Source organism: Sarcophilus harrisii, chromosome 2, assembly GCF_902635505.1.
Source record: "Sarcophilus harrisii chromosome 2, mSarHar1.11, whole genome shotgun sequence".
Lineage (NCBI taxonomy): Eukaryota > Metazoa > Chordata > Mammalia > Dasyuromorphia > Dasyuridae > Sarcophilus > Sarcophilus harrisii.
The window spans coordinates 475,436,171-475,570,540 of NC_045427.1; the positions used below are offsets into that span (position 1 = coordinate 475,436,171).

The following is a 134,370-nucleotide window of genomic DNA, read 5'->3' on the forward strand; positions in this document are numbered from 1 at the left end:
TGGCATCCTGGGAATCGATGAGGTCTAGAACCTATTTCATGCTTTGTCATAATGGACTCTAAAGGTAGGTATCTACATAGCACTACCAGTCTAACTAGTTCAGCTTCCGTTCATCTTGGACTTTTGCAGAGTTAACACCTATTAAGCAAATATACTCTTCTTCTCTCATCTTTCCCCACAATTTATCCTTGTCCTGTCACTCTATAGCACCTTCTGCTTTCATTTGTCCCTCAGAAAGTCTTTGCAGTTGTTTTTGTTTTTCAAGGCAGTAGGGGTTAAGTCACAGAGTAACTGTTAAGTGTCTGAGGCTGGATTTGAACTTGGATCCCACTGACTTCAGAGTCTGTGATCTATCCACTTTGCCACCTACCTGGCCCCAGTCTTGCAATTGTTAACTTGTTTCCCTTAATTCTGGTACTCTTCACTTTGGGCTTTTCTTTCAGGAACTCCTTAGCTACCCTTTGTAGCAGATACTCCTTTCATTCACTGAACTAGACTAGTAGTAAGAGACTGCATATATTTTACCCTTCACTGCCACTTCCAGACCATCCCTTTGTCACCATCACTCAGCATCCTATCAGAATGTTCATTCCATCCATGATTATCACCCAACTTGTTGCAACTATCTACTGACTTTCTGGTTATTCTCCCTTCTTTCTCTCATTCAGTAACTGGTTTTTATGTCTTCCTTTTCACTATAATCTCTGCTTTCATATTTTTCTAATTAAAACATTTACAGTAATGTCTTCTCTAGTAATGAATTTATAGCCCTCCTAAAAATCTTTTCTCTAATTCATCCCATTGTCTCACCTCCATGATGCAGAATTCTGAAGCTCCTCTACCTAATCATAATTTATTCTTCCATTTCTCCTTGTGCCTCTTTCCTAAACTTAATCTTCATCCTCATCACAACCTCATGTTAGTTGCTCCCTTAAAAGTTTTGACTTTCTAGTTGACCATATGTTGTCAGCTGCCTGTCTCTTTCCCATTTTATTGGGAATACAGATAGAGAAGTAAATAGGTACAAAATGTTATGAAGCAATTTTAAGGGGATGGGGTAAAGATGAGGCAGGGGTAGAAAAGACAGAGTAAATCAGAAAATACCAGTTACATTTGACCAAACCCCAAATGTCATTCCACTATTCTTTTCCATCATTCTCTTTCTCATTTCCTGTATAAGCAGTACTTTAGTTGGAGAAATTCATATAATTGCTAATTATGTTCACTAAAAGTTATCAACATACACACAACTATATTTTTTCTCCCAATTGAGAAATAAGAGCAAAGAAAAACAAATTAAGTTATATAATAAAACAAATTTCTGCATCGACCATGTCCAAAAACTATGTCTCCACATTCTGAGCCTTTTATCTCTCTGGAGGCAAGTAGTGTCATTCTTCTGGAATTATGTCTAGTGATTGCAGTAATTAGAGTTCTTAATTCCTTTTGTTTTGTTTTTTAGATTTCTTAATTATTTCAGAATTGTTCAGCTTTACCTTATTGTCATATAAATTGTTCTAGTTCTGTTCATTTCATTCTTCATCAGTTCATATAAAGTTTTCCCAGGTTTCTCAAAAATTATCCCCTTGATCATTTCTTATAGCACAATAATATTCCATGATATTTATACACTATAACTTGTTCAACCATTCCCCCTATTTGTGGACACCTCCCATTAAGAGTCCCATTTTCCACCTCAAAAAAAAACTATAAATATTTTTGTAGAACTTGAGTTTATTTTTGCTTTGTTGTTTTCTTTTACCTTTTAATTTTCCCCTTTTTCTGCTTATTTTCCTGTTGAGTAAAATGCATTTATACCTAATTTTGTGTACATATGTATTTTCCCCTCCTTTGACCAATTCAGATAAGAAATCTTTAACTTTCTAGTTTCCTATTCTTCCTTCAGCAAAGAATGTTGCCTCCTTTACTGGAAAAATAAGTTTGTTGCCCTCATCTCCTTCACTCCAGGCTTCAAAAAACCCTGTTTATTCCACATTTTCATCTTTGTTCCAGTCTCCTGTAGAGACTGTTACACTCAGAGAGGACTTCCACTATTCCTTCACAATTCCCACAGTGGAGCCAGTTGTTAGTCAGAGTACAAAATCACATACTGAGCATGCTTCTAGCCTTCAAACAAGGTCCATGTGTCATCAATTTTGTGTATACTCAACCCCTCCACCACAATCAAAGCTGGCTTTAGGATATGAAGTTAAATCGATACTATGATCTCTTCTGGAAAGAACCTATCAATTTGCTGTCTAATTGGTCAAGTCAATATACCTGTGACTCCTTTGATTGAAACTCCCCTATGTGTTATCTTCCCATCAGAAGATAAGCCAAAGGAGGGCCAGGACTATCCCAGTTTTGCATTTGTGCTTAATTGTCCCCCTGGGGCTGAAGAAGGGGCTTCTACTATTTGTAATCTTGATTCTTCCCCATTGTCTTTTTAAGAATTTTTCTTTTTGTTTGTCTTTAGTCTCTCCTTATCTACTTTTCCTCACTATAACCATGGCTAGATTCTTTACCTGCCCCCTTCTTTAAACCTCTACTTAATCCTACTATCCTAATTCTTTTAACTTTCTTAAATATGGAGGTTCCCATTAGTGTAAATAATCCTCTGAAGTGGTTACATGTATTTGAAATTATTATGTAAAATCTTAGTTTTTTCCAGCTTAGTAAAAATAGGCAAATTCCTATAAAGGGTTGCCTTTATCTTTTCACTATGTAGTCACTACATAGTACCGTGAAATTTGGCTTTTCTGGAAAACACATCATTTAAAAATCCTCTCTCCATAATTAATAATGATATATTTTTTTCTTTTGTCCCTTCCACTCAATATTGATCATGTTGGGAAGGGAGGGGAGAAATAAAAAAGATTCTGTAATGAACTAGGAATTTCCAAATATGTAAATATAGTTTTCAACATTTTTGTAAAACTTGGTGTTCCAAATTTTTCTGCCTCCCCAAGACAAGCATTCTGATATAAGTTAAATATAGGCAATCCTTTTAAATATACTTCCATATCTGTCATGTTGTGTAAGAAAAACAAAAAGACTAAAATAATACTATGCTTTAAATCACATTTAGTCTCCATAGTTCTCTCTGAATAGCATTTTGCATCCCAAGTCTTTTGAAATCATTTTCAATTACTGCATAGTTAAGAAAAACCAAGCCTATCCACAGTTGATTATCTTGTTATGATGTACAATGTTCTGGTTCTGTTCAGTTCATTCAATGTCAGTTAATATATGTCTTTCTAGGCATTTCTTATAGAATAGTAATATTCCTTAACATTCATATACCATAACGTACTCTGCTATTCCCCCAACTGATGGGCATCCATTCAGTTTCCAGTTCCTTGCCACCACAAAAAGAGAAACCACATACATTTTTCATATGGATCCTGTTCCTTTTTTTATAATCTCTTAGGGATACAATCCCAGAAGTGGAATTGCTAGGTTAAAAAGTATGCATGGTTTGAGTACTTTGGGCATAGTTCCAAATTGTTTTCCAGAATGGTGGGCCATTTCACAATTCCACCAACAATGTATTAATGTTCCACTTTTCCTACATCCTCTCCAACATTTATCATTATCTTTTCCTGTCATTTTAGCCAATCTGAGAGGTATGAGGTAGTACTTCAGAAATGTTTTAATTCATATTTTTCTAATAGTGATTTAGGGAATTTTTTTTTCATATGATTATAGATGACTTTAATTTCTCTATCTGCAAATTGTCTGTTCATAACTTTTGACCATTTATCAATTAGGAAATGACTTGTATTATAAATTTGACTCAGTTCTTTATGTATTAGAAATGAGGCCTTTATCAGAAAACACTGGCTGTATAAATTGTTTCTCAGCTTTCTGCTTCCCTTTCAGTCTTGGCTAACTTGGCTTTGTACAAAGTCTTTTGAATTTAATTTAAGCAAAATTATCCATTTTGCATTTCATAATGTTTTCTATTTGGCCATAAATTCCTCCCTTCTCAACAGATAAGATTTTTTACTCTCCTAATTTGCTTATAGTAATATTTTTTTGTATAAATCATGAACTCATTTTGACCTCATCTTGGTTTAGGGTTTTAGATGTTGGTCAGCACCTAGTTTCTGTCATACTATTTTCCAGTTTTCCCAGCAAGTTTTTTCAAATAGTGAGTTAGTATCCCAGAAGCTGGAGTCTTCGGTTTGTCAAACACTAGATTATTATAGTCACTGACTATTGCAAATAATCTAATTCCTAATCTAAAGATTCTACCCTCAAATAACATTTCCACCATAATGCCCCTTCCTGCCCTGAAGGGTTCTTCCCTGATCTCCAAAGCCCTCACCCCCATCCAAGGTTTCAGACCAAGTAAGAAACAGTTCATGCTCCTATCTTCACTTACTCAACCTCTTTGGGGTTCAGCTCCTGGGCCTTCTTCATTTTTAAAACTATTCACATGTAGGCAGAGGAGTCACTGCACCATTATGTTGATCCAAGGAAGTTTTTAATTTCAAAGATGAATAGATCTATTCATATTTATTTATATATTCAGAGAATAGCCATGATTATCTGGGTGCAGGGTTTGGAAATGCTTGATTATGTATTGTGTCCAGGTCCATCATCTAGTCAATGGAAGAGCCAAAGAGGCCACCCAAGATACCCTGCTTTAGAAGTGGACACTCCCAGCTTGGTGAAGGCCTTCAGGATCTATAGCTTTCTAAACAGCCGCAGGGCATGGGCCAAAAGAGGAGACGAGTTTTGACATTATCATAGAACATCAGGCATAAGATGCTGCAGTCTACTGCCAGCAGCACATTCTTGTTGTACATGGCATTTAGGGAGATGCTAAAGTTGACTGAACAGCATACTAAGACAAGATAGGTTTTGTGTAGGGTCCAGGCACTGATCCTTAGGAGAGGTGGGTAAGGAGAGAGGATGATGAGAAAGGGCAGAAAGTCTTTGCAATATGGGAGAGATGATGGGACACCGATGTTAGAGATGAGGAATTTCATAAAATCATAGAATGTTGAAAGTGGAAGGAAATCTTAGAGAACACAATATTGGATCTGGAGGAGATCCTAGAATGGAGATCACAAAATAGCAGAGTGGACACAGAGGATGTTAAAATCTTGGGGGATCCTTAGCTCAAAGAATGTTAAATAACAAAGGATGTTAGGGACTAATAGGTACCTTATAACAGAATATTAGAAAAATCAAGAATCTTGGAACGTAGATTATTTTAATTTAACTGTTAGAAATAGAAATAATCTTTTTAAAAATAGAATGTTTAGAGATATAGTAAAGGAAATGGAATATTTATTTTCTTTTTAAAATATTTAATGGTATTTTATTTTTTCCAATTTCATGTGAAGTCAATTTTCAAAATTCATTTTTTGAAAGATGAGTTTTTTAAAAAAAAATTTCTCCCTCCCTTCCTTCCCTCATCTTCAAGATGGTGAGTAATCTGATGGATTTCCATAGTAGTCATGTTGTGAAAGAATAAAACAAAAGAAAAAAAACAACATGAAAAAAATAAGTGAAATAATATGCTCCAATCTGCATTGCTGCAGTTGTTCTTTTTCTGGATATGGTTAGCATTTTCCATCATGAGTCTGCAGTTGTTCTTTTTCTGGATATGGTTAGCATTTTCCATCATGAGTCTTTTGGGATTGTCTTTGATCAATGTATTGCCTGAGAAGAGCTATTGAATCAGAGTTGTTCACTGTACAATATAACTATTATGTACAATGTTCTGGTTCTACTCACTTCACTCATCATCAGTTCAAATCTTTCCAGATTTTTTTAAAATCTGCCCACTTATTATTTCTTATAGCATAACAGTATTCCAACTACATTCATATATCTTAATTTGTTCAGCCATTCCCCAATGAATGAGCATCTCTTCAATTTCCAGTTCTTTGCCACCACAAAAAAAGAGGTGCTATAAATATTTTTATACATATCAATCCTTTTCCCTTTTTTATTATCTCTTAGGGATGGAGACCTAGAAGTGATATTGCTGTATCGAAAAGTATGCACAGTTTTATAGTCCTTTGGTCATAGTTCCAAATTGTTCTCCAGAATGGTTGGAGACTCTAGCAACTCCAGCAACAGTGCATTAGTGTCCAAATTAGGAAATGGAGTATTAATTAGCACAAGAAGGAATCTTACAAAAAAACATTAAACAGAAAGAACTTTAGCACACATTGTTAAAGATACAGGAAGAACTTTCATCATAGAATGCTAAGAACTCAAAGAAACCTATTTCCAATGAAATGGAGTGTTAGAGCATGAAGGAATCTTTAGAGATGGTTTTATCAAGACCCTTCATTTCACAGGTGGGAAGGCTATAAAATCTAATTATCTCCTAATACTTCTACTGGCTTATCTCCTTCCTTATTTTTCTTATCCTCCTTGCAGCTTTTGACACATTAGACCACTACTTCTCCTTTGGCTTTTGTGGCCCTGCCTCTCTTGGTTCTGACTGTACTTAAGTTTCTTTTGCTTTATTTATCATCCTCTCTTTGTCAGTTGCCTTGCCTGTGCCCACCTGAGAAGAGGAGCTTCCTAATTTCCCAAAGAAGCTATTCTTTTGTCCTTTCTAAATACACAGCTTTTATTCTGGAACAATTTCACCCCAAGGCAAAATCCCTATGGATAATAGCTTTTTTGAACTCATTCTTATATGATTAATCTGCTTTTCCCCATTATACTTTCTCCTTTTCAGTGATTCATAACTCCCAGATGCCAATGTCCAAACTCTTTCTCCAGCCTCCTCTTACTTCTTAGCTCCATCCCCTTCAATCCAAGTCTTTCTTTTCTTCTCAACCTTCCGGGGAATCCCTCTAAAGTGGCATCCCTTTCACTATACTCTAGAATGCCTACTCCATAGGGTACAAACTAGCTCTCATCTTAAACCTTTTCCCTTCTTGATCCCTCAGGTTTTTGGGTGTTTTTTTTTTTTTTGGTACTTGTTGAGTCTTCATTTCCTCACCATACCTCCCATGACTGTTTCTCTGATCAATTTTGCTTTCCTTTTTTATATAAAGTTTTTTTTTTTTTTTATTTTCAGAACATGTGCATTGATAGTTTTCAACATTTACCCTTGCAAAATCTTGGGGGAAATAATAGTACTTATTTCCCAGGGTTGTGAGGAGCAAATGAGTCAATTTAAAAGCACTTAGTGCAATGCCTGATATATAGTTTTCAGTTGTTTCTATCATGTCTGATTCTTCATAACCCCATTTGGTGTTTTCTTAGCAAAACTACTGGAGTGGTTTGCATTTCCTTCTTTGGCTTATTTACAGATGAGGAAACTGAAGCAATCAGGGTAAAGTGACATGTTCAAGGTCACAAAACTAGTGTGTATCTGAAGTCAGATTTGAATTCAGGTCTCCCTGATTTCAGAGCTGCTGCTCTATGCAGGTACTTAAGTCCCTTGTTCCCTCCTTCTGGACACCTTATACCCTTATCTTGTCTCATCATCATGTGTTCTGCTTCTGTGTTCATGAATTCTTGAAATTCTCTTATCTGATTTCAGTCCATTGTCATTTGACCTCTATCTTTTTCTTGCAAACCCAAATCCCATTCTTTGTCCTCCCTGGAACCTCTCATCTTAATCCTTCCACTCCTCAGGTCTTTTCCAGACCATCAGCCTCTATGGACTACACTCATCAACCTTCCCCATCCTTATCCCTTGATGAACCAGTTCAATACCAAACTTTCCTCTTCTTTTGAGTCTTACTTCCTTATATTGCCAGTCTTGTCTTGCCTGGCCACAGCCTTGGATTTATGACAAATTAAAAGCTCAAGAGACATAGTTTCTATATAACAAATAATTTAATTATGGTTAGCAAATAATCAATAAATTGAGTCCAGTGACTATGTAAAAACAGATACCCAATTACACTGACCTTGTTGTTCCTCACATCTCTTGACTCTGACCATTTTCACGGACTGTCTGACATTCTTGGAACACTCTTCTTTCTCTCTTCATTCCGGCTTTCCTGGTTTCCTTCAAGCCTCAGTTAAAGTCTTTTCTTTAGAGCAACTTCTTTGAGAAGCCTTCCCTAATTTTTTAGTGCCTTTCTTCCAAGATTATCTTGTATATATCTTGTTTGTATATAACTTGGATTTGGCTTCCCTATTAGATTGTAAGCTACTTGGGGTAGTTTCTGTGTTTTTGTTTTTGCCCCTTCTTTGAATCTCCAGCACTTAGTGCCTGGCACATAGTAGGCTCTTAAATGCTTATTTGCTTTTAGGGTGTGTGTGTGAATGATTATGAGCTAGGTGGTCCAGGCCTGGAGTCAAGAAGATCCAGGCTCAGACATTAGTTATATGATCCTGTGGACTTCACTTAGCCCTATTTGCTTCAGTTTACCCACCTGTAAAATGAACTAGATGAGATGGCAAACCGCTCCAGTATCTTTACCAAGAAAAACCTAAATGGGGTCATGAAGAGTCAAACAGCACTGAAACTGAACAGCAATTATACATATATATGTATATTTGTATTTATACACATATATACTTTCTTGCTAGGTAATCTCATCAGTTCTCAAGGATTCAGCTGTCTTTATGCAAAAGAATCCCTAGATATGCAACTCCCTTTAATGGACCCTAAATTTATCTGGTAGCTTGTTGAGCATTTCCATGTGGTCATCCTGAAAACATATCAAAATAAACGTATCTAAAAAGGGAGCTTAGGTTTCCCCCCAAATCCATCTTCTCTACTAAAAGTTCTCATTTTTTCCCCCAAGGTCCCTCCCCTTCTCTCATACAGCCTCTTCAGGCTTTTTTCACCTCTTATCTGAACTTGGTGACTTGCCTGCCTTCAGTAATAAATACTTGTCTGACCGTAATCTCTTTTCAATCAGTTCCCTGAGTAACTTCCAAACTGATACTCCTAAAGCAGATCTAAAACCACGTCATTCCCTTATTAAAAAACAAAAGACGAATGGCTCCCAGCGGCCACAAAGATAAAACGTGAAATCCCCAGCCTGGAACTGAGGCCCACCGATTTAGAGCTGGCCCGATAGCCTCCGTAAGAGATAAAGAATAAGCCTTTCAGTGGTTAGGCAACTTACGGTCACACGGCAATGAGAGGCTTCAGACTCGGTCTTCTGAAGGCCGACTCGGGCGTTCTGTGCGTTAAGCCCGGAGGAGCCTCTACAGTCTGGCTCCAGCGCGCCTTTCCAGTCCCAGGACACCACAGTCCCTCTCCTGCAGCCTCGGGACCGGCCCCGTCACGGTTTTTGGATTTCATTTCCTCTGATTTACACCTAGCTGAATCTTTCTTCGGGTGTTACATCTTCCACTCTCCCCTTGTAAGTGCTTTTATTTTGTATTTTTAATGAGTTTTGTGTTATGGAGATCATTAGCTTTTATTTTTGATTGAGATTTTATTTTAAAAGTGATTTACGCTTTACACATCGTTTTCCCGAAGGCACCTGCTTTGTCGCTGTGGGGATCCCAGCGGCACAAGCAGGCCACGAAGGGCTGTTCTTACTTTTTGCTTCCTCCGAGCAGGCCTTGCGCATAGCAGGGGCTTCGTTTCTGGCTGGAAGCCTTTCCCACCTGGTCCTTCCCCGGGCCGACAGGCCCCGAGGGCGAGGTAGGGCCTTAGAACGGAAACGCTTCTCTGCGGCCCTACGCTGCGGAGACCGAGGCCCTCCCAGGTCCGGGGGGCGCCGCTCACAGATGTCCCCGACATCTCCGCCCCCACCCCACAGACTCACTACCAGAGACTCAGAGAGGGAGGAAGGATCTCGTGGGGGGAGAACTTTTACTTTTCTACAGATTTCCACCGCCTAGCCGCCATCCGGCGGTTTCCATAGTAACGCGCCCTTCCTTCCGGTGCGCCGGCTCTTATTCGCCCCGCCCCCTACGGGTTTTGTCCCTCCGGGAGCTGGGACCGCCGAAGGCGCTGCGTATAAGCCCGCCCCGTCGTGCGTCGGCGTAGTGTAGCGAAGGGCCGTAGTTCCTCGGCGATCGCTCTGCGGAGGGCGACCTGCGCGCTGATTGGTGGGCGTGGAAGGCCGTCCGTGCTAGGGCGGTGTTCTGCTGTGAGCCCGGAAAGGCGATGGCCGAGCGCAGCAGTCGGTAAGGAAAGCGTGAGGCCTCACAGGCTCTGCCGTTCCCTCGCCCCCTGGGGTTAAAGAGTTGTAGCTCTCGGCCCTCTCTGAGGGGCCTTCGGAAGCCAGACCCTGGGACCTTAAAAAGGGGCCTGGATCCCTCTACTTCGGAGTTAAGAGTAGGGTGTTCCTCATTTCCTGCCCCGCCCCCTCCGGGTGCCCTTATGGCTTGGGGAGGAGGGGGTGGCACTAGCCCTGGACCTCGCTAATCGTGCCCTTAAACCGCCCTCTTAGTGCTTCGCTTCAACTCCTGTAACTCCCCCCACAGGCGCCTTGGCGGAGACGCGGACTGAGCCCCTTCGGGCCGAAGCTGCGCTTATCCTTTCAGGCCTTCCAGACCCCCTGTTTCCACATGGCGCTAAGCGCCCTGAAGGAGCTCCAGGCCGGAGACCATGCCCCTTTACTAGTCTTTGAAGTGGGCAGGAACTCTCAGTTGGCCTCCCTGAGCTACCAGTCTCCCTTCATGCGACGAATCTTCATGAGGTTCCCTGAAGTGTTGTTCATACACCGGACCCCCAATCCCAGGGGCAAGATACTCTACACCTTCTTGGTGGACGGCCCTGGGGTGCAGCCTGAATGCAGTCTGACCAGGATCGTGTATTTCTCTGTCCCAGTCAAGGAGAACGTCGAGGGTTTGGTCCAGCTGTTCCAAACTTTCAAAAAGTTTAACCCTGAGTGGGAGAGAACCTGCACCATCCTAGTGGATCCGTATTTCTCTCTGTTGCCTGTTCTAGCTATGGAATTTCCATCCGCAGAGATCCTTCTGTCTGCCTTTCATGTATCTAAGTTTCTTCAGGGAAAATTTTACCGCCTCGCCGTAGAGCAGTCAGTGAAGAAGCTGCTGCTCACCAACCTGCAGCACACCGTGTGTTCAGCCACGGCCAGTAACTTGAAGAAAATGCACACCCTCCTTAGTGACTCTGTCCCCCAAGACCTGCAGCCTGACCTTCACCTGAGCTGGCTACTAGATGATAGGATCTGGCTGGCACACAGGTGGAGGAGCAAGGCTGAGAGTATCTGCTACTTTCGGGACCTAGAGATCACAACCCGGGTCATAAGCCAATTCTTTGGTATCGAATTGTCTCTGGAAAGGAGTATCCTTTCCTTGCTAGAGTACTTGAAGCAGAATACAGATAAGGAAGGGACCTCCAACTCAGACCTGAACACCCCAGCCAACTGTACCCCACCAGAGCCTTCTGCAGAAATTACCAAGCTCCAAGAAGTAGAAGCCTGCATCCAACATTCCTTGCAAACCATTTGTGCTGAACCTGCTGCCCAGCTCTGCTTGGTAGAATTTGCTGTGGTCCAGAGGTCTATACAGTTGATTGGTTCAAGCACAGACAAGGTGAATGTTCAGATCCTAGAGGATATGCATGAAGTACACCCTCAAGGCCCCGGCAGCTGTACCTGCCACTTCAGCCAGACATTTGGACTGCCCTGCCGTCATATTCTGACTGTCCTTAGCTCCCAACAGCAAGTGCTGCAGCCTGAAATGCTACCTGAACAGTGGAAACTTGGCTGCAGAACACCCCCCAGAAGTGTGGCCAGCCTAGCCAGTATCCTGGGCAGCAGGTGGAATGTGGCTCTAGACAAGGAGCTATTGGTCGCATTCCTCACTGGCGAGGTGAGGCGGCTTTTACTTCAGTGCAGTCGGGAAGAGTTTGAGCGACGCTATAACACCCTCCGTGAACTGGCAGACAGCTGGATTGGACCTTACTTTCAAGTGCAAGTGTAAGCCGTCTTCCTTTGTCCCTGCTGGATGTGCTCTCTGCCATGACCCACCTAGCTGTCCTTCCTCAACCCAGCTAAAGGGGGTGATGAGTATTGTCTAGGACAGTGACATAATCTCCAAGCTTCAGTTTTCTCAGCTATTACATGGAGATATTCGTTTTACTACCTGCCTCGCAAGATTGTTGTGAAGAAAGCATTTTCTAAACTATAAAGTGACACAGAAACAAGATTTGTTTTTAACCCAATGGAGAAAAAGGGAAGGAGTAAAGTACTCCACCACATTCCTACTTTCTTTGCAAACATTTTGTACTCTCAAGGATCAGCTGACCCAATAGATGAGGAGAAAGGCTGAGACCAAATAACAGGTCAGCCCAGCTGCCCAGTCAGCTGATTCCATCCCCTGTGACCAAAAAATCTAAGCATTTTTGCAGCCTAAGTGAGGAACTTTGTTTAGTACCTATGCTCTATGTCACATTGTCCTGCTTGGTCCTTGTGATTGAATCTGAATGCTGCTTATGTCAATATTGCTCATTTAGAATTTTAGCTCACCACCATTCCTGGAAAAAGAGTAATGTTTGCCATTCCTATTCTATTCTCTGCCCACTGCTAGCAAGGGAAATTTGTATTCAATAAAGGTTTATAGCAAAGCTACTAAGTCAAATGATTGCTGCTACCATAGAAATAGGAAAAGAGTGTCTCCCTTCCTCCTTCTCCTCCCCAATCAGTTTTTGTAATCTTAGGTTTTTGCACTATTTTCTGGCCAAACTCATTTCCCTGTTAAAGTGAATAAACTTCCCAGCCCTTGGTAGTATTGAAATGCTGGTGTGTAGATATCATATACTCCCCAGATATTGTACCATCCCCTGCAGAAATGGGTCCCCCATCTAGCTGCCCAATAACCATACAGAGAAGCCACCCAGTGAGTCTAGTGCAATTTCATCTGGCTACAAGCAGGAACCAGGACCCTGACTCCTTCTGGGCCCCACCAGTGGGGCCTGGCCAAGCATCATGTGAGACTGGGCCTGACCCCACCTCCCCTCAGTAGCCCCCTCAGGCTCTGGATGGGCCATCATGAAGGCCTGGGCAGCCCGGATCATGTCCTCTTCCCTCAGGCCTGGGACAGGCACAGTAGGGATGCCAGCAATCATCATAGCCAATGTGAGAATGCAGATGTCAGGCTGGGAACCAGGCTCTTTGCCCCCTGCCTCTTTGGGCATCAGCAGGGCCCCTGGAGATAGCCCACAGAGCAGCAGTGGCCCATGCCCCCCAAGGCTACCCATCTGCCCTCCAGCCAACTGAGGGACCCTGCCCCGTGGGCAACCATCTTCCCAGCCCAGGTTCTCAAGCTGCCTCACATGAGGAAATTTTCTGCAGTATCTGCCATGATACTCTTTCCGCCGAAGCGGCTCCCAGCCAGCCCCCCCTGGGCAGATCCCAGGCTCTGGTGTAGGTAGAGAGTGACCCCAGGACTGGGGAGCTGCCTGACGCTCAGCTTTCTGGCTTAGCAGACCTGGCCCTCCAGGGGCTACCACCACTGGCTCCATGGGACCATAGAGGCTGAGAGAGGAGTTTGGAGGGCCTGCCCCACCTGCAGAGACAGGAATGAGATAGAAAGTGATTTACAACCCCTATGATACCTTGAGGGTGATGCATAACTATAAGAACTGGCTGGGATCCAGCAAAGGGGAAGTTCAGGTCATCAAACATTTTTAACATTTATATGGTCTAAAATTAGAAAGGGCTCTTAGAGATCATCTAGGCCAGTGCCCTCATTTTTCAGATAAGGCAGTCCAGAGACATCAAATAAATTGCATTAGGGTACATAAATAAATGATAGAGCTGAGATTTGATTAGGTATTCTGACTGTTAAGTTCCAGTATCTTATCTAGGTGCCACCTTGCCTTTACCTTTGGGATAGTAGCTTTAAGGCTATACTTTCCCAGGAGGGATAGCAACATCCTGGGACACCAGCATATAGGTGACAACATGTCAGGGGTAGTCTTGTTCCTCTAATCCAAAGAAACCATTATCTTACCTTGGCCAGGAGTAAGGAGACCCGAATGAGCTTTCTGTGTCATGAAGTAGGACATGGCTCCCACAGGGGCCCCAGGTTGTGAGGGAACAGTAGGACAATTCCTTCATGTCCTACCCCACTCACCCTTCTAGAACCCACCTCACAACCCTAGGCTATGTTAGCTGGAATCTACCTCATAGAACTGGCTTGTTCATTCTAGAACCAATGTACCTCTCTGTGCTCAACTGAGGCAAAGGAGCCTGTGGAACATTGACAGTGCTGTGTTGTGGAAAAAGTAGCATTTGGGGAGTCACACAACATGGGTTGTTCAAACCTATGCTTCTTACTTGTGTGACCCTGGCCAAGTTATTTAACCATAGCCTAAGTATTCTTATTTTTAAGAGTAAAGATGCCCGATGTGCTTCCCAGTTCTAAATCTTTTGATTAGGAATCTAGAGATTTGAAGGGAAAGGGGGAAGGGGTCTAGACCTGATCCTACTACCAACCTGCTACTGAGTTTGGGCACAGCACTAAGTCTGGCTCATCTAAAATGGGCTGTCAAACTACTGCTAAAGGACCAAATCAGGCAATTGCCTGGCCTCAGTCCACATGAGCTAAGAATGGTTTTTACATTTTTTCAAATGTAAAAACCATTCTAGATGGGGGTATACCAAAAAAAAAAAAATTAAAAAAAAAAAATTGACTTAAATAGTTTGTCAATGATCCCTGCTCCTAGAACAAGAGCTATGCATTAGATTGCTTCCAGTCCTGAGTCCTAGTAGAATAGAAACAATGAACCAAACCCTACTTCGCCCTCCCTCCCCCCAACTAGGAGATTTGGATTCTTGTCCTGGTTTTACAAAATAAATAGGTATTCTTGCCCAAATCATTTCAACTCCCCATCTCTTGATTTCACCATCTATATATTCACCCTTGCCTAGCCTACTTGACAGATGTTTTGAGAATTAAATAAAATATATAAAAATTTGAAAAATATAAGACACTGGGTATACATTAGAAGATTAAAGGGCAAGAAGCCCTGACCTAAGAATCATCCAAATGTGAAATCATCATTTCTTTTATTATGACTTCTAGCAGAGTGGCCCTGAAGGGCTCATTTTACAGTAGGGCAAGTTCTTTCAAAGATGTGGCCTTAAGTAAAGACATTGGGGGTAGGCGTTCCTGAGGCTGAGACACCAGGCACTAGGGAATTTTATTGTTTATCTGTACCCAGATCTGCCAACTGGAGGTCAAGAGGACCTCACTCATACTTGCAGAAATCCTTGAGGCCCGTGGGCAGGTGCAGCCCATCAATGGCAAGTCGATGTATCACACTTCTCTGAATGACAATGCGGCACAGGGTCTGAAGGGAAGGCACTGCAGAGAAAGAGAAAGATGAATTAGTGATAAAGATCCCAGGCTGGCTGCCTCCATTTGCTTTGGAGATTATCAGGTGTAGCCTGGAGAAAATGGATCTAAACTAGGAGTCTAGAGACCTGGATTGGTGTCTCAGTGTTTCCTTGGATGAATCATTTTACAATTTTGGCCCCTATTTCTCCAGGTATAAAACTGGAACATCTTCTAATCTACCTCGCTAGTTATGAGAAGACTATGTGAAAGCACTTTGAAAAGCAGGGCACCACACTGCCATTCAAGGCTTTTCACAACCAGGCATCTATCAGCTTTCTAATTTCATCTTACACAAAGGTATATTGGATTCACAGGCTAGAACTGTGATAAATTTATCCATTTTCATTATTATATATAATTATATACACATATATAATGATAATATACATATATAAATTATCAATAAAATGATACATTTGTCATTGTTTCTCAACTTACCCTCTCATTTCTGGCCCTTTCCTTACTTTATATCTCATACCTGAAGTAGCTTCTCTTTGAAATCCTCCCCATTTAAAGATCACATAAAGCCTTCTTTGATCTAGCTGGAAGTAATCTCTGTTTTTTGGGATGCGACCCTTCCCCACCCCATACCCGGGGCCTGGGGAGGACCTGATTCAGTGAGCTCGCCAGTGCCTGCAGGTGTGGGAGGGGTGCGAATTCCCGGGAGAGAGCCCAACGGGCAAGCCAGGGAAATGGACTCCCCCCATCTTGGCCTTTCGTGTGCATTTATTATACATTATAATTTTCTGGGAATATATCGTCTTCCTTCCCTATTCCCCCACTGCTATTGGCTCCCTGAAAGCCCATGGATCTTGATCATTTTTTATTTTTTAATTATATTTAGTCCTATTCACTCAAGTTCTCTCCGATATCTGATTATGACATGAAGGTAACAGCTAAACCAAGCAGAGCAACAGCTGCTAACTTGCAAAAGATTCCATGGGTACTATATTTAGTAATGGTAATTCAAACAGCTCAGACCTATAGTATTGTTTTCCTAATGGCCATTCTATAAATTAAAGAATAAAAAGTATCTTAACTGCTTATTTTTCTAGCCCTTTAATGTTTAGAAAGTGCCCTTATAACTTTGTATCACAGTGGATTGGGCTATAGCCATTTTACAGATGAATAAACTGGGGCTTGGATAAATGTCTTGAACACAATGTTGCTGGTCCTAGTCTTCCTCTGCAATATGCTGTCTGATTAGTGTGGTATTGTGACTTTGATTAAGTCTCAGTTTCCTTAGCTATAAAAAGAGGGGCTTGGACTAGTGATCTCTAGGGTTCCCTTTTCAGTTCTACCTCCTATAATGCCCCTTTTACAAAGGAGGAAAGGGAGAATTGGGGGGATGATAGACTGATTCTTAGTGATTCCAACTCAGGCCTTCTGCAGCACTGGGCGATCCTATACCTACATCCATATTCCAGCTGGACCAGGCGAACGCTTTTGGTGGACGCGAAGACATCAACCACAGCATAGAGGGGCTGGGTGGTGGGTAGCCCCCGGGCGCTGGGGCCCATGTCCTCCCCGTTAATGAGGATATGCATGTCGGCCGTGCCGTCTGGCCGCGGGCAGAAGAGCACCCCGAGTCGGCTGCGCCGCGCCGTGGGTGGCAGGACGTTGAGCTCATACAGCTGGTCCAGCAGGTGGCTGTAGCGGCCCGGCCGGCTCCGGCCCACCAGGCGGTCTCGGGGGATCCGCAGCTGTTCGATGTGCAAATAGGGCTCGTCCAGCAAGCCGGGCGGACGGCCCGGCGGCTCTTCCTCTTGGCCCTCGGTGACCACGCGGTTGTGGTGGCGAGTGATGGCAAAGACCCAACTCCGGCCCAGACTAACCAGATCGGGCAGCGAGTATTCGGGCACCGGAGCCAGACTGCCGGGGTCCCAGGCGGTCAGGCCCAGGCGCAGGTGGCCGCACCAGCCCAGCTCCTTTTCCTCAATCTCCACTAGGAATACCTGGCCCGGCGCCAGCGGCTCCCGGCTGAAACACAAGCCGTTCGCGAAGCTCTCCACGCGCGTGGCCCGCGTCCCCGACGGGTCCACGCGGATGTTAGCCCCGTGGACCTCATGGAAACGGGTCGGGGGCGGCTCTCTGTACGGAGCGCCTCCGGCAAGGACCGGGACACCTCCTGGGGCCGCCGCCATCTGCCCGGTGCAGTGGGGTAGGCGGGCGCCGGAGGCTATTTTGGGCCCCGGGGCCGGGCCCGGATTTGGAGAGGGCCATGTAGGCTCCCGAGGGTCTCCAGACTGAGGCGGGACTGGCCTGGGGTCCTAGCGCCGCCCGCTCCCAGCCGACTCCGACCGCGGGCGGGCGCAGACGGAACGCGACCCTTCCCCACCCCATCCCCGGGGCCTGGGGAGGACCAGATTCAGCGAGCTCGCCAGTGCCTGCAGGTGCGGGAGGGGTGCGGATTCCCGGGGGAGAGCCCAACGCAAGCCGGGGAAGGGGACTCCCCCCCGCTCGTGACTGTGGAGCCGATCAGCGATCAGGTGATCGGGACAGATCACGTGACCCGGGCACATCCCGTAAATGTGTTCATGTGACGGCCTCCTCACCTGTATCCCCGAGAGAGCTGCGGCACCAACCAGACGGACTCGGAGAGCGAGGTGAGCGGAGCTCGCTGCCGCTGGGAGGTGGGAGCCCCTCTGCTCGCAGCCCCTCTGCTCGCAGCCCGGCGGGGGGAGGGGGCGGGGCGCCCGGCCTCTTTTCCTCCGTGCTGCCGGCATCCCCCGAGAGCCAGCGCTGCCCTGTAACAGCCTCGTCTCCCCGCAGATGGGTCCGGCCGCGCTGCTGCTGCTGCTGCTGCCGCCTCTCCTCGGGCCCCCCCCGGCCGAGGCAGCGCCCCCAAGGGACGAGATCCTGCGGCTTCCGGGGCTGATGAAACAGCCCTCCTTTCGCCAGTACTCCGGCTACTTGGACGTCGGAGGCGGCAAACACCTTCATTACTGGTCTGGCTCGGGGCTGGGCTGAGGAGGTTTCCCCGGGAGAGGGAGGCACGTTCTCCTGGGAAGTGGGCGAGGGGAAGGGCAGGGAGTAGGGCTACCGGCTGGCCTAGGGCCTGAGAGGCGGGGGTCTGGGAGATGGGGTGGAAGTGTGGACGGACATTCTCACTCGGGCTGTCCTCCCTTAAAGGTTTGTGGAATCCCAGAAGGATCCTCAGCACAGTCCTGTGGTTCTGTGGCTCAATGGGGGCCCAGGATGCAGCTCCCTAGATGGACTCCTCACTGAGCACGGCCCCTTCTTGGTTAGTTGGCCGACATTTTCATCTTCCTCTGCTTCCATCTCTCTGTCCTTTCACTTCCCCTTTCTCTCTAGCACCAGAAGGTAACTGGAGAGAACTGAGTCTAAAAGGAAAGGAGTGACTCAGGAAAAAGGCCTTCTAACAAGACCTTTCCTGCCATTCTTTTGGCCAGGGAGATATCTAAGGCTGTCCTTTCTTCCTCAGATCCAACCAGATGGAATTACCTTGGAATATAACCCTTATTCCTGGAACTTGGTAGGACTGGGGGAGATGAGGAGGGAAAGGAAAATATAAACCTTGGGAATTTGAAGCCAAGAGCTTGCTACATCTCTTTCCTATACAATCCCCAGAATGCCAGTGTTCTGTACCTCGAATCCCCTGCTGGTGTGGGCTTCTCCTATTCTGATGATAAGAACTATGTGACCAACGACACTGAGGTGAGCCTCGTTAGTTGTTCCTCGCTCTTCTCAGCCTCTCTCCACAAACTCAAATCCCCATGCATTCTGCACAGAATTACTTATCAGCTGTTTTACTCCTTGCTCAGGTTGCCGAAAACAACTACGCAGCGCTCCAAGAATTCTTCCGCCTCTTCCCTGAGTACCGTAGCAATCAGCTGTTTCTCACTGGGGAAAGTTATGCTGGCATCTACATCCCTACACTGGCTATGTTAGTCATGCAAGATTCCAACATGAATCTGCAGGTATGAGGAAGGAGGAAAGCCTCGAAGTAGAGGAATTGGGGAAGGGGGAAGGTGACATGGGGTAAGTGACAGACCAGGAGGCTCCACTTTTAGTTGGACCATAGCCCCTCTGAAACACAGGGAGCCAAAGCTTGGTGCTGTTTCCCTGTTCTTGGATTTGGGTCTTGGCAGGAGTGGGACCTTGGTAGGATAAGAAGAGGAGGAGGAGAATACTTATTCTGGCCTGTTGGAAAAGCCTAATCATAACTGAGTTCTATTTGTATGTATGTGTGTCACAGGGTCTGGCTGTGGGCAACGGACTTTCTTGCTATGAACAGAATGATAATTCTTTGGTCTACTTTGCCTATTACCATGGGCTCTTAGGCAACAGGTGAGGGGGAAGGGTAGGGTTGCTGAGAATATGATAAAGAAATGAGGGCTGTGGAGTAATAGATAAGTCATAAGTCTGGGTGGGGAAGAATCCTACTTGGCTAAGATCCTGAAGGTATAGTATAGATAATTGATCTGGGTCTGGCCCTTGGCTCCAACCTCAATATGAGGCTGCAGAAGGTGGGGAGAGCAAGGTGACATCACTCCAATAGAATGTAAATTCCTTGAGGTCAGGGACAAGGTTTGTTTCCTTCTTGCATCCCTGGCTCTGAGCACAAGGCCCTTCACATCAGATCCTAGGATTTAGAGCTGACAGGGAACTTAAAGATCCTGTATCTAACACCTTCACTTTACAGAGGAGGAAACTAAGTCTTTAAGAGGGAAGTGATTTTTTTTTTTTGTAAAGTCACACATATTATGTAGCACACCTCATGGTAGATGTCTACTGAATTGAATTGGGGTGCTGTCAGTTGGATTTTTAAAGCTGATAAAGGAAATGGGTGAAGAGTGGCAAAAATTGCTGGGTTAAAATATTAAATGATTGATGAATACACAACATCTTGCCAGGTAATAGAAAAGATTAAAAATGTAGACAGTAGAGTTTTTTTATAGCTACTTTTTCTCTCCACTGCCATTGATGTTCATCAGGGCTTCCCTGGAATATGAATGTTGAGGGGGAATGATAGCTATCCAGTGGTCCAGATTCTGCTAAATGAGGAAGAGTTTTTTCCCCATGTCTGCCTTTTGGGTCACCCACTTTAATCTTGTTCAGGTTATGGTCTGCCCTTCAGATTCACTGCTGCAGCCATGGGAAGTGCAATTTCCATGACAACCAAGACCCAGCTTGTACAACTAATGTGAGCTTCCCTCTTTTCTTGTCTTCTCATCTGTCCAGTCCCTACAATCCTCTCACCACTAAATCTGGGCTTCCATTGTATGGGTGTCGCCATTGATTTGTCTACCAAACCTCCATAGAGGTTCTGTTGCTTCCTTCTGGTCTGTTGAGACCAGAAGTGTCCACATAGGTATTTACCAACCCTTCCTTTGGTATTAAAACACCCGTTCCCTCCCCCCCATCCTTCCTCCCATTTGTCCTTCTTAACCCTCCCCCCCCAAAAAAAAACACATACATACACTTTCTTGTAGTTGTTGGAGGTGTCTCATATCATAAGCAATTCAGGGCTCAACATCTATAATCTCTATGCTCCTTGTGCTGGTGGAGTTCCTGGCCACATCCGGTATGTGCTGCCAAGGGGAGGACCTGGGATCTCTACCTTCAGAGATTTGGTTCTACGCCACCCCCACCCCAGGACTCATGGTTACTCTTTTGCCCACAGGTATGACAAGGATACATTTGTAGTACAGAACATGGGGAATCTCTTCACTCGATTGCCAGTCAAGCAGATGTGGAACCAGGTAAGTTTGGCAGAACTCTAGCTTAAGACCCTTCCCCAAACTATCTCAAACTCATCAGAATCATACAGGTAGCAGAACCAGAATCGGAATTTTAGTTTTCTGACTCCAAATGTACATTTCTTTCTACTAAAGTGGAGATATCTGCTTATAGCCCATCTCTTCTCTGTCTCGCCCTGTGCCATTACTTCACTTATGTCCTTCTTGCTGGCCACCTGGGCAGGAAGGCCAAAGCAAGGTCAAGAGTGTTTTCTCTCACCAGGCACAGCTGAGAACTGGATTTAAAGTGCGGCTGGACCCCCCCTGTACCAACACCACAGCACCCTCCACCTACCTAAACAACCTCTATGTGCGAAAGGCTCTACATATACCTGAGTCTGTACCACGCTGGGACATGTGCAAGTGAGCACCCAGGACTGAGGGATAATTCATGTCACTAAAAAGTGGGGGGAGGCAGGGAGAGCAGAGTGGTAAGGACAGGGAAGCCCTTTTTGAGCGTGAAAGCTAAGGGGGACCCTAGAGGGTGCAGAGCGAAAGAAACTTTAGTGATAACATCTAATCCAACTCTTATTGTACTGATAGGGAAGCTGAGCCCCAGAGAATAGCCCATTTTTTCAGTGTTCTACAGTTTTAGTAGTGGAGCTGAGACTAGACTAAGATGGGCCTTAACTCTGCCTTTCTGACTGTTTCCCTTCTTGCCCTGGCCCCTTTTTTCTTTGCCAGCTTTGAGGTGAACATTAACTATCGGCGCCTCTATCAGACCATGAATGATCAGTACCTCAAACTTCTCAGTGCCCAGGTGAGTGGGGAGTGGAGATCTTGAGATCTTTTATCCTGTCTGTTAGAAACAGAGAGGAAACAGGCTCAGAGAGGGGAAATTTTCCTTCAAGGCCATCTTAGATGTTGGTGGCACCTCAAGGACCAGAGCTAGTCTCAGACTCCTTTAGTTTCCTCTTCTGTTCCACCTTGTGTTAAGGGTGTCTTTTAAAGGGGGAAGCGGGGAAGGTAGCATTGGACCTGAGTTATAACTTGGTATTCTGTTTCCCTACAGAAATACCGGATCCTGGTCTACAACGGAGATGTAGACATGGCTTGTAACTTTATGGGAGATGAGTGGTTTGTGGATTCCTTGAACCAGAAGGTGGGGAAGCTGGGCAAGGAGGGAGAGTGGGGTGAGCAGTGTGGCCAGTGGGAGGCAAGCCATGGGACAGCCAAGCAGAAAACTGGATGACAGTTGCCTTGAGTTTGGTTCTTGGGTAGAAGACTTGCAGGGTGGACCCTTGTGCTTACTGACCACATCCTTCCTGGGATGGGGCTGGAGGCAGGTGGAGGTACAGCGTCGGCCGTGGCTAGTGTCTGACAGTAATGGGGAGCAAGTTGCTGGCTTTGTGAAGGAGTTCGCCAATATTGCCTTCCTCACTATCAAGGTACGTACGTGAGGCTTTAGGGTGAAAAAACACTGGGAGTGGGGTCAAAAATCTGCTGGGTCATGGCATGAAGGGGAGACATCAGGGCAGGGCAAAGCCTGTCTGTGAGAATGGAGAGCCGGAGTGAGGGCAGGTTAGAGGGTTGGGTGGAGGTGGGTGGCAGTGTCTTCAGTTTGGCACCTGCTGTTTTGTTAGCTGTCTGGGAGGCAGTGAACAGGACCCTCCACAGATCTCAACTCCAGGTCTCTTTAAGCTGGGATACTTGTAGCTCAGTCATGTGATCAGCTCTTGAAGATTTGTAGAGTGAACTTTTACTATATCTCTGTCCTTTGTCCTCTAGGGAGCTGGCCACATGGTGCCTACCGACAAGCCCCTGGCAGCTTTAACCATGTTCACAAGATTCTTGAACAAGGAGCCCTACTAAATCCCATCTTACCCTGCAGTGGGAGATGGAGAGCCAGCCAGCCAGTAGCCCCTAACTTCTGCCTAGGGATAAGGCCTGGTCCTGCTTGGCTGAAGTCTCTCTGGCTGGCCAAAGGGAATCTTAGTTGGTCAGAATCGGGCCCAGGCTTGCAGGGGTAGGGATTCAAATTGTACCCAAATTTCTCATGTGGAATTAATCAGGGTTTTGAGTAGGGGGATTAATTCGAGCTATTTGAAGGGGTGAGTTGATACTGGTTTATTTTTTAGGGTAGACCTTTCTGGGGTATGGGGTACTAGGGTGCCCCCTGAATGTCACCACTCACCATGCACTGTTCCCTACCCAACGCAACTCAGGACTATGCACATGTCACTATATGGGAACTGAAGTTGGGGGCGGGAGGGAGAGGGGAGAGAAGGGCAGGGCTTGACTGTGATTGTGGGAATAAAAGTCCATAGCCCAGCTTCTGTCTCTTGAGTCCTGACTGGGAAAAGGGGGTGGGGAGGGCTTTATTGAAAGAGCAGGGATTGATTCCAGTACATTTTGAGAGAGAAAAAGGGGAGGTTGAACTTCCATGAATGAAAGAGTGGACTTGCTTGAATAAATGACTGACACCTTCTGGAAACCTGTTCAGGAGGTAGGGGCAACAGATTGAGGTGGAGAGGAAGTGGGCCCATGGTCACCAGTTGGCCGGTTCTTTTCAATCACTTCGCGAAGCCCTTTGCTAAAGTGGAGATCGGCCCCAATGGTCAGAAATCCCTATGGTTCACAAGAAGAGAGAGGACTTAAAAAGAAGCCACCAAAGTTCCCCTCCTTCCCCAGCACTTCTGTATACCCTTCACTCACTGCCTGGTTGGTCACCACCTCTTTGACAAAGTCGATTCCCTCAGGGAGCGGTATCTGCACTCCACGCTTGGTTCGCTCTGTAGCAAAGAAAAGCAAGAGAACAGATTCTTGCTTGGATCCAAAGGACTACCAAGCTCCGTTGTTAGAGGAAGGCCCAGGCCTGCACCACTCTCTGGGGGTGGGGCGCCGGCCCAGGAGGTGGAGGCTGGATGGCGATGCTCAGGGAAGCTGGGAAGGGATCCCTGCTTTAGGGGTGGGCTGGGGAGCCTTTCCAGCTCCTGAGAGTTTCAGAATGATTTGGAGGCTAGAGGGCAGGCTCTGCTCTCTATGAACATGAGGCACTTACTTTTCTGAGACTCCTGTGAGATGAGGAAGGTTTTCACTTAGTTCCTCCCTTACCAGTCTTCAGGAGAAGTGGAGACAAAGGACATTCCTATTCCGGTTGGGATGACTTGCGTGCCCTTCTAACTCTTCAGGCTCTGACTCGGACTTGCCCAGCCCGGAAGTCTCCCCAGGGTGCCAGGCCCCCCATCCCAGCCTCTGCCCTGGGAGATTGGCTTACCATTGAGCAGCGGCATGACTGCGATCTGGAGCAGTGTCTTCAGTGGGGCCTGCAGGGGAATCAGCTGGGAGGGGGAGGAGAGGGGCCCGTTAGGCAGGGGTTGTTGGGAGGCTTCTCGTCCCAGCCACTTTCTCTGTCCCATCCAACTTCCCAGTACTCACTGCCAAGGACTCTAAGGCAGACTGGTTTGAATAGATGCGAAACCTTTGGAAAAACGGAAGAAAGTCTTGGGGCCTGCGTGGTGGGCCTGTGCTTCCTCCCAACCCCCAACCCCTCACCTCTGCTACCTGCGTAAATCCATCTGCGCCTGAAGTACCTTCCCCCGAAGAGCCATTTTTGCACTGAGACGGGCATCCTAAAGGAAAGGAGGGGGCGGTGACGTTTGTGACTGGCCCCCTCCCCCCCTTAGCAGTTCTGCCCCTCGCCCTCTCCCGGCCCCGAACCATGGTCATGCTGGAGAGTTGCACTTGGGGCAAGTCGGGGGGCGCCAGGGCAATGACGAGGCCGGCGGTGACGGAGATGGTGGTGCCCGAAGGCTTGATGGTGCATCGCGGGGGGGCCAGGACCTGCAGCTCCAGCTTCAGAGGCGCGTCGATCACTGCTGGGCTCTTGGGAGAGAGAAGGGACAGAGTTAGGGCCCAGGAAGGACGGTCCGTGAGGGAAAGGGGCACAGAGGTGGGGAGCCGGGGAGCCGAGGTTCGGATTCTGCTCGTCACCACTGCCTCTGAGACTCAGACACCGGATTCTCTGTCTGAATCCACGGGGACTTGGAGTAAGTGACCGCTAAAGTCCCTCATGGCTGGAATCCGCGGACTCGTGATGGTCTCTGAATGGATTCTGGTTGTTGCCCCGGCCCAAGCCCCACGGAAATGACCATGGACATCTCCAGAACCATGAGCAGGCCGGCACATGCTGCCCCCACATCACCGGTTACCAGATGATGCCGACTACAAAACATGACAGAAACCAGCCAAGAAGAAAGTCGCATGGACAAGATGCAGAGCAGGACAATGGATTGTAAACCTCCACAAATCTCCCCCTGCTGGCGCCCGCGCAGTCCCCGCTTTGCTGTCCTTGGATGAACCTATACTACTTATAATATCATTACCATACATTACTACCCCCAAGTGGGGCTTTCTCTATGCATTCTGGGTAGCCCTGTGAGAGTGTAGGACCTCCCCATGTTAGCAAGCTCACTCCCTAACCGCAAATTTTACATCTCGGGATGTAATCAGCACTATTTCCTCCATAAAAATCCTCCTTTTGCTTAGCTGGGCTGCTGACCGATTTGGGGAGCTTGATCCACTCACTGAGTGTATAAATCTCATTAAAATGCCTTTCCTTGGATTGAAAACTGAGCCTGAATTCTTTCAGAGGTTATACCACATCACATAGCTGATATTCAACACACCGAAAGGATGAAAAAGAACTCTGAATGGCAGCCATGGCAAGGGGGGGCAGCAATGGGAGGACCACCGATCAACAGAGGCTAGTTCAGGGTCTTATTTGCTATCCAGCTGGGGCATGTCATCACTATCAAAGCCTGTCTGTCAGTCAACAAGCATTTGAAAAGTACTTTCCAAGGGCCAGGCACCTACTGAGTGCTGGGAATACAAAGAAACACGGTCCTTGCCCACCAAGAACTCACATTCTAACACAAGGACGTACATGTGAGACATTTAGAAGAAAAGGCACCGATGGGGGGGAGGTGAAGCAAGGTCTCCTGCAGAAGGATTGACCCGAATCCTGAAAGGAGCCAGGGAAGACAGGACATAGAAGAAGGAGGGAACGTTGCAGGGGTGAGGGACAGGCGGGGCACAGAGTGGGGACTCAGGGTGATTGTGCAAGGAACAGCAAGTGATGCCAGATCACGTAGGATGGGAGGAGGAGGAGTATGCGGTGAGACCAGAAAGGCAGGAAGAAGCCAGATGGTGTAGAACCTCGAAGGCCAAACAGAAGAACGGATCTCCCTGTCGGGATGGCAGCCCCGCAGCAAGGCCACTGAAAAGTGCCTTGTGAATTCCATTCTTTAGGAAGATCACTTTGGCCCCTGAGCGCAGGATGGTCAGGGGTGACTCCTGGGCCAGGCTGCAGCTCTGTGCAGTGGGACGAAGGCTCATACACAAGAGAGGCGAGGGTGAAGGGGTAAGTGCCGGAGAGAAGCTGGGAGCCCGGAGAATGGTTCTGCTCTCAACAGGAAGAGGAAAGTTGCAAAGGAGGCAGGTCTGGGGGAAACGACGGTGGGGTCTGTTTGGGATAGGCCAAACCGGACAATCAGTTTGAGATGCCCAAAAGGCAGCCGATCATTCAGGCCTGAACTTGGGAAGCGGTTAGGGCTGGATAACTGGGGAACCTTCTGCATGACAAGTGACCGTGGGAACGGAGGTCACCAAGGGAGGCGGTAGGGAAGGAGGAGAGGTGATGGCCCAGTGCAGAGCCTTGGAGGACAAACCACTGTTAAAGGAGACTGGGGAGAGGTGGGAGAAAGAGGAGGGAGCAACGTCACAGAAACTTCGGGAGGGCAGAAGAGGGTGAGCAGTGGGGTCCCAAATTTCAGAAAGATCAAGGAGGGTGATGAGAAGATTGGGTGATGAAGAGAACCCGGGCAACTCAAGCGAGCAGTTTCAGCCTAGTGATGAGGTCAGAAGCCAGACAGAACAATTAAGAAGAGAGTGAAAGGAAAGGAAGTGGAGGTGCCTCGGATAGACACTTGTGACATTCTGGAAGTGACCTTTGGTTCTCCAGGTCAGGGCCTCTCAAGAGGGAAAGGAGTCTTCTCTACTGCAGGGACAGGCTGAGTAACCAAGCTGACTAACTTCAGGGAGACTTATAGCCAAGGTTTTTGGTTTTTACCCTCAACAATTCTTGAAGAGCATTTTCCAAATTATAGAGGGGTTTCAATCTCATGGACAGATGAAGCACCTACATTAAAATCACAGATCTTTGAAATATCTGTTCTGTGGCAAGGACCAAAAAGACTTGTGGGACCTCATAGAGCATCTGGTCCTCCCCTGTTATTGTAGAGATTGTATTGTATTGTATAGATAAAGAAATTGAGGCTGGAGAAATAAAATGACTTCCCTAAAGTCACACATTAAGTAATAGAGTCAGAAGTCAAACTCAAGTTTTCTTATTCCAGATGTTGAACTTGTACTTCATCCATCTAGAGATAGGGAGCTGGGTTTCCTCTTGAGCCCTGCAACTGGAGCACACACTCCCCAGGATAAGAATATATACCTAAACTTCCATATGGAAACACACTGTTATATCCATTCCCTTCTCAGAGTGAATTTTCCCTCCCTCCCATACAGCCAATTTCATCCTCCCATGCCTCTCACCAACAAGATGATGCTTCCGAAGAAAGTGGCCCTCAGTACCATGTCCAGGTCTTTGGGCACCTGAGTCAAGAAAAGAAAAAGAGAGAGAAGAGGGGAAAAACTTGTAAGCTAGACTTGAGAGGTCAACTAGGCCAGTTCTCTGTTCGTGAATTTTCTTAATATCATTCTTATTTTTTTTTTAATAATAGCTTTTTATTCTCAAAATATATGCAAAGAGAGTTCAACATTGACCCTTGCAAAACTGTGTTCCAAATTTTTCTTTCTCCCTCCCCCCCAGACAGCAAGTAATACGATATATGTTAAACACGTTCAATTCTTTTATACGTATTTCTGCATTTATCATGTTGCATCTCTCCATCACAAGTCTACTGGAATTGGCCTGAATCACCTTATTATTGAAAAGAGCCCTATCGATCAGAGTTAGTCATCACATAATCTTCTTGTTGCTGTGTACAATATCATCCTTATTTTTGAACACTTCCAGTGACAGGGAGCTCGCCACTTCACAAGGTGAAAAGAGTCTTCTACCTGATTCACTCTGTGTCCTCCCACTCCCATGCTGACCCCAGCCTCTCGGCAGATCAAATACCACCTCATCTCACCTTGTCCCCAACGAGCTCCAGCCGAAGCACTCCAGCCCGAAAATAACTATCCATGGCGGAGTCAAAGAAGAACTCAGAAAAGGCCACGTAGACCATTCTTTCGTTTTCCTGAAGCTGAGGCTCCACAGCCTGGTTAGGGAGGCTGATGTTGGCCTCTGAGAGAGGGAAGAAGGCTCCCTAGAGACAGGAGCAGAAAGGACTGAATGTCTCAGCCTGAGCATCTCAAAGAGGGATGTTTGGATAGGAAAACACTTGGATGGGGTCTAGAGTCAGGCTCGGCCCGGGCCCAAGCTGGAAACTCACCCGGAAATCCATGTCAAGGTTGCTGGCTGAGGTCACTGGATCATTCAGGAGGGAATAGTCAATACCAACGTGCTGGTCCACTGCACTGCGCACTGTGGGGAGGGAAGGTTTGTTTCGCACTTACTTCCATCACCATCCAACTCGATGACTTTTAGTGAGGCAGCCTATATAGAATTATGCTTCCCGGAGACAGGGCTATACAGGGATCAGAAATGGCACTCGGAGTCTGAGGAGAAATGGTTTCTTTACCTAAGATCTGAGCTCTAGTCTTACCTCTTAAAAGTAAGTGGGTCATACATAACACTTGCACTAACTTGTTGTTCAGATGTTTTCAATCCTGTCCTGCTCTCTGTGACCCCATTTGGAGTTTTCTCGGCAGAGATACCACAGTGTTTTGCCCCTCCCTTCTCCAGCTTATTTTACAGATGAGGAAACTGAGGTAAACAGTTAAGTGATTTGTCCAGGATCCACAGCCAGGAAGTGTCTGAGACTGGATTTGAACTCAGAAGGACTCTTAACCAGCGACTCTTTATTGTGCCTCCCACTTGCCCTTGCACCATCCACTTCTCTTCATATGAGACTGTGGTGATGGGTTTGCAGTCAGTCAGTGCTTCTGGGTCTGAATCTGCTATCTGCCTCTGCTCTTTACTGCCGTGTTTGAGCCTATGCATATGATACCCCTTTTTAGGTTTGAGTTTCCTTTTTATTTCAGTTCACATTGGGGGTGGATGAGGCAATCAGAATTAAGTGACTTGCCCAGGGTCACACGGCTAGTAAATGTCTGTAGCCCCATTTGAACTCGGGGTCTCCTGACTCCAGGGCTGGTGCTCTGTCATCACCTTGCTACCCCTGGGCCTCAGTTTCCTAATCTATAAAAATTAAAATCTGTAAAATGACGGGATGACTGGGGTAAAAAGGTGGGAGTCCCCTCCAACTCTAAATGCCAAGATCCTGTAACTGTGGAATGTACTCTAGCTAGTGTGAGCTGCTATTCCACAAAGGAAGCCCAGAATTACGTTATTTAAAGCTCTTATTTCTATAGTACTTTACAATTTACAAAGTACTTTCCTTATGACAACATTCCATAAGAAGCAGTGCAAATACGAGGTGCTGCTCATCCTAGAGAAAGTAAATCAAGCAACAGAAGCATTAAGCTAGCTTCCAGCATCACCCAGATAAGGGATGAGCAGAGGCCAATCCTTGTCTCCTGGCTGTTTCTCAAGCTTTTTTCTCCTCACTACCCTGACTCAAGCTCCTGGTCAGCAGGTACTATGTCTTCTCCTTCTCACGTATTAAGGGGCAGCAAGACCCAGTAAAGAAACTCATCAGGAAGTGTGAGGTTTAAATCTCTCCTCAGATGCTCACCAGGGTATGTGAGCATGAAGAAGTCATGAAAACTTTGTCTGACTCTAGTTATTCCAACTATAAAATGGGAACTAAAAGAACAGCACCTACTTTACAGGATTGTTGTGAGGGTCAGATGAGTTAATGGACAGAGGCAGTATGGTGTAATGTACAAAATGCTGTTCTTAGAATCCAAGGGCTATGGATCAAATCCTGGATTAGTTATTATCTGAATGAACTTAGAACCTCAGACAAGCTGCTTAATCTCTCTGGGTCTCAGTTCTTCTGTCAATTTAACCTTTCTGGGTCAGTTCTTCTTCTGTCAATTTAATCTCCCTGGGTCTCAGTTCCTCTTCTGTCAATTTAACCTCCCTGGGTCTCAGTTCCTCTTCTGTCAATTTAACCTCCCTGGGTCTCGGTTCCTCCTCGGTTGAATGAGGAGATCAGACTAAATCTTAGTTTCCTTCTAGCCTGAAATCTATGAAAAAAATTAATGTACATGTATTACCCTCTTCCCCCCAAAATGTTTTACATGTAATTAGGGAAAATAAAAATAGAAAAATAAAATAAAAACATCATTTCCACTGAGGGAATCATATGTTTCTGATGTGGAAACATTTACCACTTAAAAAAAAAAGTCAAAACAAAAAACTTATGAAAAAGAGTAAAGCATTTTGAAAACCTTGAAGGATTATGTAAATGTCAGATATGACCATTACTCTCTATGATATTATCTATACACAAGGTTGCTGTGAGGCTCACATAAGATAGTTCATGTTGAGCACTGCCTGAAAACTCCGGAAAGACAAATAGCTGTGCTGAATGTCTATTGAAAGGTTGAGTCAGACAGGCCAGAGGAAAGGACACCAGGACCTCAATCCCAAGGCCTTCACCTGGCCAGAGACCATTTCTGTCCAATGGGTGACACAGTTTTTACTCGGGGAAAAGACAAACTAGATTTGAGCCCCCTGCCTTAAAATTTTGTGCCCTCTTTCCCAAAGCTATCAACAATGGGTAAGTATTTATGGGGGGCAAGGCAGGCCCTGCTCACCAACTAGCTGAGATAATACAGTAATAATAATGATAGTTAGGGCAGCTAGGTTGTGCAGTGGTTAGAGCACTGGGCATGCAATCAGGAACACTCATCTTACTGAGTTCAAATCCAGCCTCAGACACTTTTCTGTGTGATCCTGAGCAAGTCCCTTAACTCTGTTTGCCTGTTTCCTCATCTGTAAAACCAGCTGGAGAAGGAAATATCAGACAATTCCAGTGTCTTTGCCAAAAAAAACCCAAATGGGATCACAAAATGACTGAATAACAACAAAAAATAACCATTACACATTTCTAGAGTTTACAAAAGCAGTGGTTCCACATTTATCTTGTGGGTTAAGGAAAGTATCATTGTTTCCACTTTATTTATGAGGAAAAACTGAGGCTCAGAGGAGTGACTTGCCCCAAATGATAAAGCTGGTAAGTGCTGGCTGTAGTCAGGACCCAAGTCCTCCAGATTGCCTCATGCTTATTTGGTATGTATTCTGTATGTATTTGTGTGCCTGCCTATTGTCTCTACCAATAAAATACAATTTTATTGAAGGCAGACAATTTCCTTTCTGTTTTTGTATTCTTACCACCTGGCACAACACCTGCCCAGTTATTGCTTGGTCATGTCTGACTTCACGAACCCATTTGGGGTTTTCTTGACAGGCACTGGTGCGGTTTGCCATTTTGCTTTCCAGATCATCTTACATTTGAGCAAACTGCAGCAAACAGAGCTAAGTGACTGGCTCAAGATCACAGTTAGTAGAAGTCTTCCTGATTCCAAGCCCAATGCTCTATCCACTGCATCACCTGGCTGCCCATAAAAAGTGACTTGCCCAGGGTCAATGAGTAGTAAAGGGTAAGGAAAAGGGTAGAGTCAAGTCTCTTGATTCCAAGTCTAGTGTGTCCACTCTTTCTCTCCCTACTCCTTCCCCTCTTTCCTGTTTATCTGTCTCAGCCTGTGGAGTTTGGGAGATAACGATGTATTTGCTAAACTTCTGGAGAGACACTCCCAACCTTTGGGCTTCTCATCCCCCTCAGATCTGCTGGGAGTGGGTGGAAGAGGGACCAGGAGAGAAGTCAAAAGTACATGCACTCCAACCTTTTCTCGTTTCCATGACTTACCTGGGACTGTGTCCAGAAGGGAATTGAGCAGGACCAGCCCCGCATGGTATAGCACGGGACAGATCTGGAGATCACAATATGAGCATCAGCACCAGACCCCTCTGCGCATTTCCCCCCTCCGCCCCCCTACTCCTTCATATTCCTACCTGATCCAGCCATCTCTCAGGCTCCCACCCCCTTGCTCCGCCCTGCCACCTGGCCCCTCGGAGCCCCCGCCCCTGACTCCCGCAGCACCTGTTGGTCGAGAAGGAAGCCCATGCCTGAGATGATGAAAGTGGAGAGGAACTCATAGATCTTCCTGCAAGAAGAACAGCCCATTAAACATCATCCCAGCCTGGCCTTACCCCTCACAGGCATGGAGGGGACTGACTAGGGGAGTCTGGGGTATGGGTAGAGTTTGGTACCACAAGCAAGGCCAACCTGATGGGGATGGATAGAAGGCAGGGCTCAAGACACATTTCATCATTTCCCTCTCACCCTCAACATCTGTGTCCCAATGGATACAGGGAAGAGGGAGAAAGAGAACAGCCTTGCAGGAGTGGAGAGGGGAATCCTAAACAGCCTGGCATTCAAGGGCCTCCACAACCCGCCCAGACTTCTACCTCATCCCCGTCTCCCAGTGTTCCCCTTCACAGCAGAGTCACTTCCCAACCAGGTCCTCTGTACCTCATCCCCGACAGGCCAAATCCTATCCCTCTGCTGCACTGTTCCCTCTCTGGAAATGCCCTCTCCCAAATCCCCCTGTCAGTCCTAGCTTCCAGGCCCAGAGCCAGCTCATCCAAGAAGCCTTCCTTGAGCCCCACCTCCCAGCTAAAAGTGACAGCAGCTCCCTTTTCTGTCCTTCTGTGAAACTTCACAGCCTTAATATATTCTGCTTTGAATATGTGTTTTGTCCTTTACCCAATTGCATTAGATAGTAAACTCTATGGAGACAGGGGACATGTCTCATTTATTTCCTATCAATGCCCAAGATGGGGCCAAGAACACAGCAGACATTCAATGGCTTTTACTCTAGCCCAGTACTTTCTTCCCCACCCACAATAGGGCGTAAGCTGACTAAAGCTCCTTTACGTCCAAGACTGGAATGACTAACTCTGCTGTGGACTGAGGAATGGCCAGAGCCCCCTAGGAGCCTTCTCCCACCCAGCATGAGGAAGGAAAGTCCGTGAGGAGAATGTCAGCAGGAATGGGGCTCTGGAGCCAAGGAGAAGCCTCACTTGAAGGTCCCCCCAAAGGCAGCGTGCATCTTCGAGACAGAGGCTCCACAGGAGACGTTGGAAACTTTCATTCGACCGCCAGAGTCTCTGGCCAACTGCAGGGCTGTATGGATGGACACGCCTTCGGCTGAAGCATCCACATAGCCCCCGTCATAACTGCCAAAAGGAACCCCCAGAAGAAAATCAGCACAGAGCACCTACTGTGTGCCGGGCATGTTACATTGTTTCAGTAGATCCTCACAACAACCCTGGTTGTTAGGTGCTACTATAATTCTCATTACACAGTTGAAGAAACTAAGGCACATCGCCAGCAAATGTCTGAAGCGGGATTTGGATTTGGTTCTTCCTGACTTTCTGCACCACCTGGCTGCCTTCAAGAGATGGGGTACAAAGAAGGGGCTCAGACAAACCCACCCCCCACCGCCCCATCCGACCCTCTCCCTGCCCTGCACTCACAGGAACCAGTAGAGCAGCTCTCTGCGGAAGTGGAGGCTGATGGAGGCATTGCTGATGTATAGGATCAGGTCGTGGTTTGGCTTGAAGTACAGTTCTGACTGGACCAGCTGCAGTTTGTTCACCTTCACCCTAGAGGGACAGAGCGGGGGAGGTTCAGAGCCAACCATCACAGCCTTAGATCCCCTTCAGAGCTAAGTCTCCTCAGGACAAAAACAGGATGGCTGGAATAATCCCTGGTAACTGTGGAGTGAGTCAGCAGGTGCTCAGTGGAGAGCGCTGGCCCTGGAGGCAGGAGGACTGGAGTGCCATCCAGCCTCAGACATTTACTACCTGTATGACCCTGGGTGAGTCCCTTAACCCTGTTTGCCTCAGTTTCCTCATCTGAAAAGAGAGCTGGCAAGTAAAGAGAGCTTGGCAAAGTGTCTTTGCCAAGAAAATCCCAAAATGGAGTCATGAGGAATCGAACAAAACAATTTGATATTCCTTTCTTTTTCCTGTAAGCATTATAAGGAGGGCCACCTCACTGCTCAATCTGAGAAGAAAGACAATACGTGCCCTAGCTCTCCCAGGGAAGGCTCCTTGTTCTGACTTCAGGGCCGCGCTCTATCCACCGAACCATCTAGCTGCCCAACATGTAGGATGTCACAGTTGGATGGACCTTAGCTTATTTTACAGGGGAAAAAACTGAGGCATAGAATCTCAAAATTGGAAAGGAGCCCAGACATCCTCTACTTCAACCCACCCCTGAGAGGGAATCCCTTCTACCACTTCCATGATTGATTATTCAGTCTCCACTTGAATAAATAATAATAGCTAATATGTATATGGTGCTTTAAAATATGCAAAGCACTTCACAAATATTATCTCATTGGATGAATTAATTCCATTTTAGGGAAAATACTATCTTCCAAAGCAACTTATTTCTCTTTTGGACAAATGGAAGGTTTTTCTTTCATCCAACAGAAACTAGTCTTTCTGAATCTACCCCCTATTTATTTCCCATTCTGTTTTCTGGAGTCAAGCAGAAAAAATCTTTCCCATGAAAGCATACCTCAAAGAGTTGAAGACAGTAATCGCTACCTTCTTTTAATCTTCTCCTCTCAAAAAAAAAAAAAAAAAAAAAAAAAAAAGCTTTCCCAGCTTCTTCAACCATTTGCCTTGGCCGACAACTTATCTAAGTTTGTCCATCGAGTTAATAGCAGAAATGTGACTCAAACTTATACTCCCAGACTTTCTATTCCTTCCATAGCTTAACCTCAGAACCTTTTCTTGACCCAGCCTTTGGAGGATGTAGGAAATGAGTTCAAAGGTGTTTACTTCCTTACACGAAACCAGTATTATGAGAAAGTATGCCCAGGATCCCTTGTAGGTGGGGTTCCATTACAGACAATGCCGTAAGGTAAAAACTGTACTGGCCTAGCAGTCAAGCATCCTAGCTCTGCTACTAATCAGCTGTGTGACTTTGAATAAATCACATCCCCTCCCCTGAGTGTGAATTCAGTCTCTGCTCTGGACATTTTTTCTGACTGTCTCCCATGCTTGGAATAATCTCCCTCTTAAATTCTTCCTACTGCCTTCCTTGGTTTCTTTTAAATCCAACTAAAACCCTTTTACAGGAAGTCTTCCCCAATCCCTCTTGATTCCAGTACCTTCCCTCTGTTAATTATTTGCTATTTATCCTGTATTTATCTTGCCTATATATATTTGATTGCTTGTTGTCTCCCTCATTAGATCATAAGTTTCTGGATGCCAGGGAATGGTTTTTGCTGCTTTTTGTATCTTAAGCACTTAGTACAGTGCCTAGTGCATAGTAAGTGCTTAATAAATGTTATTGATTGGACTCGATCAGTTCTTAGCCTTTTTTAGGTCATAGATCTTTTTAGCAGTCTGGTGAAGCCTCTGGCTCCTTTCTCAGAATGATGTTTTTTAAATGGGTGAGCAGGCATATACATAAATTGGCACAAACAAGATAAATACGGAATGGAGGAAAGATAACCTCAGAAGGGATGCAACTCCTTAGTTGGGAGGTTGTAAAATGCCTACTGCAGTTGGTGGTCTCAAATGGAGCCAGAGAGTATAAAAGGGGGAGATTAGGATCTGAGAACATTCCAGGGAGGAAGGACAGATGCAAAGGCAATGAAATGGGAGACAGAGAAACCTTCCTGTGTGATCCCTCAGCCCCAAATGCTAATATCTACTACCCAAATTACTTTGTATATATTTTTTTGCATCTACTTATATGGGGAGGCAGTGTGCCCTTCCCAAGAGAGCATAGGGTCATTCCAGGATTAGCACTCTGCCTGTCACACAGTAGGCACTTGTTTGTGGAACGTTGTGGATTGCTAAGTGATCTCCAAAAGTTCCTTCCAGCTCTAAATCTCACAAGCTTATAAAGCTACAAACCCTGGCTCACTAGACCTCTGGCAAAGATGGGTTGCCAAAGCTGAGAAACACTGTGGCACAAAACCTCTCTGGGCCTCAAGTTTTTCATCTATAAAATGAGACAGTGAAACTAAAGGGCTTCTAAGGTCTTTTCCAGCTCTATACTTGTATGGTAATGGACTATGTCCAAGTAAAGAAATTCTGACTCGAATTCGGACGTCGCTCAGACAGCACAGCCCCATTCCCCACTGCACCCCCTCCCATTTTTTTAGCCTGAGCTCCCCAAATCCCAGGCCCCACTCACTCAGAGATGTTGTAAGAGAATGGGCCCTCACTGCCCCGAAGGTCTGGGATGGTAATGGTTTCTAGCTCCTGCTCCAAGAACTTCAGTCCTTCTTGCTTTACTGAGACAGTAAGACCCTTCCTTAGAACTGGTAACAGTTTCCACCCAGGATTCTCCCTCCTCTTCCCACTTCCCTCTATCCCTCCTCCCACCTTCACAAAGCACAGGCTTTTTCTGTGGGAAGGAAAGGAGAGGTGACCCCAGGGCTTTTTCCTGAACAGAGAATCTCTCATTTCCCCCAGAGAATCCCCCACCCTCCAGGAGCCAAAGAAAAGCTGCCTCCTGGCTCTTATTCTTACCCAGATCCAGGGCTTTGGAAGTGACCCGGATCTTGCACCCTGGAGTCTCAGCAGAAGTGACTGCTAAAAGTGCTAGGAAGAGGCCCCAGGGGAGAGTCATGGCTGGGCCGACCTGAGGAAAAGACAGGCACAGGATTCATTCTCCTACAGGTAGGCCTTGGGTGCAATCCCTCCCCTGGGCCTTAGGGTTTCCTGTACCTGTTTGGAGTGGGGGTCGGATCTGGCTCTGGTAGAGAAGGCAACTCAAGCCTCAGGATTCAGGTGCAGCTCCCGGGGTAGCCAGGTCCCTGTGAGAATCCAACTAGTACTGTTGGACAGGAGAACAAGAGGAAGGGACCTCCAACTTCCTTCCCATCCTTGACAGCCAGGCCTTTCTTGGGGATGTCAGTCTGTCTTACAGGACAGAGATCTGTCTTGGGAGCCCATCTTCTAACTCCACATTCCATCACCCATAGGATTTGGGGGAGGAGGAGAATAATGGGGGGGCAAAGCTTCTTTCGCAGCAACCACATGACAGGCTAAGACTAGTGGGGTGACTGACCCCATCCCCCCACCCCTTTAGCTGCCTGGCAACAGGGGGCCTGCAACTCAGCCTCACTCCATGGTAACAGGAGCAAACACATTCCTGGGGACAGTCTGTGGTATCCTGGGCACCACTTAGGGAAGCGGACAGCCCAATGCAGAGTGAGATTCTAAAAGCTGAGCTCCTTGGCCAAATGGAATCCCCCTGTACCTTTTCCCATCTCTTACATCTAGAGAATCTGAGAGTCACAGCTGTCATTCTTAGAATGCAGAATGTTAGAAAAAGTAGGGACCTTTATAAGAGAATGTCATAGATGGATAGAATAGAGAATGCAGAAAAATAGAAAATTAGAAATGGAAGAAAGCTGAAGATATAAAAAAAGCAACTGGAAGGTCAGCTTGAGATATTATCTGAGCTTGTTCGACAGCCTGAGCTCTCCCATCCCCAATGCTAGCCCCGGTGCAGACCTTCTGATGATCTCCCATCGCCCTCCTTTTTGCGCATCCCCGGAGTCTCCTTAATTCTTCCCCCAGCCCAGATTCTGTGCAAGGTTTAGGCTTCCGGCCAGGGGTAGCGGATGCTGAGGATGGCGGCGGGGGGGAGAAGGCGGAGAGGGGAGGAGGGGAGCGAAGATGAGGGGGGCGGGGTGGGATATGTGCTGAGACTCACGAGGCTGGGCCAAGGAGGCCGGGGGTCAGCTGCAGTCACGTCTTGCCTGCAGTGCCTTGATCTGAGGAGAGAAGCGGGGCCAGGGTCTGTGAGGGCCACTTCGGATACTGCTGCCTTTATAGGGCGCTAGCCGCAACTCGTTTCCCCCGCCACACACATACACACACACGCCCCTCTCCTCCCCTCCTGAGCTGGGAGGGATTGGGGCGGGCTGACTGGTGTGGGGGAATGGTGGGGGGAGGGCTAGGCAGCCCGTGACTGATCAAGCCTAGGCAGACTAGTTGCTCCCAGAGACCAAGGAATGGGACAAGGAAGCTCCTTCATCTCACATTCGTTTCATCCTCAGGACATCCTGTCTGGCGAAGTATGTCTCAGGAGGTTATCATCCCCATTTTACAGATGAGAAAATTGTGCCTGAGAAACTAGTGACTTACCCAGTGACAGAATTAAGAGATGGTAGAGCTGGGGCTCCCAGGAGTTCATCTGAGTTTCAGCAAAGCACTATTTCCGTGACTTTAGGCTTTGTCCCCTTCCCTTAGCTCCTGATTCTTATTATATCATTCTCTTCTCATCTGCCATCCTCAGGTCCTGCGCTACTCCCCCACTAAGTTTGGTCCCTTTTAGGTTTTTCCAAGCCAGGCTTCCAGCTTATTCAAAATTTAGCTTTGGAAACCCAGGCTAGGTATATTCAGAATCACTGTAGCATTTTAAGTAGGAAAGGACTTTGGAAAGCATCACACACACATACACACACATTCTATTTTACAGAAGAGGAAACAGAGAAAGTCAGAGGGTCAACAATCACACAAACGGTAATTATCAAATTCAGGTCCTCTAATTTCAAATCCAGTACATTATCCTCTGTCCATTCACTACTCTTAACCCAATAGATGCTGTTAGCTCAGCTTCCCCTCCACTTCCTACCCAGATACCAGAAGTCTCTATTTTCCCATCCTTAGGAAAGTTTGTTCTCCTAGAAACATCCCCAGAGGTTTTATCAAATGCTGGAAAATGTCCAGGAGCCTGCAGCAACCTGTCCACCTGCCTCATGTCTTCCACAGTCCTTACTAATTTGCTCTATGGGATAGCAGAGAGACTCAGAATCACTGGTTCTTTCTGGTGACCTGACCTAATATATAGAGCAGGTTGGTTATTCATCTGGGGTCCTCAGTTCAAGGGCCAGTCAGGCACCTTTCTATCCCATCCCTTTCCCCTCAGCCTCCTTTTCCTCCTCAGTCTCCACAGGAAATGTTGGCTGGCTAATAGAAGCTTGAAGCTGATCCCCTTCACCCACTCCCTTGGGTATTCCCCATCTGTCCACTGTTTTAGGATTCAGGCTTGGCTTGGGGAAGCTACATCATCAGTATCTTTCCCAATGACTCTCCCTTCTTCCCTTTACATTTGCATTCATGCACATACTTAATAGCTTCCCTTCCTGAAATTGAAACCCGTGAGCTTGTTGCATGTGACTTTGTTAGGGTTTGGGTGTGTGAGGGTGAACTAGGGAGACCCAAGTAAAGGGGGAGAAGCTCCCAGAAGTATAGACCTTGATTCATTCTGAGTACCAATAGGCCAAGTATTTCCACAAGTGTGCTCCAAGAATTCAGAGAACCACAGTGGGAAAATAATAAGGCTGCTGACTCTCCAGAGTAGTTTGTAGAGTTAGGAGAGGAGAAAGGACAATTGTTTAATGCTTTGGGTCATGTGCAAAGATCTGAATTAAATTTTATTTTGATCTGTCCTCGTGCTTTGGTCTGGTAAAAAAAAAAAAAAATAACTTGTATCTTTTTAAAATTTGTGGTGTTTTTTCCTTTTTCTTTTTATCCCTTTTGAAAATCCATGAAATCTATTTCCTCATCTTTAAAATGAGATAATTGGACTAGAAAATCTCTGAGGTCCCTCCCAGCCTTGATACTTTGCATTCTACTCAGATCTCATTGATCTCTGTATAGCTAATTCAACTTTTAACATGGACTGCTTTGTATTAGTATTAGACTGTTTCATAAAAAGAGGTTGAACCAGATTATTGTTACTGTGACTTTCTAGGACTAACATTCTAAGATTCCAAGTGTGTTAATATTCCCTGGGACACAACAGAGGCTCTTTGAAGAGTTGAATTCATGTCTTATTTTTATCTCCCATAGTGTCAAATACAGAAATAGTACATAGTAGGTATTTTTAAAAAATAACTATTACTGAAGAAAGTATTATTCTTATTAGGGTGGAGAGTGTCATTCTGTTACTAACTGTATATGTGAGGATGCATGCACACATTTCATGATTGTAAAGGGACATTGAGCTTACAGGGTGGCTTTCATGGATGGCCACTACAAAATAAGGATTCTAGTAACCTGGAGGCCTGGGACTCCTCAAAGTTATGAAAGCCTTAAAGTTTATTTTGCTCTGTCCTGACAGCAACCAGCCCTGTCCATATTTTTCCAGAAGATCTGGAGCTGGCTATCAGCCATGCATTCTTTCTATTCCTAATCTCTTAAGATTGAGTAATTCCCCATAAACAAAGAAAGTAAACTCCTTTACCCTCTTGACCTCTTTTAATGCTTTAGTCCTTCTTGTACCCCTTTCTTTACAGGGGGGTCTTCATTGCTTTCCAACAGCCCAATTCCTTCTTGATGTTTAATAAATCCCAGTTTCCGTTGCAGCTTTCCTTTCCTGAAACCTTCCCTGTCCCTGTTCACTCCCCTCCCTCCCCCCCACCTCCAATCCCTCCCGGATCTGTAAGATTTTTTTTTTTTTTTTTTTTTTTTTTTTTTTACTTTAGGAAAAGCTAATGAACATCTTAGAATTGGGAATGATCTCAGAAGTCATTTAGTTCAATCCCTACTTGAAGCAGGAATCCTGTGCACATTCCCATAAGAAATCATGCAGACTCTGCTTGGAGACCTTCAGCTAACTGGGGACAGTTTGTTTTTCAGTCTCATCTGACTCTTTGGGATCCCACTAGGGTTTTCTTGGCAAAAATATTGCACTGGTTTGTCCTTTCCTTTTCTAGTTCATTTTACAGATGAGGAATCAGAGGCAAACAGGGTTAAATGATTTGCCCAGAGTTACCCAGTTAGGAAGCATCTGAGGCTGCATCTGAACTCAGGTCCTCTTGACTCCAGGGCCAGTACTGTATCCACTGAGCAACCTAGCTGCCTCTTAGAAGACTGTCAAACTGGTAGGCAGTTTGTGAAGAAATAGATTTCTTGGGAGTAGCTGGATAGGTCAGGATAGAGAGAGCTGGAAAGCATAGTCAGGAAGCCCCTGAGTTCAAATCCAGCCTCAGATATTAGCTATGTGATTCTTGAGCAAGTCATTTCACCCATTTGCCTTAGTCTCTTCATCTATAAAGTGAGCTGGAGAAGGAAATGAAAAATCATTCCAGTGTCTCTGCCAAGAAAACTCCATATGGGGTCAAAAAGAGTTAGATATGACTGAAATAATTGAACAACAACAAGATTTCTTGTTTTTCAACATCATAGAATAGCAGATTTGGAAGAACATCAAATGTCAGAGCCAGAAAAGACATTAGAACATTAAAATATCAGACTTAAGTGGGACTTAAAAACACAGTTTTAGAAATGGAAGGGATTTTAGAAATGATCTAATCCAACCCTCTTATTTTGCAGCTGAAAAAACTAAGGTCCTTAAACCATAGTTCACTAGTCTTCCTACTATTGTATTTACCTTGTCTCATAATCATAATTAACTCAATTGTAAAGGACTATACTGAAATGGCACAATAAGAAAAGCAGCAGAAAAATACATGTCCCCCACAAATTTGTGGTACACTCTATCACAAATACATAGTATTGGGAAGAATGGCCATACACAGAGTTCAGAAGTGGAAAGGTACACTTTGATATGTGACCAAGGTCATTTATAGCCCCTGTGCTCAAGAATCCCTCTCCATCCAATGTCTTCTCCTGATATCTTTGCTATACATGGCAAGGCCCCCTCAGAACATAGAGTCCCTATTTGATCACTCACTTTTTTGGGCCCCCTAAGCCTGCTGCTTAGACTGGGTGTGGTAAGCCATGGTCTCTACTGCCTCTCCTTTGGGTTCAATTCTTATCCTACCTGTGCACTTTTGGAAGGAATAAGTGCTCCCAACCTAGGACCAACAAATGTCTTGGCTCTGAGGCCTTCCATCTCCTGAGCAAAATGCCAGCCCTAGTCCCTTTGTGCCTCTTTCACACAGAATTTCTTTCCCAGACCAGGACTAAATAGCCAAACTATATATCATTTCTCCATTTTTGAGAAGCAAGTCATTGCCTTTGTTGACTTCTAGTTGTAATTCTCCAGAATAGCCTTGGTATTATTCATAATTGCTCTTCAGGGAAATTGTAGGCAACTTTCCACAACAACTTGGAGGGAGGAACTAGAAAAGACTTAGTGGACTGTTTCTTCTTGAGCTTTGAGGTTCTCTGGTGGGTGGTACATACTTCCTCCTTTCCACTACCTCATTGGGACAGTGTGCAGAAAGGAGCAGGATAAGGGGTTAGGGAATAAATCATATGCTGGCTATTCTATATCAAGATTTAAAAGGTCACGTATAATCAATGGAGTGTGTATTTTGGATTTTCAGAGCAGACTGTGAAGGAGACCTGAATCTTAAGATAACAGATATCAAACTCACAACTGTCTTGTCCTTTGCAGGGTGCCTCAGAGATATTCAAACTAGTCATTGTTTTTTGGTTTGTTTGTTTTTTTGCCGTAATCTCATCTCACAGTCAAGATACTGAAGCTTGGCAGTTTTTTATTTTGAGATGGCAGCTAGAGGATTTCAAAGCCTCAGACTCTTTCTCCTGATTCACTCACCTCTAACCCCTTCTTATGACTACAGGACTCTGAATAACTGGTACAATTCTCAAATTTCTTCAGCAGCTCCTAAAAGAGAAAGATCTGAGAGGAGTGTGGATGGAACCACTGGGAGGGCCCTCTAGGAAGAGTCTGGGTAGAAGGCACATTAGAGATCATCTTATTTTAGAGAGGAGTAAACTGAATCTTGGAAAGGGGACTTGCCCAAGATCAAAGAGCAATTTTATAGCAGAGAAAAGCCTCACACCCAGTCTCCTGGTTATAAGATTAGGAGGAGTTGGGAGAATCTTAGAATATAGGACATATAGCAGCCCTGAAGTTGAAGACTTGAATTCAAATACAACCTCAGACACCTGTGTGACAGGAGAAAGTCACTTAACCTCAATTACTTTGGAAGGAAGGAAAGAAAGAAAGAAGGAAGGAAGGAAGGAAGGAAGGAAGGAAGGAAGGAAGGAAGGTAGGAAGGATGGATGCAGAGCTAAAATAGATCTTAGAAATCATGCAATCTTGGAGGTCCAAGAATGTGGACAGATTTCTCTTCCTGGATTTTCCTATAAGGATAACGGAGGGCAGGCACCTTTTCCCCCACAACAGTAGAAAGAGCAAACTACTTGCATACAAGAGCCAGCACATGTATTGATTTATGTGAGTTTGAGACTATATCTCAAAGCCTTCCCTGCTTCTACTGTGCTTCTCTCATGAGCATCAGTGATCAAACTTTGATCCTGCGGTAGACATTTTTAGCCTTGACATTTTTGTGGTTCTGAAAGGGTGGGTACTCTTGGGTCCTAAGTTGGTACAATCTGTACATCAGCCTCTGGCAAAGTTATTCTAGTACTAGTTGAAGAAGATGATTCCTGACAGGGGAATGAGGGCTTTAGGTTAGGATGAAATGAGAATTCAAAAATTGTTCAAAATATTTTATGGGTTTTTTTTTTAACCAGTTGCATACTTGTGAATATTTTGTATTTAGCATTTCTTTTGTGTAGAGGGAATAAATAGTGATTTGATACATTATTGTATGTCATACATTGTATATTATACATTGAATATCTTCTTTTGTTGAAACTTTAGACATGAATCAAATCTAAACTTTAAGTACTTTTCCCTTGACTACTTTGGGTGGAATGTAAAGAGTCAATGAATATAAGAAAAAAAGAGAATCTGATCCTTACCTTCCAGGGCCAGGCTCCCCCAGGATTGAACCCAATCCTCAGGCATAAATCTAGCAATTCTTAGTGGAATATAAAAATAGTTAAGTTCTTCAGACCAATAGACAATGATATCTAAAATTTATATATCATTTTAGTGTTTGTAAAATGCTTTACAAATACTATCTCATCTGATCCCCATAACAGCTATAGGAGGTAGATGATATTTTAGGTAGATGCCCATTTTATAGATGAAAAAACAGATAAACTGAAATTAAGGGAGTTGCCCAGGATCACACAACTAGTAAGTCTAAGGCTAGATTTGAAATCAAATCTCTCTAACTCCAGGCCCAGTGCTCTGTCTACTTTGCCTTCAGTAGCATTACATATAATGTATATATGTATACAGAATAAATATAAAGAGAATAAATAAAAATAAATTCAAAGCATTTAGAAGGTTAAATGTAGAATGGTCAAGGTAGGAAGACATTAACACTTGGGAGAGCCAGAAAAATTTCATCTGGAAGGTGATACTTAAATTATGTCTTCAAGTAAGAGAGGGATTTTATGAGGCAGAATGAGGAGGGAGTGAATTCCAGCCCTAGGGGAAAACCAATGCAGAGGTATGGAGATGGGAAATGGCGTATTATGAATGAGGGATAGAGAGAAGGACACTTTGAGTGAAATCAAAAGTGAGAGTAAAATAAAGCTAAAAAGATTAGTTGCACTGGTTTGTGAAAAGTTTTAAAATATCATCAAATATGAGCTTAAGGAAAATCACCTTAATAGGAATATGGAGGATGACTTGTTATAGATAAGTACTTAAGACAGGGGAACTGATTAGAAAGAAGTCTGTTGCAATAATTTAGGTGAGGTGATAAAGATCTGAAATAAGAGGATGGCTATGGGCAGAGAGAGTAGGATATAGAATGAGGTGATGTTAAAAATGGCAAGATATGGAAACTGATTATTTATGTGGTGTGAGAGAGGGTGAAGAATTGAAGATTAGCCCAAGGTTTTGAACCTGGGAAACTAGAATAGTAGTACCTTTGTCGGAAATAGGGATGTTTGTAATACTTCCTAGCTGTGTGACTCTGGGCAAGTCACTTAATCCCAATTGTCTCATCAAAAAAGAAAGAAAGAAAGAAATAGAGATGTTTGGAAAAGGGAAGGTTTTGGAGAGAATGATAATAAGTTCTCTTTAGCTATAGAAGTGCCAATTTTATTTGGTGTTAAGTTCAGAATTTAAAAAAATACAACTAAATAACAACAAAAAAAGTTAATGAGTTATATTTTGGACATGTTGAGTTCAAGATAGCTCTGTGGCAGCCAATTTGAAACATCCAAATAATCTAAAACCTTCAGTCTATAATGGGGATAAGCTAGAAGCCTTCCCAATAAAATCAGAAGTAAAGCAAGAATGTCCATTATCACCACTATTGTTCGAGATTGTACTAGAAATGCAGTTATAGCAATAAGAGAAGAAACAAATTGAAAGAGTTATAATGAGGCAATGAAGAAATAAAACTATCACTTTTTGCAGATGGTAGACTGGTAGACTTGCAGAATCCTAGATAACCAATTAAAAAACTAGTTGAAATAATTGATAATTTAGAAAGGTTCTAAGATACAAAATAAACCCACATAAATCATCAGAATTTATACTACTATCAAAGTTCAGGAACAAGAGATAATGAAATTCCATTTAAAAGTCACTGTAGACAATATAAAATACTTAGGAGTCTATCTGCCAAGATAAATCCAGAAACTATATGAACACAATTACAAAATACTTTTCACAAAAATAGTTAGATCCAAACAACTGGGAAAAGATTAATTGCTGAGCCAAAATAATAAAAATGATAATTCTACCTAAATTAATTTGTTTATTCAGTGCATTATCAATCAAACTTGCAAAAAGTTATTTATAGAGCTAGAAAAAAGTAACAAAATTCATCTGGAAGAACAAAAGTTCAGAAATATCAAGGGAATCAGTGAAAAAAAAAGAAGGAAAGTGGGTTTAGTTATATCAGATTTCAAATAATATTACAAAGCAGTAATCATCGAAACAATTTGGTACTGCCTAAGAAATAGAGTGGTGCATCAGTGGAATAGATTAGGTATATATTGCATAATAGTAAATAATCATCTAGTGTTTGATAAATCCCATACCCCAAGCTTTTGGGATAAAAATTCCCTACTTTACAAAAACTGCTGGGAAAAATGGAAAACAGTTTGGCAGAAACTAGGTATAGATCATTATCTTATACTGTATACAAAGATAAAGTCAAAATGGATACATGGTTTAGAAATAAAAGGTGATATCATAAGCAAATTAGGAGAGCCTGGAATAGTTTATCTGTCAGATCTCTGTATAAGGGAGAAAATTACAACCAAACCAGAGAGAGAATTATCGGATGTGAAATGGATAATTCTGATTACATTAAATTATATACTACATTGCATTAAAGTTTTGCACATACAAAACCAATGCAGCCAGATTAGAAGGAAAGCAGAAAACTGTGAAAAAAATTTTACAAGCTTCTCTGATAAAAGTCTCATTTCTCAAACATATAGAGAATTGAGTCAACTTTATAAGATTTCAAAGTTAAATATTAAATTGATGCCACTCCCTACCTGATAAGTGATCAAAGGATAGGATCAGGCAGCTTTCAGATAAAGAAATCAAAACTATTTAGAGTCATGAAAAAATGTTCTAAATCACTATTGATTAGAGAAATGTAAATTAAAACAAGTCTGCAGTATCATCTCATACCTATCAGATTGGTTAAGATGATAGGAAAACATAACAATAAATGTTGGAGGGGATGTGGGAAAACCGGAACACTAATGTATTGTTGGAGTTATAACCTGATCCAACAATTCTGGAGAATTTAGAACTATACCTCAAAAGCTATAAAACTATATATTCCCTTTGACACACCAATAGCACTACTAGGTCTGAATCCCAAACAGATTTAAAATTAAAAGGATAATGAATCTAAAAGGATCTGTATTATAAAAATATTCATAGCAGCTCTTTTTTTGTGGTAGCAAAGAATTTGGAAGTGAGGATATGCTCCCCAACTGGGAAATGGCTTCAAACAAGTTGATTATCATAGAATACTATTGTGCTGTAAAGAATGAGAGCAGGATGGTTTTAGAAAAATCTGGAAAGACTTACATAAACTGCAAAGTAAAATAAACAGAACCAGTAGAACACTAGTACACAGTAATAGCAATGTTGTACAATTATCAACTGTGACTGAATTTGCTAACTATTCTGATCTAAGACAATTCTGAAAGACATGATGAAAAATGCTATCCAAAGAATGCATTATTTGACAAAAATTGCTGGGAAAATTGGAAATTAGTAAGGCAGAAACTAGGCATTGACCCACACTTAACACCGTACACCAAGATAAGGTCAAAATGGGTTCATGATCTAGGCATAAAGAATGAATCATAAATAAATTGGAAGAGCATAGGATAGTTTACCTCTCAGACCTGTGGAAGAGGAAGGAATTTAGCCAAAGAAGAACTAGAGATCACTATTGACTACAAAATTGGAAAATTTTGACTATACCAAATTGAAGTTTTTACAAACAAAACTAATGCAGGCAAGATTAGAAGGAAACAATAAACTGGAAAACATTTTACAGTCAAAAGGTTCTGATAAAGGACTCATTTCAAAATATATAGAGAATTGACTCTAATTTATAAGAAATCAAGCCATTCTCCAATTGATAAATGGTCAAAGGATAGAAAGACAATTTTCGGATGATGAAATTAAAACTATTACTACTCATATGAAAGTGTTCCAAATCACTATTGATCGAGAAATACAAATTAAGACAACTCTGAGATACCACTATACACCTGATTGGCCAGAATGACAGGGAAAGATAATGCAGAATGTTGGAGGGATGTGGGAAAACAGGGACACTGATACATTGTTGGTGGAATTGTGAACACATCCAGCCATTCTGGAGAACAATTTGGAACTATGCCCAAAAGTTATCAACTGTCATACCCTTTGATCCAGCAGTGTCTCTACTGGGCTTATACCCCAAAGAGATACTAAAAAGGAAAGGGACCTGTATGTGCCAAAATGTTTGTGGCAGCCTTGTTTGTAGTGGCCAGAAGCTGGAAAATGAATGGATGCCCATCAATTGGAGAATGGTTGAGTAAATTGTGGTATATGAATGTTATGGAATATTATTGTTCTGTAAGAAATGACCAGCAAGACAAATACAGAGAGGCTTGGCGAGACTTACATGAACTGATGCTGAGCGAAATGAGCAGAACCAGGAAATCATTATATACCTCAACAGTGATACTGTTTGAGGATGTATTCTGATGGAAGTGGATTTCTTCAACAAAGACAAGATCTAACTTAGTTTCAATTGATCAAGGATGGACAGAAGCAGCTACACCCAAAGAAAGAACACTAGGAAATGAATGTAACTGCTTGCATTTTTGTTCTTCTTCCCAGGTTATTTTACCTTCTAAATCCAATTCTCCCTGAGCAACAAGAAAACTGTTTGGTTCTACACACATATATTGTATCCAAGATCTATTGTAATCTATTTAACATGTATAGGACTGCTTGCCATCTTTGGGGAGAGGGCGGAGGGGGGGAGGGGAAAAATCGGAACAGAAGTGAGTGCAAGGGATAATGTTGTAAAAAATTACCCTGGCATAGGTTCTGTCAATAAAAAGTTATTTAATTAAAAAAAAAAAAAAAAAAAGAAAGAATAATGCTATCCACTTCCAGAGAAAGAATTGATAAAGTCTGAATGCAGATTGAATAACACTTTTTTGAAACTTTATTTTTTCTTTCTTTTACAATATGATTAACATGAAAATATTTTTATGACTACAAATGTATAACTTATTTTAATTTTTAGTAAAGCTGTTTATTTTTAAAATATATGTACAGATAATTTTTCAATATTGCTCCTTCCAAAACCTTGTGTTTCAATTCCACCCCCCTTCTCCCTACTCTATCCCTTAGATGGTAAGTAATCTAATATATGTATAATCTGTTTTAAATGACTTGCTATCTCATGAAGGGATTAGGGGAAGGAATGAGAAAGGAAGTGAGAGAATTTAGAACTCAAAATAAAAAAAAAAGATGTAAAAATTTTTTATATGTAATTGAAAAATATTTTTTAAAAGGAAAAGCTAATAGCTGATGCAGGACTTAAGCTCAGGGGAGATACTGAGACTAGATACACAGATACACATAGATACATGCATATACATGTATGTATATGTGTGTGTGTATCTATCTGTGAGTCATACTCAGAGACATGATAATTAAATTCATAGCGCCTGATGGTATCATTAAGAGAGAGAATATGAATCAAGACAAAGGTATGAGAAATATTCAGTTAGGGGACATGATATTGATGATGATGAGTAATTAGGTAAAGGATAAGCAGGAGATAGTGATGTCAAAAAAAAGAAAGAAGAGAGTATTTTGAAGATTAAGATGACCAATAGTTTTACTTGAAGCAAACAGGTTGAGAAAGAAGTGAATTTATAAATGACCATTGGATTCAGCATTAAGAGATCATTGATAACTCTAATGAGAAGTATTCAGTTGATGAAGTCAGAAACCAGAATGAAAAGGGATGAGGCTTGAATGAAAAGAGAGGAAAAGCAAGCAACAAGTATAGAGCATCATCCTGACTAGGTGAACCCTGACAGGGACCCACCCTTGAGGCAGTTAAGTGGTTTCATTAAGATTGGCCTAGGACCACTCCTACTTAGCTGGAACTTAAGAGATCTCCTTTAGCTGGAGAACTGGACCTGATATTTTGATTGAGTAGCTGGCTGCACCCTCTATTGAACTGAAAATTGGTCCAGGACCACTTCTACTTAGCTTGGATTTAAAAGATCTCATTCCACTGGAAATCTAGCCCTGGGGGCAGTGACAACATTGAAGTAATTTCATTCATTTGAAACTTCAGTTTCAGATTTCCTATTAAAGAGCAATTTTGTATTCATTTCTTTGAGGCCTGAAGTAGAAATCATGCTATGCCAAGGGACCTCTCTCCCCTTGGCACAGCTGCCTACCAGGACCCCTGCCCGTTGTGAAGAGACATTCTCTTCTCAGTAATAAACCTTTTGTTATCTCTCTGCTAGGATTTCTCTGCTAGGACCTTTATCTCTCTTCCAGGACACTCAGAAGTCAGTCTTCCTAGCAAAATCTGGCTTCTGTAGTGCCAACAATAAACTTCCTTTTTGCCAATCTAATATTTCTGGTTGGTGAATACTTTCACATTGAACCTGCGCCAGCCGAAAGGGGGTCCCACAACTCTTTGCACTGCTGCTAACCTCATCATTTGGTGCCCTGTTCCTGTTTTTGTTTTCCCTGTTCTTCTTCTTGTCCTTCTTGTTCTTTTTTGTTGTTGTTCTTGTTATACTTGCTCTTGTTCTTTCCTGATAAATGGAGAAGTGATATGACAATATTTTGAAAAGATGACAGAGTCAAGATAAGGTTTTTAAAATGTAGGAGATGAGCATATTTTTTATTGAGTTTTTTTTTTTTTTTGCTTTTCTGACTTTATTTTATTTTATTATTTTTTTAAATAACTTTTTATTGACAGAACCTATGCCAGGGTAATTTTTTTACAACATTATCCCTTGCACTCACTTCTTTTTTTTTTTTTTTTCCAAATCATTCAAATCTTTATTTTTTTTTTTTTAATTTAATAGCCTTTTATTTACAGGATATATACATGGTAACTTTACAGCATTAACAATTGCCAAACCTCTTGTTCCAATTTTTCACCTTTTACCCCCACCCTCCTAAATGGCAAGATGACCAGTAGATGTTAAATATATTAAAATATAACTTAGATACATAATAAGTATACATGACCAAAACATTATTTTGCTGTACAAAAGAGTCAGACTCTGAATTATTGTACAATTAGCTTGTGAAGGAAATCAAAAATGCAGGTGTGCATAAATATAGGGATTAGGGAATTCAATGTAATGGTTTTAGTCATCTCCCAGAGTTCTTTTTCTGGGTATAGCTAGTTCAGTTCATTACTGCTCCATTAGAAATGATTTGGTTGATCTCGTTGCTGAGGATGGCCTGATCCATCAGAACTGGTCATCATCTAGTATTGTTGTTGAAGTATATAATGATCTCCTGGTCCTGCTCATTTCACTCAGCATCAGTTCTGTAAGTCTCTCCAGGCCTTTCTGAAATCATCCTGTTGGTCATTTCTTACAGAACAGTAATATTCCATAATTTTCATATACCACAATTTATTCAGCCATTCTCCAACTGATGGACATCCATTCAGTTTCCAGTTTCTAGCCACTACAAAAAGGGCTGCCACAAACATTCGCCTTGCACTCACTTCTGTTCCGATTTTTCCCCTCCCTCCCTCCGCCCTCTCCTCAAAGATGGCAAGCAGTCCTATACATGTTAAATAGATTGCAGTGGATCTTGGATATAATATATGTGTGCAGAACCGAACAGTTTTCTTGTTGCTCAGGGAGAATTGGATTTAGAAGGTATAAATAACCTGGGAAGAAGAACAAAAATGCAAGCAGTTTACATTCATTTCCTAGTGTTCTTTCTTTGGGTGTAGCTGCTTCTGTCCATCCTTGATCAATTGAAACTCAGTTGGATCTTGTCTTTGTTGAAGAAATCCACTTCCATCAGAATAAATCCTCATACAGTATCACTGTTGAGGTATATAATGATTTCCTGGTTCTGCTCATTTCGCTCAGCAGGAGATGAGCATATTTGAAGGCAGGGAGGAAGCAATAGATTGGGAGATTACATCAAGAAGGGATTTTTGAGATTGCAGCATGAGAAGGGATGGTATTTATCAACCTGAATTCAAGAGAAAACAGCCAATATTGCAAAACTGAGATCTTTAATTGGGGTAAGTGAGTTGCTGATTTAGTAAGCTCTGGGATAGCAAGAGTTTAACAAGCTCTGGGATACTCAAGGAGTGATTGGAAACAGAGTTTATATCACGTAGTAAGGTAGAAGGGATGCCAAGCTGCTGGAGGGGAAATTAACAGAGGCTGGGAGTGAAAATGTCTGGTCAGTCCCAGGCAATTCATTGACCTTGAGAATGGAGACTTGGCCAGCTTCAGTCAGTAGTCAAACTGTATTTATTGATATCAAGGGTATATGTAGAGCAAAGAGAAGGTTCCTCTTTATCAGGGAGGCTAAGGGAAAGAGTGGGAAATGATGTCAAAAATTTTGAGATGAAGACAGAAAGGGTGAATTCATGTTAATGACCTATTTTTTCAGCTGAGGGAGAGAAGAAAGGAAGAATAAAGTACAGGATAACTGAAGAGAGAAGAGAAGCTTTGGAATAGTTTCTATAGAGAGAGAAATATGAAATCAATTAGAGTAGAATGAAAGGTCGGCCTTGCTGTAGTGAGGACCCAGTTCAAGTTAGGGTGAATTTGTAAAGTACTCAGTCTGTGTGGTTGTATGACTTCCTTCAGCTCTTTTCAGCACCATGTGACTATGAGAAGAACAGGCAAATACTATGAGTAATGCAGGACTGAGAGGTTTGCCAAGAAATGAGTGGCAATAAGACAATGAGCGAAGAATTCAAGAATAAAACTGAATCGGCTAATTGTAGGATATAGATTAGAAAGGGAAGAGGAAAGAAAAATCAGAACAAAAAGAAATGGCCTGAGAAAGAACTGAGGAGGGTAAAAAAGAAGGGTAAAGAGTTAAAGTTGGAATGAGGCAGAGGAAGAGATAAGAGGTTGAGGGTAAGAGAATAAGAGATTATGGTCACATAGAGGAACATCAGCGTTTCTGATTAAGAAACAATACTTGTGGGAAATAAGATTCATAATGTAACTATCCTTATGTGGGGTTGAAGTGTAGTGAAGGAATGAATCAGGGGATTCAAGAAGAACGAATAATTGGGAGATTAGGGTGATTGAAGATGACAAAATTTCATATAGTTGTTACTATCATTCCCTTAATGATCCTAGTAATGTCAGAATTTCAGTAATGTCTTTATACTCCTACTCCTAAGATATTTACTCTTGATTAGTTTAAGATAAACCCCACCCTAAGTGGGCACTCAGGGATTTTAACCCTGTCTTTACAACCTGAACCCAGTTCAGGCTGGATCTAAGTTTCTGAGGTCTGTCTCCTTCCCACTGGGATTTGTGGCATAAAGGACAAAACATCCAGATTGAAGTTGTTTTCCTTGCTCAGACTGCCATAGCCCTCTGGGGTCTCATGTCCAGGCCTTGCTACCTCATTCTTCTCCCTGCCCTCCCCCCAATTCCTTTATTTCGGAAGGTATGAGAAGCTTTCTCGTGGGTCTTGGAGCTAGAAAAATCCATTGTGCTCTGTAGTCTCGGGACAGGCCCCAGAATGGCAGCTTTGTCATCCCATTATCTCCATTTAAAGGTATTTTATTCCTCAGCTGAAAAGGGGTTTGATTTAAATCAGGACTTAACTAGGGGATATCACTAGAGATGCTAAGGCCTCTTAGCGGAAGGACCAAGATTTGGGGAGAAAAGGGAGATGGAGAAGCCGGGTCCAGAACTCCTTGGGAAGAAGAGTCACCCGGGGGCTGGGATACAATGGCCACTGGGGTCTGAGTGGTGGCAAGTCGCTGAGGGATGGTGGCACATAGAGGCTGAGGGAAAAACTGGTGTCCTGAGGAAGGTGGTGTTGTTCAGGCTCCAGCTTATCCCTCTGGCTTGGGAACCAGCAGAACTTACAAGGTCACCGTCAAGCCTGGGCACGCCTGTGCACAGGCTGATGTTTGGTCACCTACTCAGAAAAGAAAACAGCAAGAAAAGGCAACCGGGGCCTGGCAACAAGTGGGCCGAGAGGAGAGCCCTGGTTCCCCGGGGATTGGGGGGATTGGGGAGGGGGGGCCCACAACGTTCCACCTTCAGTGGGAGTAAGTGGGTTACCATCTGGCGCCATCTGGTGGCTCCAAGGCAGCCCGTGTCAGAACCGAGTCCTTGCGGGACTGAGCTACCACATGACTGAGCAGAAGCAGGCAGGAAGTGTGTTGTCCCCCTGGGACCCGATGCTGACTCACGCAGGCAAGGACTGTATCTGCTCAGGAGGAACAATCCGCGTTACCCACGGTCTCTTTGATACTTCGTTTTAAAAGTGGGCACAGAGTTAGCAGAAGCCCGCAGGAAGCGCTCTGTGCCTCCCCAGTACGATGCTTTCTTGGAGAAGAGTTGGGGAGTGCCAGACTTGATGACTACAAACGGCCCAGACTGGTATTTCAACAGAAAATAAGGGCCTGCTGCCTCGGCTGTGCACAGAAGGCTTACCAAGCACATGTTAGTGCCTATTATCTTCCAGGCACCATGCTAGGCTCACAAGGTACCAGTATCCTCACACACACACACACACACACACACACTGTTCTACTAAAGAAATTTATTTGCCATCAAATTGGAATAAGAATAAAGTGAGACATAGAATTCCCAATCCCTCTATCTTTGTCCGCCTGCATTTTTGATTTCCTTCACAGGCTAATTGTACACTATTTCAAAGTCCAACTCTTTGTACAGCAAAATAACTGTATGGACATGTACACATATATTGTATTTAACTTATACTTTAACATATTTAACATGTATTGGTCAACCTGCCATCTGGGGGAAGAGGTGGGGGGAAGGAGGGGAGAAGTTGGAACAAAAGATTTTGCAATTGTCAATGCTGAAAAATTACCCATGCATTTATCTTGTAAATAAAAAGCTACAATAAAAAGAAAAAGAAGAATAAATGTATGTTACAAGCCTACTCATAATTTATCCAGATTATCATGTGCAGCTGGATAAATAACCCAGAAAGCTTATTCTTCAGTACATTTATCTTTGACAGACAAAACAAATTGACAATGATCTGGATCCAAAACTAAAGCTAGGGTAAAAAGAGGGTTAGATTACCTTTTCAATATTATATAGTTTTTTGAATGACCTCCAAGGTTCTCCCTGAAATAACACTCCCATCTCTTTCTTTTTTTTTTTTTTAATTAAATATCTTTTTATTTTTCAAAACATATGTGTGGACAATTCTTCAACATTACCCCTTGTAAAACCCTGTATTCCAATCCCCCCTCCCTTTCCCTACACCTTCCCCTAGATGGCAAGTAGTCCAATATATGTTAAACATGGTAGAAATATGTTAAATCCAATATATGCATACATATTTATACAATTATCATGCCACACAAGAAAAAAAGTGAAGCAAAATAAAATGCAACATCTTCTCAATATCAATATTTTTCTAGTGAAGTATATGCCTGTGAGTCATGGACTACTACAGTCTCTGAAGAATTGAAGTTGAAGTTCATCCAAATTTAAAAAACACAAACATTTCAATACACAAAGGACAAAAAAAGATTTTATGTGAAATTCAGAACTTGTTATTCAGTTTGTTCCTAAAAATGTATTAAATTTAATAAGATAGTAACCAAATCACCTATTTCTTCATTTCTCTTCTGAACATTTTGTTCTCTTGTGTAATTTTTTTTGCATATCTATTATTACCCAAGAACCCTCTTCTAATAATAAGTCCCTTATAATAGTAAGTACAACCTAATGAAACAAAATCAATGCATTGGGCATACATAAAAATTCATTCTTATTCTATACTTCTAGTTCATCACCTGTCTGCCAAATAGTGGGAAGCATGTTTCATCAACAATCTCCTGAAGTTATGGCTGAGATTGGTCACTGCTTTGATCAGAGTTCTCAGACTTCAAAAGTTATTTTCTTTCATGTAATTGTGGATTATGCACATTTTTTTTTTGCTGTTCATTTTATTCACCATCAGTTCATATTTTTTCCCAAATTTCTCTGAATTTGTTGTAACATTTCTTTTGACACAAAAATATTTAATTACATGAGTATATCATAATTTGCTCAGCTACTTCCAAATTTATGGGTACCTATTTTGTTTCTGTTTCTTTGCTATCACAAAAAGAACAGCTATAAATATTTTTAAACACATGGGTCTTTTCCTTCTGTTCCATGTTTTTAACATCAATAACAATAGCAATAGCCACAGAGCAATAGCAAATTCAATTTAACATTCAAGTACCTACTATTTGTAAGACATATATATGAGCAGTTAGGTGGCACAGTGGATAAATTGTGGATCCTGGAATTAATAAGATTCAACTTCCTGATGATGGGGTGCAGCTTCTAGGAGAGATGTAGCAATAACCCTAAGACCACCTGGCCTTGGAAGGAATATAGATATATTTCTTCCCCTAGCTTATAGGGTAGATTGAGGTCTCCTAGCATTGGGAGTGCTATAGTTTTACAAACATTGCTGGCTGTCAGATAATAATCTGTTGGTCAATAATCCTAAAATCCCCTGGCCTTGGGAATGTTATAGTTCCATAAACACAGCTGCTCTCAGATAACAATCTGTTGGTCAGTGATAAAGTTTCTGAGACAATAATGAGGTATATAGCAGACCCCTCCTTAAATCCACCAGTAAGCCATAAAATTAGTGTATTAGTGACATAAAGCATCTGCTCTCTCTTTTTCCTATAAATTTATCTTTTTGCTCACGGTTCTTTGCTAAATTCTTTTGGAACTTAGCCTGCTGTAATTGGTGTTACAATTATAATAAACTTTGCTCCTTTACTTGGAGATGAGCCGAAGCCTGCAAATTCTTTGGAGACATCTCACAACACCGGTCTGCGATCCCAACCTTTTGGGGTCTCCTTTGAACCTCAACACTGACTTCAAATTTGGCCTCAGACATTTACTAGCTGTGTGACCTTGGGCAAGTCACTTCTGTTTGCCTCAGTGTCCTCATCTGCAAAATGAGCCAGACAGACAAGGAAATGCAGACCACTGCCAGGAAAAACCCAGATGAAGTCACAAAGTCAGACTCAACTGAAAGAACAAAAATATGCAAGAAACTGTGCTGGGTGGTAGGGATACAAAGACTAGACAATCCCTATTTTAAGGACTTAAGGTCTGCTGGAGAAATACATGTATCAAAGGGAGCAAAGTATATACAAAATAACACATAATTTCTCAAAGGAAAGGGTACTAATTAGTTGGTGGGAGAGGGCAAGGAAGAGTACTGGCCTCATGCTGTAGTGATACAGGCTATTTTGAAGCAAAGTAGTGACTCTAAGAGGAGAGGAGAAGGGAGTCTATGCCAGATACTGAACATAGTAAGAACTTCATTTTGTTTTTCATTGCTAGTGATGGTGAAGTTCGGGGCAGAGTCCCAGCATTAGTCACAAAGATTGAATCCACACTGAGGCTAGAGTTGTCTCTTCCTCCCTTCTGTCCCAGCCCCCTCCTTCTCCCTTTCTCTCCCTCTTTGGCCCTCCTCCCACAGCCCTACTTCTTGGGCAGTGACTCTAGCATGTAGATTCTTTAAAGTCCCTTAAAGGGATTTAGGCCACTGGTTTCCTGGTTGCTGAAGCAGTGCAGCCTGGCAAGTCAAAATGGGAGTTGCCACAAATTTTGAGCTGCTTTTGACAGAGAATGCTTTCTTGACCTGGTATGGCATGTCACCAAGAGTGCTGTAGTGGGGAAGCAGTGTGAAGTGTAGGATTTTGTACCTTTTTTTAACTTTGAAAGTTATACTTTTTGAACTATCATTACTGTATTTGAAGATCCATAAATTCTTTGTTGCATTTTAGCCCCTAAACCTGAATGATTGGGTTGGCCTAGATTAAGCCTGGCTCAGCATATCGTCTGTACAAAGACTAAAGACAGAGGCTGTCCATCTTGCACAGGACGAATCTTACTCTCATCACATTTATTCAGAGAGAGACTATCAGACACATTTAACTTCACAGAGAAGCTTGTTTCACCCTATAGGGAAGTAGGAGAGGAAGGGAAAAAGGGGGAGGCTAATAGAAGGTAGAACAGAAGTAAATGGGGAAAAGTATAAAAGGGGAGGGCTGTTTGAGGGAGGGGGTGATCGGTAACAAAATACTGGAAAGAAGGAAAAGGGGGAAAGGGAAGAGAAAAATATAACTGGGAGTAAACATGATGGTAGGAAATAGTAATTTTATTTGTGAATGTGAGTGGGATGAACTGCCCCATAAAATAGAAGCAGATAGCAGACTGGATTAAAAGCTAGAATCCTACAATTTGTTTACAAGAAACTCATTTAAAGGAGATCAATACATACAGAGTAAAGGTAAAAGGCTGAAGCAGAATCTATTATGTTTCAGGTAAAGTAAAAAAAGCAGGGGTAGCCATCCTGATCTCTGATCAAGCAAAAGCAAAAATAGATCTAATTAAAAGATTACTTAAAGGTACCTTTATCCTACTTATAGGTACCCTATATAATGAAGTAATATCAATCCTAAACATATGCACCAAGTGGTATAACATCCAAATTCCTAGAAAAGTTGAGAGCTGCAAAAAAATAGCAAAACTAAACTAATGGGGGGATCTCAATCTTGCTCTCTTAGAAACAGATAAATTGAACCACAAAATAAGTTAACCAGGTAAATAGAATTCTAGAAAAGTTAGGGATGATAGATCTTTGGAGAAAATTGAATGGAGAAAGGAATATAACCTTTTCTCGGTAGTACATGAAACCTATACAAAAATTGATCATGTATTAGGGCATAAAAACCTCAAAATCAAATACAGAAAGGCAGAGACAGTTAAATCCATTTTTCTCAGATTATGTTGAGGTCTAGATTTGGGGTACCTAAATGAGATTAGGGTTTGGTTGAGGTCTAGTGTCAGGTTTGGGTACAGGGAGTCAAACAGAGCTCCTCTGCAAACCCATTGGATTCAGCTCAAGGATACAGCGGTAAATGAGGTCTAGTAGCAGAGAGTCCCCAATAAAGGCATTTATCAGCCCAAAAACTAGAATGATAAAAGAGGTTTATTATTGGATTAGGAAGCAAGGTTAAAGTATAGGTGAAGGTAGAGATAAGAAGGGCACCAGACAGAGGGTCCATTGGACAGAGGGTCCTGACATGGCTAGGATGTTTGGGACCTCTGCAAAGAGGGGGTCCCAGTGTGTCCCTTTCATAAGGGGAGACTTAGCTCGAGGGGCTTTTGGGTGTAGCCCCAAAGTTGGCTCAGATGCGGGTGGGGCTGGGACAGGTCTGGATCTTCTATTGGAATACAAAGGGACCAGGATTTGTGAGTTAAAGGGTAATTACATCAACTAGGAGGGGGTGGGAATCAAAGAAAGAAATCTTTCCCACATCAATTATGCAATAAAAATTACATGCAATAAAAAGGCCAGGAGAAAATAGACCAAAAATCTAAAACTAAATAATCTAATCCTAAAGAATGAATGGGTGAAACAAATCAGACACAAACAAAATTTTGCCCAGTAGATAGCTGGAAAACCAACTGGATTGGAAGCACCTGAAACAATCAACAAGCACATTTTAAATAAATTTTTTATTCAACAAACACAATTTAAAAATTTCCCTTCTCACCCTAACTTGAGGAAAAATGTGTACTTGTAATGTGGACAGTCAAGTAAAACAAATCTCTGAATTGAATGTGTCCAAAGGACATTTTATTTTTCACTATTATCTGTAAATGAACAGCACACTTTAGAATCAGTTTTATGGAATCAAGGTTGATCACTGTGTTCATAAGAGCCTTCAACTCTTTCAAAACTTTTGGTTTTTACATTTAATTATTTTATTCACTTCACTCTATCATCAGTTCAAGTCTTCCCAGTTTTCTCTGAAATAATCTATTATTTCTACCTCTGCTTATTTTGGCTCTAAGGGCTTCACCTTTACAGTCAATGCTCTGTAATTGAATTCTGTCCTAGAATTTTCATTTGAAGTATCCACTCCAATCACTTCTAACTTTCAGCCCTTGACTCTTAAGGATTACTTTTCCATCTCATTTCTGGGCAGATTCTCTCTCCTCCCTTTTCAACTCCATTATGTGCTCTTTTTTGTACTTTTTGAGTGTAAGGCTGCTTTTTGTATTTTTAGTTTCTAAAACAGTGCTCAATATATTTTCTCTTTTATGGCATAGTATTCATTACATTACTATGCCATATTTTTTAGCCATTCCCCAAATGATTAATATTCTCCTAGTTTCTAATTCTTTGCCACCACCAAAAAAAAAAAAAAAAAAAAAAAAAAAAAAAAGATGTATTTTTTGTACATTATCCTTTTCCACTTTCTTTAGCTTTTCAGAGCATGCCTATGAGTGGTATTTCTGGGCCAGAGGGTATGAAGTTTAGGGATTTTTAGCATAGCTACAAATTGTTTACCAGAATAACCATACCAATTTAAAGCCCTATCACTGGTTCATTAATGTTAAGTTTTCTTGTAGTTACTCAAACATATGTCATTTCCCATTTTTTGTCAAACTTTCTCAATGTGAAGAGAGGGAGAACCCTGTTGTAGCCCTAGTAGGCACTTATTATATGTCAAACTTATTGATATAAACACAAGTATCTGCCCCTAAGCACCTTGCATTCAACTTAAAGAGATAAAAATATTCATAGATAATGACATGCAGGATATATAGAAAATAAAATGTATGTGTATACAATTACATTAGGAAAGACATCTTGTAGAGAATGGTGTCAAAAAATTACAACATATCAAATGCAAGTACATGATGGATCCATCCATGAGTTAAAAATGTGGAATTCCTGATGTAGGAATTCTTTCCACCAACAAGAGATCAAGATTTTCCGATTTAGTTGACTACATTCTTGGGACTCAGAGGCATTTGGAGGTTAAATGACTTGCTAAAGATTATACAATTTAGAGTCAGGATTTAAATCCAGGTCTTGGCTTTTAAGCCTGTGTACTATATTATGCTACTTCCCTGCAGTATATTACCATATAAATTGTGCAGCAGAAATGGTATAAACTATGTAATCAGAGAGATGTTTAACTGGAAAATAAGGGATAATAACCTTTGCCCCACTTAATCTATATCAGAATGGTTGCTGGATCAGCATCTAAGTATTCTAAAATATATCATAGGATTCCTGAATGATTCTGAGTTTGCAGAGCTGTGCAATTGGAAGGGCTGTAGTGCTTTTAGCAGAAACAGCTAAGTGTGGAAGAGGAATTAAGTTTGAGGGAAAAATTAGTTTTTATTTAGACTTGTAGAGTCTGAGATGCCTATGGTTGGATATATAGAACTAGGAGTCTGATATGTAGGGATAATTGAGCCTCTGGGTAAAAATGAAATTATCTTGAGTGCACTAAAAAGGGAGGACCCAGGACAAAGCTTTGCGAGCCTAAAGCTATCAAGCAGAGTTTGGACGATTATCCTAAAAGATTAACAAGCATTCAGACACATAAAAACATACACATATACGGAATTAGTATGAAATGGTATAAATTCCATCAAGAAAATGGAGGGCTCAGAGAGTACAGATATGACATCACAAATATCCTTCAGAAGAGCCAGCCTTTTGATACTACCTTCTGTTTTAGCTTATTACCACTCTGCAAAGCCTTTTCTGATAGATGATAGGCAGCACACTTGCCCTACTCTTTTCAGCAACTCCTAGGAAGCTGACTTGGGAAGTAATTGGAGGGAGGGGAAGGAGCAATCAGTATTGAAGTGATAACCCAGGAGGGCAGCACCTGTCATCTGCAACATCACGTGCCTAGGAGAGAATGCAGACAGGCAATACAAACTAGGTGCAGCACAAAGGTGGGGCTATTTTTGCAGAATCTTCTCCAGACAGGTTTCCTGGGCCACTGGGGAAGGGTGATTTAGGTCCTGTCTAGTCTTATGCAATTTTGTTATTGTAAATTTCACTCATGACCACACGGGCCTTGGAGATCAGGGAGTCCAATCTCTCAGAGGAACTAAAGGGTAGAGTGGTTATCTGCCTGAGATCAATTAAGAGGATACAGATCTGATTCTTAAGTCTCGTGTTCTCACTACCTTCTGATGCCTACCTAAAGGGGGTAGAGAATAGAGAGAGCTTTTGGTATTAATAAAATGAAACTCAGATTTTCACACAACTGCCCGCAATGATGGGCAAGCCATTTGCCCTCTTTGGGCCTGCTTCATCATCATTACCATGGTTAACATTCATATACTGCTTTTAAATCTTTAAGGCCTTTTACCATCATCTCATCTCAAAAATGTTTATCTATCCTTTCCGAAGATCTCCTAAAGGTTGGTGTTCTTTTACAGCTGAGTAAACTCTGAGAGACTAAATGACTTGTCCAAAATGGCAGAAATGAAGAGGTCACCTCTCCCGTCCTAGGTGAGTTGCCCCTATTCCTCTGGAATCAAGGCCTCAGGGTCGCACTTCAGGGAAACATCCAGGCAACAGCAGAGATGCCCGGCTTCAGTCAGTGAGACTCTGGGTTTACCTCAGTTTCCTCATCTGTAAGATGGGGATGAACAGTCCCCGTTTGCCAGGGTCACCATGAAGATCAAACGCCCTAACTGGAAAGAGCTTCTGCACAGCGCCTGGCACATAGTAAGCGTTAAATCAATGTTGGCTCTCATCATAAAGGATGCTGGCTGTTAGGGGCTCGCTCTCCTACGGTGCTTTCGCAACCACCTGGGGAAGTGGGAGTGCAATCACAGTCATCCCCCAGAGAAATGAAACGGGTTCAGGGCTAAAGTGACTTGGCCAGGATCACAAAGCTGTCCCGCCATTCCAGGAGACCTTTCCTGGGATGGAGTGAAGGCTGAAACTGAAACCAGGCCTTAGGGCTACTGTCCCAGAGTTCTCCATAGCACTACCCCACCCCCAAGCGGTCGGTCTCGCCACACTTAAGATGGCGGCGCGAAGACTACGAGGCCCCTCACAGGCGGTGCCCGCGCACGCGCAACGGCGCCCTCCCTCCCCGGCCGGGACACAAGATGGCGGCGGCGGCGCTGGGGAGGGCGAGGCGGAGGCGGCCAAACGGGCGGCTAAGGAGAGTATGTAGTCGTGTCCCCCCGAGTCCGCTCCGGGCAGGTAAGGGCCCCTGGAGGCCGCGGTCCTGCCGCGAGCCGCGCTGGAGTCCGGGGATTCGCGGTCAGGCGACGGTGGCTCTTCCAGGCGCTTCCCGCCCGGGGCCGCAGCTCAGCCCTGAGGTCGTTGTCGCCACCGCCGCCGCCATCTTAGGCCCTCGGGCGGGCGGCCGAAGCTGGGAAAGGGAGGCCGCGGAGCCAGGGGCCCCGAGGGTAGCGGCCGGGGAGAACCCTCTCCCGCCGCTGCCGCCGCCTTCTCCGTCTTCGCCGCCTTTGTGCTGGGCTGCGACTCCCGAGTCTCCTCAGCCCGGGGGCGGGAGCGCGCGGCAGGGCGGGGGGCGGAGCCCAGGAGTAGGGCGGCGTGCGCGCACCCGCCCGCCCCGAGCCGGAGAGGGGGATGGAAAAGGGAGTAGGAGAAAAGGGAAAGAGGAGGAGGGGGGGAAAGCGCGCGCCCGAGGTCGCCCCTCCCCTCTGCGTTCCCCTTCTCCCCCTCTGCCTGCCCAGAGCAGTCGCCGCGCTTGCGCACTCCGCTGGCTCTTGAGCGCCGCCTGGAGGATTTGGAATCCTGTCGGGAGCCCGCCCCCGGCTCGCTGCGCCCCCGGCTCGGGAATTGCCCGCCCACCTGGCATTGTCCCGAGGCCCCTCCCCCCGGGTGCCGGGTGTCCCTCCCGATGCCCTCTCCTCCCTAGCCTCGCCCTGCCCGCGACCGTGTTTTGTTTTGGCTCCCCAGCTGCAGGTCTGACGATGCCCCTGGTACTTTGCCCAAGTCACTGCTGACCTGCCCTTCCACCCCCCCACGCGCCCGCCGGTGCCCACCGCACCTAGCACTTGCCTCTGGCCCTCCGCGGGGGAATCCTGCAGTGACTCCAGAGAAGCCGGGGGTGGCGAAGGTGCCTTTTCGGGCTAATGCTGCAGACCCCAGAGGGTGAGAGCAATGGCGCTTGTCTCCCCCAGTCCTCGGGTTCGGCGTCCCGTCCCGCCTCTGGACCCCATGACTTGGAGCGATTGGCTGACCCCCCGCCCCGCATAGTTTTACTGTGGAAGACACAAGCCCTGAGAGATGGGTTTGCCCCCAGTCAGTCACCTGGCACTCGCGTCGTCCTTCTCCCGAACACATCATCTCCTCCTAGCTTGTTAAGCACAGAGCTTCCCCGCCTTAGAGAGAGGAGAAATGTGTCCCCCGCACGCCAGCTGTGCTGGCCTTGCGGCGTGGGCCCTGCCTCCAGCTTTAAAATTACTAAATGTAGTCCCATCATCCCAGAGTGGTTAAGCAGGAAAAGTATAGACGTCTCTCCCAGGCTTCCTTATGTTGAACAGGAGAGCGGTGTGATGGAACGGCACTGAGGACAGGTATATGATCTCACAGTCAGGTGGTTTTCTGGAAATCGTTTCTGTGATTGTGGAGAATTTCAACCTTTCTTTCTGGAATCTGAACGGAGAGAGGGTGCAAATGGAGCGGGCCTTTCTGGTTTTGACTTGATCACTGTGTGATAGGTCTCATGCTGTTGCTGAGAGATGGCCAATGAGAACCATGGCAGTCCTAGAGAGGAAGCATCTCTGTTGAGTCACTCCCCAGGCACCTCTAATCAAAGCCAGCCTAGTTCCCCCAGGCCCATCCGACTGGTACAAGACCTTCCAGGTATTATGGGAAAAGAATGAAGGAATTATAAAAAACAGTTGTGGGGCCTTGGGAGGGTAACTTCCTGGTTTGTGTGACATGCCCGACTGTGCTACTAAGTAAAATTCAGATTCCTCTGCCTAGAATTCAAGGCTTTCTATAATCTAGCACTCCCTTACTTTTCCGACTGTATTTCAGTTCTTGCTTTGTTGATTTTACATTTCAACGAAACTGGACAAGTCTGTCCTTTGACTATGCCCTGGCCTTTCCTGTCACCTTGTTCCTATTCATGGAGTCCCTTTCTCTCCAATCTTCACCTATTAAATTCTTATTTATCCTTTAATGCCCAACTGAGATGTCACCTCCTCCAGAGAACATCCGATCTCCTCCTCATTGGGTAACACATTTTCCCCTTGAACTTCACAGTCCTCTTTTAACTTATCTAATATGTTTAATCTTTTCCTATTGCCTATGACACGAATTCCTGATTTTGTCTTAATTCCTCTGCTGGACTATAGAGTCATAGTTTGGGACTCTGTTTAATCTAAATTTAGTATTTCTCCCAGCATGTAGCTGATATTTAATAAATGCCCGTTACATGGAATTGCTGGATTGCCCTGATTCTGGCTTTGGTTTCCAGATGAGCTGGTACAGGCTGGCTGGGAGAAGTGTTGGAGCAGACGAGAAAATCGCCCTTACTACTTCAATCGCTTCACCAACCAGTCACTGTGGGAGATGCCAGTCCTGGGTCAGCATGATGTCATTGTAAGTGCCTTGTTTAGGACTGTGGTGGGCCGATGCAGCTGTCCAAGAAGAGTAGAGGATGTCGGTGCCCTCCTGGGGCGACGTCCTCTCTTACCTGGCTTGGAAAGCTGGTTGGCACAGTACTTCTGACAGCACCACGGGTGTGCTACCTGAGGGTGGACTTGCTGTCTGGTATTCAGTGGGTGGGAGATGGAAATGGGGCAGGGCTGTGTGATAGGCTCTTCGTATTCTGGGAGCCAGTATTGCCAGTTATAACTCTGCTGGTCTGGCCCCCACCCCCAGTCGGACCCTTTGGGGCTGAATGCGGCTCCGCTGCCCCCAGACGCTGGAGTGGTGGAAACACCAGTGGAGAACAAGCCCAGGAAAAGGCGGCTTTCAGAGGAGCAGCCCAGTGGCAACATCATAAAGAAGCCCAAGGTGTGTGTCCTGCTAGTTTAAACAACGTGGAATAAGGTCAGATGGGCCTGAAGGCATGCATGTAATGAAAAGAGGCCTAGACAAGGAAGCTGAGGACCTGAATCTGAACTTGACTTTGGCACTTACTGAACCATGTGGCAAGTTACATAGCATGTTATAATTTTAAAAAGTTCTAAATTTGGGGTTAGAAGGTCTGGGTTCAAATCTCAGTTCAGCTCTTTTACTCCTTCTGTGAACCTGGAATCATTTCTCCTCTTTTGGTCTCAGTTTTTCTTCACTGTGAAAAAGATTTTATTAAATCGTCTCTAAAATTTCTTTTATCTTTGAGACCTCTATTCTCTGATCATTACTTTTAAGTGGAACTTTATTCCTTCTGTAATAGAAGGATGGTAATTCTTGCTCTTCCTCCCTCATCCCATCCCTCACAGCACTATTGTGAGGACCAAGTAATACATATGAAGACTTTTGGTAAAGTGTTGTAGTTTTGTGAAGTATTATCAGCAAGATGTAGTCAAGAGATTTGGTTGGCATATTGGTGATAGGAAGAATGGTGCTATTATTCTATAAGGATTCACGTTCACACGTATTGTCAGCATGTTGATGAGCTTGGAAAATATCATGACTTTTATTATTCCTCCTTTCAGGTGGAAGTTCCAGGGACTCCTTCTGCCCAGTCTGTACCTAGCTCTCCTAGCATTCCTGGGACACCAACTATGAAGATATGGGGCGCATCCCCTGAAGACAAACAGCAAGCAGCTCTCCTTCGGCCCACCGAGTGAGTCCTCTCTGGAGGCTGCGTCGGGCTCTTTCACTTTAGTGTGGGTAATTGGAGGGTAGGGAACAGCTAAGTTATTGGCTGACTCATCTGGGTGTCAGTCATTGATTCAGAAGCTTTGGGGGGTTACTGGATTGGGTGATTCTTATGGAAATCTGGAGAATGGATGTTCTTCTTCCCCTTTCTTTACTGGCCATTGTGTCCTAAGGGTGTATTGGGACCTCGACATTCAGACAAATGCAGTGATCAAGCAGCGTGGACCATCCGAGGTTCTGCCCCCACACCCCGAGGTAGAGCTGCTTCGCTCCCAGCTCATTCTCAAGCTTCGCCAACATTACCGGGAGCTCTGCCAGCAGCGTGAAGGTAAGACTGGGCAGCTGAACCTCTCCTTTGCTAATGGTTCTTCTTCCAGCCTTTCTTTGTTGCCTTTATCTTCCTTTCTTCCCCTCAGCCTTTGGAAAAAGACAGAGATGGAGCTGAGGACTTCAATTACCAGGATCAGATACATACACAGGGTCTTTTCCCCTCTGACCTCCAGCTTTAAGTTGAGATAAAATCCAGGGTGCTTCGAATTGGGGGAACTCCTACCCTCTTTGTCCCTGTTGCTGTCTCCAGAGATGTAGTATCGTAGAAGTAGAAGCACTGGATTTGAAAGCACAAGATCTGGTTTCAAATCTCAGTCCTTTGATTTCCTTTCTGGGACTTCCCACAATGCCTAAGGTCTTGTATTCCTCTTTGTTCCCCTGTCTCCTCTTAGGATTGTTTATATTGACCTCTCTTTCAGGCATTGAGCCCCCAAGGGAGTCCTTTAATCGCTGGATGCTTGAGCGTAAGGTGGTGGATAAAGGGCCTGATCCTTTGTTGCCAAGCAACTGTGAGCCAGTTGTGTCTCCTTCCATGTTTCGAGAAATCATGAATGACATTCCCATCAGGTACTCTTCTACCTGGTCCAATTGGACTGTGGGCTTCTCCTCGGGTTGAGCCTACTTCCTTTGGGGGTAACTTGTTACTGAGTTCCTTGATGGCTTTTTGACCCAGGTTATCCCGAATCAAGTTCCGGGAAGAAGCCAAGCGGTTGCTCTTCAAATATGCAGAAGCTGCCAAGCGACTTATTGAGTCCAGGTTAGGAACTCTCTTTCCAGGCCATTAGGCCATAAATACGTCTACAAGAAAGTTCTCCAGGAATGAAGTGGGTGGTGGGGTGGTAGAAGTCTTCAGAGTCCATCCTATACATCACACTTTTACACTCAGTAGGTTCTGTTATGACGTGCTGACAGGGATATCAGGTACCAAGGCTGAGGGGTCAGGGGTAAGTGGCTGAACAGAGAGGGATCCTGGTGCGCCTGTGGAGGCCAGAGCTCCTGTTTCTTTCTGTGGAACTCTATCACAGGCTCAGAGGGGCAGTCCCTTCCTTAGCTCCTGAGCAAGCACTGGGCTAAGAGGAGAACCGAGTTGGAATCTGTTCCTGTGTTCACCTCTGTGACTTTAGTTAGTCACTGTCCCTGAGCCTCCGGTTCTTTATCTATGAAACTGAGATAATATCTATATTACCCATTTAGCAGAATTAAATCTTAAAGTATTATAGAAATACCCAAGCTATTGCCTGACACAAGGCTTGTGAGGGTGGAGTATGTGTTGGGGTGGGGAAAGGAGGGGGCCAGTAGAACCAGTACCTCCCAGTTGGCCTGACTGTGGTGCCTGGGTACACTGATTTGCTGCCCTTCCCCTTACATGTTCTGTAGGAGTGCATCCCCAGATAGCAGGAAGGTCGTGAAGTGGAATGTGGAAGATACTTTCAGCTGGTTACGGAAGGATCACTCAGCTTCCAAAGATGACTATATGGTGAGTACTGGCCAATCTCCTGGCCCTTGGAGAGGAGGGTTGAGAGGGTTGGGGGCTCCCCAGGGTAGGTGGTGCTGCATCTACAGGGCATGTCTGCTGCAGGACCGTCTGGAGCACTTAAGAAAGCAGTGTGGCCCCCATGTGTCAGCTGCGGCAAAAGACTCAGTGGAGGGTATATGTAGCAAGATCTACCACATTTCCCTGGAGTACGTCAAACGAATCCGGGAGAAGCATCTTGCCATCCTCAAGGAGAACAACATCCCGGGTATGGGGGTGACCATCAGGGAAGATGGTTCGGGAGCTTTTGGGTGGAGGATGGCCTCTAGGAATCCCTGTGGGAGCATGAACTAGTTCTGGGAAGGAGGAGTAATTGTGATCATGGAAACACCAAGTGGGCCTTGTTGCCTTTTGGGTAGAGGATCTACAGCTTTGGGACTGGCAGCTCTTCTCAGTCCGTAGCAGGGAGAGGAGAAGAAAGAAACTGTGTTAGGGTTATGGGACTTTGGAAATGGAGAGAACCTTAGAGGTCACCTCGTCCAACCCATATTTGTATGGATGTGGAAACTGAGACCTAGAAGTTGTGACTTGCCCGAGGTAATATAGGAAGTACATAGAAAAACCTGGAGTTGAGCCAGGTGAAAACAGACAGGGGCTCGGCAAGGGGGCAGCACATGTTAACTCCTCCTGCTAGTTGATGGGGACCCCAGCATTGAAGCATCGCTGCCATCTTTCTTCATCTCCACATGAGGCATTCCAGGGAACATCGCATGGGGTGGTTATCTCCAGGAGGCAGTCCACAGGAGCTAAGGAGCTGACACAAGCAGAACTGAGAGAGCCAGGTGCATATACAAGGAACAACTGTAATAAGACAGATGCCTAGGAGCCATTGGCTAAATTAAGCTTCATTCATTGTTTTATGGACAAATGGCTTATAAACACCCCTCTCACCAAAGCAAATCCTTGTGGGACTGGCTCCCCATTCAAACTAATCTTTGGTGATTTCCTCTTCTTTACCTTTGGTGTTTATTCTAACCGAATTTCACCTGTATCTGCATGGAGTCTGGGCTGGGGGCGGGGGCTCTGCAGCACACAGTATGAGTTGGTGTAATCAAGAGTCCTCGGTTCAGATCGGGGCTCTGGCATTTACTCACTCGATGACTTTGGTGAAGTCACAGATTCTCAGAGCTTCAGTTTCCTTTTTGGCAAAATGAGGACACTGTAATAATTTTGGATCAAATACTGTGAGGAAAAGTCTTGGTAGGCCTGAAAGTGCTGTATAAAAAGGAGTTGTTATTGCTATTATAATAATCATAATATAATTATGACCTAGGTTTGCAACCCCCTAGGTATAGCTCTGCCAGCCCCCTGCCAGTCTTCCTCAGTAAGTCCCCTCAAGGTGCTCCCTGACCTGAGTTGAGAATGGGCTGGAGTGGAGCAGGGTGGGGCCACCCCAGGCCAGGGCCCTCACCTCGCCCACTTCTCTCAGAGGAGGCAGAGGCAGCAGAAGTGGAGCAGCGACTCGTCTACTGCTACCCGGTACGGCTGGCCGTGCCCTCACCTCCCCTGCCCAGTGTGGAGATGCACATGGAGAACAACGTGGCTTGTGTGCGCTACAAGGGGGAGATGGTCAAAGTCAGTCGTAACTTCTTCAGCAAACTGGTGAGAGCAGAAGCTTCGAACGGTAGTGGTGGGATATAGGAACTAAGAAAGGAAGTCTGCCTAGATCAAGACACCAGAACTCTCCATTCAAAGGACTTGATTGGGGAACTAAATGGCTTGTAGGTACCACAGTTATGGGGGGAGACATTAGGATGTAGTGGAATCTTTGGACTTGCAGTCAAGAAACTGGGGTATAATGCTTATACTGTCTACTATCTTCACACAGTCATTTTGAGGAAGGGACTTTGTAAATCTTAAAAGTACCATATAAGTTACATATTATAGTTAGTTAGGACATGTTCCTCTTACCATACTGGAAATTTCACATGGGCAGAAACGCAGACTGTGAGGCAGTGCAAGACTGTCTGTCTCTAGCACACAAAAGGTGCTTAATGAAGCTTTTGAACTGTTGACATGGAAGGATCTCTTCCCTGAGCAAGGAGCCCCCCCCAAGAGCTCTTTGCTAATGTCCAACTCTCTGTCTTCTGACAGTGGCTCCTCTATCGCTACAGCTGCATCGATGATTCTGCTTTTGAGAGATTCCTGCCCCGGGTCTGGTGTCTTCTTCGACGGTATCAGGTAGAAAGTATAGGGCACAGCTGTGCTGGGCAGAGGCATGCTAGGCTAACAGCTGATGGAAAGGGGGATGGGGATTTGGAGGGAGGGGGTGGTATGAATAACCTTGAAGAATGGGATGGAGCCAAGGGTGGAGAGGAAGAAAGAGGGCGATCCCTCCCAGTGATGATGTCTCTTTTGGCTATTCCTGCAGATGATGTTTGGGGTGGGACTGTACGAGGGGACAGGCCTGCAGGGCTCACTCCCAGTACACGTCTTCGAAGCTCTGCACCGACTCTTTGGCGTCAGCTTTGAATGTTTTGCCTCCCCTCTCAACTGCTACTTCCGTCAGTACTGTTCTGCCTTCCCAGACACCGATGGCTACTTTGGTTCCCGAGGGTGAGGTCCCAGCTGCTGGTGTGCAGTGGCTAGGCTATACACAGTTATGAGATCAGAGGGGCTGGCTCCTAACTGTTGGTACCAAGTCCTCTAGCTCTCCCCAGAGGATGTCATTTCTTTGGTCTGGTTGTTGCTGAAGAGAAATCTTATCAAACCTGCTTTATGGATTGGGCATGCTAATGTGTTATATATCTGCTGCCCATCAGCTCTTGTATTATGGGCAAGATAGTAACTGTTCCTCATAATTCTCAGTTTTGTTGGGGAAATAATAACTAGGGAGTAAATTAGTGCCGAGTGACTTCCCCTAAGAATTGAAGTGATTAGATCTAAAGTGTCAAAGATCATACCAGCACAGGTAGTTTGGGAAGGTTTTGGAAGGCTTATATGAGGTGGCCTTCTCTGCCTTTAATTTTCCAATCTGGCACACTAGACACATACATAGGGCACCTGCCACTCTTGATAGGTTGACTGACTGACGGCCTCCCTCCCCTGCCCTCAGGCCCTGCCTGGACTTCTCCCCTCTGAGTGGCTCCTTTGAGGCAAACCCTCCGTTTTGTGAGGAGCTGATGGATGCTATGGTGTCTCACTTTGAGGTTCGTGACCCTCACCGAGGGGCTGGGGGAGGCATGTTGTGACTCAAGCCTGAGTCTCAGCATCACCTCCCCTGCTGGCGCTTTGCAGAAGCTGTTGGAGAGCTCCCCGGAGCCCCTGTCCTTCATTGTCTTCATCCCGGAGTGGCGGGACCCCCCCACACCAGCACTGACCCGAATGGAGCGCAGCCGTTTTAAGCGTCACCAGCTGGTGCTGCCTGCCTTTGACCACGAGTATCGAAGTGGCTCCCAGCACATCTGCAAGAAGTGGGTGCATTCTGTGGGGACAGGGCAGCAGGAAGAGCTGGATGGGAAGCTTTGGGGCAGCTTTACTAACAGCCCACTTGCCTTACAGGGAAGAGCTCTACTACAAGGCTGTGCACAACACAGCTGTGCTGTTCCTGCAGAACGACCCTGGCTTTGCCAAGTGGGAGCCAACGCCAGCAAGGCTGCAGGAACTGACCACGGCCTACCGGCAGTCTGGCCGAAGTCACAGCTCCAGCTCAGGGAGCGCTTCCTCTTCCTCTGAGCCCAAGGACCGTGACTCTGGCCGGGAGCAGAGCACCAGCCGAGAGTCAAACCCTACTTAGCAGGCAGTGGAGAAGAGGGCTGTTGAGCTGTGGGGGGTTCAGGCCTCTCTCTTCCTTACCTGACCTTAGCCCCAACCCCAGGAACAAGATGCCATCATGTTTTATGGGGCAGCAAGAGGGTCAGAGCTGCCACTGACATAGGAAGAATGTGGTCCTCCATGGCTTTCCTCACACACATATCCCTTCTTCCCCAATTTCCTTAAAGCCTCGCACTCACTCCACGTCCCTTGTGAATAGTCCCACACGCTCCCTGTCCTGTCGCTAACGCTGTTTCACGTGTACAAGAAAATGCAGAAAAGCCCCAAGACTATGTGAGGGTTCTGGAAGGAGGAAGGAGCTTCCCAGGCCCCCTTCCTGGGAGCCCATGTCCAGGCCCAATCATGGTTGCTGCCTTTTCCTATGCCACTTCATACCAGTGAGATGTTCTCACTGCCCACAGACGACGTTGTCCCTTTTTACTCTTATACGCCCACTAGTTGCAGGTCAGGGAGATTGGGGAGTCTGCAGGGCTTTGGGTATGTTTTAGCAAACAAGCCCCTAGGCCCAGTGTTCTTGGCTTCTAGGGCCCTGTGTTCTCAGAGACATAGGGATTCACACAACTCCCTGACCAGCTGTGGAGTGAGCCCTATGGGCAGGGGGCAGAAACCCAATCAGGCCAGAAACCAGATTCATCTTCCTCTTGGGTTCTTTCCTGTAAGGATTTTTAGTAGGCCAGCTGAATCCTTACAGGCTATATAAAAGCTAATGGGCCCAGTCCAGTCTTTAACTGATCTGAGTAGTCTTACCCATTGTGTATAGGGACCTTTGAATGAGCCTACCCCATGCCACTCAAAACTTGTCAATTAGGGTTCCTTAGGCCTGTGGATTATCAACTTCCTCTGGTGTCTCCAAGGACAAACTGGCAGAAGTTTGAGAAAGCCTTTATAGGGCAAAGGGACCATAGTCTAGAAATGCATGATTCTAGAATTCGAAAGTAATTCAGTAATAATCTTACTTCAACTCGAGCATGACAACAAGCTCTGATACTACCTGTGATCTTATGCAAGTCACTTCTCTCTCTGAGCCTAATTTTCCTCATTTGTAAAGTGAGGTGGGTTGGGTGAGATGATCTCTAAGGTCTTTTAAATCTCTGTCTCTGTGACTGAATTTCTGTAAAATGATACCTTCCCCAATACTAAAGTAATTCTCCTTTAATACTGAGCGCCACCAGCAGGAAGGGAGCTGCAGCTCTGTCAACTGTGGAGGGCTGATATTAGGGGAGGTAGGGGACTGGCCTCCAGGATATCTATTTGCCGCCACCACCACCACCACATGGTAAAGAGAAAGCAGGAAAGAGAGCCACCCCATTCTGGCAAGACTGGCCAGGGCTGGACTCATTTCCTTTTCTTTATTCAGACAGATATACCAGATGATCTATCCAAACAAAAATAGATTTCTCTCAAGCCTGCCTGCAGGCCCGGATTGCCCTCCTTTATCCGGGGTCAGGGGGTCGGCAGTAGCTTACCACACCAGTGCCCTGTTCAGCCCTGGCACCGAGGCAGACCCAAGTTCATTTGGAAGTCTGGGATACCTGCCTGGTTCTCATGGAAGCCTGGTTGGCAAGGAGGATCTTGTGAGACCCTTTGGCATTCTCGTTTCTCTGTGTCCTCACTGTAGCCCCTCAGTCATCAGTCAGTGTGATAACGTCGTACTCAATGCCTTGGTGCTGCAGCTGCTGGATGTGCTCTGGCATTGCCTCTTCGGTGTTGAAGAGACCCTGGGCTTGGGCCATGGCAGCATCAGCTACAGCTGGCAGGGGAACACAGAGTTGGCCTTAAGAGGCCCGAGGTCTAGGTCCATTCCCTCCTTTAACTCCATTGGCTGACCACAAGGTTCCCTCCATTTCCCGCCCTGTCACCCACTTCCACTCTTCTCAGTCTTGTACCTGTAACAGCTGAATGGGCAGCAGCCTCTAACTGAGCCTGAGTGACAATCTGTTGTCCTGGAGACACAGGAACATACTGAATCTGGCAACAAAGAAAAGGGGAACTGAGTGTCTTGGAGATGTAACCCTCTTCCCACCCCAGCTCTTTGGTCCCATTCCCTCCTCCTCTCCTCTATTCTAATACCTGAGATTCCTGCAGGAAAGGAGTGCCCTGCTCGTACTGAATATGAGTGATCTGTCCTTCTTGTACCTGGCAACAGGAAGATAAGTCAGCCCTTACCACTACAACCAAGCCCTTCTTTCTTCTTTGCTCCTGAGGCTTTTCTTTACCTGAATGTGATGCCCCTCAGGAACCACCACATACTCTTGGGGGAGGAGATGCTGTACTCCATCCTGAGAAATGATATACTGCACCTAAGAAGAAAGCAAAGAAATCATTGGAAACCAACTTCCTGGTATGCCTTGGATGGAGGATTATTCTGAGCTCAGTTTTGGGTAGGATCCAGGTAGCCCCTGTCCTCCTAGAATTGGTAAGCCTCACTAGGAAGAAAATATATCCTAGAAAAGATGACACATTCTGGGACTGACTGTAGAAAGGGGCTTTTGAAATAAGCCAGGGGTAGTTCTGAGATCTAAGGAGAGTAAGAAAGCAAGGACATAAGAGAAGATGCAAGTCATTTTACTCCTCTGGACATCAGTTTCCTCAACTGTAAAATGAGAGATGGATTAATCTTTAAGCTTGTGTATAACCCCAAATCCTAAACTATTAGGAATGGAGGATGGAGATGTTGGATTCAGTGAAATGAAAAAACTTACCTGGTTATCTGAGGTTACCAGGTGCTGTACCATCTGACCATCTGCAGTAGTGATCTCTTGGATGTAAGTGGCTTCCTCCTACCAGAACAAATCCAGTGCCAGTGGAAATTAGTCCCAACTGGTCCCATCTCCCGTGCCCCACCCACAAATCCTAGGGCTCCTCCTAGCCTCACCTGATTGGACACTGTTTGTTCCTGGGCTACAATGATGTGTTCCTGACCCAGGGCTTGCTGGAGTCGATCAGGGCCCAGAACCCCATGACTGGACTGTAGAGCAGCTGGGGAGGGAAAGGGGATAAGGAAGAGGAGTGGAAGGAGGAAGAATAGGGAAGGGGAAGTGGGATGGAGTTGGTTAGTAAGCTGCAGAGAAGTCTAAAGCCATCTTATTTGACCTGATGGCATGTTCCCAGCTCCCCAAACATGGTCTGCTCTCCTCAAAGTCCCTCACCTGGCTCCGAGATAGCCAGGCTTGTCCTGAGAAAGTACCCTTACCCAAGAGAATGCTCAGTTAATGTTCCCCTGAACCCAGCTGGTACCCTGGAGTATCCCTGTTCCAAGGGGGAAGGGGAGGGGCCAGGGTGCTTACTATGCAATGTAGCCAGTGTGTCATCATCACTATTGAGGATGATGGTCTGGGTAGAGGTACGGGGAGGGGCCCTGGGCACTGGAGGTCCCGGCTTTCTTCCATCTGGGCTGTGTAACCGCTGTATGTGGAATTTGAGGTGGCCATTTCGGTTGAAGCTGGTGGGCAAAAGGGGAGAAGGGTCAGATAGCCCCAGTCCCCTGGGATGTTCTCCTGTTCCTCCCCAACCTCTTCAAGGTCTCACCGCTGTCCACAAAGGTGGCAGGAAAAGGGCTTCTCGTTGGTGTGGGTGAGGGTGTGTCGCCGAAGGTCCTTCTTGTTCTTAGAGGCAAAGCTGCACTGGCTGCACTGGTGGGGCCGAAGGCTTGAGTGCTGGACCATGTGGGCCTGGCAGGTAGCCAAGGAGAGTGAGCATCACAGGAATGGACTTTTATACCACCCCCTTTTTCCCTAAGGAGTGGGCCTATAGACCTGTCCACTGACCTGAAGGTGGTTAGAGAGCAACCTTAGAAAGGTAGCATGGTATAGTAGCTAGTGCTAGATTTAAAGGAAAATCTGAGTTCAAATAGCACCTGGGGTTATGAACACAGACAAATCACCTTCCCTATGCTTCAGTTTCTTGCTCTGTAAAATGGGAGGAAGGGTTTTGGGATTCCTTTGGAAGGGAGGCCAGGAGGCTTGGATTCTATCCCTGGCTTCTACCAATTATGCTACATTGGGAATGCCATTTCCCTGCTCTGGATTCCAGTTTCTTTATCTGTCAAATGAGGATAATATATTTCCAATCTTGTTGCAGTTACAAGTGTATTTGTAAGCAACAATGCAGTGCCAGATGTCAGCTGTTACAGCATTAGATGAGAAAATCTCCTTTTGTAGATGAAGAAACCGAAGCCCAGAAAGCTGAAGTGACTTGCATATAAGAAGTGATAAAGGTCATACAGCAAACATGCATGTAAGCAGGAGCTGCAATTCAAATCCATGTTCTCTGCCTCCAAATTCCATGATGTTTCCACTATGCCAGCTTGCATTCTAACCTGGTTTTGTGTATTAAATCATAATAAGCTTGTAAATGCAACCCAAAAGTCACCTGTCTCTATTATCTTGCTGACATAAGATTCAGGGAAAGAAGAGTTCATTTTAATGTTTGACTCAACCAAATATAATAATTAGCAAGGTAATTTTGCTGTTTAAATACCACATATACCAGGCATAAACTAATGCTGGATTACTGATCATCACCATTGGGATCTAACAAAAGAAACATGGACTACAAGAAAGAAGACTTCGAGTTCCCTCATCCTCACTCTGTCCCTTACTGTGTGGCTCTGGGTAAGGCAATCACTTTCTCTGGGCCATTTTTCTCATCCATAAAAAAAGGGCTATTGTTAAGCTGGCCTGCTGATCTCAGGGGACATTAGAAGAATTGAGACTATGAAAAATACCACACAAATGTGAGGGATTATAAGAGAAGCACACATAATTGAGGGCTTTGGTACTGGCTCCATGCTCACAGTGAGATAAGTGTGCCCAGGGCCTCCCATCTCAGTCCTGTTACCTACCCGAACCTCAGGCCACAGATGAGATACAAATGGGCAGTCGGGACACTTGAAGGTGCTGGGCCCAGTGTGGGCCCGTTTGTGGCTTTCCATTTCGGCCCGGCCTGGGAAGGCCTCTGAACAAATCTTACAGGAAAACTTCTTGGCGGCAGTAGCTGCTGCTGTTGAGGAAGATGGGGGTGGAGAGGGAACTACCAGGCCCAAGGCTTTTGTGGCTGGGAGAGGTGGGGAAGCTGAGGTAGGTGGTCCTCTGCTCTCAGCTGGAGTAACCCCAGCCCTAAGAGCTCTTGCTGGGGAGGGGGGTGCAGGGGGCGCATCTCTGCCCATCGGCCGTCCTCCACACTGCAACAGAGGCCATTTAGCCCCAGTGTCTGGAGGATCAGAAGCTCCGGAGCCTGAGAAGGAAACGCCTCCATCTGCACTCAACTGTGAGGAGAAAAGAGACAGTGAGGGGAACTATGGAACAGAGATTTGTCTGACCTAGGAAGGGAGGAGAGAATAAAGGCAATTAAGAGACAGAGAAATGTTTAGAATGAGAAAGGGGGAGACCAGAAGAGGGAATTTTGGGAGAAAGGTTGAAAAAGGGAAAGACAGAAATAAGACTGGGATGGAAAAAAGAAAGTTTGGGAGGCAAGGGGTTACAAGTGAGATTTGGAGAAGAAAAGGAGGAATAAGCTAATGGAAGCGAGGGAGGAGAGAACATCATAGGGAAAAGGAAGGATGAATAGGGAAAAGGAAGAAGAGACAAGTAAGTCAAAGAACCAAGGAAGGGAACACTAAGAGGAGAAAGAAAGAAAATTCCGGCATTAGTATGGTTTTAGGATTATGGCTTAAAACACAGGAATGAGGCTGGCTCCTGGACAGTAATGGAACATCCATAACAAGGCAAGAAAGAATGTATTTGTGGTCAATCTTTCAAATCTAACCAAAAAGGCTTAAATTGAAAAGGAAAAAAGGGGGGAGGGGGAAGGATCATCTATAACCACCAATCTAATTAACAAACTGTAATATAGGATGTATTAGCACCCCAAACTCACAGCAAACAGAACAAGCAATAAGAATCATGGCTTCCTGTGTCTATAAATGTAAGCACAAAATAGAAGTAACAAGTAAGGTGACCAAGAAATGCTAGGCAAATTTGATCTGAAATTGATGGGAGGAGCCCGTAGTGGAATATAGCTCTGGAAACTTAATCAGAAGGAACTATTAAGTAGCATTGTATTAAGTTACCTTCCTCTGTAGAAAGCTCAAGAGCCAGAGTGGGGAAATATGGTAGAGATCATTTGGGTGCAGAACATCAGCCTCAGAAATAAGATGATATTATAGGTAGCATATACTAAAGAAAATGTAGCAGAAATAGGAAATAAATGAGTTTGGAAAACATCACAAGCCTGGAAAAGCAGTGATAAGGAGGTTTAGGATATTTTCTGGATCTCTCTTTGCGAACAAATCAGAGCAACTAATGATTTCTAGACTTGTCTTCATGATAATTTCATCTTTCAAAAGATAGAAGAATAAATGATGAGAAATTCTGTTCTGAATTTGATTCATATCAATAAGGAAGAACTAATGACTCAGATACAAACAACAAATACAGAGAAAGGGGTCGCTTCATTTTAGAATTTGTGATAGAGAAGAAAGCTGGGCTCATTGTGATACACCTTAGGTTATACAAAAAACAAATTTCAACATTTTCAGAGAATAGATAGGAACTCATGGACTAAAATTCTACAAAGGAAGCAAATGTAAGAAGAGCAATAAGCTTTCAAAAATGAAGTTCTGAAGACACAAAGAGGCTGAAAGAAAGAAAAGTCACCTAAAGAGATCAATATGTACATACAGGGAATCTTATCAGCCAATTTAGATTTTTAAAAGACATACGCACAAAGTAGAAGACAAGTATAACAGAGAAGGTTGGCCGTACAGGAATTTAAGTATAGAAAAATTAAAAAGTTCAAAATAAGTGAAGACTGGGAGGAAAAACTCTAAGGATAAAAGATAGTTTTGTTGGGGAAAAGAATAGAATCAAAAGGCTAGGAATGGGCTTAGTATTTGTGGAGAATTAATAATAGATCCCAGGATCATAGATTTAGAGCCAGGATCATATATTTAGAGCTAGAAGGAGCTTAAAGTTCATCAAGTCCAATTCCTATATTTGAAAAGTGAGAAAAGTGAGACTGAGGAGAGAGGTCAAGACCAAAGTCACACAGCTAGCAGTAATGCCTGAGGCAAGATATCCATTCCGACCTTCCTGACTCCTTGCCCAGTGCCCTCTCTGCTTTGTGGAGAGAAAGCATCACAGCTCAATTCTTACTTTGCTTCTGTTTTTCTCTGACCTTTAGATAGGAAAAGAGAACAAAAATGGCCAATGGGGATGTGAAACCAAGGCTAAGTGGAGAAAAAGAGAGCACCTGTCTGTCTATGATGAATACAGGCCAGGCTCAGATGGCCCAGAGCACCGGAGGGAATGTCAGACATCATTGCAGAATTGTCAGCAATTTATGAAAAATAATGAAAATAGAAGGGCACCCACAGGACTAGAGAAAGGCAAGTGTCTTGTTTTCTAAAATGGGAAGAGAAGAGAGTCTGTAAACTCAAGCTCGATGAGTTTGATTTTGATATTTAGCAAAACTAGAATGTTTTTTTGGTAAAAGAATGGTTAGTTGGCATCTGGTAAAGAATAAGTTAGGTCTCCTCAAAATCAGGTCACGTCAGCCTAATTTCATTTTTTGACTGGGCTAGGGGAATGCTGCAGATAAAATTTATTTGGTTTTTAGCAAAGCAGCTGACACAGTTTTTCAAGCTCTTCTTGCAGGAAAGCTGGTCCAGTGTGGCCTAGACAAAAAAAAAAAAAAATCCATCCAAGCTAGACGGATTCATAAGTGGTTGAATACAGACCCAAAGAATAGCAATCCGTGGTTTGATGCAAACTAGGACAGCATTTTAAACAGAGTACATCAAACCTAATTTGATATTTTCCTAATGACCCAGGAGTGTCATTATTACCATCAATTGTTATATGGTTATATATAAACAGTAAGTTGCTACTGAGATATATAAAGTTGTTTGTCCCTAAAAAAAATGCACTCAGAAGAAAAGTCTCTAGGAGAGACTTCTCCTAGTCTCTTTCTAGGAGAGACTTCTCCTAGTCTCTTTCTAGGAGAGTATTCTGGGAATCTGTATGCACTTCTATGCTGATTAACATTTTTATCAATGACTCAGATAAAAGCAAAGATGGCATACATATAAAATTTTCAGGTGACACATAGCAGCAGGAAATGATTAATACTTTTCATGACAGTCAGGATCCAAAAAGATCTCGACAGGCTAGAACAACCTGCGGCCTGCAGTCTGCACCATATTACAATATAATAAGGAAATATTTAACAAGATAAATAAAAATGTAATAGAACATGTATGGTTTTGTTAACCCTATTTCCATCTGAGTTTGACACCACAGGCCTAGACCATGTGGCTAAATTTAATGAGACTTCATTTTATCCCTATTAAATTTCAAGTCTTATACGTAGGTCCAAAAATTAATTTGAGAAGTATAAGATTAGGGAGGCATGACTAGACACGAATTCATCTGGAAAAGATTTTCAGGCTCAATAGAGAATCAAAAGTATCCCAAGGTAGCCAAGAAAGGCTAATTTAATCTTATTTCGCATTAAGAGAAGTCTAATATCTAGGAATAAGCAGGCACAATATCATTTTTTTTCTGCCTTGGTCAGACTACAGTAATACTGGAGGTCACATTAGGGGAGGAGGACACCTCCAGAGTAAAACAATCAAAATGGCTTGAGATTAAGATGAGAATATTGACTAAAGGAAATGGGGATGCTCAGTCTGGAGCAAAATAAGCCTTAGGTGGGACGTGACAGCTGTTGTCAAATAAGCGAAGGGCCGTAATGCAGAAGAAGTATCTGACTTAGTCTGCTTGACTCCAGAGAACAAACTTAAAACAATGGGTAGATGTTGTTAAAGAGGCAGATATAGGTTGAACGTAAACATTTCCTAATAATTGGAGGTGTCCAAAGTAAAAAGGAGTGTCTTGAGGCAGGGGGCTCATCCTTACTGACAATCTTGTTAACTATGCTGTAAATGTTTTCTTGCTCAGAACTAGAATGGACAAGAAGCCACTGAAGAAACCCTTCCAAATCTGAGGGTCTTCCATCTTGTTAAAGTGAAAGTGAAAGAGATGAAAAGGATAGGGTAGAAGAGGAGAGAGAGAGTGGTGGTTTGGGAACATGTTACAAGAAGGTGGGGAGGGAATATCTTTTCTTCCTCTTCCTCTCTCCTCACTCAGCTAATATTTATAAGTTTGCAAAGAATTTTAATACCCATCACCTCATCTGATCCTGACAACAGTTCTAGGACATAGGTGCTCTTTGGGACAGGCATCTTGAGAGTGGGTAGTAAGTAGGCTGAGAGTTTTGGGAAGATGGAGAGCCTTGTGAAGTAGTCAGACTGCAGTGTACTTTTGGGACTGGGGGGAATGCTAAAGAGTCTCTTACCTCAATGTGATGTAGCTGGGTCCCATCTGCTGCCATGATATAGTGGGTACTAGGCTCCTTCAAGGCATCACTCACCACCACAGCCTGTGCAGCCTCCCCTGGAGGCTCCTGGCTGTGGGTATAGAGAGATGAGGCAGAGCTGAGAAGGAGTCATAGGATCTTGAGGGAAGTAACAGGGTTTTGGGGGGCCTATTATTCATAATATGGGAAAAAGAATATAGGATGGGATGAAGGAGATCTGGGTTCTAGTCCTGGCTGTCACTTCCTCCTTTATTTACTAGAGCAAGCCACTTTCTCATTTTAGGCTTCAAGTAAAATTAGGGTGAACTAAACATAATCTCCAAAGTTCCTTCTGTTTATAATGATTTAATTCCATGATATACCCTATGTCTCAAAGCTGCCAGAGATAAATGCTACTGTATAAACCCAAAGTTGTTCATGATAGCTGCCCTTAACATGCAAATGTATAAAATGAATCTCTGAATTATAAAGAGGATTTAGATCTATGACTACCCAAGTTAGAAGGTAAGGTAAGTAGCACTTGGACAGCCTCAGTTGGGTAAAATCAAAGGCAAGGAATTCTGGAAATCCTAGAAATGGGATAGGAGAGTTTCTGGGATGTAGCAATTACATACAATAGGCACTGAGAGCAATTCCTCATCAGTAAAGTCTATGTCCAAGACTAGAAAAAAGGATTGAGAGATGACTGGATTCCTAGGGCACAACCTGAGAGTCAGCAGCTGAATTGGGGCAGAAGATGAACCCCCAAGGACAGTCAGAGAAAGATTCTGATAACCTTGGGTCTCAAAGGTTAAAGGACTTCAAAGGTCATCAAATAATAATTATTACTTGGCAGAGATTCTATCTATAATATTGACAAGTGGCTACTTGTCCTTTGGCCAATTATTTCCAGTAATGCAGTTCTATAAAGAAGTTTCCTTCTTTGTACCAATTCAAAATCAATTTCTCTGGAATGTTCCCCTATTGGTCTGTGTTTTGTCCTCTAAGGCCAAGCAGAAAGACTCTACTTCCTCTTCGCTATGACAGCCCCTCAGATACTTGAAAGGGGCTAAGTCTCTCCCTAAATTTTCTCACCTCTAAACATTCCCAATTCTTTCACTAATCCTAGATTCTCACTTCGTACTTCTTTCCCATCCTCTTCACTCTTCTTTGCTTGTCAATGGGTTTCCATAAATAAGACACAATCCTCCAGATGGGGCCTAATCAGGTTGGAGCAGGATGGGATGATAAGCACTCCCTTGCTCTGTATACCTGAATTTCATTCATGTCAACATAAATCCCATTAGCTTTTCTAGTTGCCACATTTGGTATCTCAAAGCAAAAAAGCCAAAGATGGCCATAGGATCCAAATAAAATAGATCCTGACTCCAAATAGGAAGCCAAAGTTAGTGTCTGACTCAATTTCAGAGGGTGGAAAGTGGGGGAGAATGAGTAGGAAATGTAGATTAAGGAGAATGAACAAAAGCTGTCAAAAAGATGGTGTTTCAATGCTTTAATCTAGGGCAAGAAAGTAAAGCAACTGAGCCTAGTATGACTGAGGGAATGGCGGAGACAACCTTTAAGTGCCTACTTGAAGCAAGGGACATTGTGCTGGAGGCTAATACAAAAGAACAAAAACCTAAGATAATCAGGAAAGGCTTCCCATAGGAGTTGGCATGGAGTTGTGAAAAAATTTGGGGGCTCAAATGGACTCCAGCTTTCATGAATCAATAATGCAACATGGCTATCAAAAATGCTAATGGGATCTAGGGCTGCATTAAGGGAAGAACTGAACAAAGTGTGGTCTTCATTTGATCCTGTCCTGGACATGCCTGAAGTGCTGTCCCCAGTCCTAATTATTACACATTTTAGCCCGCACCCTGAAAAAAGGAGCATGGCCAAGATGGTTCAGGAAGAGAGGTCATGGCTCAGAAGGACTAGACACGAAGGGCCTCCACAGTATTGTCTTGTTCTGCTTGGCCCCAGAGACCATGAGGTGGATTTTTGATTTGATGGAAATACAAAAATTCCTAACTTTTCAACTGTGGAATGACTACCTCAGGGAGGTCAGAGATTGCCCCATCATTGGACTTCTTCATCTAGAAGCATGATAGTATGGGCTCTAAATAGAGTAAGGGAAAGCAGGGCAGGATAGTCCTGTTTAGGTATCTCGGACTAGATGTTCTCTAAAATCCTTGCCAATGCTGAGATTCTCCTCTTTGGAGTAGCCAAAGAACTTTGCCCCTCTTATAAAAGAGATATGTATCTGAACTAACAGTGGATGTGCCAGAGAGCAGGATGGGGGAGCCAGCACCCCTGGAGACCAGAAGAAAGGAGGAAGGCTAGTATGCAAATGCTCTTAGTACAAGAAATCTGCCTTGGTCATCCTGAATGGTAGTGGGACATTTCACTGTAAAACCAGCAAGGGTGGGCAGAGACTAGGGGTGGGACTTACCTGTATGGGGTCCCTGGGGCAGAGGTCCCCTCTTCCATAGGAGGAGCTGCAATGACGCTGTAGCTAGCTCCACTGTATGGTACTGGGGCCAGGGTGATCTGCTGCAGGTCAGATACTCCCATTGGTCCCTCTCCAGCAAAGCTACTCCCAGACTCGGCCACATGCAGGGTAACTACTTGAGGAGAAGCTCCTGGGGGGTTGGGCTCTCCAGGAGGGGACGAGAGCTCTGCTCGGACACCATCTGATTTCACCACAGCCACCTGCCATGGGAGTGAGTAATGGGTTGTTACCAAGGGGACAATAAGGCGATTCCATGCCCACCTTCATCATGTACCCCACCCCAACTGGCCGGCTCTTCGTTGTTCCCTGAACACACCACACTGCCAGGCCCCACCTCTGCTCGTGTTCTGGCTTCCTAGAGAGAGCACCCCCCCAATTCTTGCCTACCTAGGCAGGGATGCCAAACACCTCCCCAGGAGTATAAGTGCCAGAAGTGGGGCCAGGAAGCTCACACCACTGCCTGCTGTTACAGCTTCAATGAATGCAAAGTTAGAAAAGACCTTTGAGAAGATCTCATCTAACCCCTCCTGGATCAGAGGAAGAAATCTGAGGCCCAGAGAGGGAAGCGACTTGCCTAATTTCATTATGCTGCTAAGTAGCAGTGACAATTTGAACCCAGGCCTGATGCTCTTTCCACTACAGCCTCAGTTCTCACCTCAGCCTTCTGAGCCTCAGGCTCCTCATCTATCTTATGAGGATACCTTCTCTCAAAGGGATGCTTGATGGGAGGTATTTGACAAAGATTAAAGTGGGGTTTTTTTCTTCAGCATCACCTCCTCTGGGAAGCCTTCTCTATTCACTGCTTCCCCTACCATTCTCTATTAGTAGTTTACAGCAAAAATGCTTCACCACCTGGAGTCCATGGACTTTTTTTTTTAATGGTTTGCTAATTATTTTAATATAATTGTTTTCATTTACAACATTATGTGTTTTATTTGTAAATTTCAAAAGATTATTCTGAGAAGGAATCTATAGGTGTGACTGCCCAGCCAAAAGGGATCCACAACACAAAAATTAAGAATCCCAGTTTAAAAAGTGCAGGTCTTGTCACCCCAACTAGACTCTGGGCTCAGCAGAGGCAGAGAGAATGAACTATTTTCCTCACTTCCTTCCACTGTTCCCAATAAGGATCTAAGCATACAGGCAGCTTGGGAAATACTTGATATTTTGGGGAAAATATGGACTCTCTCGAGAACTGGGATTTGATGTAAGGAGCTCCTCCAGAGTCCCACCTGTAGCGCAGCTCCCCCCAGCTCCCGCTGGGTACTCATGTTCAGCAGTAAGTCCAGAGCTGTCTGAGTGGCAAGGGCTGTGGACTCTTCAGCTCCTAAGGGTGAAGATGGGTATCAAGGAAAGGAAGAGGGGAGAAAATTGGTAACCAGAGATCCCGACTCTCTCACCGTTGCCCTGCTCCCTGCCCCTCACCTTTTGAAAGCCTTACCTTGCTGGTAGATGATTGTGGCACCCCCTAGGGACTCGGGACACAGCAGTGGAGAGGTCTCAGGAGGTGCTGACTCTGGGAGGGCCTGGGGAACAGGGCATGCCTTTGGGCCCAGCCTGGCCTCTGTTCTCATTTCCCCCAAACTGGGTCCTGTCCTCACCTCCCCCACTTCCCGACCCATCCTCCCTCTGCCCCACTCCTGCCCCTCACTCACCTCTGGGGACCCTGGTGGCTCCAGGGGGGCAGGCCCAGGGAGCACGGGGCGCTGCCCATGCTGCTGCTTCAGCTCCTCTATCTGCTGCCTTGAAAAGAAAGGCCGGCGGCGGCACGGCGGCTCCTCAGGATGGCGCCGACCCCACTCCTCGAAGCTGGCCGAGTGCCGGCAGCGCACATGCAGTCGGAGGTTCTTTTTGTGCCTGGTAGTGAAGTGGCAGAACTCACAGGCAAAGGGCTTGGCTCCTGTGGGGAAGGGAAGAGGAATGGCACACCTGGAGGAACGCCCTGCCTGTCCACAGGCTACATCCGAGCAGGGTGAATCAAGTTCCACCAAGAATTATAGAAAAGGGAAAAAGCTTAGGCCACCAAATGTGAAATCTGAACGGGTGGCAGAGGGAATGTAGTCCAACTCTTTCATTTTGCAGAGGTGGAAACAGTGACCCAGGTGCTAAAATGATGTTTAAGATCATACAGCTGTCACAGTGGGGCCTGGAACCCAGTCTTTGCCTCCAGGTGCAGTGCTCTTCCCACTAAGGTAGTTCCTTGTCTTCCTAAGTAGGCTGTGAGCTCACCCAGGAGGTGAGAGCCTAGCCTGGCCCCTTCTAAAGGGCCCCATTACCCTCCACCATGTAAATGGTGGAGGTAGGGCTAGATGTTGTCAAATGACTTGGTTTCTCATTCTAGTTCTGCCCCTGACTTGCTGGGCGGCTTTTAAAATGTGCCTTCCTTTCTGAAGCCTCAAATGCCTTCTCTTTAAGATCCTGCTTCCATTACTCTTCTTGCAGAGTTGTTCTGCAGACTGAATAAAGCATAAAAACACTTTTTGAAGTGGAAATTATTATGGTTATCACAGGCTTATTAGCACAGAGCAGTTTCTGGATATATGTGTGCTATATTCGATTTACTTTCTTTTACCACTGGTAAACTTTTTCCTTATTTCAAAAGTTCCTTTAATAGCCTATCCAGGATGTCTTTATTCTTAGGCTGTAAGTGCCTCTGGGGTTAGGGGATTCACTTCACAAAGCTACTTTTATGTGTTCGAGTTGATTTGAGGATTTAGGGTAATGAGATAAAGTTTGAGAGGAAAGCAGAAGGGAAGACCAGGAAGTATTTGGCAGTTGGGGGGGGTACCAGAGCTTCAGGGCACAGTGGAGGAGGAGGAGGAGGAGGAGGAGGTACCAAGAATGGCAGGCTGACCTGTGTGTTTAACAGCCACATGAGAAAGCAAAAAATCTTCTCGGAAGGTCCGGTAGGGGCAGAAGTTGCACTTGAAAGGCTTGTCACTGACATGGGAGAGCTGATGATTCAGTAGAAGCTTCTTGTCTTCACAGACAAACTCACAGAACTCACACTTGAACCTGGGGTTGGGCGCATGAGTAACTAGAGAAGCCAGGAAGGGGGTTGGAGAGCCCATAAGCCAAGGTCCTTGAAGGACAGGGTCAAAGGGCACTCCCCCACATCCTCCCTTGCTCTCTATCCCCCAAGGAACTAAGACTTTCATTAAGAAGAACAATAATACTTACTATGATGATTATGGCTGACATAGCATTTTACAAAGAAATTTTTTTCACAAAAGCCCAGTGGGGGAGGCAGTAAAAGAATTACTATTCCCTTTTGAAAGGGGTGCTAAATGGTAGCTCTAATGGTAACAACATGAACATCACTTTTTCTGAAGGCACTATAAGATGATACCTGCGGTTTGCAATGGCTTGGATATGTGTCAGTAAATGCATCTTGAAAGTATATCTCTTCTTAAAGGACTTTCCACACTGCAAATTATAAGATAGAGGAAAAGTAGGATTCATGCACAGCATAAGCACCCTCCCAGCCCTGCCTGCTCCTCCCCAATCCCTCCTGGGCCCCGTCCATCCACCTTGTCACACATATGGGGCTTCTCGGTGCTATGGGTTTTCATGTGTTGCGTGAGCCGTTTCTGCATTGGGTAGACTCTGCTGCACACAGGGCAGGGGAAGGAGCTCAGTTTCGGGGGCTGCAAGGGCACAGGGACAGAAGGGATAGATGGCACAGCTCATACAACATATCTCACTTCCCTCTGGAAAAATGCCTCCCACCGTGCCCAAACCCAGCCCAGGTTTCCAGACTCACAGGTTCTGGCCTCTTCTTCCTGTAGGGGAGAGATGTGTGCAGGTCAGCCAAGTCCCCTGGACCCAGACCCTCAGTAGCCTAGACCCAAGTACCCACAGTCCCCACTCTAAGTGTCCTTCCATTCTAAGAGTTTTCCCCAACCCTGAAAGTGACGCTGCCCACCCAACAATTAAAACATTTGTGGGGCTTTATGGCTGCAAAGCTTTCTCTCTTGAGGCAAATAATCACAGTGGTTTCATTATTCCTCTTTTCCAAAGGACACACCTGATGTCCAGAAGGCTGAAGGCCCAGGCTTCCTGGCCCCAGTCTAGTGCTCTTGCATATGCCTTTTCTGAGCTAAGGACCATGGAGGAGTCCCCACCCCTCTGAACCTCAAGTCCTTCATCTATAACGCAGCGATAGTAACTCTAGCACGAGACTTCCCTGACTAGACTACTGTGAAGATCACAAGAATGTGTGTTAGGTGTAAGGAGTGCCCAGGGTCAAGCAGGGTCATGCGGGATTGCCCTGGCTCCCTGTCAGTTCCCCAAAGGCACGGCTGCCCCCACTGACCGGTCCCGGTTGTGCACTGCCGAGTGCCGGACGACATCCTTCCTGTACACGCTGGTGTAGCTGCACTCCTCGCATTTGTAGGGTTTGCTGCCCACGTGGTTGAACATGTGCTCCTAGAGGGGCCGGCAGGATAACAGACTGAGAAGGGGCCCTGAGGTCCAGAGTCAGAGGCCGGGGTCATTCCCCTCCCCACCAGAGACCTTGAGAGCTTGTTTAATACAAAATAACCACAGACTTCACCCCCCTGCTCACCCCAGAATCCCAGAATGTCAGAGCTGTGAGACCTTAGAGCCCAGAATGCCAGAATTAAAAGGACTTTGAAAAAGAAATGTCTAAGCTGGAAGAGGTTTGAAGGACCATGCGTCACACTACATCCTCAAGGGAAATGATGCTCACAGTCACAGGGCCAAGTCTCCAAACTAAGCGGCTGTCCGACACCAGAACCAGCCCCTTCTATGGCCCCGCTGTGGTGCTCTCCTTCCCACCTGTGAACCCCATCTCTTGCCCACCTTGAGAGAGGACCAGCGGCGGGAGCGGTAGCTGCACTGCAGACATTTGAAGAGCTGGGGGTCTCCAGCCTCATGGGAGTTAACATGAAAACGAAGATCCTCATGGGATAGGAAGCGAGAGCCACAAATTCGGCAAAGGTAGGGTCGCAGCAGGGGTTTGGGGGACTTATAATAGTATCTGGTGAGGGTGGAAAGAGCTAGGTTTAATGATGGGAAATGAATTGGGGGTGGGGGGTAGCCCCACACAGCGTTCTCCTCCCCCCTCACCTTTGCCCCATGTACTTGCGGTATTTCTTGCCCAGGAAGCGTCGGGAGGGCCGGCCACGTCGTCGCGGGGGTACGTCTGCATCATCTCTGGCATTAGGAACTGTGTTCTCTGCATCTGACTGGCTCACACTGGGCTCCACCTGCCCCTCGCTGTTCCCACAGGGCTCCGGGCCTGATGAGCTAGTGGCCTCCAGTCCTTGCAGTTCTGGGATGCTTTGTCCACTCTGAGAGGTGACCAGTGACTCTGCTTCCACCCCTGTAATGAATAAGACCCTCACAGACAGGCTGTCAGAGACATGGCAGCCCTGCACAAAGAAAGATGGTCTTGGAATTGGGGGACTAGGTTCAAGTCCCAATAACGTAGCTCTGCGTGAGATCTGGGGCTAATCACTTCAACTAAGTCTCAGTTTCCCCATTTGTAAATTGGCAGGGTTAGAGGAGATGGTCTCTAAAGACCTCTCCACCGCTCCACATTCTGTGACTCTTGAAGTCAGCATAAGCACCTGTAAAATATAACCTACCTACCTTCAGAAATGTTGAGGTTCAAATGAGATCAGAGAAAAGATGCATGGAAGAGTCTAAAGTGCTATACACTCAAGCTTTAAGGGACACTTATAAGTAACTCAGATTTCTAGTTTTGTGCACTTTTAAAGCACTTTCTCCACAATGACACATTGAAAAAGATAGTATAAACACATTATCCCCATTTTATTGATGAGAAAACTGAGTCTCTGAGATATTAACAGACTTTTTTTAGAGTTCTAGTGCTAGATGTCAGACCTGAGGTTCAAAGGCAGATTCCAGTCTAGAAGTACTGTCTCTCTACAGGGTTCACGATACCACAGCTTGCAACCTTCTCCCCTCCCTTCTTCCCCCAACCATCCCATACCCTGTCCCCAGGCTTACCCTCTGGAGGAGTGGGGAGATCGAGGCGGGGCAGCTTTCGCGGCCTCCCAGGTCTCCTTCGGGGACGTTCAGCACTGGAGGTGGGTATGGGGCGCTGGGGGCGTGGCTGCCGAGACCTGGGCTCATCTTCTGCAGGGTTGTAATCGCTGTCCTCTAGCAAAGGGAGAACAAAGAACGGTATGTGAAGTTCCCTCCATCTTCTCCCACGGCCGTCCTCCCTTCCAGCTCCCAGGGCTCACCTTCCAGGTCATCAATGGCTCCAGCATCAACAATGTCATCATCTTCTTCTTCCTCTGGCCCTTCCTCCTCCTGGGGTTTAGCTGAAGCTCCCCACTTCCTGGAACGTGCCTTCTTTAATGCTGCTGTTGTAGAGGCTATGGGAGAGTGAGAAGGGGAAGCAAGCCAATTTGTCCCCCAGGCTTGATCACCAAGAGCTCCTTCCCATCCTGCTTGTAGGAAGCCAAGAATACATTAACCAAGGTTTCCCAGCACTTTAGTTAGAGAGGACCTTAGAGGATAAAGTGCAGCAGGCCGGAACAGGAAGGGGCTTAGAACCCACTGTCAGAACTGAAAGGTCCTCAGAAACCACCTGGTTCAAGTCTCCTTTTAAAGAGGAGCAAACTGAGGCAGGAGGTGACATTTTGCTCAAGATCACACCCCCAAAGCCATGTCAGAGCCAGGACTCTGAGCCAGGGTCCCACTGCTAGAACTGGCTTCTGATTGCCGCCCCTCCCTACCCCCCATCTCCCACGCACCAGGGCGGAAGTGCCTCTCCCTCATGTGTCTGAGCAGGGTGCCCTTGGAGCTGCTTCGGTACTGGCACATTTTGCACTTGAATTGCTGTACAACCACCACCTCCATCATAGCCTCCAGGCTCTGCAGGTCTGGCTCTTCCGAGGGTCCTGGAGGGGGCTCGGCAGGTGGGGAGCACTCCTGAGCTTCAGCTGGCTCCATGCAAGTAGAGGTAGACGTGGGGCCATCAGACAAGGCCTCAATGGCTGCCAAACTGTGGGCCAGAGCGGAGCTGGACATCGGGGACACCATGGGGGCACCTGTGGAAGCAAGAGGGTGAGGACTGCCCCACTTTTTTCAACAGAAGCCCTGACCTGCTTCCTTTCTTTCAAAGAATCAGAAGATGTCAGGGCAGAAGAGATTGTAGAGTACAAGTCCCCATTGTAAAGATAGGGAAAATAACGTCCACAGGAAGGACTATAACTTCGACAACATTAGTGTTAGTGGATGAGCCAAGCCTGGGATTCCCAATTCCAGATCCATTCTCTCTTATCCTTATACTTCCCTTCACTTCTTTCCTACAGTTCTCCCTCGAACCCCAATGACCAGCGGCCAGTCTAGTGCTCACCATCATCTGGGCCCTGAAGAATCAAATACTGGGTAGTTTCAGCGCCACCATCTTCCGCACTTGTCACTGCGATGCAGCCTGGAAGAGAATCCAAACTCACTGTTCCCGAAGACACCAGCCCAACTCAGATCCACCAGGTTCATCACCTTGGATCTCTCTTTTCCTCCCTCCTCTGCACATTCACTCACCAGCTAAACATTCTCTAACATCCAGCTCTAGTCTCATTTCTTCCAGGAAGCTGAATCTAAATGATCTAGACCATGTCTGATAGCTCTCACTTACTCTTGGGTACATGCTGTGATACACTATCATTCAACATTGAGTGTTGCCTCTCAAACAAAAGGTACAAAACTGGAAGAGATTTGGGGAACCCATTTAGTCTAACTCCCTTGCTTTGCAAATGAGAAAGCTGAAGTCCAAAGCAAGAAAAAGACTCCCCAAAATCACACAGCCAGTTAATGAGACTGCACTGAGACCTAGGTCTTCTGAGCACCAGGCAACGACTGTTTCTAGCATGTTACAGTGCCTCTAACAGGTGAGCCAAGAAGCCAAGAAGCTGGGACTTGGGAAGCCTGCTGGGCATGGCAGGGGAGCCGAAAAAGCAAGAAGAAATGCACTAATCCCAGTCCCACACACATCAGCCCCCATGCTTACTCTGAATAAGGTCTGGCCCAATAGTTGACTCAATGATCTTGTCAATAGCAGAGCCCAAATCGGAGGAGGAGGCAGTGGAGTCAGAGACCAGCATGGCGGCATCGGCAAGTACACTGGAGTGCACCAGCACGGGGGCCCCTGCCGATCCACTTGACACTAATGTCGATGGGCCGATGGAGGACGAGTCTGGCAGATAGCCCTGAGGGGTGGCATCCCGGCTGGAACTGCTTTCAGATACTTCCTCCTGCAGATCAAATCATAGTAGTTCAACCACAGCCTCTCCAGCACTCTCAACCCCAGACTTAAGGACATGTTGGTGACATATCAAGGGCACTCTGCATTGTCTCCAAAGGGAGAAGGCCAGCACCGGGTCACACTGTCTCTTATCCCGAGTTACCACATCTTAGGTTCCCAGTTAGGATAATTAAGGAGTTTCTGGACACATTGGATCCCCTAAAAGCCCTGAGCTCCCCTGTCTGTGCTTTTGTTCCCACTACTTTCTACACTCAAAAATGTCCCACCTGCTGAATAAATCAGGGTGAATAAACAGGATTAGTTCCTCTAATATACTGGACCTTTTTTTTTGTATTAAGGACAGATTTGTGCTGTCATGGATAAAGGCAAATTATAGTGAGGAAATTTCCTCTCTCATTTGGGATAAACGACTTTTCTGCAATTTCTAATTGTAGAGAATTGCCAGGGGGCATAGAGGCTTTAAATAAGTTGCCCATGTAATATGTGTAAAAGGCAATATTTAAAGCCAGAATTTCCTGATTTCAAGGATAGTTCTCTATTTACTTTACCAGTAGATTTCCAACTTTTTTCATAGCGATATGACCCTTCAGGTTAAACAAAATTTTGACAGAGCCCTTGTAGTAAAGTTCTCTGAAATTATTTTTAATGACCAAGTGCTCGGTCCTTACAGAGAAATTGAACTGTTCCATACGGCCTCTCTCCCTTTCTTTATCCACTGAATTCCTATCCATTCTTTAAAGTTCAATTCAAATGCTATTTCCAAGAAGCCTTTCTTGATCCCTAACAACTTTCATTAGATTTTTCACAGCACCTTAACTTTTTCAATGCACTTAATTATAATTTCACATATAACAAAATACTTTAATCTGAGACTTTTTTTTATCTTAAACAGCAAAAGGACTCCATCTTATCTAAGTTTCCCCAGCGCTTATTCTGGGCAATTAATTCTGCACTTAATGATTTGCAAAATTTGTTGCAATGATGAATGGAATATAGCAAGAGATTATCTTTTATGCAAAAATATAATTGTTATGTGATGTTTTGAGGGGTGGAGGGAGGTAAGCCCCACGCCCACCATAACACGGCAATTCTCTCTTCCCTTTGAATGTTTTGTCCATGTTAACTACTTAATGAGAAAAAAGGAAGGAAGGAAACATGTGAACTGGAGAAAAGCGGCTGTCGGGAAGGGGACAGTGTTCAGACGGAGGGCGGAGAGAGCTCTTCCCGCAGCCCTCCCCTCCTCAGTGGCTGTGCCAGGCTCAGCCCCCCCGCCCCGCTGCGGTACCAGGGAGCGGGCGCCGAGGTCCGAGCTCTGCCCCACCACGGAGTCGCCCGCCTCTGACAAGAGGCCGGGCCCGGGGGCGGCGTCGCTGCTGTCGGCCGACACGGCCTCCGAGGTGCCCACGTCCAGCCCGCTCTCGGAGGGCTCCTCGCGGGCGCGCCGGGGGGCCGCGTCGCTGCTGCTTTCCACCTCATTCTCCTCCATCGGTGGCCCTGGCGCGTCCAGGGGCCGGGCACGGCCGGCCTCACCAGGGCCGTCTGGCGGAGCGCCGTGCGAGGGTCCCGGGGACTCGCGGCAGCCCCGCCTCCTGGCCGCAGGGCACGGCCGGCCAGAGCGCCGGGCGCGAAGCCCAACACCCCGCGGGGGCTGCTCTGGGCCAGCGGGTCAGGGCGAGGTCGGGGCCTTCACTCTGCAGGGAGCAACAGACAAGGGGGCGTCCATGAGCCCTCCCACAGGCCGGCGCGCCCCCCCCACGCCACAAAGGGGAAACTGAGGCACCGGCCGGCGTGCGGCGTATCGGGGACGCGAACGGAAGGGTCCTGGGGAAACGCGGCCCAGCGGACCCGGGCCCGCCACTTCGGAGGCACCATCCCACCCAAAGGGGACCGTGGCGCTGGCCACTGCCCCACACTGCTCTTCGCTCCCGCCCCAGGCCCGGAGTCAAGGCGGCGCCCCGGGGCAATGGTATGCTCTGTGCCCTCCGGCTCTCCCCCAGCCCCGGGATCAGTGGTACAGCCCATTGGTCCCCTGGGTCAGTGGCTCGTTCCCCACTCTGTACCCCCCTCCCCCTCTTTCCCCCAGTGGAGGGGGTTGACTGCGGCGATCCCGGGGCCTTGGCGGCTGAGGGCTGTCCCAAGCGTTGCCTGTGTTCCGGCCCCGACGCCATCTTGTGGAGGCATTGGGTTTCCGCTCAGGCAAGTGCGAAAGCGACTAAAAGATCGGGGACCCCGGGGCCCTGTTCGGGCAGCCCCGCCGGCCCGGGACCTCGTCGCTAGTCACCGCCAAAGCCCATAATCGCTGTTCTGCAGAGGATGTGGAAAGGCCCACCCCCGAACCGCACTCACCCGCTGTTTTCTCTCCCGGCTTCCTCTCCCGCTCCGGCATCGATTCGGCCGCCATTCTCCTCCCCCCGTTGCGGAAGGACCCATCGTCCTTTCAAAAAAGCCGGATCTACTTCCACGTCGTTGTAGAAGGGCGCGGCCGGGAACTGGCCTGGATTCTGCATCCGAGATGCCACGGCCACTTAGAGTTCCCAGGATCATATGCGTAAATGTCTGTTCCCATTGTCCGGGACGACAAGAGTCCCTTCGTTTTAGGGACTATTTCCTCTTACTGCGGAGGGATCCTCTTACGGGATTACGTTGAGCGTGTGACGTAAGACCTGGGTCCCTTTACCCCCCGGCGGAGGGTTGGTGGGAGGGGCCCAGTTGGGGCGATGCAAGCCCTTCCTCTTTGACGTCATGATGAGGCTAATCTGGCCCCTTTCTTCCGAGGCCCTTCTTTTTGCCGAACTAGAGAAGGAGGATTTGTCCATCTTGAGTTTATTGCTGAAAAGGAGCCTAGGGAAACGAAAGTCCAGAGAGGGGGAGTGGAAAGGATCCGAGACCGATCTCGGGGATTAGGAAGATCCAGAAGCTGGCCCGCAGATGGATGCTCTGCAGCGGGGCCCGATGGGGAAACTTAAATCTGGTCTGTGCGCCGGGCTGCCTGCGCGATCTTGGGCACTTAACATTTTAGTTTCCCCATCTGCAAAATGGGAGAGCCGAATTAGAGCGCATCCATTATGTGAAAAGAGGACTCGCCGGGGGCAGTGACAGGACTAGGGTCTCTAGGACGGGCAGCAGGACTGGCCTGACCCATAGACTGGATCAGGATGAGTTCGACCTTCAGTTCTGAACGTTAGGCAGTAAATCCCTGGGTTTCAGACTTTGATTCCTTGTCCAGAAGAAAATAATGATTTGTTTTTAGGAGTTCCTAACCTAGGGTCCGAGAACTTATCATTTTTTGCTAACTGAATTTAAATCTAGCTCACTTTCCTTATCTATAAAACGAAAAAGCTGAACCAGATAAGACTCTACGGTCGCTTCCAGATTTAGCGTTCTATCATTCTAGTCGTTCAAAGTGCAATAAGTATTTATTAAGAATGTACAGAGAAGACTGCTGCTTCTTCGGACAGAAGCAGATACAAAGACAGGGCTTGGGGCGGCCCTCACTCTTCAAGGCGCCCCCCCCCCCCCCCCCGAGATCGCTGCAGTCAATCCCCTCCACTGGGGGGAAAAGGGGAGGAGGGACGCAGAGTAGGAAGGAACCACTGATCCAGGGACCAAAGGGCTGTACCACTGATCCTGGGGGTGGGGGTGGGGTGGGGAGGAATGGACCATACCATCGACCCACGGCGGAAGTGGAGAACGATGTAGCCAGTGGCGAGAGTCACGGTTTCCTTTGAGTGGGATGATGCCTCTAAAATTGGGAACCCAGGACTCCTGGGGCTTTTTTTTTCCCCACGACCCTTCCTTTCCGGTCCCTGATATTCCCCACTAAAGCTGCTGATTCAGTTTCCCCTTTGGAGCAAGAGTATGAGTTAGGGGAGGTGGGCCAGTCTCTGAGGGAGGATGGCTCAAGTAAACCCCTCGTTTGTTACTTCCTGCCTTGTGAGAGCCTCAGACTTCACCTTGACCTTGTTGGCCCAGAGCAAACCCCCTGCCGTGCTATGGGTTTCTTTCCCAGGGCTCTGCCCAGCTGTGCTGTGCTCAGTGGTCAAGAGGAAGGGGCTGTCGCTGTACAGCACTCCAGGATATACGCCTGATAAGGCTGACTTTTTTCTTTTTTTAAATAGTATTATATTTTTCCAAATCCATGCAAAGATAGTTTTCAGCATTCACCTTTACAAAACCTTGTGTTTCAAAATTTTCTCCCTCTCTCCCCTCTTCCCCCTCCCCAATAGTGCAAGCAATCCGATATAGGTTAAATATATGCAATTCTTCCAAACAGATTTCCAAATTTGTGGTGCTGCATAAGAAAAATCAGTTCAAAAGGGGAAAAACTACAAGAAAGGAAAAAAACAAACAAGCAAACAACAAAAAAGGTGAAAACACTGTTTTGATCCACATTTAGTCTCCATAAATTCTCTCTGTGGATGGCACTGTACATTCCAAGTCTATTGGAATTGTCTTGAATCACCTCATAGTTGAAAAGAGCCAAGTCCATGACAGTTGACCAGCAGTAATTTTATTACACCCACCAGTATTTCAGTGGATTCATTCATTGTCTTTTTGAAGTGGCTATTGTCATTAAAGATCCCAACCAGTAAGTTTGGTGGCAGGGGAGGAGTTTGTTGAGTTTTTTGTTTGTTTGTTTGTTTTATTGACATAGGGACTCCCAGATAGGAAAATCCAGTGAGGCTGATTTTCCCAAGGGGACCATACCCTAACTTAATTAGTTTATACATTAAAAAAAAGATCATTCTCTGAAGGGTCTGTAGGCTTCAACAGAGTACCAAAGTAGTCCATGATACCACAGAATTAAGATTAAGAACCTTTATATTAAGACTGAGAGACTAAATGCTTTAAAAAAAAAAAAATTTAAATTAAAGCTTTTTATTTACAAAAACTATACATGGGTAATTTTTTCAACATTGACCCTTGCAAAACGTGTGTTTCAAATTTTCCCCTTCTTTCCCTCTCCCTCCCCTAGATGGCAGGTAATCCAATACATATTAAATATGTTAAAATATATGTTAAATCCAATATATGCATACATATTTCTACAGTTATCATGCTGCACAAGAAAAATCAGATCAAAAAGGGGGGAAAAATTTGAGAAAGAAAACAAAATGCAAACAACAAGAGAAAGAGTGAAAATGCTATGTTGTGGTCCACACTCAATTCCCACAGTCCTCTCTCTGGGTGTAGATGACTTTCTTCATCACAAGATCATTGGAACTGGCCTGAATCATCTCATTGGTGAAAAGAGCTACATCCACCAGAATTAACCATCATATAGTCTTGTTGCCATGGACAATAATCTCCTGGTTCTGCTCATTTCACTTAGCATCAGTTCATATAAGTCCTTTCTGAAATCACTCTGCTGATCATTTCTTATAGAATAACAATGTTCCTAACATTCATATACCATAACTTATTCAGCCATTCTCCAGTTGATGGGCATGCATTCAGTTTCCAGTTTCTTGCCACTACAAAAAGGACTGCCACAAACATTTTTGTCATGTGGGTCCCTTTCCCTCCTTTAAGATCTCTTTGGGATATAAGACCAGTAATAACACTGCTGGATCAAAGGGTATGCACAGCTTGATAACTTTTTGAGCATAGTTCCAAATTGCTCTCCAGAAGGTCTGGATCTGTTCACAATCTCACCAACAATGTATTAGCGTCCCTGTTTTCCCACATCCCCTCCAATCATTATTTTTTTCCTGTCATCTTAGCCAATCTGAGAGGTGTGTAGTGGTATTTCAGAGTTGTCTTAATTTGCATTTCTCTGATCAATTGTCACCTAGAGCATCTTTTCACATGACTAGAAAGGGAGTTAATTTTTTCATCTAAAAACTGGAGAGACTAAATTCTAATCCCAGTCTGCTATAACTACCTTTGGGTTCTTGGACAAGTCTTTGGGTCTTAATTTCATCTGTAAAACAGGGATAACAATATTGATCCTATTTACCTTGATGAATTTGTAGGGGTAAAAAAGTGCTTTGTAATCTTAAAATTATAGGGAGATATTATTTGTAATTGACACCTCAGTAGGAGGTGTCACCTCACCTGAAGGCATGAGTGAGGTGGAGTGGGACCAGAGACCTGGAGAAAGAAAAAAGACCAGTAAGAGGCTGCTGGGAGGACACAAGTAACTTGGGTTTAGTCTTATCTTTGTATTTATCTGACTTTAGGTCATTTCCCCTTTCTTAGTCTTATTTTTTTAATTTGAGAAATTTGAAGGCTAGACTCCATGCTTGTAATTGCACTAATGAAGGAAAGTACTTCCTTACCTTGCTGATTACAATAATGCTCATGGGAAACAACTGTGTGAGAAGCTGGTTTATCTGTGCAGCTTGCTTAACTTTGCTATCAGTTTTGTAATCTCTGTTCCTGTGAGTTATTGTCAACAGTCCTTACCCCAGTCAGACTACCCCATCTTACACCCACTCACAGGATATTAGTCCCTAGGCTATGTCTGTTCCCAGCCCTACTGAAGATGTCATATTTATTATTAATTGATGTCACATTTCTTCATGTCAGAACATAAATGGTGTGCTCGGAGCAGAGCCTCGTGGATTTAGTTTTATGTTGAGACCTTAGTGATCAGGGGAGCCCCCAAACTCTTTCTCTTTTTCTCTTTCTGACTTTGGGGGGGAATGCTAAACTCTCCCCTGAGAGACCGGCCCAGGTAATCAAGATAAAGTGATTCTGTTATCTGGGTGGGAGTGGTTAAGTAAAAGACCATTGAATTGGAGATTAGCTCAGAGACAATCATTCAATCCCAAGATTCTCTATTCTGATTCCAGCTCAAACTGCTCCCAGCCCCCATCAAGAGCTGCTAGCCTAGGCTTCTATTATAAAAAGAGCTAACTTGGGTTTTCAGTTCTTGCAGAGGACCTAACATGCCATGTCATGCTATGCCAAGGAATCTCTTCCCCTTGGCATAGCAACAATCCTCTGCCCGCTGAAATGATATTCTTTTTCAATGTTACCCTCTCTTTATCTCTTTCTCACCTATTTCCCTAACAAGACTTTATACCTCTCTGTTGCAATTTCTCTGCTAGAAACTTTACTTCTCTGTCTTGACCTTGCCACCAAGGAATTCAGTCTTTCTATTCATGCATAGCAAAGGCTGACTTCACAATGCCAATAATAAGCTTCTTTTACCAGTCTAACTTTTCAGGTTCGTAAATTCCTTTATGAAGGACCTCTGCACCGCCAGAAGGGGGTTACCCTAAGCCGAATCCTAGGGGGACATAACCCCAAACTTCATTTGGTTCCCTGAACCCCTAACCTGCCACTAACCTCATCATTAGGACTCAGACCTAAACACAAGTTGGATGGGCTAAAGAGGTCTTACTACCACATACCTCATCTAGTTCTAGAGTCTCTTAACCAGTCTCCTGCCTTCCTTTCTCTCCATCCCTTTTCCAATCTGCCCTTTAGCACCACTGCCCAATTTATTTTCTTTTAAAGAAAGTTCAGACTTCTCTGGACTTCAAAAATGATGCGCCCTTGATATTATTGTAATCTTCTTTGCATATTCTTGACTACAGGGTAACTGGAAGACTAGCTGTCCCATGTATGTCTCAATGTTTTCCTGACTTTGCTCCCTACTTATGTTCACTTCCCTGGAAATCTGTATCCCAATATTTGTCCTACCAATTGATGCTGAATTTCCCAGCTCCTCCATGGAGCCATTGATTTTTACATGGGGGTCAGAGGGTGAGATGAACCTTTCTCCTCTTGAACTTAATATAGCACTTTATGCTTGAATGTATTTATCATCTAGTATTATATATTACAGCTAAGGGAATTTGTCTTATCCCTTTTCCCCATAGTTGTCTTCCCCTCTCCCACCTTGGAATTTCATGAAGAAAAATAAGTATCTAAAGTTATATGTCCTTCAATCTGTATGAGCATAGTGCTTAGTACATAGTAGGCTCTTAATAAATTTTTATTGCACATTGAAAGAATAGGATGACAGAATGCTAAAGTCAGAAGAGACCAGAGATTAGCCTTTTCATTTTACAGATTAAAAAGCGAATCCCAAACGGCCAGTGACTTGCTCAAGACCACACATCAAATTAGTGGCAAAGTCAAGACTAGAACTTGGAGCTGATTTACAATCCAAAATTCTTTCTACACATTAAGTTCTTTCCAGCCTGCCCTCAGGCTTCTCTTAAGGGAACTCCAGCCTGACTTTCTGGAAATAACAAACATCAGATGCAGTTTACCAAAGGCATATTGAAGTAGATGGTTCCAGGTAGGTGGTGCTCTGAAGACAAGATATATATGGACAGAAATTAGAAGTAAGAAGGGAAATGTTTGCCTGGAGTATATGGAAAGAATAATAATAGTCTATAGGACACTTTCCTCGAAATTCACAGAACATTCTGGAATAGCTAATGTCAAGCATAATTATTTCCTTTCTTCAGTGCAGATAAATGAAATAAACTTGCCTAGGGTCATATGGCTAATAAGTTTTCAAGCTGAGTTTCAAACCCACATCACTTAACTCCAAGTCTAGTGCTTTTTTAGTGTTCCTCAGAGGTTTCTTGAAGATAACTAGGGCACCGCCAACCAATCCAAAAGCCTTTCCCAAATTCTTGGTGCCGTTACATCCAAACTGGACTGGCAGCTAATCCCCAGACAGAACATTCCACTGCCTGCCTGTGCTTTTGCAAAGACTGTCTCCTGTGCCTTTGTTCCCTCCTTATCTTTGCCTTATGGAATACCCAGCTTCCTTCAAAGCTCAGTATTACCTTCCATGGGAAAATTTTCCAGTTGCTAGTGCCCTCCCACCAGAATTACTTTGTATCTATTTTGTATTTTATTTATTCTATTTACCATATCATCACCACCTTGTTTTTCATTTTCTGAGACCACCAAAATGACATCACTGTATTAGAATGAAATTTTCATGTCTGACTGTGACTGATCAGACCAATACGAGCTTAGAATGTTCTGCCACAGGTTGGACACAAATAGTCCTTATGAACATTTGGGGTGGATTCTCTAAGTTTTCATATTTCACCGTTGTGGGCTAATTCAGTTCTGCACCACACCCTATTCTGCATCCCCATGGCAGAGTTTCATTTGTTGGTCCTTTTATACCGAGGGCCTAGCCTAGCCTAGCAACTAAGTAACAACTTAATAATTGCTTGTCAATTATAAGATAATGAGACAAGTTTGCAGACTGTATGACAAATTTTTAATGACTATACAATAGAACAAAAACATTCAAGTGACATATTTTGTTACTTGTATATATGTCTCTTTTTCTTCTCTCTCTCTTCCCTCCTACTTAACAAATACCAAATTGAATTTAACTTCTATGTCATATACTGGGTGGGTAGATCTGGCTTAAAGGTAACAATGCTCTGCATATAGTTAGTGTTTAATATACATTATTGAAGCTGAAATAATACTTTGGAGGTAAATTGACAAACTGGAACATGTTGAGAGGAGGAGGCAAGTAGGATGGATATAGAAACTGCAAAACCATGCCATCTGAGGATATGTGAAGGGGCCTAGGGGTATCTGGGGCAGGTAGGTAATGCGGGGGGATGGCACACAGGCTTAAGAGTCAAGAAAACTCATCTTCCTGAATTCAGATCTGGCCTCAGATACTTCCTAGCTATGTGTCCCTGGACAAGTCACTTAATATTATTCTGAGAAAGGGCCCATGACAAAAAAAAAAAAAAAAAAAAAATTAACAACTCCTAGACTAGATAATCTCTCAGGTCCCTTCTAACTCTGAAATTCTTTAATTCTAGATGGGGAAGAAGACCAAATGTAGAAGTGGAATGGAGAGCCTCATAAGAGTTTTTGTTTGAGTTCCATGCCAGGAGATTAGAGAAAGAGAGGATGACAAAAGAAAATAACTTTCTATGGTCAATCAGGAAAGGCTTCATGGAAGAGGTGGAATTTTTTAAAAAGTCATTTTGAATGAAGGAAAGGAGATACATGTCAGACTGGGGCAACAAGTTGTCCCAGGTATGTGGTGAACCTCAGGAAGCTGAGAAAAATGATAGAGTCATTGAGCGTGTGAACAGAAGTCTAATAGATTTGAGGTTAAAAACTTGGTATTAGAAGTTAAGGATATCTGAGCTTATGTGTATTCATACTCACATATATACATACATACACATATGTATAATGTAGATGTGTATCATGATGTGTGTATATATATGCATGTACACACATATATATTTATGTGTATATGCATACACACAATATATAAATATATACAGTCTCCTCTATGGAGAGGAAAAGATTGATCTGAGAGGTTAAAAAGATGGCTTTGACAGCACCAACGATTGCTTAGAATAAATATTAAAATGGGAGAGACCCTAAAATTAGGATAGGCCAGACAAGACCACAGTGCTATGACAGGAGTCTATGTCAAAGGAAAACCTAAAAATATGGGATTGTAACTTGTTATAGACTTTCAAATCTGGGAGCAACTTCAGAAGTCATTTAGGCCAGTGTCTCCAAAGCGGGGACCAAGATCCATAGGGAATGATGGCTTTACTCTTAAGGAAGTTGTAGCCTGATTCTATAGGATATATAATAAATCACTCTGAGAGTAGAAAGCTGGGTTAAATCCAGCTGAAACCCACAATATACTTTAAAATGTAATCTGCATTAACATTTTCTCCATCATTTTTTAAACTGTAGAAAATCATCAGAATACTAAATTAAATCCTGATTTGCAGCATTAATCGATTTCCAGGATATAAAGGCTCACACTGCATAAGTATGAATGAGTGGCTTTGTCCAAGCTGTATGAGTTGGATTCAGCAAACTTGGTTGCATCCTACCCTCTTTTTGATAAGTGGTTGTTTTCCTTCAGTATTCTCCCACAGTGCAAGTTTCCAACCTCCCTCCACTCTGCTTTAAGTGTTAAGGAAGTTGTAATCTACCTGCTAGTCAGATATCCATAACAATAGTCTCAAAGGTAGCCTCCAAGATAACATCAGGAGAATCCTCCTGCCCCTCAAAGCATAGCTACTTCTTGTTCCCAAGCTCCAGGGTAAGTGACTACTGAATGAGAGTTCCACCTCCCCTCTTTTCCTTTTGAGTGGTTCAAACTTCATGACATTATTAAAAATTGTTTCAATCAGTAAAAATCTATTCTCTTTTCCTCTTCCTCTGTCTCCTCCTAGAGAATAAAAGGAAAACAAAGCCTGTTACAAACATGCAGTCTAGCAAAACAAATTTCTTCACTGGCTGTCTTTTAAAAAAAAGCTGGGAGAAAGCAGAAGTCTTTCCTTTCTACAAGTTTGGTTTATGTTGCCCATACTGTAGGTGAACTGGATTCTCACCCACTCAATACAGCAGATTAAAGTTGCCAAAAAGCAGAAAGAGAGAGGCAGAAAAGAGGAGTAAAGAGAAATGAGCCTGTTTATATTCTGTGTTATTTGTCTACCTGAAGCTGGAAGGTCATCCCCTTTGACTTGGTAGTTATGGTTTTCGGCTAGGAATTCAAACCATGGTGACATTGAAGTCAGGATTATAGGTAGAATGGTATAGCCAGACATCTAGTGTGGAGGAAGCCAACCTAGAAAAGCCAGGAGCCTTGGGACTCAAACTCAAGAAGGGTTTTGAATTTGGAACTGTGACTCTGTTGTGTAGGAACTGAGCTAAACTATGGAACTAATCTCCTTCCTCTCCCTAGAGACTGAATTGGGGTGGGAGAGAACCCGCTATGTGTGGTTGGAGCAGTAAGTTTGTAAATTTATGATTGTACTTTCAGAAGTAAATATTTCTTTGTAAAAATTAATATGTGTGTGTATATATAGATACATTTTCAAATATGTACATATATACATAAATGTCTCATTCTATACTCTTAATCTTTTACCTTTCTATGAAGGTATTCTTTTGGAGTCATGGTTTATGGTTTATCATTAATACTTATCAGAGTTCCTAAGTGTTTCTAAACTGTTCGTTTTTATAATATTGTTGTCATTGTATAAATTGCCCTCCTGTTTCTATTCACTGCATTCTCCTTCCATTCAAACAAGTCACCCCAAGTTTCGAAATTACTCCTTTCATCATTTCTTACAGCACAATAGTATTCTATCAACAAGATAGATATCCTGCCTTGTTCAGTCATTCCCCAATTGATGGATATCTCAGATTCCAATTCTTTGCTATTGCAAAAAGAGCTATATAGGATCTTGTACATTCTTGGAGTTTATGTTGTTTAGGATTAACTCTTCCCTTAATCTATCCTTTTAATTCTCCTTTCTTCTCTTGCCATTCTATTTCCTTAACAAATGAAAAGTATTTCTGTATTCAACTCCTGTGTGTGATCTTTCTGCCTTTGTCCAATTTACTTGAGAGGTTCAAATGTAACCTGCTCTCTCCTTCCCTCATTATGTAGTCAAGTCTACTTGCACACCTTGAGACAATTTCCCCTGTTCTTCCTTTCCCCTCATCCCCTCAGATGTGGGAAAGATTCCTTTCTTTAAGATTCCCACCCCCTCCTAGTTAATGTAATTACCCTTTAACTCACAAATCCTGGTCCCTTTGTATTCCAATAGAAGATCCAGGCCTGTCCCAGCCCCAACTGGATCTGAACCAACTTTGGAGCTACACCCAAAAGCCCCTCGAGCTGAATCTTCTATTATAAAAGGGCTACACTGGGAACCCCTCTTTGCAGAGGTCCAAACATGCTAGCATGTCAGGACTCTGTCTACTGGACCCTCTGTCTACTGGACCCTCTGTCTACTGGACCCTCTGTCCAGTGCCCTTCTTATCTCTACTTTTGCCTATTTCCTTAACTATGTTTTAACCTTGCTTCCAAACCCAATAATAAACCTCTTTTATCAATCTAGCTTTCAGGCCGATAAATGCCTTTACTGGGGACTCGAACCACCACCGTATCCTTGCACCGAATCCAAGGGGGGTTGCAGGGGAGCTCCATTTGACTCCCTGTACCCTGAACGTGCCACTAGACCTCAACTAAACCCTAATTTCATTTAGGTACCCCAAATCTAGATCTCAACACCCTCTAGTATATTTCTCCTTTCTTTCCTTTTTTTTTTTTTTTTTTTAATGATCTTGATGGAACAGAACTACATTCAAGCCTTCTGTTTAATTAGGTTCCCTTTCAATAGAGATGATAGAGTTCAGAGGTGACACATGTATCATGTCTCCCCATATTAGAATGTAAGCAATTTATCCTTATTTAGTCCTTTATTATTCATTTTTATCTTATTTTTATTTTCTCTTCACTTCTGTGCTTGAACTTCAAAGTTCCTACATGCTTCTGATCTTTTCATCAGGAAAGCTTGGAAATGTTCTATTTGATTATAGGTCCATTTTTCTTTTTCCCTTTCTGCTGTCCTTTCCCCCCTCCTTTCCAGTAAGATTATGTTCAGTTTTGCTGGGTAAATTATTCTTGGCTCCAAGCCTCTGTCCTTTGCCGTTTTACTTAGCATATTACAGGCTCTCCATTCCTTTACAATGTTGATTGCTGTATTATGTGTGATTTCTGACAGTGGCTTATCAGTACTTAAATTCTTTCTGACTGCTTGTAATAATTATTCTTTGACCAGGAACCTATAGATTTGGACTGTAATATTCTTGAAATTTTCATTTAGGGGTTCAGAAGATGGTCTGCTTCCACTTTGCCCTTTGGTTCTAAGAGAACTGAGCAGTTTTATGATTTTCTAAAATACTATGTCTAGGATCTTTTTTGTGTGGTTATGGTTTATAAGTAGTTTAGTGAGCCTTATTTTTCCCTCTTCAATCTGTTTTCTTTACTATGAGATGCCTTACATTTTTCTATATATTTTTTCAATCTTAGAATTTCTTATTGCCTCATAGAATCATTAATTTCAACTTAGTCCATTCTAGTTTTCAGGGAGTTTGTTACTTGGATAAAATTTTCTACCTCTTTGTTCCAGATTATTTATTTCCTTTCCAATTTTTCCATAGCTCTAATTTCTTTTCCAATTTTGTCCTCTAGTATTTTCATTAAATTTATTTTAAAAAATAACTTGTAGGCACTCAACCTTTCTCTTCTCCCCCAAAATAACTCACAACAACCTAACCTTCTTGCTTCATTTCTTCCAGGAATTCTAAAAGAATTTCTGTCCAAGCTATGTTTTCATATGAAGCTTTGCTTATAGATATTTTGGAGTCATTCTATTCTTTTGAATTTTTGTCTTTAGCTTTCCTGTCACCAGGATTTTATGGTGGGATTCTTTTTTTGTTTGTTTGCTTGCTTATCCTTCCAATCTACTTTCTGACTTTGGACTATATAATATGGCCAGGTTCTAAGTACTTGTGCACTTCTGGGGGGAAGATCTGGGCTGATCCTATTACTGCTTTCTTGGGAGTATTAAATGTTGTTATTCCAGGTTCTCAGAGACAATGAAGTCTTTGAAGTGACAGTACTCCCAAAGAGATCTGATCCATGGCAAAGTCAGATCATTTCTTCACCCTTCATTGATCCTTTCCTCCACTATCTGAAATCTGCAAGTTCCTGATTTGAGTGTGGGTCCTGTGCCTGGACTCAGACTTCATTAGCCAAATGACAAAAAGCTCTGTTGGTTCAGAGAAATGGGACCATAGGCTTCCTTTTGGTCTGGGTCACCTTCCTTCCTCAGTGCTCCTAAATCTCTGTTTCTTTATACAGACATGGGGTAAAAAAATGACTCACAGTGACTTTTTCTTAGCTTTCCTGATCAAAATTTCATTGTGATCAACTCAATCTGTTTGGAGGACGGTTTGATTTTTTTGGAGGGGGAATGGTGGTGGTGGTAGTATTAGACCAAATTTATATCCAAATGAGCTATGTGCTTGCCCAAATCCAATATGATGGAGGCATTTAGGGGTATGCAGGTAAATATTTAACAATCAACCCTTTGAGTAGGGGGAAATTACATAAACCATAATTTTAAGTTGAATCTGATTTACATTTTCTCTATTACTTTCTTAAGTCTAAAAATAAGTTCTTTAAACAGATATATAAAGGCTATAGATAAACAATAAATAAAAAATTAGCAATAAATCAAACCCTGATTTGTAGTATTTGCCAATTTCTGAAGTGCAAATACTCACACTGAAAATTTAACAATTAAGTTTTCTGAACTAGAACTAGAGCACTCCAGCACACTCCTGGAGTTATCCCTGTGGGAGTTGCATTTTCCATTCTTTGATGGGAACAGCTTCCTTCCATTGGTTGCCTAGTTGGAACAGGTTAGAACTACCTGACCCAAGTAATCTCTCACTCTTTCTGGGAAAGTCTAGAGAGTAAAGGTTCTATTTACCTGAAGCTTAAGTCTCATGAACTGAACTATGTTTGGGGAGAAGACTACTTTCCCTATCCCTACTACTTTAAGGCCTTGTGACCTTAAGAAACAGATTTGGGTTTTTTATCTGTTTTATTTGTCTTTTTTAGTTGTAGGTGCAAATTGTGGAGGTCCCCAGACTCATCTATGGACCTTGGAGACAGAATTCTAAGTTGGATGTTGTTGCCAGCTCAGCAGGGAAACTCCAGGAAGCCAGGGTGTCAGGATTCAGGCCTGAGAGGTGCCTTTGGATTTGGAACTTGGTGGAATTGATGCTATATAGAGACTGAGGTTATGAAAATGATATGATTCAGCTCCTGCAAGAGGAGGGGGGAGGGGAGAGAGATGTAGCAATAACCCTAAAGCCCACCCAGCCTTGGGGAATGATGTAGTTAAAAATTATATATTCCTTCCCCTAGGTGATCCTTCCCCAATTTACTCTATGTGACCAGGATGCTTTGACCACAAATATTGCTGGCTGTCAGATAATAGCCTGTTGGTCTTATAAAAAAATGAATGTTGAAAACTATCTTTTCATGTATTTGAGAAAATAAAATACTATTTTATTTATTTTTGCTGAGGCAACTGGGGTTAAATGACTCACCCAGGGTCACACAGCTAGGAAATTTTTTTTTTTTTTTTTTTTTTTATTTAATAGCCTTTAATTTACAGGATATATATACATGGGTAACTTTACAGCATTAACAATTGCCAAACCTCTTGTTCCAATTTTTCACCTCTTACCCCCCCCCCACCCCCTCCCCTAAATGGCAGGATGACCAGTAGATGTTAAATATATTAAAATATAACTTAGATACACAATAAGTATACATGACCACAACATTATTTTGCTGTACAAAAAGAATCAGACTCTGGAATTATTGTACAATTAGCTTGTGAAGGAAATCAAAAATGCATGTGTGCATAAATATAAAGATTGGGAATTCAATGTAATGGTTTTTAGTCATCTCCCAGAGTTCTTTTTCTGGGCATAGCTAGTTCAGTTCATTACTGCTCCATTAGAAATGATTTGGTTGATCTCGTTGCTGAGGATGGCCTGATCCATCAGAACTGGTCATCATCTAGTATTGTTGTTGAAGTATATAATGATCTCCTGGTCCTGCTCATTTCACTCAGCATCAGTTCGTGTAAATCTCTCCAGGCCTTTCTGAAATCATCCTGTTGGTCATTTCTTACAGAACAGTAATATTCCATAATTTTCATATACCACAATTTATTCAGCCATTCTCCAACTGATGGACATCCATTCAGTTTCCAGTTTCTAGCCACTACAAAAAGGGCTGCCACAAACATTCGTGCATATACAGGTCCCTTTCCCTTCTTTATAATCTCTTTGGGATATAATCCCAGTAGTAACACTGCTGGATCAAAGGGTATGCACAGTTTGATAACAGCTAGGAAATGTTAAGGGTCTGAGATGAAATTTGAACTCAGGTTCTCCTGACTTCAGACCTGGTGCTCTCTCCACTGCACCACCTGGCTACCCCTTAAAATATTGTTTTTAAAAGTCCCTAATTAACAACAACAACAAAAAAAAGTTCTCCAAAGTCATGGAAAAGTGATAAGGATAGAAAAGTATGTAGATATGATCTGCTTTCTAGCTGATTTTGATGAAGTCAAGGTAGTAATATCCAGTTCCAAAGGACAACTTCACAATGGCCCTTCGTTTTGTCAAAAAGAAGGTTTATTTAGAAGAAGATGTTACAGACAAAATAAGAGCTAAAATAGATACCAGGAGTAACAAATATGAGCTAGAAAGGAAAGAAATTTGGAAGAATCCATTAAAGGAATATGCTACGAGGCCTGGGTATGCCATTGACTGTCTGGTTAAATCCATAAAGGAGTTTAACGGGCTAACCAGAGTTAGCCATGAACGAGATGAGGTGAGATCTTTCAAGACAGTTGTGAAAATTGAGTAAGGCTTCATCTATTTCATCAGAGTTGAAGTAGGCCTGAAGGACTTTAAGCATCAAGTCAAGGGCATACTTAAGTCCCCTCCCTGCTGTCCCCTAAGGGCATACTTAAGTCCCCTTGTTATCCTCCTATGACATCAGTGTCTTTCTGTTTAGGTCAAATATGGGCAACTATGTACTTATTGGTCAAGTTCAATTTCTTGGGTAGTTCCCTCGTTTAGAATGTAAGATCCTCAGCCAATAAGGATGAGGGTCAGTGATGGGAGGGGGTATTTGCATTAGGGATAAAAAGTGTTGACCCTGCCCCCTACGGTGCTTCCTCCCTTCCATTGTCTGCTCGATGGGTGGGACGCCCAATTCTCCAGAGATTGTATAATAAACTTTGTTTTGCTTCTAGATATCTCTCCAGCTTTTTTTTATTAAATGCTGTATGGCCCACACACTATCTTTACATGTATTGGGGAAAATAAAATACTATTTTAAAAAAGAAAAGAGTAACTTCTTGGACCTTAGAATCCAATGAGAAATATATGTAAAGAGTTTCTCAAATCTCTAAGTGCTAAATAAATATCAGTTATAAGAGATTTGAATTGTTCTGGGTTACCCTCAGAAAAAATAACTGGAATTATGAACTGAAAATTGTATATATCCAAGGCAATTCCAATAGGTTTTGGATAGAAAATGCCATCTGTATCCAGAAAAACTATGGACATTGAATGTAAATCAATGCTATGTTCACTTCTTTTTTGTTTATTTGTTTTTTTTTTTTTATTCCTCTCCCATGGTTTTTTCCTTTTGTTCTGATTTTTCTCTCTCAACATGATTCATAAAGCAATGTGTATTAAAGATAAATAAATGTATATAAATCGATTTCTACTTCATAAGACCACAGATTTAGGATTGGAAGTAACTTAACAGATCATCTAGTACTATGTATGTTCATTTTAATGATAAGGAATAAAGCCCAGGAAGAAGTGATTTAACATCATGAATATTAAATGGAAAATTAAGCATTTAAAACTAAATCCTCTGACTCCATATGCAGAATTTTTCTTGTCCATCAAGATCCCTCTCAAGTTAAAACTTCCCAGAATGGAATGTGTGGCTTCAGGAGCATGGGATTCCTCACCACAGAAGTTCTTCAGACAGAAGCTGAATGGCCACTTGTTGGGAATATTGGAGAGGGAATTTTGGGTCTCATTCAAGTGATGACCTCTCTGATCCCTTCCCATCCTGAGAGCCTGGGATTCTGAGAGCTTTTGTGCAAAGTCCCAGAAGGGCAACCTAATGGGAATGAGCCAGCACTATCGTTTACTTTAATAATATTTGGTAATGTTAGGTCATCTATATATAAAGTTCTTTTTTTTTTTTTTTTTTTTTTCCTTTAGCAGCAGCAGCTGAGGTAAGCTATTTTCTTCCTGACCATCTGCTGCCTCCTAGAATCAGTCATCCCCCCGGGGTTATCCTAAAGGACAAGCGCAACACCTTGATTTGTGAGACATTGCACATGGTTCTGTAGGAGAAATGGAGAAACTGAAGCGCAGCCTCGTAGTTAACAAACATTTAAGGGGTATTGGGCTGTGCCTGGCACTGTCCGGGGCACTGCGCATACATAGAGAGGGCACCAGACCATTCCCGGTTCCTAAAACGCTTCATCAGGGAGGGGAGCCAAAGAAGGAATTGTCAGCATAGGGAAGTGGGCAACGGCTCACGGTTCTCTAGTGCTTTTCTCACAATGACCTTTCTGTGAAGTGGGAAAAGATGATCATTATCATCAGTTTGCACAGGATGCAGGTTGTCCCCTAAGCTTGGAATTCATTCCCTCCTCACCCCTATTTTTGAAATCCCAAACTTCTGTCAAAGCCACTTCTTATAGGAGAACTTCCTTGGTGACTCTCCAGCTGGTTGTGACTCTCTTTCAATTTAGCTTTTATTCACTTTGCATATACAGGATGTCCCCAAAGCCTTAGAGCAGTTAGTTATACGTTCTTAACAGCTTAAAACTGCACTAAGACTTTTGGGACACTGTCTCTTGTCAGGGATGTCCCCCTGTGCAGTAATGGGGTGGGGTTTCAGTATCTACTTTTTCCCTCCTTAATATTTGTTTGTTTAATTATACTAGGGGCAGCTAGATGGCACAGTGGATGGAACACCAGCCCTAAAGTCAGAGGGAGCTGAATTCAAATGTGACCTCAGACACTTAACACTTCCTAGCTGTGTGACCCTGGGCAAGTCACTTAATCCCAATTGCCTCAGCAAAAAAAAAAAAAAAAAAAAATTAAAAAAGATTTAATTATATTAACATTTCATCTTGGCAGCTAGCCATGCATAGAACACAGGGCCTGGAATCAGGAAGATAAGAGTTCAAATACCATTTCAAAGATTTCCTGGACAAATATTGAACCTCTGCCTCAGACTCCTCATCTATAAAATGGGGGTAATAATATAACCTACCACCCAGGACTGTTGTGAAGATCAAGTGGGATAATATTTGTAAAGTGCTTAGCACATTATCTGGCACATAGAGGGAATTATATAAATGCTAATATTATTATTAATTTTTATATAACTGATTGATTAACTGAATGTAATTTAGTTTCTCTCCATTATCCCTTCCTATTCTGTACCAAAAGATCGGGGAACAAGGATTTAAGGAAATATTTCAGTGAAACTTTTTTTCTTTGAAAAATTCTTTATTTTTATATGTATTTACTATCTCTCCTTCTTATCCTTTTTTAAATTAAATAATAGAAAAAGGAAAGGGGAACAAACCATCATGACAAATATGCTTAGCTCAGCAAAACAAATTCCTACATTGGCTAATGTCCAAAAATGTATGTTTCACTCTGCATTTTAAGGTAATCATCACTTCCCTGACAAGAGGTAGGTAGAAGCTTCATTCCTCTGGAACTGTGATTTATCATTGCAATGATCAGAATTCTAAAGATTTTCAAAGTTGTTTTTCTTTATAATTGTTGTCACCATGTAAGTTATTCTATTTCTGTTCACTTCCCTCTTCATTATTTCAGAAATGTTCTCAATTTCCTCTGAAACTGTTCATTTCTTCATTATTTATGATGTAATAATATTCTATTATATTCACATGTCTTAATTTGTGTATCTCTTTCCCAAAAAGGTGAGTATCCCTTTATGTCCAGTTTCAGGATACTGTGAAAAGAACAGTTCTAAGTATTTTTGCACATATGAATTCTTTTCCTCTTTCTTTGATCTTTTTTGGAGTATATGCCTAGAAATGGTATTGCTTGGGAGGGGGAGTTCCTAGGACACAGACAGTTTAGTGACTTTGGGGGCATATATCCAAATTGTTTTTCATAATGGGTGTGCCAATTCAGATTCACCAGCAATTTATTAGTATGCCTGTTTCCCTACAACTCTTCCAGTATTTGTTATATTCCTCTTCTGTCATTTTTCTCAATTTGATGCGTGTAACCCAGAACTTCAGTTGTCTAAATTTGCATTTCTCCATGTTCTATTTGGCATTGTTAATAATTTAGGACATTTTTTTAAAGGATACATCAGAAAATTGGATTTATTTAAAGTAGCATAAAAAAACCAATGATTCTATTTTATAAAAATTGTCAGGAAGGATTAGATGGGATTCTTCTGATTTACCTGAAATGGAATTATTAAAAAATACATCATTCAGGACCAACTCTCAATTCGACACATTTCTTGGAAAATTTGCAAGATACGGTTTTATTTAGGAAAAAAAAAGAGAGGAAACAGTAGATAAGAAGGAAAAATAAAGTATTACACGATTAGAATGAAAAGATAGTACAACTGGTAAGATTTTAGAATCCCTTAGCATTTTCAAATGCAAATATTTATTAGTAACTCAAGTGCCTATTAGAGAAGTAATAAGATCTTTGATATCATCAATATAGAACTTTTTTTTAAAAAAATGGTTATTGGTAATTTGTATTTTTTTTCCTTTTGGAAACTGCCTGTTAATTTAGCTATTGGAAAATTTCAGTTTTAAATGTTTGAATCAGTTCTTTATAGAATTGGTCATAAGACTTTTATTAGGGAAATTTACTGAAAAGATTTTTCCCAGTTATCTGCTTTCCTTCTAATTTATATTCCATTAATTTTACTTTTTGCAAAAGCCCTTTTTAATTTTGTATAATAAAAACTCCTTATTTATGGAGAAAATCAAATAGCAGTTCTGCCTGGATCCACTACAAATTTATATTATACAACTTCAACTGTGTCCTAGATAATCTGCTTCTATACTTTCCTTATCAATTCACTATTTCTCTCTCCACAGTGGCTTTTCCAAAGCTTTTCATCCCTTCTCAAATACCTCGTGACTACCATTCTCTTAAGAGAAAATCTTGCCTCATATTTTCAGAAAAAAATGAGGCTATTTGCTATGAACTTCATTTTCTCCCTTTTTCTTCATCTCCCATTATTTACGTACCTTTTCCCACTATCTCCTCCTTCACGGTTTCCTCATCTTGACATGGCCTTACTCCATACCAAAGTTAACTCCTTTACCCATTCAAGTGATTCTTTTTCATCCTGTTTTTATCAATAGATTGTCCCTTCTGTTACCCCCTTTCTTTCACTTACTTTCAATCTCTCCTTCTCCAGTAGCTCATTTCTTATCACCTAAAAACACATCCACATCTCCTCAGTCTTGAATAAATCTTCATGTGATCCTTCTATCCCTGCTAACTGGGTCAGTCTGGCTAATGAATCAAGAAGATTCATCTTCATGAATTCAAATCTGACTTGAGACATTTACTAGCTATGTGATCTTGCACAAGTTAATTAATCCCATTTGTCTCAGTTTCCTCATCTGTAAAATGAGCTGGAGAAGGAAGGGACAAACCACTCCAGAGTCTTTGCCATGAAAACCCAAAATGGAGCCATCAAGAATCAGACATGACTGAAAAACAACAAATCCCTGCTACGTATCAGCCTACTTTTTTAGCTAAATTCCTTGAAAAGGCTATCTGCAATAGGTGATTTACTTTTTCTCCTCTGACTTTTCTTCTTAGCTCCTCACAGCCTGATTCCTGACCTGATCATTCCATTGAAACTGCTCTCTCCAAAGTTACTAAGGATCTTTTAGTTGACAAATTCAATAGCTTTTTCTCAATCCTCATTCTCCTATACCTCTCTGCAGTCTTTGGTGATTTTGATAACTCTTTTCCCTTGCTATTCTCTTCTCTTCACGTTTTCTGAATATCACTCTCTCCTAGTTTTCCTCTTAATCATCTGACCATTCTCTCTCTCTCTCTCCTTTGCTAGATCCTCTTCTAGATCATACCCACTATAAGTGTCCCCCAGGGTTCTGTCTTGGGTCTTTTCTTCTGCTTTGGTATGATTTCATTTGGTGATCTCATCAGTTTCCCCAGAATTAATTACTCTCTTTTTGCTGATAACTCTCAAATCTACCTCTCCTGTCCAATCTCTCTGCTGACCTTCACTCCTGCATCTCCAACTATCTATATCTTGACCTGGACATACAGTAGAAATCTTAAACTCAATATATCCAAAACAGAACTTCTTATGTTTCTCCCTAAACCTTTTTCCTACTCCTACCTTTCCTGCTATTAAAGAGTCCCTTAGTCATCCAACCTTGGAGTCATCCTGTATTCTCACTTTCCATAGTCAAGTTGTTGCTAAGTAAGATCTCTCGATTTCACCTTTGCATCATCTTCTGAAAATGTCCCTGTCAGGCCTGCATAAAAATTAGATAAAAAAGGTGATCAATAAAGTAAAACATTTATTCAGAGCCAAAGAATTGCAGTTTGGAACAATGTACACTGTCTTACTCAGGGAAGTTCAGTGAGGGGAGTTGCAAACAGGAGTTATATGTACTCAGGAGGGAGGGAACAGCAGAGTGGTTCACAAGTTATTTATTGCAGGGTGATTGCACATTCCTAGAAAACCAGAGAATCCATTTTAGGTCACTTCTAGCCAACAGAAGCAGTCCACTCTCTGGGCCCCAAGCTGAGGTCACCTGTAGGGAACAGAATAAGCTGAACTGCAGGAAGTGGGAATTTGCAGAAGTGTCATTGAAACTATATCTGCTGGGGAACAGGGAAAGCAGTTTCTAACTGGTGGCCACAGCGGAGATTCCCAGAAGTTTATCTTGGAAGTAGGAAATGATAGATGTTGCTAGTCTGAACAGGGTAGGGGCCCCAGAATTTTCCAGGAGGTTCTCTAGGTTCTGGAATCTCCTTCTCTCTTCTGACATTGTCACTGCCCTAGTGCAGGCCCTCATCACCTTTTCCTTGGACTATTGCAATAGCCTGCTGGGTAGATCTGCTTGCTTCAAGTATCTCCCCACTCCAATCTATTCTTCATTCAATCACTAACGTGATTTTTCTAAAATACAAGATTGTCATCCATCACCCCTCTCTACTCAACAGTTCTTATTGACTTTAGGAGCAAATACACAATGCTCTAGTGAACATTCAAAATCCTTCATAGCCTACCCCTTTTTTACTTTTCCAGTCTTTCTACAATAATACTCTCCAATATATACTCTTCCATCCAGTGATCCTGACTTCCTGGCCATTCCTTGAACAAGACACTCCATTTCTCTGCTCTGGCTATTTTCTCTGACTGTCCCTTATGCCTGGAATGCTCTCCCTGTTTAACTTTGACTAATAACTTCTCTGGGTTCCTTCAAGTCACAACTAAAACCTTAACTCCTATAAGAAGTCTTTCCCATCCCCTCTTAATTCCAGTGCCTTCCCTCTGTTATCTCCTCTTTATCCTGTATATAGCCTGCTTTGTACACATTTGGTTGCTTCTTGAGATCAGGGACTTTTTTTTGCCTTTTTATTTTTTTTTTTTTTCTGGTAGCCTCAGTGCTTAGTATAGGGCCTGGTACATAGTAAGTACTTAATAAATATTTTTAAATTGAATTAAATCGATCTTCTCTCTCCCTGTTTGATCTTGAACTCTTCTATCCATATACTGAAAGGTAGTTTTCCCCTGCTTTTCTAATTTGTTCATAGCACCTTTTATGTCTGGCATATATAATTTTGGAGCCTTATGTTGCTATACAGCATGAGATAGTGGTTATACCTAATGTTAGCCAAACAGCTTCTAGTTTCATAGCAGTTTCTGTCAGATAATGGGTCCTTATTGCCAATAACTTGAGCTTGGGGGTGTAATGAATGTTATGCTACTGTGTTCTATTTGCTTCAGTATATTGTATAATTTGATCAACTACACTACTTTTTAACCAGTATCAAATTGTTTTGCTGATAAAATGAGAGATAGTACTATTAGGCTCCCTCTTTCTCACTTTTTTCATTATTCCCTTGAGATTCTTAACCTTTTTTTTCCTTTATGTGAATTTTGTCATTATTTTTTTCTAGCTTGATAAAGATAGTCCCTTGGCAATTTAGTTGGAATGTACTGAATTACTTAATTTAGGTTATATTTTCATTTTTTATTATGTTGGCTTTACCTAACATATTTTCTTAATTATTTAGTTCTGTCTTTATTTGCAGAAAGAATATTTTATAGTTGTATTTATGTAGTTCCTGGATATTCTTAGTAAATAAGTTCCCAAATGTTTCATATATTTTGTAGTCACTTTGAATGGAATGTATCTCTTTCTGCTGGATTTTATTGCTATGGTATAATTAAAGTTGTTTCTTGGGTCCTTGCTTCTCATCCTCATTTTCTATAAGGCAACTCAGAAGATACCTTGATTTCAGTGGTTTAGACTGCCTAGACTACTGAATACTCCACTGCCTTATCCCGAGGGAGAAGGAGCAGTTTCCTTTTAGGGCCATGAGAGTTTTTTTTGTCTAAAACTAAATTCCTAGCTAGGGCTGTGGGATCTAAACACTCAGCTTTTTGTGTGTCTAAGCCACCAGCTTATCTTTGGAGTTGGGGACAGTGGTTAGGGGGTACGGGGAACAAAAAAGAATATTCCATTTCTCATTGGCATGTTTTTCTCTCATGGATTGGTACAGCAGTATTGCTCTACTTCCCCTTTTGCTCTACACTAACAATTTTGTTTTCCTTTCGCTTAAAAATTAGATTAGCTTACTGTTTATCTAATATTTTAAGGCTCTAAGTTTTACTTATAAATGTTTTAAAATTTAAATTTTCCTGATTTCTAATTTTCCTTTTTGCTTTCCTTTTTAGTATTTCCATATATATATATAATATATGTGGTTTCCTCCAACAGAATATAAACCCATTGACATCAGGGACTGCTTCATTTTTGCCTTTGAGCCCTCAGTGCCTAATACAGTATGTACTTAATACATGCATATTTATTAATTAAATTATCTTCATTTTATTGAAGTATTTGAAGCTCAGAAAGGTTAATTTCCTTGTCTGCAGTCAAACACTTGTAAGTATCAGAGCCAAGATTCAAATCTAAGGGTTTTTTTTTTAATTTTTTGAAAAATTCTTAGTCCAGGGGCAGCTAGATGGTGCAGTGGATAGAGCACCAGCCCTGAAGTCAAGAGGACTTGAGTTCAACTCTGGCTTCAGACACTTAACACTTCCTGGCTGTGTGACCCTGGGCAAGTCACTTAACCCCAATTGCCTCAGCCAAAAAAATTAAATTCTGAGTCCTACATTCTTTCCACTAAACCATGATGCCTCTTCCTAAAACTATAAAACTCATGATTTTACTACAAGTAATAATCATAATCATAATAGCTTACTGTGTACCTGACACTCAGTAAACACTTTACAATGATCAACCATTAAATATTTGTTAAACATCTATTATTTTTCCAATTATTATCTCATAACAATCCTGAGAGATTAGTGTTATTATTGACCCATTTCACAGATGCAATTGAGACAAACAAATAGCTAATAAGGGACTGAGAATGGATTTGAAGTCAGGTTTTCCTGGGTCTACGTCCAGTTCTCTATCCACAGCGCCATCTAGTAGCTATTCCCTACACTAATGCAGGTTGACATCCTTAATGAGTTGTTTTGGGGGTTGAAACAACATGATAGTCTGGTAGCCAGAATTGTGGTCATCCACTTCCGTGAACGTCGCCATTTTGCACCCCACAGCCAGCCCATCAGTGACGGGGGCACCCCCAAAGCCTTTCTGAGTTGTGTTCCTGAAGGCAGAGAGCTTGGCAGCTGAAGAGTCACCCCACCATGGGACACAGTGTCAGAAGGAGACAAGTGGGTGGGAGGAGAGATGTTTTCTCAGGCATAGCAGAAGTGTCCAAGATCACACGGCCAATGGCTAGAACCCAAATGCTGATTCTCAGTCCCTATGATATAGTGCAAAGAATAAGCTTCTTTAGGGATGAGACCAGGGGGCAATGTTGCTTTGGAATACAAAGCAGAACTAAAGGCACGAGACCTCAGGATCATACAGCCATAGAGCCAATGGAGAAAAGACCCTTAAAGGTCATATGGTCCAATCATCTTTCTTACAGTTAAAGATCTGGGCCTTGAAGGGGTGAACGGCTTGCTTAGGGTCCCAGGAGCAGCGCTGGCCAGAGGTCTGAAGTCGCCTTTTCTGATTCTAACACCATCACTATGTAATACTGCCTCAAGTTTACAGTGTTGTAGAAATCGCTCTGAATTATGAGACTGCTACTGCTTCACTGCTAACTCTTTATGTGACATTGAGTAAGTCACTTCCTCCAGTGAACATTAGTTTAAGTGATGGGCTTGGATTTAACCTGGGATCCTTGGATGGATTTCAGGGTATCTGTGACCTTGGATGGGAAAAACTACACTTTTATTCTTATTAACTGTTAGCTGAAATTTAGCATTTCCTTCATTGATGTATATTGGGGAGAGTAGTCTTAGACTTCACTAGCCCTCCGAGGGGGTCCATGACACAAAAAAGACTAAGAACCCTTAATTTAGATGATCCTTAAAGTTCCTTCCAATTCCAACATTTTATGTTCTTTGTTCCCTCCTATACTGGGCAGTCCATGTGCTATATTCTTAGGACTTCCAGATGAAAGATTCAATCAATGCTGCTAAGAACAGAAATACTCTAGAAGAGTTAAGTCTTAGAACTTCCTCTCCCCCTATCCTTACACCCCAGTAGTGAGTGGGTCCGGCCTAAAACCCACACCTGCCTAAAGGATGTGTCAGTTTCTTCCTTCCTGAGAATGTTGGGCAAATTTCTGGCAGGAAGTGGTTGTTCGGGAGACATTGCCTCAGGATCCTGAAGGGGAGGGGAAGGCAAATCAAGATGGGTCCCTTAATGGAAGGTCTGCCCAACCTATAAATGAGTCAAGTTATAGTTGATTAGGGTTTTCCCAGACTCACATTCTAGTAGTCTAATGTCTGGAATAGGAGAGAATTTGTGAATTCCCCTCCATCAACAGTCTATGTAGACCTGACAGGTAGCATTTTGTGTGTAAACCAGAAAGTAACCATCAATAAATGAAATACTGTTTGGATTATGCAAGTCGTTTCACAAACCTTGCCTTTCATGCCAGTATCCAAACTCGGTCAACACTTGCATTTGCTAATAGTATGGTGCAGTAGAAAGGGGCCTAAAGTTGGAAGACAAGGTATTTAATCCTTAGTTTCAATACTTATATATGATAATGTCCTGGATTACTAAGTAGGGTTAGCAGAGAGAACCCAAAGTATTGATAAAATCACTTCCTGAGACAATCAGGGAAGGGCACTGATGAGGATCAGTTTAACCTTATAGTCCCACCCTTTGTGGAGGTCATGGGTAATCCCACCTTGCTATGTCCAACCAGAAATCCAAGTTATGTCAAATTCCTGAGGTAAATTTCCCCTATAAATCTGTTTACGATTCATGCTATCTTTGCTGAATTCCTTTTGGGGTTATAGTCTGCTATGACACTGCCTTAGGCTTTCTTTCGAGTCACCTTTTCCTCACGCCATGAGGTGTTTCTCCTCTCATTTCCCCACCATGCCTCATGGTGTCTTTTTCTTTATAGCTAACTCTTTTAGGGTACTAAACTAATTTTTATGGATTTAGTCTGCCAGTTAAGGGCATACTCTAACCTCATAGGGTGTTCCTTTTCTCCTAGTTAATTGTGAGTTCTATTAGGGAACTTGTCTGTTCCATTGTTCATTGTTAAATCCCTTTCCTTGATAACTAAAAGCTCTCACAACTCTATTTCATATTTACTATTCTTGGCATTTCTCTTTATTTTGCCTGTAACCTCTTCTGAATAAACCTTACCTTTTGCCAAAGAGAATGGCCATTGTGAATTCTTCACATGACTGAACCCCAATATTTCATTTGGTGCTTATGTCAATCTCATCATTTGGTGCTAAATCCCAAACACATCATATGGAAATAGAAATTGCCCTCCTAAATCATATCTTGACTTGAGGAAATGTGAAAAGTGACTCCTAATTTAGGTCTCAGAGTTTTATATGTAAAATGGGAGAGGGGGGAGACAAATAGTTCCAGTCTTACCAACCTCCCAAGGGTTAATGTGAGGATCATATAGTCATGGGACCATAGATTTATAATTAGAAGGAACCTTTGAGATCATCCATCTCCCTCCCCCCCACAAACATTTGCCAGATAAGGAAAAGTGAGACCCTGAGAAGTTAATTAATTTGAATTTAGAAATAGTAACTAGCAAAGCTGAGGTTTGAAATTGGATTCTCTGACTATAAACATGGTACTCTTTCCACTGTATCATGAATGGATGTGAAATACACCATAAATTGCTGTTATTAATAACTGTGAGATCTAGGTGTAAAGGAGGACCTGAGATTTGGGGGAATTCAAATGAAAAGGGAAGGACTTTTGATAATTTTTATTATACTTTAGTGTCTCAACTGCATTGGGTCTTTGGTTGTCAGATCATCATATGCTTTGTAATGTATTAAGCCAGTGTTTCTTTCTTTCCTCTTTGTGCTATTTTTTTCTTCTCAAATTTTATTTTTTTCCCCTATGGGATAGTATTTTTCCTATAGGAAAAATTCTGGTTTGGCATAGAGATAAATTCTCAGTTTGGATTGGGAGTGGTGATGAGAGAAATGGTGGAAGGAGAATCCTCCCCACCTTGTAACAATAATTAATCTGATAAAGTATTAAAACACTTACAACACACTAGGCTCTGGGATAAGTATTGGAGATACAAAGTCAAAAATTAGTATGTCTTAAGGGAAAGATATTACTTTTTGCTGGGAGAAACAATGCAACTCCAGACAAATAAATATGAAACGTATGAAAGACATGGACCTATTATTACTAGTTGTGTGACTATGGGCAATTCACTTCTTTTTTTCTGCACCTCAGTTTCCTCATCTGTAAAATGGGCTAATATTTGTGTTGGGGTTGGGAATTATTTGTATTGCCTACTTTATAAGGATTTTGTTAGTAAAATAGTTGTAAGCTTTGTTGTTTAGTAATTTTCAATCCTGTCTGACTTTTTGTTACCCCTTTGGAGATTTTCTTGGCAGAAATGGTTTGCCATTTCTTTCTTCAGATCATTTTATAGATGAGAAAAAAAAGGTAAACAGTTAAATGACTTATTCAGGGCCACACAGCTAATGACAGCATCCACTGCACTGCCCAAGGAACCATAAGAGTGAGTTATTGATTTTTTTCTTCCCTTTGAACAAGATGAGGTGAGATCTTTCAAGACAGTTGTGAAAATCAAGTAAGGCTTCATTTACTTCAGAGTTTGAATAGGCCTGAAGGACTTTGAAGATTGAGTCAAGGGCATACCTAAGTCCCCTTCCTGCTATCCTCCCATGACATCAGTGTCTCCCTATTTCAATCAAATATGGACAACTATGTACTTATTGGTCAAATTCAATTTCTTGGGTAGTTCCCATGGTTAGAATGTAAGATCCTTGGCCAATAAGCCAATGCTCACCATTTCTGAACCACACACCTTCTTTGCAACCTGGTATGTAGGGCACTTAAAATCAAGATACAGTTTGTCAGTGACTTGGTTCTACTCCTGCTCACTATGTGATCATGGGCTAATTCTGTCTGGACCTCAGTTTTCTCATCTGTAAAGTTAAGGGGTTGGATTAGAAAAAGTTAAAGACTTTCAATGGAGGACTAGGCAGATACAGGTGAATGGCTGCTCCATCTCCTCTCCCAGTCCCCTACTCCCACCCCAGGCTCTCTCCTATTGTCTATTCATTCTCTCTCTCTCTCTCTCTCTCTCTCTCTCTCTCTCTCTCTCTGTGCCACCCCCAGGAGTTAGAAGTCTGCTACTATTCAGGTGCATCAAACCTTCAAAAACGGTAATAGGTTTGAACACATCACAGTAGGTCGTGTGAATACATTACTTTTGTTTTACCTAACATCCTGGTTGTTGGGGGCCTTTGGAATTCATTATGCTAATTTATGCATATCAAATCCAAATAATGGTGTCCCAGGATTAAATAGAAGAAAAAAGAAATCAGAAGAGGCTTATAGCATGCTATAAGTAAGTCTTGTTACTTACTTATTTTGAAAGGTCAGTGCTGCTCTCCAAGAAGGATCTTTTCCTTTTCCTTCCTGATGTCTCTTGTTCTCTGAGGCTGGCTACACCTGAAGAAGGGAGCCGAGAACCACAGGAAAAGAGATGGATATTACAGGGAGAAGTAATTACCAACACCTCAATTATATGGATACTAAATTAGGAAATGTCAGCACTGAAAGGGACTTTAGGACAAGAAGATAGAATGTTAGACCTAAGAGTGAGTTCAGAATTGTGGGGAACTGTGGGGAACTCAGAATGTTAGAATATAGAACATAAAGTACCAGAGTTAGATGGGATATTAATCAAAGATTATTGGAGTTGATACAGACCTTAGAGATCTATTCCAAGTACTTCCCATCAGAGAGCAGGAAAATGAAGCTCAAAGGGGGAATTATATTAATATATTACAAAGATTATATTTCAATAATATACTATAAAGATTATATTATAGAAACATTATAGCATGTTGTTATATTGATGTGGGTGTGGTCCCTTTAAGAATTGACTTATTCCTTAACCAAATGTTGAGGTCTAGCTATGGGGTACCTAAATGAAATTAGGGTTTAATTGAGGTCTAGTGGCAGGTTCAGGGTACAGGGAGTCAAACAGAGCTCCCCTGCAACCCTATTGGATTCGGTGCAAGGTTATGGAGTTGAATAAGTCTAGTGGTAGCGCAAGGGTTCCCAATAAAAGCATTTATTGGCCCGAAAAGCTAGATTAATAAAAGAGGTTTATTATGGAGTTTGGAAGTAAGGTTAGAGTCTAGTTAAGGAAATGAGTGAAGGTAGAGATAAAGGGACACTGGATATAGGGTTCTAGTGGACAGAGGGTCCTGGCATGCCAGGCGTAAGGCTGGCATGTTTGGGACCTCCGCAAAGAGGGGGTCCCAGCTTGGCTCTTTTATAATGAGAGATTCAGCTGGAGGGGCCTGTGGGTGGAATCCCAAACTGGCTCAGATCCAGGTGGGACTGGGACAGACTGAATCTTTTATTGGAATTCAAAGAGACCAGGATTGTGAATCAAAAGGTCCTGGATTGATAATTACATCAACTGGGAGGGGCTGGGAATCAGAAAGAAAGGAATCTTAAGGGGACCACACCCACATCAATTAATGCTGAAAAGAGAATGTCTTTCAGTGGGCAGAGAGTCCTTGGCAGGCAGCCATGCCAAGGGAGATCCCTTGGCCTGGCACAATTCCTGCTTTGGTTTCTGTAAGGAGCTGAGCCCAGTTGCCCCTTTTTATTTTTGAAACTTTGGCTAGAGGCTGGGACAGTTGAGTTAAAATCAGACAGAGATCTTTGGGAATTGCATGAGCATACTCAGTAAGGGTATAATCAGTAGTGAGTGTTATCAATGGGGGTGTGCCACTCTAACAGAATGATTCCCTGGGGTGGACCTTTTGCAAAGGGAAGGGTTCAAGGAGACTTTCTCCTTCAAGGAGTTTCTACCTCATGCTCCCCCAAGTGAGAGAGAGAGAGAGAGAATTTTGGGGCTCCCCTCGTCATTTCAGCTCAGGGCTCTGTTTCATGTGGTATAATGCTGAATAGTTCAGATGAAATAGCATTTGTAGATTTGGATTAGGAAGATCATAGCCATGTTATATAAAATTCAATACATTGATTGATTCCTTAACCCTCTTCACTTTAATGGAATCTTCAACAGAAGGCGGAGTCTCTCTTTGGCCATGAGAAGGTTAGGTACTCATAGGGTACTCACAGGCCCTCAAGGTCTTTCCTCTATCATGAAGATTGATAATCTGCAGGGATGAACCTCAGCAAAGTATGACACAGGCAACTTTTGTCTGTCACAGACTTACAGAATTTGAGATGCAAGAAATGTCACAAGACTTCTAACCCAATCTATTCAGGAAGGGAATCTCTACTATACCATATCTAATGAAGGATCATCTACTCTTTGCTTAAAGACTGCCAAGAAAAGAGAACCTACCACTCTCCAAGAAGCCCATGCCACTTTTAGGCAGCTGTAATTAATTGTTAAGAATTTTTTCCCCCTGACATCAAGACTAAATTTGATTCTTTGCAGTTTCCATCTATTTGTTCCTGGTTCTACTCTCAGGGGTCAAATAATCCCTTTATCATATGACAGACCTTCCAGTCCTGGAAGACAGTTTATTTTATTGTCTCTGAATCTTTTGTTCTCCAAACTAATATTTCTAGTTCCTTTAACAGATCCTACTATACTATGGAATCAGGGTCTTTCACCATCCTGACTGCTCTCCTTTGGATGTTCTCCAGTTTGTTAATATCTTTCTTAAACTGTGATTCCCAGAACTGAACAAATTATTTCAGATGCCGCCTGATGAGGACAGAATGCAAATTAACTATTATCTTCTTGATTCCTGGAAACTAGGATTCTTAATGTAGTTCAAGATCCTGAGAGCTTTTTTGGTTGATGCATCACCCTCATGTGACTCTTGTAGAGCTTGCAGTTCACTAAACACACCAGATCTTTTTCAGAACAATGGCTATCTAATCATACTTCCACCATCTTATATCCATGAAATGGATTATTTGTGCTGATAGGTAAAAACTTTTCATATTCAAATTCACTTTATAGACTCAATCCAGGACTCTAGGTGGTCAAGGTCTTTTTGGATTCTGAATTTGTCATCTCAAGTATTAGCTGACCCTCCCAAAATTGTGCCATTTACAAATATTTATGAGCGTATCATCTCTGCCTTCATCTCAGTCATTGGGAAAAAAAAAATTAAACTGAACAGAATCAAGCTCAAATTCCTGGGATACTCCACCGGATACTGTCTGTTAATTGACATTGAAACATTAACAACTACTCTGAATTCTACAACTCAAACACTTATGAAGCTATCTAAATATGTGATCATCTAGTCTACATTTCTTTATCTTCTTTATTGACCAGGCCTTTCCTTAATAATAATTGTTATAGCAAGTGCTTTATAAATGTATATAAAGCATCTACTATGTATCAGACACTGTACTAAGTGCTTTGCAATTATTATCTTATTTGTTTCTCACAACACTTCTGAGAGGTAGATCTATCATAGATCTATCATTATAACCTCTATTTTACAGATGAGGAAACTGAGGCAAGCAGAGGTCCTATGGTTTGCCCAAGGTCACCTAATTAAGGATCTAGTTAAGAGTCTGAGGCCAGATTTGAACTTTTCTCTTCCTGAATTGAGACCTGGAATTTGATATGCTGAATAACCTAACCCTTTCTGGGCTTTGGGGAAACTTTTCCCAACTGGAAGAATTATTCTTCCTACTCTTATCAAACTGCACTCTCAGAAATAGATCTAATGTACTTTTGTACTCAATCACTCATTAATTCATTCAGCAAACACTTAGAAGGCATAGGGCTCTGGGGCAGCTAGGTGGCGAAGTAGTTAGAGCATCAACCCTGGAGTCAGGAGGACCTGAGTTCAAATCTAATCTCAGACACTTAACGTTACCTAGCTGTGTGACCCTGGGCAACTCACTTAACCCCAGTTGCCTCAGGGGGGAAAAAAAGAAAAAGAAGGTTTATGGCTCTGTGTTAGAGATTAAAGAAGATATACAATCAAATAAGACAAAGATCATTCCTTCAAAAAGTTCACACTCTAGTAAAGGGGACAAGAAGAAGAAAGAAAGCAGAGTTTGAAAAAGCCTTTTGAGAGATTGGATGTCCTTTTGGTGACTTTGGAGTATGCAGGAGAGATGGAATCTACCTGGGAGGTATTAAAGAAGGATAATGACAGTGAAGCTGATCTTAAAGGAGGGGGAAGATTTTTGACAGGTGGGGTGAGGAGAGAGGGTTTATTCAAGACTCAGGGAACCATATAAAGCCCTCCCTGATTCCTCAATTGACAGGAATCTGATGTTATAATTCTCTGTATTCCTTGTATATGCATGTTTCACATTCATATGTGTATTATATTTATCTAGATACCCCCTACGTACCATAAGCTTAAGGACACAAGCCATGTCTTTTCTAAAATTCAGCTCTCCTCAGTGCCAGACAGGCTAAATCAGGTTGAGGATTAAGCCCTTTTTAGGGATGTTCATCTGCCTTTGATGTCTACCTGGCATTCAACTCCCACCTGAAACTCCAAGAAACTGTAGCACATAGAGCAGCCATTCCCTAATAAGCCTTCTTGGCAGATGGGCTAAACTAGTAAAGGACTGGTCTCAGACCCGTTGGTGAGTTAGAGGGATGTCTACCCCAAACATCTCAAGACTTCCCCTGGCAAAAAGGACTGATGAGAACAACAGCCATGAAGATGGCTGACGCAGGCACTGTGCAGTTCTTGGAGACTGGTCAGGCCTTGAAGACATTAAGGTCATCCGCTGCATCCAGGGCTAAAAAAGTCTTGACTTTTGTCTTGCCAAGAGACTTCAATGACTCTGGAAGAGAATGAGACCAATGACTTTGGGCAACTTTGCCTCACTTAAATCCAGTTCATCCACACATCAATATTCCAGAATGTCACGAATTCTTTTCCAAAAAGAAAGGAGAAACAAGTAAATACTCATTTAATAAATATTTGTTGGATGTTTATTAAATGACAGCTGTTATTTAACTTTATAGATGGATAATTCTAAAATACATTTCTAGATGGTACTAGAGATAGTTTAACTCCTGGGCTTGACTTTATCTGTTTCAGGGACATATCTTCGAGTTAATACCAATATTTTAATCAAAATATAGCTTATATTTCATGTCACTTTAAGATTTACTGGAAACTTTTCCCCAAATAATCCCCTGAGGCAGATAAAAATTATTGGCCTTCTTTTATAGATATAGAAAATGAGTTTCCAAGAGATAGATTGGTTTTTAATGAAGTGCCTTTGGAATCTATTTGTCCTTGAACTTGTGCCATTTAAGGTTTTGATCATTTACTTGAATGAAGGCTTACCTGGCAGCTTATCAAACCTGAAGTTTACTCAAAGCTGGATGTAATATGTATACACTGGATGGGAGAATCAGATTCCCAAAAGATCTCCACAGAGGAAAATATTAGACTGACATGAATAAGACTACATTTTAAAAGGGCAAATGTATGATTCTATCCTTGTCTTTAGAAAATAAACTTTAGAAAGATAAGACAGATGATATATGACTAGACAAAGATAAATGTAAAAAACAACTTGGGGTTTCTGGGATCTGCAGACTCCATATAAGGGAGTTTTAAAGCTTTCTGCTTTTTTTTGGTTTCTTCCCTGTCCTCCTCCCCCAAGCACTTTAGCTCTGTTACTGGGATCTAGGCTCTGATAGGTGAACTTTCCCCTTATTTTGTCTTTTTCCCAGCTATTTCCAACCAGGCTCCATGGGACTAAACCTACCCTTTTTAGCTTCCCTTTACTTGTTATATTCCTCTATTAGATAATTAGCACCTTGAGGACAGGGAGTGTCTTCCTTGATGGTTTTTATCTCCAGGGTTTAGCATAGTGTCTCTCACAAAGTAAATTTTTTCTTAATTCTTAATTTCTTAATTCTTAAATTCTTAATAAATTCCTTTTCATTTTTTCAAACTTTCAGAGTAGCATGGCAGTTAAAACAGGTAATAATACATTGCAAGAGGAATTGTGTTTAGAGCAAAGTATCTTTCTCACTTAAATCAATCCCTCTTTCTAACTTCTCTATTTCTGTGAAGGGTATCACCTCAAAATATTGTAGTAACTTTCCAGCTTCTGAATATATTGATTTATTTAGCAAAGCCATGCCAATTAGAATTAAGCAACGCATGCATAGGAACTGGGCCCCAAATATAAGAGGAGACAGATTTTTATACATTAAAAGCAATTAAGCAAATAAGACTAATTAATTAAACAAAAACAAAATACAGGATACAAAATTAGGTAATCTGATTTCTAAATGAAGAATAAACAGCATAAAAGGAGGAAAGATTAGGCTTTCCAACTTGGGAGGGGGAGAGTGAACAGGCACGACTCCCTGAAGTTAGAAAAGGAAATATTCCCCTCCTCTCCACAAGTGCCCATTCAATCAAAGGAACATGGAAACTATTACTGATTGAGCAGTATAGGATTAGTTGTTGATAAGGCACATAAATTGCTTGAGATGTACAATTGTGAGAAAATTCCTTGTATCAATCTTTGGACCTTTCTGGTCAGCATAACCTAAGTCCTGAGTTAAGGGTCACTAAGCAACAATAGAGGTGGTCTAGATTCCCAGTCATGAAGGACTGGATTCAAACACTACAATAATTTTCTTATAATCCCGATAATTGGACAAAGTTTTGTTACAACATAGTAATTGGATTGGATCCATAATTGAACAGAAAGGGAATCCAGCTAGATCCAGAACTGAGTCATAAGATGGAGTTAGTGTAGTTCACTTAATTCCTACAAATCCCTCTACAAGGTCACACAGGAAACCACAGTGTGTGTGCTGCAACCTGTTCATCTCAGCTAAGAGGTGATTGTTTAATTTTCAGAATAAGCAATTACATCAGAAAATTGTCAAATGCAACATATTAGGACTTGATTTATGGTTGTGTTGATTTCATAGGTTAAGAAAGTAAAGGAAAATATTAATAAAGGAGATTAAATTTAAAAGTTTATCCTGGGTACATTTTTCTTCCCTAAGATCTGGTTGCTAAACATTTACCAATTCTTCCTTGTGATATGCCTCATCAGTTCTGAAATCAAGACTTAAACCTGTATCTTCTCAATTGAAGTTTATTACCTTTCCTTTCCTTTATTTCATAACTACATATTTATCTTACTGATAAAGACTCGTAGGTTCTTACAATATTGAAGCTAGAGGGAAGCTTTTTTTATACTACCTCATATCACTTAGAATATCTCTGGGGAATTAATAAGTACATTTTTCATCTCTAGACCCCACAAATACTGTGAACTTCTCACCTCTGTGCCTTTGTTTTCACCACTCCCCCCTTTTCAGATATTTTCCCTCTACCTGTTGAAAATAAATCAATGAGAATTTACTTAAATGTTCAAGGTCCTTGGGATACAAAGACAGAAATGAAACAGCCATTGACCCCATTAAATTAGGAGAGAAAATATACTTATATACAAAATATATGCAACATAAGTATAAAATAGATACAAGGCAACATAAGGGAGCACCAGCAGCTGGGAAGATCAGGAAAGGTCTCAGGTAGGAGGCAATATTTGAGTGAAGTTTTGAAGGAAGATAGGGATTCTAAAAGGGAGAGATGAAGGTAGAGTGTATTCCGTGGATCAGGGTCAGCTTATGCAAAAGCAAGGTGATCAACACAGATGAAAGGGCATGTGTAAAAAGCAGCACAAAGGCCAGTTTCTCTGTGTGATAGATTGTATGAAGGTGAGTAAAATCAACTAAATCCCAAGTTATGTGCCACTACTGCTAGTCCATTTTTTATGATACGGCACCTCCCCAGCAGTTTAGTGAAGACCAGCTTTCCCTCCTTCCAGGATTGTGTTGGAGCTATTGCTCTCCAGTTCACAAGAGATGATTGCTAAATTTTCAGTGTGAGCATTTACCAGAGAAATTAGCAAATGCCACAAACCAGGTCTTGATTTATTGTTTTGTTGATTGCCTAGATTTAAGAAAGTGATGGAGAAAATATTAATAAGGTAGATTACACTTAAAAGTGTGAATGTTTTACATTGTATCTAGGCTATACTAGGTATATTCAACATGTATTAGGACTGCTTGCCATCTAGGGGAGAGGGTGGAGGGTGGGAGGGAAAAATCGGAACAGAAGTGAGTGCAAGGGATAATGTTGTAAAAAAAATTTCCCTGGCATGGGTTCTGTCAATAAAAAGTTACTATAAAAAAAAAAAAAAAAAAAAGAACTGCCTATCCTTATGAACTAAACAGGAAGGCTTGTACATTGTTCCCTCTCCTTTGTCTTTGGTAATACATATTTCTTCCAATCACAAAATTTATGGCTAGAAGGACCTTTAAAATGATCAACTGTGATGGACTTGGTTCTTCTCAGCAATGTGAGCCAAGACAATTCCAACGGACCTGGATTGGAAAATGCCATCTACACCCAGAAAGAGAACTATGAGAGACTGAAGGTAGATGGAAGCATAGTATTTTCACCTTATTATTTCACCTTATTATTGAGGGAAAAAAAAAAGTGTGAATGTTTTTTCTAGGGAGCTGGTTGTTAAACGTTTGCCATTGTACTCCTGCCTACTTCCTACCCTCCTGACCTCACAAAGCACTTTCTTCAAACGTCTTTTGTGTATTTACTATGTATCATTACTGTGCATTATGGCTTTCTGTGATTTCTTCTTACTAGATTGAAAGCTTCATGAAAGCAGGGGAGCAAAACTTTCTATCACCACCCATACTGAGCATAATGCTTTATACACAGTAGGTGTTTAATAAATGCTGAATTGAGATTCATAGATTCTTAGAATGTTACAGATGAAAAAGAGACCTAGCTATGTAACTTTGTGCTTTCTAAGCAACAATTTCCCTGTCTGAAAAGTGAAGAGATTTGTCAGATTTCAAGTTATGATTGACTCTGTGATACTAAGTAATCTAATCTTTTTGGGGGGTTTTACCCCATATAACACAGAGCCAGACTTAGATTTCATATAAAATAAATTTTTAAAAATATGAATGAATGTGTGCTGGAGGGGAAGGGAGTAATAAAGGTGGGGAGGAAATGAATGATCAGAATGGAATCCAACTGGTTTATTCCTTCTAGGCTGTATGGTTCATATATATATGCATATGTATACATGCATACACACACATGCACACATGTATTTACACATGCAGGTATACATACAATTTATATATATATTACATGCATGCATGTGTATTGTGGTATATGAGTGTGGCTCATATATATGACTATATGTACGGTTTTAAGACTTGCAAAGCATTTTACATACATTATACTTTGATCCTCATAACAATTCGTGAAGTAGGTTAATTTACAGATAAGGAAACTCAAAGAAATTAAATGACTTGCTCATAATCACACAGCCAGTGTCAGGCTTGGGATTCAAATCCAGGCCTCTCCTGACTCAAGGTCCAACAGTCTTTCTGTTATACCACAATACGGATAGACAAATTCCCCTGGTTCCAGAATTTCCAGGAACTCAAGACACTTCTCTCCCTTCCAAATATAGAAAGTGTTGGTTAGCTCTTAGGTAGGACACAGTGGAGACTGACCACTTGCCTTAGGCTTCAGTTTCCCCTCTGGAGCGTCCTGACTGATTAGGTGCTGAAAGATAATGGACACTAAAGTAATTCAGCATGGGCTGATGTTAAATATACACGAAGTTAATGATATTCAAATGACATAAAAACCAGAGGGCTCCTTTTTGTGTTGGACTAGCAGCACTGTTGAAACTAGTGCTTTCCAAAGGCTCTGTCTAGCACCCCCAAAGCACAAGAAATTTGTAATGTAATTTCCAAAGAAGTCTTTGTTCAGGGTCAGGAGAAGCTGGATGGGAGTTCTAACTCCAACATTCTAACTTCAATCATGTGACATTGTTCAGGTACTTCCCCTCTCTTTATTTTCTCTTTTATAAAATGGAGATAGTAATACACTCCCTACCTGACAGGATTGTTGCTCAGGGAAAAGCTTTATAAATCTTAAAGTGTTATAGAAAGGGGAGTTGTTATTAATATTCTCCCCAGACATAGGTGTCTCCTCCACTTCCTGGCCCAAGCCCCAAGGGCATCAAAGAAGCAGTTGCCTTGCCCCTCCTCAGAGCCTGATGCCAGAGCTAGTAAAGGAGGCACAGGGTTCATCACTCTGCCCTAGGGGGAAGAGATCCCCATGTGGAATCCACCTCGTGAGGCTGATCTTGTTCTAGTGACTGGGGCATTGAGTGTTCATGAGGGTGGGGGGGAGGGTGTTAAAGTTATTAATAACACCCTGGCAGGCTGTGTCATCCCACCTCTTGGGTGAGGATGCTGACTCAGAATCCCAGGGCTCCAATCAGTTCAGATCCAGAAGGCCCCAAGCCAAAGGATTCATAGAATTCCCCTGCCCCCTCTTTTGCAATCTCAGGCCCCCAGGGTGCCTGTTCCATGACCTGGCCTCAGCTGGGGCCTCAAATCAAGATCTTGACCCTGGGTTGAGAGAGGGGGAGTGTGGGACCAAGGGTTGTATCCTGTTCCCTGTTTCCCTTGACCCAAGATACCAGATAGACTCTTTAGTGTGGGTTTGGGTAAGGGAGGCAGGGTGGGAGGAAGTGGGGTGTGTGTGTGGTAACCAGAACCACTTCCTCTCAGTGTTGAAAGCAGAACTCTCCTCAGGTTCTCCTAAATTCTACCCCACTTCCCCCACACCAGTCTGGGATACAGGCCTGGGGGACCAGGAAGTAACCTTATAGCTATATATTCCTTTCCTGGGAAGAGGGATTGAAAAAAGTTGCAGGATGAAAACCTTGATACTTCTATGTAGATAACCAAATCATGCCTTCCCATCCTGTGTGATATTTGTCTATGTTTTTCCTTGCTACAGGGGTCCACCCCTCATGCTGGGGACCTTGACAATGGATATCAATGGGGCATAAAAGATATCCATGTGTTTTTTCTATATAACAGATCCATCTTCTTGTCTGGTCATCCATTTCTCTAATAATTTTTACACCACTTCTCCTTTACATTTTTTTATTGGTAATATACTGCAGTCTATTCACCCCCACCATTGGTCTTTTCACTGCCTTTTGGGTGACCTACAATTTTTATCCTTTAAAGACTGCCATATTCCATGCTTTGCAGTTTTGAAGTATATATAGAATGTGGATGTTAAAACATGAGATTGATTCAGGAAGAAGCTTGGAGAATTTCCCCCAAAGCAATCTAGTTTGATCTCCACATAGGTGTATGATAGAGGAAGGCACTAGAAATACATTTCAGTGGTATGGTATGTGTACTGAAGAGATTGAACATGAATTTATCCCCTTCTGATCCTAAATCACTATCCATCCTCAGTTTCTTTCCAGGATAAATATACCGATGGACCAACTCTATATACCACCCATCAGAACACATAATGTAAACAATTACATTCTTAACCATACCTTATACTTATAAGGAACTTTATAGTTTATGAAGACCCATGATCTCATTTAATATGCATAACAAACCTATCAGGTACATAGTACAAGGACAATTATTCTTGAGTTTATATATGAAAAAACTAAAACTCAAAGGGAAAGCTTGGTATAGAAAGAGCATAAGGCTTTGAATCAAAACTCAATCACTGTCCTCTGAACCTCCATTTTTTTCCTTTATCAAATGGTAATAATGATAAATATGCTTCTTTGCAGGAAGTTGCAAATCTGTAAAATGGGAATAATCCTAGTACTATCTACCAGGCAGGTTTATTATTAGTGACATCTCATATTTATATAGTTCTTAAAGCATTTTCCAGGAACAATAACATTTCATCTTGGAAGCCCTTTATAACCTCCTCTCTTCTCCAGCCTCACCTAACTCCCAGTTGACTCTACTAATTAGGGTAGAAATTCTCCATCTGTGGGAAGGTGAGAGTAGTCAGCAGACTGTCACTCCTGCATAGGGCTGGAAGGGATTCTCATTTTACTGATTGGGAAACTTGAGTC

At 43.3% G+C, this 134,370-nt stretch overlaps 7 protein-coding genes across 15 annotated transcripts; 3 read left to right on the plus strand and 4 right to left on the minus strand.

Annotated features, from left to right (window-relative positions):
- Positions 1-9,791: 9,791 nt before the first annotated feature.
- ZSWIM1 (zinc finger SWIM-type containing 1) lies at positions 9,792-12,498 on the plus strand. Its single transcript, XM_003757296.4, has 2 exons — positions 9,792-10,086; positions 10,387-12,498. Exon 2 carries the CDS (start codon positions 10,471-10,473, stop codon positions 11,851-11,853), a length of 1,383 nt encoding a protein of 460 aa, XP_003757344.1. The 5' UTR covers positions 9,792-10,086; positions 10,387-10,470; the 3' UTR covers positions 11,854-12,498.
- A 182-nt stretch (positions 12,499-12,680) lies between these two features.
- Positions 12,681-14,103, minus strand: SPATA25 (spermatogenesis associated 25). The gene is made up of 2 exons (XM_031954578.1): positions 13,885-14,103; positions 12,681-13,437 (listed from the first exon to the last, which is right to left on the minus strand). The coding sequence occupies exons 1-2, from the start codon at positions 13,937-13,939 to the stop codon at positions 12,794-12,796; spliced, it is 699 nt and encodes a 232-aa protein (XP_031810438.1). The 5' UTR covers positions 13,940-14,103; the 3' UTR covers positions 12,681-12,793.
- An 822-nt stretch (positions 14,104-14,925) lies between these two features.
- Positions 14,926-17,749, minus strand: NEURL2 (neuralized E3 ubiquitin protein ligase 2). The gene is made up of 2 exons (XM_031954577.1): positions 16,688-17,749; positions 14,926-15,240 (listed from the first exon to the last, which is right to left on the minus strand). The coding sequence occupies exons 1-2, from the start codon at positions 17,415-17,417 to the stop codon at positions 15,125-15,127; spliced, it is 846 nt and encodes a 281-aa protein (XP_031810437.1). The 5' UTR covers positions 17,418-17,749; the 3' UTR covers positions 14,926-15,124.
- A 34-nt stretch (positions 17,750-17,783) lies between these two features.
- On the plus strand, positions 17,784-23,306 carry CTSA (cathepsin A). The gene is made up of 15 exons (XM_003757338.4): positions 17,784-17,879; positions 18,046-18,221; positions 18,406-18,517; positions 18,719-18,769; positions 18,865-18,951; positions 19,059-19,214; positions 19,493-19,584; positions 20,356-20,440; positions 20,730-20,821; positions 20,921-20,999; positions 21,259-21,398; positions 21,720-21,795; positions 22,048-22,137; positions 22,322-22,423; positions 22,764-23,306. Exons 2-15 carry the CDS (start codon positions 18,046-18,048, stop codon positions 22,845-22,847), a joined length of 1,422 nt encoding a protein of 473 aa, XP_003757386.2. The 5' UTR covers positions 17,784-17,879; the 3' UTR covers positions 22,848-23,306.
- Positions 23,088-38,005, minus strand: PLTP (phospholipid transfer protein). 6 transcript variants are annotated; one of them, XM_012553888.3, is made up of 17 exons: positions 37,892-38,005; positions 36,898-36,986; positions 36,700-36,811; positions 36,362-36,461; positions 33,676-33,804; positions 33,220-33,375; positions 32,237-32,300; positions 32,003-32,066; positions 28,496-28,587; positions 28,193-28,369; positions 27,591-27,650; positions 24,696-24,860; positions 24,540-24,607; positions 24,414-24,456; positions 24,253-24,316; positions 23,691-23,767; positions 23,088-23,603 (listed from the first exon to the last, which is right to left on the minus strand). In XM_012553888.3, the coding sequence occupies exons 3-17, from the start codon at positions 36,797-36,799 to the stop codon at positions 23,475-23,477; spliced, it is 1,488 nt and encodes a 495-aa protein (XP_012409342.1). In that variant the 5' UTR covers positions 36,800-36,811; positions 36,898-36,986; positions 37,892-38,005; the 3' UTR covers positions 23,088-23,474. The 6 variants fall into 6 exon arrangements, with proteins under 6 accessions (XP_012409342.1, XP_023350008.1, XP_012409343.1 ...); XM_023494240.2 differs by having other exon boundaries at positions 36,898-37,006; XM_012553889.3 differs by having other exon boundaries at positions 36,898-37,088.
- Positions 38,006-62,582: 24,577 nt separating this feature from the next.
- On the plus strand, positions 62,583-73,098 carry PCIF1 (PDX1 C-terminal inhibiting factor 1). Of its 2 annotated transcripts, XM_031954582.1 has the most exons (17): positions 62,583-62,782; positions 63,509-63,703; positions 64,273-64,417; positions 65,037-65,161; positions 65,444-65,578; positions 66,223-66,353; positions 66,562-66,716; positions 67,138-67,285; positions 67,392-67,475; positions 68,096-68,195; positions 68,298-68,460; positions 69,682-69,854; positions 70,347-70,433; positions 70,624-70,808; positions 71,308-71,401; positions 71,490-71,665; positions 71,754-73,098. In XM_031954582.1, exons 3-17 carry the CDS (start codon positions 64,294-64,296, stop codon positions 71,986-71,988), a joined length of 2,115 nt encoding a protein of 704 aa, XP_031810442.1. In that variant the 5' UTR covers positions 62,583-62,782; positions 63,509-63,703; positions 64,273-64,293; the 3' UTR covers positions 71,989-73,098. The 2 variants fall into 2 exon arrangements, with proteins under 2 accessions (XP_031810442.1, XP_031810443.1); XM_031954583.1 differs by lacking the exon at positions 63,509-63,703.
- On the minus strand, positions 72,705-94,756 carry ZNF335 (zinc finger protein 335). 3 transcript variants are annotated; one of them, XM_031954581.1, is made up of 28 exons: positions 94,511-94,756; positions 93,450-93,855; positions 91,910-92,153; positions 91,256-91,333; positions 90,651-90,947; positions 90,135-90,269; positions 89,896-90,048; positions 89,005-89,245; positions 88,723-88,900; positions 88,214-88,326; positions 87,662-87,680; positions 87,429-87,545; positions 87,248-87,324; positions 86,753-86,913; positions 85,554-85,798; positions 85,340-85,424; positions 85,131-85,225; positions 83,839-84,098; positions 81,384-81,495; positions 76,870-77,292; positions 75,555-75,697; positions 75,314-75,468; positions 74,902-75,005; positions 74,729-74,806; positions 74,243-74,326; positions 74,097-74,162; positions 73,913-73,994; positions 72,705-73,776 (listed from the first exon to the last, which is right to left on the minus strand). In XM_031954581.1, exons 2-28 carry the CDS (start codon positions 93,648-93,650, stop codon positions 73,649-73,651), a joined length of 4,074 nt encoding a protein of 1,357 aa, XP_031810441.1. In that variant the 5' UTR covers positions 93,651-93,855; positions 94,511-94,756; the 3' UTR covers positions 72,705-73,648. The 3 variants fall into 3 exon arrangements, with proteins under 3 accessions (XP_031810441.1, XP_031810439.1, XP_031810440.1); XM_031954579.1 differs by having other exon boundaries at positions 88,990-89,245; XM_031954580.1 differs by lacking the exon at positions 94,511-94,756 and having other exon boundaries at positions 88,990-89,245; positions 93,450-94,233.
- Between the last annotated feature and the right edge of the window lie 39,614 nt (positions 94,757-134,370).

Bases quoted from the DNA above. Each gene is read 5' to 3' on its own strand.
- ZSWIM1 (XM_003757296.4), top strand. From the start codon at position 10,471: ATGGCGCTAAGCGCCCTGAAGGAGCTCCAGGCCGGAGACCATGCCCCT.
- SPATA25 (XM_031954578.1), bottom strand. From the start codon at position 13,939: ATGTCCTACTTCATGACACAGAAAGCTCATTCGGGTCTCCTTACTCCT. The intron at 13,438-13,884 runs GTAAGATAATGG...CTGTCTCTGCAG, and splicing joins TCTCCTTACTCCTGGCCAAG to GTGGGGCAGGCCCTCCAAAC.
- NEURL2 (XM_031954577.1), bottom strand. From the start codon at position 17,417: ATGGCGGCGGCCCCAGGAGGTGTCCCGGTCCTTGCCGGAGGCGCTCCG. The intron at 15,241-16,687 runs GTAGGTATAGGA...CTTTCTCTGCAG, and splicing joins GGTCCAGCTGGAATATGGAT to TGCCTTCCCTTCAGACCCTG.
- CTSA (XM_003757338.4), top strand. From the start codon at position 18,046: ATGGGTCCGGCCGCGCTGCTGCTGCTGCTGCTGCCGCCTCTCCTCGGG. The intron at 18,770-18,864 runs GTAGGACTGGGG...TACAATCCCCAG, and splicing joins ACCCTTATTCCTGGAACTTG to AATGCCAGTGTTCTGTACCT. The intron at 19,585-20,355 runs GTGAGGGGGAAG...AATCTTGTTCAG, and splicing joins CATGGGCTCTTAGGCAACAG to GTTATGGTCTGCCCTTCAGA.
- PLTP (XM_012553888.3), bottom strand. From the start codon at position 36,799: ATGACTCTCCCCTGGGGCCTCTTCCTAGCACTTTTAGCAGTCACTTCT. The intron at 28,588-32,002 runs GTAAGTCATGGA...CCCTCCCCACAG, and splicing joins CCTTCTGGACACAGTCCCAG to TGCGCAGTGCAGTGGACCAG. The intron at 27,651-28,192 runs GTGAGATGAGGT...TTCTTGACTCAG, and splicing joins TGGAGCTCGTTGGGGACAAG to GTGCCCAAAGACCTGGACAT.
- PCIF1 (XM_031954582.1), top strand. From the start codon at position 64,294: ATGGCCAATGAGAACCATGGCAGTCCTAGAGAGGAAGCATCTCTGTTG. The intron at 67,476-68,095 runs GTTAGGAACTCT...CATGTTCTGTAG, and splicing joins AAGCGACTTATTGAGTCCAG to GAGTGCATCCCCAGATAGCA. The intron at 71,666-71,753 runs GTGGGTGCATTC...CTTGCCTTACAG, and splicing joins TCCCAGCACATCTGCAAGAA to GGAAGAGCTCTACTACAAGG.
- ZNF335 (XM_031954579.1), bottom strand. From the start codon at position 93,650: ATGGAGGAGAATGAGGTGGAAAGCAGCAGCGACGCGGCCCCCCGGCGC. The intron at 87,325-87,428 runs GTGGATGGACGG...TATAATTTGCAG, and splicing joins AGCCCCATATGTGTGACAAG to TGTGGAAAGTCCTTTAAGAA. The intron at 75,006-75,313 runs GTAAGCACCCTG...TTCCCTCCCCAG, and splicing joins CACACTGGCTACATTGCATA to CTGCTCTACAGTCCAGTCAT.